We start from the raw sequence: 144,179 nt of genomic DNA, 5'->3' as shown, positions 1-144,179 counted from the left end.
CTCACTCAAAAATTCACTCAGACAAGAACCAAAGTATCTTTTCACTTGAAAATTCTTTCAATTTATGTGGTAAAAATTCTGTGACTATCTAGAATAGCAATGCTTCCTTTAGAATACTAATCACATAGTATTTCCCTATGAGGGAAAGCTCCTCACAGGGGATGAGAAAGCCACAGGGAATTCTTGGCAGACTCTAAAATCTAGCTCGTTCTTGGAAGGACTTGTTTATCCCAGAGGTATTGCAGATGATATAAGAGTTCTCCCACTTTAGGGTAGCTGACCGGGCAGTAACAGCCCCAGTGGAATGCAAGATGTTGCAGGAAGATGTGGTCCATGGTGACAGCAGTGTGGAATGAGAAGGCAAGTGACCCATGTGAGATTTTTCAGCCTTAATCTGTGCCATTCGACCCTTGATCCAAAGACGGGTTTGTGCCACTTGCTCCATGAGACAAATTTGTTCAACTGTCCCCAGTCTGTGCACTATTAGCCCCTGAACTTGGTTCCTTAGAAACACTATTGACTGTCACCTTACAGTTGCTTTGGTCCGTTTTAATGGTGGATTGATGATCTCCAAGCTTCGGGTGGCTCAGAATCACAGATAATCATGATGATGATGGAAATAAAATAACCTGAGTGTGGCTTGCATATGAACTCCATTCTCTCAAGCCAGCAAAGAGATCTTTCTGACCTCAGACGTGGCTTTCCCGTTCATCCTAAGGAGGAGTCTTCTTTCAGTAGTTATCTCCTAACCCAAGACTACAAGGGTTCCTTGTGTACTTTTCCTACGTCTCAGTGTGGTTTTGAAAGATCTTTAGTGAATTTAATCTTTTTTAGGAAGCCAAGCTTACTGAATCTGGACCAGAACCAAACTTCCCAGCCAGTTCTGCCCAGAATTCAATTACTTCGTGGGAGTATGGTACATCATTCTAAAAGTCAAAGGCATCTTGGAGACCAGAGAGCCTTAGACTGACAAAGATTTTCTATCCTCAAAGTTGACATGTTCTAGTATAGTTGCCAGGAGTAAGCGGTTGAAGTAGTACTATTCCTTTAAATACTGACTTCTACCATATGCATTAAATCCATTACATAACTTAACTATTTCTTCCTCCCAACAATTATATGGAATTAGTCCCACGTTACTGATGAAGAAATATTTAGGATAAGTAATAACTAAAAGTCACAAAACTGGGAAATGACAGAGGCTGTATGAACTTAGGTATTTAATAACCCTTATGCCAATGCTGCCTTGAAGATGCCTTCAGATGGCGGGCTCACTCCATCCAAAATCCTCTTAACCAGCCGTGGTCAGTGACTTGCCCAAGGAGGCGGTGGTGGACAACGTCTACCCTCTGAGGAGGAGCATTTTGTCACTTAGATTGTTTAGAATTCCCAGTGCATGGTGGTAATAAAAATGCAGATTGACTTGTAGTGAGTTTCATCATTGTTTTTAAATTCTTAGTAGAAAATGCACTCTTTTATTGCCTGCCTCTGGGCAGATGCTCTCATTCTCCCCTCAGCCTTGCCTTGGAGTGACTCTAAGAATGGCGAGAGGGTGTTTTTTTAGGGCCGTTCCATCTGGATGATATTTGGACTGTGTCAACATGGAACTCTTGCCTTGGACCCGCCCATGATTCCTGGACCGGCTCTTATTGATGGGTTTTTCCTTCCGAACCTTTGAAGGAACCCCCTTTTGGAGGGTACCTTATACTGCAGGAGCCATGTGATCGTCAGGGAAGGACTTCGGGCTCTAAAGAAATATCTAGCCTCAGTCTTTTCTCTGGGACTATAGACCTGACGTTCAGCAAATCAAAGAAAAGCTATGAGGAACATGAGCCCAACAAAATCAGTTTCCTATCGCTGAAGTTCCATTTTAAAAAGTGAGATAACTTTACAATAGAAAAACCTAGCAAACCCTGCCTTAACCAACTGATCGAGGTAAACTTCACCACTGATAAGACATATCGATAACATGGACCCCCATGATGACGAGAAGAGACTGTCACCTTTATGGTATTCTTCCTCCAAACCCATAATCCCAGTCTAATCATGACTAAAACAGCGGACAAACCCAAATTACCTGGTCAGTACTACTTAAAACCCTAAAGATCATGAGAAACAAGGGGGAAAAACTATCACAACACATAGTCAACTAAGGAAATATGATGACTACATGCGATGTGAAATCCTGGATTGGATCCTGGATGAGAAAAAGGCCATGACTGTAAAATCTGGCAAAATCTGATGATAGTCAGAAGCTTAGTTAATAGCAAGGCACCTTGTTGGCTTCTTCATTTTGATAAATGTACCATGATCATGTGAGACGGTTAGCATTAGGGGAAACTGGATGAGGGGTAGATGGGAGCTCCCTGCATTATCTTTACAACTTTTCTGTAAAGCAGAGCCATTGCAGTAACAAGTTGATTGTATTTTTGAGCGAACCCTTGGCAAGAATAAGGAACGCAGAAGAAGAAAGCTGGGAGTCTTAGTGTGTAAGGGCAGCGACACAGCCCTAATGTTGGCCGAGGCAATCAGAGTATGGGCTTATTTTTCTGTTATATTATTAATAGCACCAGTTTTCACATCTTGATGGGGTGATAAAATCTATGGTCGTCTATGATTGATTTCCATGTCTTTGGAGATACCTTGCACACTAAAACAAATAAGAAAACAAACTAGATAGATAGAGATAGATAGATAGCTATAAAATAGTACATATTATACACACACGGAACCAAGAAACAAAAAGATGCTCAGCAGTTCTCTAAACAATTAAATAAATGCAAATGGGTACCAGAAGTGTGGTTATCATTCTTAACCTCACAGATAGACTGAACTACCTCTTGAATGCCATTTTATTTCTCAGGTGTTTTGTATTTTGTTTAGTTCTCTATAGCTAGATATGCAGATTGCATCTGGTTCTCAGGTTTTATAAACAATATTGTCAAGACAATTTTATCCCTAAATCCATGATTATTTACTTAAGAATAGCTAAAAGGAACACCAACAGCAAGCACATGATCTGCAGATAATCCTTTTACTAGTAAACAAAATCCCTGAATCCAGAGAAAAGGGACAAACAAAAAAATATATATTCAGTAGAGGAGAAGCCTCAGAAGAGAAATGCCAGAAGCTGCTTCAAAGAGTCAAAAGAGAAACAGTTCAAATTTACATTCGTACGTTCTTTCATTTGATCCACCCAGTGGGCCTGAAACAAATTATTCTTCTATAGATGAGAAAGTGGATGTTCAAAGTAAATAAACAACTTGCCAAGTGTCTTCTGACCTCCAAACCAGTATCTCTCCACTGACATTCCCATCCGCTGACGAACTGAAACGTGAGCGGTGAGTGTGGCATTGATCTCTCGGGGCCCTTTATTTAGAATGCCAAGGGCTGGTTTCTCCTTATTGGTAGTCTGATTTTCTCCATCCTTGCACTCTCCTCCCACCTTTCCCCCACCCAGATTCTGGCTCAGAAACACCTTCTCAAGGAAGCACACAGTATTTCTGCTGCATAACTCGACTTCCTAGGCAAGTACCCTTAAGAAACACTCCATAGTTTGCATTTTAGCAGGCTCCTTTGTAATGCCTAGTTGTTCTTTCAATCAACAAACGTGGATGAAACCGATACTACTGGAAAAGCAACCTTGTGTTACATGTGATGGGAATGTAAAGACAAGATGTAATCCCAGCCTACAGTAATTTCCGTCTACCAAGGTAGATTTATTGATCCATTCCACAAATGTCCATCGAGCACTTATTTGCATTCCTTAGCCTAGGCACTGAGAGTTGCTGAGTTAGAAATTAGTTAGCTATGAGGAACATGCAGGCTGGGGAAGGAACCAGAGACACAATTCACTTTATACACCCAGCCACCACAATACAAAAGGCCCTGTCGTATCGATAAGGGATAAAAACCGTGTGGAAGGAGTTTCAAAGCCACTCCTGGGTGAAAGGGATCAAAAAGAAGAAGCATTTGAAATGGCTCTTGAAGGATACGTTGGATTTCGACATAGGGTATGATTACTCTGTAGGGAAAGTGACTAGAATTGGGGATGCAAGGACTTTCCAGGGACCTAAAATTGTCCATGCAATTGACACATGTAAATGAGTAAGGGGAGTAAGAAGACGATGGGACCAAGGAAAGGACCACTTTGGGCATCAGGTTAAAGTTTTCAGATTGTATTTACTAAGTAAGTGTGATTTTTGAAGATCTTCCTGTATAAAGAAATAAAAGGATTCACACATGTATTTCTTACACCTCTTATTAGGCTATAAGCTACAGGAATAAAGGGGCATATGCTTTATATCTTTTATATCTTCTTAAGAACAGAGTCTGGCCTGAAAAAAATCAATACGACTCAGCAAACATAGGTCCCAGTCGTAGGAAGTTGAATACGACATGATTTCAATCTTCACAACAAGTGAAAGAGGCAGAGTCACAAACAGATGAGTTCAGTGTCATTAGAAAAATGATAGAGTTGATCATGGGATGCCTGGGAGCATGAAGGGGCACTAAATATTTACTCTCAATAAATATTTGTGGCCTAACTGTGTGGGAGTGTTTGGAGACTTAAAGTTGGCATGAGATGTACAAAGGCAGAGGGTGATTCTGAAGAGACCACCTAGCATCTGTCCTTTAGGAGTGACCCTGGCTCTGCCACTGGTTGTCTATGTGAACTTGAGCAAGTAAACCTTCTCAGAATCTGTTTCTTTTGTTCACAACATTAGGAGTTGATTGATAATCATTTCAGAGTTTAAATTTTGATAAACTCTAATTTTTAGCCCAGGGATTTTGTAATTTCTCTGGTTCCAGACCCCTTCTCTCTTTGCCTTTCCCACCCTGGCCCTGGTGCTGGGTAGTGTGGCTCCTGTCATCTGTCCAGCCCACAGGGCAGTATGGGAAAATCTCAAGTTCCCGTTTCAGGAGACGGAGGGTAGGGACAGAGCAGGGCCTCGCTAAGCTCTGTGCATGCAGTCAGCCCGCTCTTAGGCTGGTTCGTGGCAGCAGTATCTCCACCCACTTCATGTACAATGACCCAGCCACTCCAGTGCCCTCCCTTGAGGCCCAAGACTCTTGTCAGCCCCCTCAGATAGCTGAGCCACTTCTCCCACGCCCACCAGTCTCTAAGAGAAAGAAATTCTGTACAATGTCTAATGTTATCTGGTCCCTTTTAAAAATGAGCCTAGAATAACCACGACTCCTCCCTCCAAGGGAAACCCTCCTGGCACTATTTTCACTGCGTGATGAATTAAGCCCTGCTGAACTGCTTTCATAAATCAACTGGGACCTTAGGAGGGAATATGGAGTCAGACATGGGGGCCCTGAAAGTCACCTTAAAAGACAGGAGGGGAAAGAAAGATGGATCAGCGTCAAGCCTCAGAAAACAACCAGAGTCAAGTTAGCCAGAAAAATGGAAGAAGCATAGACATTTCTCTTTCTCAGAGCCTGGTTATTGTTGGCAAGCACCAGAGGTTCTGCTTCAAGGACCTCCCATGATGTCCAACAGAAAAAATTTAAAAAAGATGAGACCGTGGGGGTGTTTTCATCTTAATTAGGGTTATTTATAGAGCAGAGGATGCTGTGTTTACCTACTGTGCAGTTTTCTTCCTCAATGGTCATCATCAGCTTTTTCTGGTCTTCTCACTACAGAAACAGAGAGGCAACCCACGGCTTCTGGTTAATGCCCATCTGAGACTTGGTCAGCACACAGAGGGGAGATTCCAGAAGCCTCTGCTGAGTCAGGTAGAGATTGAGCTGAGTGTTGAGAAGCGAAAGTTCTTGAGGTCCTGCCACTGCTGTCCCAGAGACGAAAACTGCTGACGAGCCCTGATGCCCCGGGAAGGAACTCTCTGGGATTATAGCAGGGACTAGTACCCAGGGATCTCAGGAGACGGGAAGAAGAAATTGCGGTAAGTCTCCCGTGCAGAAGCTGAGGGGCCTGAGAACCGAAGGAAACAACTGGGTGTAAAGCCACCATATCTGTCCCCCGCCCGCCCACAGCTCCAGGGTTTAGGGAGGGAGAATGAGGGCCCCTGAGTGTACTGCTGTTGACTGAAAAGAGCCCCGGACTGGGAATCAGGGATCGAAATGCTAGTCCCAGTTCTACCATAAATAGGAGTCCTGGGCCAGTCACTTCTCTGGTCCTCAGTTTCTCTTTCTGTAAAATGAAGAGACTTGGACACAGTGGCCTCTAGGGGTCTTAACTGTTCTTCCATTTTATGAATCAAGAAGTTCTGTGAGAGGCGGTAAGAGCTGCCTCACTCCCTGTTTCTTCAAAGCGTCCTTGGTCAAGGCATTTGGCTTTCCCAGCATGCCTTTGCCCAGAAGCCTGGGAAATGGGACCTACTTCTGAAGAAAGCAGTGGGGAAAGCAGCGTAGCAGGTCAGATCTGCCCACGTGACATCATGTATCTAGAGATTATTAACAGATATGCTACGAATATGCACCCCTGGAATGCCTGGGCCTGCTGTTTGAAGTGAATAAGTCTTTATCTCTCCGTAGAGAGAAGCGTGCATGCCTCAGAAGGTAAGAAAAGTAACATGATTATCCAATAAACAATCGCACAAATTTAAGAGCACAGTGGCAAAAAACAAAAAGGCAAGTTCATGTCTACCAAGCCCCTCGTGGTCTCCATGCTACGTTCCTTACCCTCCCCACACCTCTTCCCCAGTCTCCCGCCCGTTAAAAGTCCTCTAAACACGCCTTGGACTTTGCCTTGGACGCTGGTGGGAAAAAAGAAGAATGGTAAAAGATCATAGGGGAAGACTCTTGAGAAATGAATGACCAGCTAAACAAGAAGGAGGGAGAGAGACAGAGAGAAGGGGAGGGGAGGGGAGACAGAGGCCAGAAGAAAAATTCCCCAAGGTGGACAGGACACCCCGAGGTGTCCCCCTTCAAACTGGGAACAGCTGAGCAAATTTATCTCCTGAGGCAAGTGGCACAAACCCCATGTCTTTGGACCAAGGGTCAAATGGCACAGATTAAGGCTGAAAAGTCTCATGTGGGTCACTTGCTTTCCCAATCCTCACTGCGGTCACCGTGGACCACATCTTCCTGCAGCATCCTGCATCTTGGGTTGTGCAGACAGTTTCTAAGTTGCAGGCTGAGCTCTGCAAACAGCCCTTCTTTCCTTGGCCATGAGCAGAGGAACCCACCCTTGGCCCCCTTCCTTCCCCCTCCCATGGCTCTCCTGTAACCTCCACCCACATCTCCCTATTCTGTTTCTGAGCAACCACTCTCATAGCGAATAGCGTCCCCCCCATAGATTTACACAGATGTAAACAGTTCTCACAGTCATGCTGACTGCAGACAGACCTCATTCTGTCTGCCTCCTTCCATCTCTGCTGAAGATAAAGACGAAAAGAATGGTGGGAAACTATTTTTCCAGGGACCCAGCAACCAAAGACCAAATCTTCCGATTGGGAGCAAGCCTGAGAAGAGGTAGAAGAAAGACTAGCAACGCTGTCAATTAGCTTATATGAGCTGGTAGATACTCTTGCTTGTGGTAAGGAGAGTCCCAGAGATTCACTGTGTTTTCCCTAGGCATTTGCTCCTGCCAGCCAGTTTGCTTCAAGACCTTTGTAACTTTCGTGGTTCCCATATGCTGAGAAAGCCATTCTTTAAGACAGAACAGTTGTCCTTTCCTCAAGTTGTGCAATCATCAGTTTGTAAAACCCAAAGCCCGTCGTTGCTCTACCAGATTTCTTCTGACCCCAAACAATTAAGGGACCAGTGCTGGTTATTGATACGGCATATGGGATCCCCAAAAGAAATATGAAAAGAAGCACTCATCTTTGAAAGACTGGCTCACACAACCTCGTAACAATTTTTCAGCTCTCTTAGACCGCAGAATGCTTACAATTCTCTTCTGCCACTAGACACAGGCCAGTAATGAGATATCTAATAGAAATTGCCCAAAGGAGTTCAGTATCAAAGCTCTGGAATTTGACCCAAATTCAAAAACATTACAACCTGATTTCCTTTCAGTCAAGCCTAATGATTTTCTATCTCTTCTTTTTCTTGCCAGTTTTGAAGCAATAGATATGATGGTAGAATAATTTCTTTATTTAGTTCACAAGTTGGGGGAGGGGGTAGCCTTACTACAAAAAAGCAAAGATACTTACCGTATACATTTAGACACACCTGTTCCCCAACCAAGGCCCTTCTGCACGCAACCCTAAACCCTAAAACCTTCCATAACTTCCTTGCCAGAAACATTCAGAACTGGAGACCTTAGCACACATAAGCCCAAGGAGCAAGGGTCATGTTGACCTTTTTCTCTGGGTGGATCTGCACGAGGATAGCTCTCACCCAGGTCTTGTTATATCTCCCTTTCTAAGATCTCCACTTACATTTTCTGCATTTTTGATTCATAGGAAGCTGGGGCTCCGTTCAACATCTTCCTACACTCTTAAGAGACTCGTTTATCCATTAATTTACATTCTTTCCTTTTTTTTCTTGTCCAAGACTTCATATATTTCTGAATCAGCAGCTATACACATCTGGCATAAACGAGACTTTTTTTTTCAGTTGTCGCTTCCTAGTTTGTTTGTTTTTTTCCAGTTTTACTGAGATATAATTGACCTATAGCATGTGTTAGTATAAGGTGTACAACATAAAGACTTGTTATGTGTAAATCTTGCAACTTGATCACAATAAGTTTAGTTAACATCCATCACTTCACATAATTGCATTCTTTCTGAGAAACAACAGACTCTACCAGTTACAGCATCACCCTTAATTTTTCTGCCATTACTTCAGTCAAGAAACGCCTAGGAAAATATTGTCAAATCACTGTTGCTAATCCTGATTCAGCAAGAGGTTTCACTCCACATCATCTCGATGTTGCTGGGATGCAGATATTGTTCAGTCATTAGCTTTCTCCCTACAGTGTCGGCAGCAAAAGTTCGTGATTTGGCTCATCGCCACAGTAGCTTTTGATCTCTTAATAATCTGGAGAATGGTAAGGTGAAAAGTTTGGCAGCAAAATGAAGAGAAATCCCCTGCTGACGTTTCTATTGCCTTCTGTTCTCTAAAAAGTTTCTGTATTCCAAGATAGTATGATCTCCAAGGAGGATGCGGTCATGCCCTGACCCGATGATTTGTCCCCTACACCTCACGCCTGGTGAAATGATAGCTGTGCTAAGACATTGCACACGCATCCTCCTCTTCTTAGTATTAATATATAACTGTTGCTTAGCACTGGCCTGGTTCCAACCACTGAAAGATAAAAAAGTTATTTGAAGAACAGTGAGTCTAAATCAAAAGAGAATGATGATAATATTGTTTCTCAGTATGTTAAGTCATAGCCCGTACCCACTATCATTTTATCAGATGTCTCTGGTGAGCACAATGATTTCTAATGCCCAGCTAAGGGACCATTTATTTTAAGAAATATTAGCTATATCTACATTCAAGTACATTTTAAAAAATGGGCAGACCCTTGAGATTATAATGGAATGTTGTCCATAGAATATATAGTCACCCAGGTAAATTTCCTTTCTTTCTTTCTCTTTCTTTCTTTCTTTCTTTCTTTCTTTCTTCCTTCTTTCCTTCCTTCCTTCCTTCCTTCCTTCCTTCCTTCCTTCCTTTCTTTCTTTCTTTCTTTCTTTCTTTCTTTCTTTCTTCCTTCCTTCCTTCCTTCCTTCCTTCCTTCCTTTCTTTCTTTCTTTCTTTCTCCCTTGTCTACCATTCCTTGATCCAAATGGCTAGATTAAAACCAAAATAAAGGCTCTGCTATGACCGACAAGACTTGTTCTAATCTGATACCTATTACATTTCCAACCTACTCTCCAGTCTCCCCCCTCCCTTTATCACTTTTATGATCACAGTGGCCTGAAATATATAATTTTCTTCCCTCTAATCTTTCACACACTGTTCCGTCAACCTGGAATGCTCTTTACCATCTCTAAACTCTAACTAACATCTACAGATCTTCATATCACGGAGACACCATGTCTTCCGAAGAGAAGGCTTCTCTGTTATCCCCAGACTAATTCACTCATGGTGAACAACTGTGGCTTTTGTGCCCCTGTATCCATTCAACCTTCTAATAATAAGCCTATCCCATCCTTTCTGGGGACCTAGGCTCACCCTCACTCATACACCACACATCTCATTCTGGTGGAGCTCCATGGGACACAAGCCGAAGCCAAAGTGGTTGGCATGGAAATGGGCTTATTACCCAATCAGACCTTTTTCTGAGAATTCTGGTATAAAGATTCTAACTCTTTTCCACTGGGCTTGAAGTTGAGACGTAAGATCTAGAGCTGCTGTATCTGCAAGAGGCTTCTGTAAGCAGCACGTGACATACACACAATAGAAGTAGAGATGGGAAACCAGACTTGGATGGCTCTGGAACCCCTACTGCGAGATATGCCTCAAGACGTCAACTCTTTAATTATGTAAGCAAATAAAATGCTTTCTTTTTCTTAAGCCAATTTGATTTGGATTTTCCCTCATTTTCAAGAGGAAAAGTTCCTGAGAACCCTGTGTTTTCTTGGATTTGGGCAGCCATGATAAGGGCAAGCATTTGTTCAATTTCTGTCTTTCACACAAGTTAGAAATTCTATGAAAGCTGGAACCCTACGAATCTTATGCATTGTTGTTTTCCAGTTTCTAGTACAATGTGGAACACATAGTAGAATATCAATATTTTTGAATGAACAAACGAATGAATAACACATGAATGGAAGATTCTAAGATCCCAAGGCCTGTCACCTTTTTGTTTCAAGGTCCTGATCTAAAAAGTGATTCTAGTTCTCTGTGTCTCGTGTTGGACTCGATGTTCTGGAAAGAGTTCAATTAGAGGATGTTCCCACTTTCCTGTTACTCCTTCCTTCCCAAGAGAGTAACTTACCTGTGTGTACCTTAGTTCTGTAGCTTGGAAGCCTCTTCACTCACACTCCCTCCACCGCTGCACAACTCCTGGAAACTGTCTCGTGTGTGAGGGTAGTGGAAGAGGAAGCCTCCGTGCAATGCAACTCCTTACGACCTTCTCACCTGAGCCGTGGTCTCCAACCGCTTCATTCAAATAAAGATGCTATGTCCATCTTCAGCCTGTCGACTCCATAGACTATCTCTCAGTATCCAAACTGGGGCAAGAAAAAAATGGGCTGCTATTTACTTTCCTTATGAATCCAACATTCAGTTTAATGAGCTGGAAAACTTCAGAAATAGAAAAGGGTTCGAATTTGGAAAACTAAACAGAACCTGTAGATTAAGGTTCCCGATGGGGCCTTGGTTGCAGGCTTTAGGTCATAGATTTTAGCAACCATGGGTTTTGTGGAGCTTTGACCTTATGCCAGGCGGCTGGCTGTTCTAGTTGTGGGTTGTGAGGCTTTATCTAGTGCAGCTTGTGGAGGCAGATTAAGGCCTCAGGCTTTAGAAGTCAACCATATGGGATTTTGATGTTTGTAAGTCACTAGAGTTAATAGCACTTTTGTTCCGCAGGTTTGTAGCTTTCCTCAACACCCACACACCATAGCAAAATGCCCAACAAATGGGGGGCTTAGTAAGTGCGTGCAAGCTGTGCCTATTCTAGCAAGAATTTGACCACAGGAAAAAGTCTTGCTAATACAACCCTGCAGGCCTTGTGGTGGGTCAGTGAGGAGCTGGGCAGTGTCCAGGAAGGGACCCTGCAGAACAACATTGGCTGCCTCTGCTGCATTTCTCCAACCAGGAAGGAGGTCTAGACTTTACACTTCAAAGGTAGACACTTTTCTAAACAGCAAGGACCTCCTGTATAGCACAGGGAACTATATTTAATATTCTGTAATAACCTATATGGGAAAAGAATGTGAAAAGATTATATATATAAGTGAATTGCTTTGCTGTACACCTGAAACGAACACGACATTGTAAATCAACTATACTTCAATAAAAAGTAAATAAATATAAAAAGAAATTTGTTTTAAAAAAGTAACCACTTCCCACCTGTGCTGCAGAGCACTGTGATGTGTCATGCTAGCTTTAAGTGTTTAAACCAGGAAGAGTTAGTCTTAGATCAGCTACCCATAATTTTGTTCATCTTTCCATGTTGTTTTGAAGCCCTTTTAGAGCCCAAAGAGGAAAATGTGGAAGGAATAACTTTGAATTCATGCAGCTTATCTTATCAAGAGTCACCCCCGAGTAAATGGCGTAACTTAGTTAATCACATATGTTTAGAAGGAGGCTTTAGACGTCGGAGTCCCAAGCTACAGCTCCTCCCACAGAAGAATATTATTATAGATTGTTTTAGGAAACAAAGAAAAAGGAAGGAGTATTTAATATTAAAAGAATATACCATTATCTTGGGAGGACATAAAGAGAAAAAAAAATCAATGGAATCATTGTAAACCCAAATGCTAGAAGAGAATTTGAAACACCTATATTTAAAAGGCTTGACCTCTAGAAATCAAGCCTGCCTAGGAAATTCAAGAAGAACTGTAATTGTTTGCAAAATCAAAACATGTTTGAGGCATACAAACAGAACAGGGGTAATAAAAGATTAAGAAAAATTGCCCAAAACCTGTAAAAAATAATCAAAGGGAAAGATGGCATTTTCTTTCAATATCATACAGAAACGTTGAATAGGCCTGCCCAAGCATTCTTTAATTTTCTTGGGGAATTTGTTTATGTTTGACTTTCCTATTACAGTTTGATTATGGCCCAGATGCTGTAAAGTTTCAGGTTAACTAGCATATTTCTTTCTACTAGAGAAGATAATCCCAAAGGTTACAGTTTTATTGTCCTGTTGAACATTAACCAATTTGGTACCTATCCTAGCAATCTTATTCTAACATTCTTTTTTATTTTTTAATGCTTATAAAATATCCAGTTCCTCAAAGCTGTCCTCTCTGAGGCAGCTTTACCATCTTACCGGTTTCCTCAACGATGAAAAACTATGAATAATGTTGGAGAAATAGTCCTTCTACATGTGAATGAGAGTCATGTTTTTAACTTTTTGAAAATTATACTTTAACAGTTGTGGAGGTCCCACTGAGATGCCTACAGAGCCAATTAAACTGAATTATCTAAATATTCATTTCATGGAGCAAGTCCAGAAATCTCTTTTCTTGGTTCTTGGAGTGATTCTCAAGGGGCACAACAACTTAACCTGTCCTGACTCTTTTTCTGGTCTTTTCCTCCAGATTTTGTGTTTTTTGTTTTTGTTTCTATACTTAGCCAAGTTCAGTTCTGGGTCTGATTTGTGCACGGCTGACCAGTTATTCCTTATCAACGGCAACAAGATTGGGCATCTAATTCTATTAATCTGACCATTTGGTGATTTCTCTTGGATGACGGGTATCTATTCTAAGCTGAGAAACAGCAGAGAATCTGTTTTATTAATTTTTGTTTGTCTGTCTACTTATGAGCTTAAATGAAAATCATATGTCCTCTGAGAAGGAGAACTAATCTTTGAGATCTAGTCTGGTGAGTCTTTTTGTTTACTTTGACCCATGGTTAAAGTTGTAAAACTGAAGCCAGGGGATCTCTTTGTATAAGGGAGGAAAGTCTTTACCCCTCAGTGTGTGAATGTGAAATATTTTTCTACCTCTAGAGTGTATTAAGAAATGAGATCATAATGTATTTTAAATTAAAAGAGCTATGTTTTAATTAGTTTAACGAAAATAAGTGCTTATAAATATATATATAACATTTTCCCAGAATTCAGAATATTTTCCCAGAAAATAAAGAAACTAAACACCTAATACTTTAAATATATTTTTAAGACAATAAAAAGTTCTTTCTAGCCCAGAAGTATTTTTATGTAAAAATCCAAGTTTACATAATTAAAGTGAATCCATACTGATTTGGTCATTTTGTTTGAAAATAATCATATTTTCAAATCATGGTTTTATTAATGTTAAGTATAATATAAGCATATATCTTGTTTTTATAAGATTTGGTGTTCAACTAAATTAAAATATAATTTCAAGTTTTAACATGTTCTGTAATGTTTCAGCTTAAAAATAAGTGTAAAGATTCTTAGTTAACTTTAACTAGAACTGATATTAAATTAATTAATGACTAATCTCTGTACACCTGAATAGATTCTAAGTAAAATAGAATACTAAAGCATTGATCATAATATGTACCTAATCTATATACTTTTGTTTCTTATTTTTGTATGTTATGGAGTGACTATACCTTTGGGTCATGTTAATGGATATATTTATTTTGTCACTTTAGGAGGTTGTAAAATGGGTGTATGTGACTGTGGGTAGTTGTACCATGTATATCATATCCTAGCAATTCTGCTAAAATGCTTACGAATGGACAAATAATTATCAATCACCTCCCTCCCAGTTTTTTTTCTATGAAAGTAGAAGTTAGTTAATTTAGTTAAAAGTTATAGTAAATATGGGTGATTAATACTATACTAGCGGAGATAGTGGCAAGAAAATACAACTGTGTTTTCATAATGATGGAAAATGTTTTGGTTTATCAAGGAAAACATGAGGGTGGGCCAGCAGGCTGGACACCCAGGGAAGAGCTGGTGCTGCAGTTCAAGGCCACTTGTTGGCAGAATTCCTTCTTTCTCGAGAGAGGTCAGCCTTTTGTTCTAGTCAAGCCTGCAGCTGATTGGGTGCAGCCCACCCACATGGTGGAGAGCAATCTGCTTTCCTCAAAATCCACCAATTTGAATGTTAATGTCATCTAAAAACACCCTCACAGGAACATCCAGAATAATGTTTGATCTGGGTACCTTGGCCCAGCCAAGTTGACACATAAAATTAACCTCCACACTATTGTTTCTCAGGCACCTGAGAATTAACCTCCACACTATTGTTTCTCAGGCACCTCAGGCACCTGTGAGACTGTCTTAATCAAGCCACCAAATCTACTTTTAGGACTCTTTTGAATTTAGTTTGCTAAGAGCATATCCCAAATTTGAAAAACAAACAAACAAAAAAAGAAATTGCAATTCCTTTTACACCCAAAACTATTTTTGAGATTTCCCAGAAAGCCCTGGACAGTCACAAAGATTTGTCCTTTCACCTTCTATAAAAAGAAATACTAGAAATGATTAGGTATACTTGGTATGATCTGTACTTCTCAATTAGCTCTGTGCTATTTTCAGAGCAGCATGGGAAGAGTTGTTAAGTCAAAGGATAATTTTATGTAGGTAAAATGTCATTAATATAAATATTTCTGAAATTGTACACTTTCTGAATTGGAAGTACCTGGAGATTTATTAATGTCTTTATTCTCTATAATATGTTCTTATCCTCAGGAGAAACACTTGTCAAATCTTTATGAAATGGTTACTTATTGTCCCCCAGTAGAGAACTTTGTACTTCTCCATTTGGATATTATTGATGACTGTAATAAATTAACGACACAAACTATGGTTAATTTTATCCACACATATTTTCTGCTTTCCTCAGATGCTTACCTGAAAGCTCACAGCTTTTCATGTGTTCAACAAAGGACGATCTCAGAGCTTCATGCAAAGGACTCTACCAAGTACTGTTAACTATTGTTATTTCAAGGAGTAGAAATTCTAAAGGATGGGCTTCAGAGCTTACAGCTGACAATGCAGAACCAGGGGACTGTACCAGGAGTCTTTTTAGTTCAAAAGCAGATAAATTCAAGAACATAGACTGCTGTCCAAAATCCAGCAGCACAAGAATTAATTTCACAAACAGAATAAATTGATGAGGGATATTCCGTGACGATTATTTATTTGGTAGATGACTTATCTCTTAATGTTTATATTTTGATGGAAATAATGAGAAAGATCATTCCTTTCCCTTCATAATCTACCGCAGATTTTCAATTTAGCAAACTATGCTCTTGCAAACTAAAATAAAAACGTGTAAATGGTATCTGATCCCCAATGACCACTCAGAATTCAGAAATAATTGGAGGCTTTGCAGCATATGGCCCTGGTTGCAACTATAAACAGCACCAGCACTCTTCCACCGAGGTTGGAATTAACTAAGAGAGAAACACTGGCATTGGACATCTGCGGATCCAAAGGTCAGGCATTTTTTTTTTTTTTTTTTTTTTTTTTTTTTGCGCTACGCGGGCCTATCACTGTGGTGGCCCCTCCCCTTGAGGAGCACAGGCTCCGGGCGCGCAGGCTCAGCGGCCATGGCTCACGGGCCCAGCCGCTCCGCGGTATGTGGGATCTTCCCGGACCGGGACACGAACCCGTGTCCTCTGCATCGGCAGGCGGACTCTCAACCACTGCGCCACCGGGGAAGCCCGAAGTGTCAGGCTTTTTTACAGATAAAATCTATTTTGGAGAACGCAGCTGAGGTTCGTAGCCAAGTGGGCATGCTAATACCTCATTCTGAATTAGACAGTTACCCAATCACAAGTACATCCGGATGCAGGCCTCTCCATGTGGACCTATCCCTGTAAGAGTCAGAGTGCAAGTAGCAAAGAGACACACTCTGCAGGAATATCTTAGGAGAGGAGGAGGAAGGGGGCTGAATAACACATGCCCGGGGGTATCTCCCAATTTCTCAGTTAGAAAAATAATTCCTCCTTCCCTGGAGATGTTTACATTAGGGGATTCAGGGGCCAGGAGTATTTCTTTACTAGATATTTATCCACAATGAGATATAAACCAGGATAAAAAACCAAAAGGTTTCTCCCATTACTTAAATAACCTTTGATCCTTTCACTCTCCTGATCAAAATGTTCAATGACCCCTCTTTCCTAGAGCACCAAGTCTGGTATCTTGCTATGGTATTGGAAGTGATTAGCTATGAGGCTATAAATTGCCATGGTTATATTACTATTAGCTACTACCTAGTAGCACTCTGGCCAGATGAGTCTATTCACAGTCTCTAGAAGATGCCATTCATATTGCTGCCTGCTTTTTTTCTGCATGCCATTGTTTCCACCTGGAATGCCCTTTCCTGTCTGCTCCAGCCTCTGTGAAAACTTCCTTGATGACTCTAGTTCTCAGTGACCTCTTTGCCCTTGAACTCGGAAAGCCTTTAGTGCCTGCCTCACTCATTAGGCATTTGCCACTTTTGTTGTCAGTAAATTTTGCACAATTACATTCTATCTCCAAATTTAGACTTTGACTTCCTTTAAGATCAGAAATATTTAGTAAGATTCTTTGTATTGTCAAAGCAGCCAGCATAGTGATTTCACCTAATGCAGGTGTTCAAATATTTGCTCATTGATTATATACTCTTTAAAATGATTTGTTAAATGTTATACAAATGTCTAACGACTAGGATTCTTCACTAATCCAAACTACTCCTGTCAGTAAAAATGAATGACGACTCGCTCTATTCAGAATAAGTCTCCAGGAAATTTCACAGGTTTTATGCTGATGTTGACCAAGAACCATGAAATGAGTTTTTAGCTGGGCTCTTCCTACTTCTGTGGAAATGTGGGCTTCCTGGGCTTCCAGACCACATCCTTCTTGTGAACGGCACAGATATTAAGGGCATTTGCTTCCAGAGACAGAAACGGTGTCTTCAGATTCTTTCTCCTTCAAGAAAGTCTGTTGAATCCTCTTTTGCAATTATACCAAAGTAATTTGAAAGTGTTAGAACACTTGTGTGGAAAGCATAGGCCTTTCAAATAACACTGTTTCATAAAACACGAAGGTGAACTAGTCAAAGCAGGTTTTTCTACATCAGTAGCTCAGCTGCTGTGGTGTCACACTGGTAAAAAAGCCTTAGAAATTGAAAATGAATTTTGCATTGTCACACCATTGCCGTTTAGTGGGGAAAAGCCAGGGGAACTAGGTATCCTAGATACAGTGAACATTCCCAGGCAACGAAAAATTACCCCACATTCCACATGGTTTGTTTTCAGAAGTCCCTTCAGACATTCGTGTGGGTGAAAATCTATTTATAACTATCTGAGCCTAATACTTAATTCCATTTACATATAAACACATAGGACCTAATTTTTGTACAATTTTAAAGCAGGGTTTCATGCAGTTTGCATTTTCCATAAATGCAGCTGCTATGTAAATCGAGGGAAGACGTTCTTTTTTCTTGTACGGAAAATTAACAAGTTTTGTTAAGCATTCTGAAAAGTCATATTGCCAAGGGCAGCACCACTTATGGCATCTGAATACCCATGCTACACACTCATCAGGTATAGAATCATCTTCTCAAATATTTTCTCCATATAGCATTTTCCAGAAACCTCTTTTTTTCCTCTAGATGTATTCAACCAACTACTCTATCCTTCTCTCGTCAACACTGTAATCCTCAATTACACTTATTAACTTGGGCTACACTTTTTATTTACACATGCATGTCCCAGCCTTTTAAAACGTGAACATCATAAGAGGAAAGGCTGCGTGCCTTATATATATATATATATATATATATATATATATATATATATATATATATATATATATATATATAAAAGATATCCTTATATCTTTAAAATTTTGCCTAGTACCCAATATGTAGACAGCACTATAAATGTTTAGTGACTGTATTCATTAATTTTGTATTTGTTTTTATAAAATTTGTTTTATAAAATATTTATAAAAATTTGTTTTATAACAAATATTTATTTAGCATTTACTATGTACAAAACTGTGCTAGATGAAAAGAGTATTTCAGGGGTCAAATCTGATCTCATGGAGCTTAAACTCTAATCAGAGAGAGAAAAAAATTCTTAATTGCACAATTTTTAACTGTGATACAATTATCATAAATGCCAAAATTTACTAGAACAAGGTGCCATGAAAATGGACAAATGGGAGAACAAGATCTGGGTTAGAAGAGAAACAGGAAGTGATATTGAAATGTATCAGCTATGATTTGCTGCATAACAAATCAACCCAAAACTTAGCATCTTGAAACACCACCATTTATTATTGCTCACAAGTCTGTGTATCAACTGAAAGAATTGGTTGATCCAGGCCAGGCTCTGATCTCAGTTGGGCCTCCTCATGAATTTGTGGTTCATTTCCAGATCAGCTGGGGTTAGCTGGTCTGAGATGGCCTCAGATGGGATCCACACGCAGGCCAGACCAGGCTTGTTCACATGGTGACAGTGGGGTTCCAAGAGAGGAAGCAGAAGCCTGCAAGACTGCTGAGGCTCAGGCTCATCCCTTCTGCAGAATCCTGTTGATGGGGGCAAGTCACAGGCAAGCTCAGATTCAAGAAGGGGGAAAAGAGACTCTGCCCCTCCACAGGAAGTCACATGGCCAGAAGTGCTGCTGGAGGAGGGGTGAAGAATTGTGGCTACTTTCATAATCAGCTGCACCAAGCTAAGACCTAAAGAATAAGTAGAAGTCGATCAGACAAACAGGGAAGGGAATTGTGGTCAGCATGTAAAGACCCTGAGGCAGCGAGAAGCCTGGAACATTCCAGGAAGTCCAGAAGGCCCGAGTGGCAGCGTGCTGAGATTGCAGCTGCGCTGTGTGAAAGGAGGCTGGTAAGGAAGGTGGGGCCGGTGTCACAGAGTCAGGGAGGGAAGCCAAGCTATGAATCAAGGCCTTTATTCAGGAAAATGTTTAAAGCCGGAGAGGGACATGATCAGAATTTATATATACCTAGCTTCTGCCTGGACCATATCTCAGACAAGTTAAATGAGCATCTCTGAGTCTAGGCACCTGTAGTGATGAAACTTTCCCAGGTGATACCAACGTACAGCCAAGGTTGAACCTCTGTGTATCAGAGAAAGGAAAAACTTAAGAAGTTATTATTACCTGTTATCCAGGTGAGAGATGACAGTAGCTTGAATTAGTACGCTTGCTTAGTGAATGAATGAATGAATGAATGCATTTGAACCTCCTGTGAAAGGATGTATAGTAAAACTCTTATCTCAAAGCACAGCTCAACCATGAACTAGCCGGGTGACCTTGGGCATCTTACTTACTCTCTGGGGCTCAGCGCCCTCATTTTCACAAGGAGGACAGCAGTAACCCCTCCCTGCACAGTGTGTTATGAGGACTAATGGGGTCATCCTCCCAGAGCACTGAGTACAGTGCCCGGCAAATAATGGGCGCCCAATAAACGTCTGCTGCTGTTACCATCATTGTTAAAAGGATGATGTCGGCAACGTCACATGGTCTCACGCAGTAATAGCTTTGTCCCCATCAGTCTCCCGAAGGAAACTCTCTTCTAATCCCAATTCCACTCTGTAGCTCTGACTTAGCTCATGTGGTTACGATTAAGCCAAAGGCCGATCAGGGACCAGATATCGTCTTCCTCCGCTTGGCTTGCCATCCATCCTCCCGCTGCCCCTCCTCGGGTCTGTCTCAGGCTCTGTCATCTGGCTTTAGCTCATCTGGGGGAGGACAGGGAGAAGCCAGACGGCCGTGAATCTTGCTGTCTGCTCGTGAACGTCCGCCATCTAGAGAGGGCGGAGAGGAGCTCCTGTCAGGGAAACGTATAGCTACAGTAGCAGGGGCGATGCCCTTTGGCTGTGCCAGAGCCCAGGGTCAGTGAAAATCCTTCCGGAGACCACAGCGCCCAGCCAGAGCCTGGCTTTACACAGACTCCTGTGCAGCTCACAGGTGATGGGCAAAGGGGAAAGGGGAGACTTTGAGCCTGAGCCCCAGCTGTGTATGTGGAGCTGGGGTCCCAGGCAAGTTCCACTCACAGAAGGAGGTGATCTTGCATCATTACACGTAAAGAATTTTGTTTGACTAAATTACATATTTTAATATGTATATGCTTTGTTGAAATCTAGAAAGACGACAGGACCCTAAGATAGCACAATGGTAATAGTGATTGTCTTTGGTAAGAGTAGAGATGCTTTCATTTTACTTCACTCTTTTCTGCATGTTCTCATTCGTTGTCCATAAGCCTATATTTTAATAATCAGAAAAAAATGGAAAGTAAAAAATCAAATGTTAAGTATGCCAAGAGTTCCCCCCACATTCCTAGTGAATTCATGAATTGCTTGTCATAATTCCATGGTACAGTTCTGGACACAAAAGCTTCCGCTTAGAACCAATCCCGATTTACTCCACTTGGATGTATTAGACACACATGTGGCCCAACAAAGTGGACCCACAGTCTGCTCTGCCTTTTGCCCTTTTGCCTCCTTTTCATCAGCTCTCACCACTTAAGACTTCCCTCACCCATTCCTTAGGGCTTTAGAGCTCAGTTTACAGTATAAGAGGTGAGTTGAATCTGAGTCAGATCCTTAGTCATGTAACCTCGGCTGGGTTATGCAACTCAAGCACATCATCTGTAAAATGAAGATAAAAGGAGAATCTGTATTAGAGGATTTTTGTGAAACTTCGGTGAGATACTAGATATAAAGTACTTAGCAGAGTGCCTGGCATATGGTGACATTTGAAGAAAACTTATCATCTTTAGTCCAGTCTCCCTGGCCATAGCACGCTTGATGTTGACTGTAATCTCTGCGCTCTGGTCCTTTGCCTGATATGACATATAAACAGGAAATAAAAAGGAAGTCAGATCATACAAACAGGCCACTGTTTTTATTATGCCAGCCTGTGCTTTATTGAAATCAGCTAGGCGGGATTGGCAAACACCGAATGTTTCTTGAGGAATGTAAGGAAAGAGGACCCTGCCCCTCGTATCTCCCCACCCGATTAGATGTCTCGGTCTGAAATTGGGAGCGGTTAAAAGCAGAGCTTTGAGGGAATTCCCTGGCAGTCCAGTGGTTAGGACTCAGTGCTTTCACTGCCCGGGGCCCAGGTTCGATCCCTGGCTGCACAGCACATGACACGGCCAAATTGAAAAAAAAATGGAAAAGCAGAGATTCGACAATAGACCTTGGTCTGCACCCTTTCTTCCCTACTTAGAGCACTGGGACTTGGGCAAGTTAGTCGCAGGCTTTCTCATCTCTCCTTGGGGAGCTGGGGTGCACACCCAAAGCCATGATGTCATCCAGCACACGCCCAGGAACCACCAGGAGGGCTTCCTCACTTCTTACAGGCTCTGATCCAATGGCAACCTATTGAAAGGCTTTCCCTGATCAGCCCGTGTAAACAGGGGCTCTGCTCCATCTCCGACACGGACACACACTGGCTCTCCGCAGCCCACAGCTCCGCTTCGCTTTCTCCAGTCTTCTTATCCCCAACTGACATCTCACAAGTATTTTTCTGTCTGTCTCCTCTCAGAATTCAGGTGCCATGAGGACAGGTGGTTGCATGTTTTGTTCACGGCTTTACAAGTACCTGTCATGTAGTAGGCACTCCGTAGTATTTGTTAAATGAGTATAAATGAGTAAGTTAGTAGGTGACTGGATTAATTAACTTAAGGACAGCAAAGTCCTTGGGAAAGAAGAAAGCATGAAGACCTCAGCTTGATGTGGGAAGAAGTCCTAAGATGGGTCTCAGTCAACTACTTATTTGCTGAAGTGACCCTGGGCCTGTAAATTTCTCCCTGGGCCTCAGTTTACCCATCTCTAAAATGGGGACAATACCTTACTTACCTCAAACAGCTAGTGGGAGGATAAATCTCAACCATGGAAATAAATCTGTTTTGAACACCGTCAATCCCCATATCAAAATGTGATGTTAGTATCATTATTTTAAGTAGCGCAGCAGTTTATTTCCAGGGTGACACCCAAAAAGAAAAACAGTTCCAGTCAGAATGGGATAAAGTCAAGGCTTCATTTGGGACCCATGTCTGACTTTAAGCCTTGGTGCCCCTACTTGACTCCTCGCACGCCCTCGCTGCCATGGCCCAAGGTCCCAGCTCCACGGGCACTGCAGAGGGTACGGCTGGAACTGTCCAGGCCGCCCTCCCAGGCAACACGCCTTTGGCGTGTCCACAGCCCTGGAGCCAGCCCAGGCTTAGTCACGGGATACAGAGCTTGTCGCTGGGCAGGGGAGGGCTTGCGTCAGGAGCTGTCGCTTTCTGGTGGTTGCCTGGTGACCTTAATGGAAAATGAGCTGTGGGGACCTAACCCCAGGAGCCACTCCCGGAGCTGGCGGGCCCATCGGAAAGCCCGAGTGCCACAGCAGGGGGAGGGGCCGCCTCCAGAAGAGCTGTCCCCGGCGCCTGTGTGTAGGTGGTGGCGGGGATGGGCAGAGAAGTGCGGAACCGAAGGAGGGCTTGGACCAGGGCCTGGATCTCCTTGCAGCCTGAGTTGCTGTTGCCCGTAAAGTACAGTCATTAGGGCTGGTCCCAGGCCTGATTTTAGGTAAAAAGCACAGCAGAAAAATCCCATCTGTGCTCCACACCCTGCAGCTCCCAAAACACATGAGGATGGGTTCTGAGTTTCTATGAAGTGCTCACTCAGACCCATTGCATTGCTGATTCCAGGAACCATAGAGGGGAGGTTGGGGACACTCTGGGGGAGGTAACCCACCCAGGAGAAGCTTCACACACAGGACAAGAGAGGCTTCCTGGCTCTGGGTCTATAAGAAAGAACACCGAGAGGAGAGTGGACCCTGGCTGGTTGGAAGATGTACGCTGAGCTCCATCGGTGGGAAGACAAATTGCCTCATACATTTAAAAAAGATTGAGCCGCAGATTCAGCCAAGCCCCCTAAAATGCCAGCTTGTGAAGGGGGTGCAGAGGCCCTGGGCTGGGCTCCATGAGGCTCTCTCCCATCCCTGCCTCATTTCATCCCAGGGTTACTATCATCATATTTGTAGGTACTAAACGTCTTGTTATAGAGATGAAATTGAGGCCCAGAGAGACTGAACAATTTGTCTGAGGTCACACAGCTACCGAGTGACAGAGTCAGGATTTCATCCTTGCTCTTCTGATTTTAATTCTAACGTTGCCTCTGCTAACATCCCGCCAGCACCCCGGAGGGGAGAGCTCTTCTCCACCAGCACACCGACTCTCTTTCCCGATTCTATTCCCCTTCACCCAGTCTCTGGTTTCGTATGACCTCAATGAGTCAAGAACTAATTTCACTGATTTGGTCATTTATTTATTCACCAACAACTATGCACTGAGTAGCTACTGAATTTCAGGCATCAGGCTAGGTGCTGGCGATGCCACGGAGAACTTAAAGATGTGCTCTTAATCCTCAAGGAGCAGAGGTATCAACTTATCCCTTGAGAAGAGAGTTTACAGAGTTAAAAAGCAGCTTAGCAAATAAGACACAGCAAATAGCCTTCTCTACCCAGTGCTCCCCATTACTACTGCTATATTTAGAAGTCAACAATCTTCATTTCGTTTCATCCTTCTCTATTCAGAGAATGGCCTCAGTCAGCAATCTTCCCACTCATGCTAGTGATGAGGGTCTATCCAATGAAGAGGTTATGAGGTTAAGAAAAACAACACATAACGCCCCTCTTTTTTTTTTTTTTTAACAAATCTACCCAAGGTAGCTCAAATATCTTACTGAAAATCAGAATAATTAAGAGTAGTGGGCTTCCCTGGTGGCGCAGTGGTTGAGAGTCCGCCTGCCGATGCAGAGGACACGGGTTCGTGCCCCGGTCCGGGAAGATCCCACAAGCCGCGGAGCGGCTGGGCCCGTGAGCCATGGCCGCTGAGCCTGCGCGTCCGGAGCCTGTGCTCCGCAACGGGAGAGGCCGCAGCAGTGAGAGGCCCGCGTACCGCAAAAAAAAAAAAAAAAAAAAAAGAGTAGTTACCACAACGGGCAATTTCCCAGTTCTTGGTGCCTTTAACTCAGAAGTTTACCTTTTTTACTTACGTGATGGTGTGCTTTGGGTGGCCTCTGTTTTGCTTTGTTTTTGTAGCTTTGGAACAGACTTATTTTTAAAAATTTTTTATTGAAGTATAGTTGATTCACAATGTCGTGTTACTTTCAGGTATACAACACAGCGATTCAGTTATACATATGTATAAATATATATATGTATATATATATATATATATATATATATATATATTCCTTTTCAGATGTTTTTCCCTCATAGGTTATTACAAAATATTAAGTATAGTTCCCTGTGCTATACAGTAGGTCCTTGTTGGCTATCTATTTTACATACAGTAGTGTATATATGTTACTCCCAAACTCCTAATTTGTCCCCCCAGCCCTTTCCCCTTTAGTAACCGTAAATTTGTTTTCCATGTCTGTGCGTCTCTTTCTGTTTTGTAAATAAGTTCATTTGTATCTTTTTTTTTTTAGATTCTACATATAAGTGATACCCTATGATATTTGTCTTTCTCTGTCTGGCTTACTTAGTGTGATCATCTCTGGGTCCATCCGATGTTGTCTTGATTCATGCATTTCTTTCTAGGAGAGAAAAAGATTTTGCTAAAACTATTTCAATGAATGTGTTCCCAGCACTTACGGATAGAATGGGCTTGAGTGTAAGGAAGAGTGGCTGAGACAGCTGAGATCCGCCCCATTCGTGAGAGAACGAGGCAGTGACTCGGCCAGGAGGTCAACCCTCCCTGTCTACCTCCAAGCTCCTGTGTTTGGAGCAATCCTTGGGTTTCTGGGTGCTTTAGCTCATCTGTACTTGGCTAAGGACGGTTTCCTGTTTCTAAGAAAATACTGCTCGGATATCTTACCAGGTCCCTTGGACAGTGAGTCCTTGTGGTCCAAGCATGACCGGGGGTAGAACCAGAGGGCAGGGACAGTCCCCGGGTGGCAGGGGGGTTGGTCCTCATTAACGCCCTCCAGCCCTAAGGTGTCCTGAGACTCACAGAATGAGGCTCTTACAAATATTTGTCAGATTGGCTGAAAAATGAAGAGAAGTTTACAACAGGGCTGAATATGCCCGAGCTCTCCAAAGAACATCTGGATTCGCTAAAGCCTGAGCCAGGAGACAGGACATGACAGGGACGATGGGGAGGGTCATGTGTGTAACGGCTTTGAGCCCTGGCGTGGACGCTCCCCTCTCCGCCTCCTGCTTCAGCTCCCACCCCATCGCTCTCCTTCCAGCTCGGTAGTCCGCAAATCACTTTTCCAGTGATATCACAGGCGGTTACCATGGAGGCAGCTGTTATGGCAAAACAGAAGTGGCCGATCTTCACCCCCCGGCTCGAATCCTGAGGCCGAGCGAGGAGGGCAACCATCCTGCGACCACAGGCCTCAGTGGAGCGCTCGGTACAAACACAAACAGAAGCCTGGGACCCGCTGTGGTGGGGAAAGGAGACCCTGTGACGAGACGGGAAACTCCCCTGGGAGGGTGGAGGGAGACTCCTGCTGCGGCCTGGCCAGCCATCCAGACTGAGATGCAAGGAACAGCTGCCTTCCCCACCACCAGCCCAGCCCCGCCCCAGCTGGACCGTTCTCCCATCTCCACTGCTCCTGCATCCGCTGGTCGGCCACAATGAACAGCATCACTTGAGCGGTCCTCAAAGCCCTTTGAGGGGAGGAGCAGTCTACAGAAAGTTGATGAAGCTGCCTGGGCTCCGTTCCTGGTCCCACACTCACCAGCATATGACCCAGCAAAAGCCACTCAAGGTCCCAAAAACTTGAGTTTCCCAATTAAGATTATTTGGCATCATCCCTCACCGAGTTGTTATGCTAATCAGTTGAGATAATGTAGGCAGTTTCCTCCTAACAGATCTCCTGATTTCCCCTCTTGCCTCTTTTAATGCTTATCGACAAGCAGCCAGCACTCTCTCGAAAAGATGCCTCAGACCGCAATGCTTCCCTTCCGAAGCCTTCTAGTGGTTTCCATAGGGAGTGGGATTCTCACCGTGGCCCAGAAGGCCACGCCTGCTGGAGGCCCCCATGAAGCTCATCTCCTGCCCCAGCCCCAGGCCCAGGCCACCTCCAAATGCCAGGCCCTCTTTCAGGTCCTCAGGTTTGCTTCTGCCTCAGGACCTTTACACATGTTCTTCTCTCCCAGGAACACCCCCCCACACACACAAGAGCCCCCCTGCCATGGGTGGCTTCATCCAAGTCCAGCACATCATCACCTCTTCAGAAGGCAACTATCTATATAAAACTGTTGTATCTACCCTCAGAGACTCTCTTTCCCATTTTCTATATTATTCACTTCACAGTACTCATCAGTGTCTGAAATTACCTTCATTAGCTTCGTATAATTGTTTACCATCTGTCTCTCCCAGGAGAAAGTAAGGCCCAGGAGAGCAAGGATCTTGTTCTCAACTGAATTGCCAGTTTCTAGGAGAGTGCCTGGCACCTCGTAGGCCCTAAATAAATATTTGTTTTATTAAAATAAATAAAAATATTTAAGGCAGCGTCTGTTAAATAAATACTAACTGCTTATATTATGAACTGATAAAATGAATACATATTAATAGCACACTACCTTGTTCGGGTAATAATACCAGTCACCTCTCACTCGGGAACAGTCCGTTACGGATTGACTGGACGTGTTGGCACTCTCACCTCACCTGAGTCTCAGCTAGCCTACAGAACAGCCAGCACTGCTCTTGCTTGTATTGGGTTGGCCAAAAAGTCCATTCAGATTTTTCCGTAAGATGTTACAGGAAAACCCGAACAAACTTTTTGGCCAGTCTGATAGATGGGGCGTGAGGAGATTTGGCCACTTGTTAGATTCAAAACCTAGGCCTGCAAACTCCAAGACAGAGGCTTTCAACCACTGAATGACCGGCCTTCAGATAACATGGCGTCTCAAACCAGGAAAATGTACGCCGTCCTCTCAGGAGGCCTGGAGGGTGAGGTGAGGAGGGATTCCAGGCCCTAGGACAGGCGGCAGGTGGACCCTCAGGCCACCTTCAAAGCTCAGGGTCCCTGAAAAGGGCCAATTCTGGCTGCTGTCATCTTGGTTGACCCACCTCCCTGCACCCATTGTCTGAGGTACGGATTCCCTCCAGGCCACAGCTCCCACTTCCCTGCCCTGTTCTGGTGCAAGCAGTTAGAAGATAGGAAAACCACAGGCCAAGAGAACCTATTGTGGGCTCCAGGCCCCAAGAGCGCAGAGCTCGTGTAAAGGGCACAGCAGCAGGAAGAGGGTTTGGAACCCACCCACCTACTCAATTCTTTCTCTTCCCCCAAAATGTCAACAGGGTTTTCCCCACCCAAGTATGGGGCATTGAGGCCAAAGGAAAAGGGGAGGACCTGGGACTACAGCTTCTGGGCAGACTGAGGAATTGGGGTATTTCCTTCTCCAAAGTATGGGATTTGGTCGTAAGAATCGTCAAAATAAGAATAATAGCCAAGTCTGCACAGGGTGGCCACCAGAGAAGTGCCCCACTGGGCTCTAGGAACTGTGGGAGAATCCAGGTCCTTCTGGATGAACTGGCTGATCCCAGCACGTTCTCCTCGTTCGACCCAGACCTGGCATATCCATCACTGTTCTACGTCATGCACAGCCTTCTCCTTCTCTCCATCACTTCAAAGCAGGAGGGGAAAGTTGGAGGAATGGAATCACCTGTCCTCTTCTCACCTTTCCTTTTGATTTGCTCAAAGAACGTCATATCCTGACATTTCCCGTAATTTGGACACTCCTTCACACATTTTCAGTGGGTACCAGTAATCACGTGCACCCTTTCCCATTCCCACCTACCCCCTTACATGGAAATGGAATTAACACGAGTACCGAGACCACAGACATTGCCAGGAGTGATTCCCAGGAAGATGGAAGAAGAAAAGTACTAAACATCCAAGTCCTGGAGACCTGCCTTCTTAGTGCTCCAAGTATCAATTGTGTGTACTAGTTAGGTCAGCAAGGGTATGACAAGTGATGCCCTAGGAGGTGCTGGGCTAAATGTTGACTTACATCTCAGGCTCCACGGCTTCAGAGCAGCAGCAAACATGGTAGGGGCACGTATAGACTCTGTAGTCAATCAACCGGGTACAAATACCTCAGCAAGTATTAGTTGCATGAATCTGGGCAGGTTATTTAACCTCTTTCCCCAAGCCTCTGTTTTCTCACATGCACAATGGGGGAAATAAGAGTAATTTCCTCTTAGCGCTGTTGTGATTTAGGCCGAGTGATTGGTACAGTGCCTGGCACACAGTAAGAACTCAACAAATGTTAAATGTTGTTGTTTTTACTATTATTATTCAGTCTAGGCTGCATGCACGGCTGAATTCAAACATGTTTGTGCATTTCTGTCAAATTCATAGTTGAGGCCATCCGAAAAATTTTAGTTTTACTAGCCCTGTGGGGTCTCTGGGAGAGAACTCATTCCAAAAATAAGTTGGAGCTAGGTACAGGTATGGTAAATTACCCCAGGAGCAAAGCTCTAGCCAAACACACTGTGGGGAAATTCCCAGATGTTCCTATAAATAGAATCAGGTAGGTCCCCCTTACGGGACTTGGCACTTTTGTTTGTAGTAGGGGGTGGGGTTTTCTGTTCAGTTCAGTCCAGACACTCAAAGTCTCTCTCCATCGCCCTCAGGCTCTGATATTAGTCGTGTACCTCTTAGTATGAATTCCACCAGACTATTGCCTCTCCCTCACAGTAGAAGCATTGAAAAAATTATTCTAAGGGTTAAATGGAAGTCTGTAGCAAACGTTGTAGAAAGCCAGAGGTTCTTCCTTGGAATCCTAAAAAATAAATTGGAAAGGAACTTGTGCAATGGGAACTTTTAGACCTAGGTTGTCAGGAATGGTCTCAATTTTAAATCATCTTATCTGTTATTCTCATAAACCGTCCACATTTTTCTGGAAACTACATTTCCCAGGCTTTTTCTCACACTTGGATATGGTGCAGAAATCCTTTTTTATGCCTGTGAGGCTCAAATTTAGTCTGTTAAAGTGGGCCGAGTCATTCATGGGAAGAACCCTAGACAGAGAATCAGTTCTGCTGTCACTCTAGGACTTAGATGGGCTGGCAAGTGGAGGAGACCACAGATAATACCAAACAAAGCACTGTACCACAAAGGCCCATTCCAGATTGTTTCAAGTTCTTCAGAAGGCTTGAAGTTCCAGTAAAAACCTACCCCCATGAATGATGACGTTCATAAGAGAGAACTATTATTAACACCATCCCTTGAGAATCTCAAAGCAAAATCTAGTCATTCCTAACACAGCATCACCTGAATTCTCCATGCTGATGAAACAAAGACCTGGAGGCTAAATGATCTATACAAAGTTTCCGTGTCTATAGGAGAGCTCAGACCGGAACCTGATAGTCCTAACAGGTTCGTCTGATTTTCTTAGCCTGTGGAACCTTGTGCCCTAACCTGGCTCTCACCAAACGTGGATGTGAAACAGCTTAATGGTAGAAAGCAGCTTAAATTTTAAAGGCAACGCTGTGATAGAGAAACTGAGTTTTACCACCAGCCCTAAAGAGACTCCAGAAGAGGGCATTTCCTACTACTTATTTTTTATGGGCTCATGGTCTCCCCTGCCTCAGTCTGTTCCCATTTCGCTACCATTCCCTCGTCCTCTGGGCATGGTCTCCCTGCCCCTGTTTACTTTCCTGTGAAGTCTGTGGGCGGCAAGTGCAGGGCAGGAGCTTTGGCTTAGACCCAGGCTCTGCAGAGACTTTCTCATGGAAGGACACCCTTGTCCTTATGTGGATGGGGCCGGGAAGTGTAGACACGACTGCCAAGATTCAACCGCTTAGAGGCTTTGCCTACCGAGAACGGCAAGGGAGGGTCTGAACCATCCATGGACCTGCACACTGCGCGCGTGCACACACACACATGCGCGCACACACACACACCACAGTCTGCCCACTCACTCCCTACTCCCTACTTGTGCAGAGAAGCAACAGAACTTGGAGATATCCCAGGCCACCTTTCTTTACCAGCCTTTGCCACCCTCCCCTGGATTTGGCTTTTTCTAGTGAAAAATGAGCCCCAAAGCCCTGGAGGCTTCTCGGTGATTTACCGAGAACTTTACTTCCACAAGGGCTTTCCGGCTGCAGCCAACTCCAAGAGTCAGGGGGAGGAAGAGGGAGAAAATCATAAATGGATAGTAAGATGAGAAACAGATGTTCGGAGCCTTCGCTGGCCGGGAATTCTCCACCTCGATCCCCTCTCTTCATGGGATTAGAGAGGCTTAGTCCCTGAGAGCAGACTCTTACTCTTACCTGCATTTCACCTCCCACCCTCTGCCCCCCAGCAACTCCTACTCCAGCTCTCAAGGTTCATCCTGACGCCCTGCCACATGGGTACTGACCTTGTTGGATCATTTCTTCCCGATTTTACCCAAAATAAACGAATGCTAGGTGATCAGATCACAGACAGGTATAAACATAATCCTTTGCCATCAAGGAGCTCAAAAGGTAGAAAAGGAGACAGAGAAATGAATAGGCAGTTCCAAGTGGGTATGATCTGTCCCGGGACAGAGGTCAGCGCTGGACACTGTGGAAGCAAACAGGAGGGGCTCTGAAACCAACCTTGGGCTCAGGTGAGTGGAGGAATGTCAGAGGATATGTGCGCTGAGTTTGGAAGATGTTATTCAATTAAAGGTGGATGGAAGTTGCTTTGGAGGTATTAACTGAGCCTGTGTCAATAGTATTTATTCAGTGTAATGCAGTGGTGAAGAGCAGCATCTCTGAAGCCTGAGCTTGAAACCCAGATGGGCAATTTATTATCCCATCAGGCAAGTTAGCAAATCTCTCTGTGCCTCAGTTTCTTAATTTGTACAGTAAGGATAATAATACTTATCCCGGAGGGATTGTTACAACGAGTATGTGAAATAATATTTGTAAAGCATTTAGGGTAGTACCTGGCACATAGGAAGCACTGTATGTTTTTTTTTTTTTAATGAAAAGTTCAGAAGTATTTTGAGCCCACTATAGAGCAGGCAATGTGCAAGGCTTTCTGGATACTTAAATAAAAGTTGTAGTCCTTCTTTTTCAGGAGATCACAAACTAGTGCGGCTGAATTATCAATGAATTATGAGGCAGTATTTTAGGTGGTCAGATAGAGGCGTTGATCGGAGGCATCTCATATGATCAAACCTGAAATCTAGGAGCCAGCATAGACCCTTATCTGTCACGTTCAACCACCATGTCCTACAGAGTTCACTTCTTTATGATCTGTTGAATCCCTCATCTTTGCTCCTTTCCACTGTCATTGCTTACTCTGGTCCCTCATCACCTGTCACATGGACTCGTGCAAAACCAGTGTCCATACCTCCAACCATCTTCTTACATCCACCAAGTCAGTTTCTTTCTTGTTTATTACAGTTGTATTGAGGTATGACTGATACACAAAAAACTGCACTTTTTTTTTTTTTTTTTTTTTTTTTTGCGGTACACGGGCCTCTCACTGTTGTGGCCTCTCCCGTTGCGGAGCACAGGCTCCGGACGCGCAGGCTCAGCGGCCATGGCTCACGGGCCCAGCCGCTCCGCGGCATGTGGGATCTTCCCGGACCAAGGCACGAACCGGTGTCCCCTGCATCGGCAGGCGGACTCTCAACCACTGCGCCACCAGGGAAGCCCAAAACTGCACATATTTAATGCATACAATTTGATGAATTTGGAGACATGCATACACTCGTGACACCATCACCACAATCAAGGTAATAAGCATATGCATCACCTCCAAAAGTTGGTCTCTTTGCTTTTTTTTTCTTTTTGTAGTAAGAATGCAACATGAGATCTTCCCTAAGCTCACAACATCACATCGTTAACTATGGCACTGTGTTGTAAGCAGATCTCTAGAGCTTATCCCTCTTGTATAAATAGAACTTCATACTCACCAACAATAACGTCCCATTTCCCCCTCCCCCATCCCCTGGCAACCACCATTCTATTTTTGCCTTCTGTAAGTTCAGCTATTTCAGATGCGTCATATAAGTGGAATCATGCAGTGTGTGTTCTCCTGGAACTGACTTATTTTACCTAGTATAATGTCTTCCAGATCCATCCACGTTGTCACACATGGTAGGATTTCCTTATTTTTTAAGACTAATATTCCATCATATGTATATACCATATTTTTTTTAATCTATTTGCCCATCAATGGACATTTGGGTTGTTTTCGCATCTTGGTTGTTGTAAACAATGCTACAGTGAACATGAGATTGCAGATATCTCTTTGAGATACTGATTTCAATTCTTTTGAATACATACCTAGGAGTGGGATTGCTGGATCATATGATAATTCTATTTTTAAGTTCTGAGGAACCTCCATACTGTTAAGCATAGTGCTTGCACCATTATAGAGTCCCACCAACAGTGCAGCAGGGTTCCAACCTCTTCACATCCTCACCAACACTTGTTATCTTTTGGTTTATGGATAACAGCCATACTAACAGGCACGATGTGATACGTCATTGTGGTTTTGGTTTGCATTTCCCTGATGATTAGTGATATTGAGTACCTTTTCAAATTCCTGTTGGTCATCTGTATCTCTTCTTTGGAGAAATGTCTATCCAAGTCCTTTGCCCATTTTTTAAATCATGTTATTTGGGTTATTTGCTATGGAGTTTTGGGAGTTCTTTCCATGTTTTGGAAATTAACCCCTTATCAGATATATAGTTTGCAAATATATCTCCCATTATGTGGGCTGACTTTTCACTCTGTTGTTTCCCTTGCTGTGCAGAAGCTTTGTAGTTTGATGTTGTCCCACTTGTCTGTTTTTGCTTTTGTTACCTCTGCTCTTGCTGTCATATCCATGAAATCGTTGTCAAATCCAATGTCATGATGCTTTCCCCCTGTGTTTTCTTCTAGGGGTTTACAGTGTCAGGTCTTACTTTTAAATCTTTGATCCATTTTCCATTCATTTTTGTGCATGGGGTGAGATAGGGGGCCAGTTTCATCCTTTTGCATGTGGATATCCCATTTCCCCAACACCATTTTTGAAGAGACTATCTTTTTTCCCATTGCACATTCTTGGCACCCTAGTTGAAGATCCATTGACCGTAAATGCATGGGTTAATTTCTGCGCTCTCTATTTCATTCAACTGGTCTACATTGTCTGTCTTAAGCCAATACCATACTGGTTTAATAACCAACCCTGTTTCTTACCGCTGCTGTAGTCATATTTTTGGCACCCAAATTCCCTCAGACCATTCCTCAATTCAAAATTTCTTAATGGATGCTTCACTGTTATAGGAAAATAACCAAATTTCTTAACATAACAGAGCCCTTTGTGATATGATTCTTATTTTCCTATCGAGTCACATCTCTGGAAACTCTCAGCCCTTCAACTCAGATGACACATTCTTCTATGAAATCACTGTGCTAATTCTGTGGACATGTTGCCCTCCATATTAGGAATAGTTTCTCTGTCCCGTCCATCCAGCACACTCCCACTACGTTACTAGAGAGTTCAAGCATCACCTGCTCTGTAACAACTTATCTGATTCCTCTTTGAGGGATCAGAACATAGAACCCCTTTTTCCTATCTGAGCTCTGAAATAAATTTTTTTAAAGATCAAAAAAAAGAAAGCAGATGGAACTGGATACCAGAATATTACCTTTATTACTGATAAAGCTGACTTAATAGTGTGGGACTTATACCTATGGGCAAGTGGACAAAGGAGCTTCCTAAAGACCCCAAATTTAGCTAACTTACCCTCTGAGGCACAGGCTCAGATGGACGGAGTCAGACTTTCCCACTGGAAGATTTATGGGATGTCCTAACAGAAGAGAATATGAATCTGCTACGAGCAGGATTAATCTCTTCTTTCAAAATTCACCAATCAAACGCATCACTCCTTGGAGCAGAGCAAGTAAGGATCAGAGAAAGGCTCAGAGTGTTAGGCTAATGGACCTCCTTCCACATTTAAGGCAGCACCAAGAGCAGTACCAGGAGCAGAGAAGATGATTGCCTATCCCTCCCCCTATACACACATTATAACTCTCAATCATGTTATATGGTGTTTTTCTTTTTTGTCTCTCCATGAAATTAAATGATACTTGTAGTCAAGAAATATGCCTTTTCATCCTATATTTTCAATCTATACAAGTCAAAGACTCATACTTGGCACCAAATAGGTATTCAACCTATTTGTTAAATGTTGCTGAAGAGAGAGGAGCCAACGTATAGCAGGTTCACTTAAGAAGGAACAGCTGGGACTTCCCTGGTTAAGAATCCATCTGCCAATGCAGGGGACACGGGTTCGAGCCCTGGTCCAGGAAGATCCCACATGCCATGGAGCAACTAAGCCCGTGTGCCACAACTACTGAGCTGGTGCTCTAGAGCCCGTGAGCCACAACTACTGAGCCTGTGTGCCAAAACTACTGAAGCCCATGTGCCTAGAGCCTGTGCTCTGCAACAAGAGAAGCCACTGCAGTGAGAAGCCCGCGCACCGCAAGGAAGAGTAGCCCCCCCTCGCCGTAACTAGAGAAAGCCCGCGCACAGCAACGAAGACCCAAAGCAGCCAGAAATAACTAAATGAATAAAAAATTAAAAAGAAAAAAAAAAGAAGGAACAGCTATATCAGCAGAAGTGGAGGAGAAGGAAAAATGGGGGGTGGGGGAAGACTCCAAAGAACAGGAGATATTTGAGCTGGACTTTGGCAAACAAGTAAACTTTACCTCCACAGAAAAGCCAAAGGTGACAGTTGCATAAACCCAGAGGCATGAGATGGTATAGCAAATCCCTGGATGAAAAAAAAAAACCGTTCATGAATGTAGTACAGAACGTGGGAGGTGAGGGCGTTCTCCACCCGGGAATACTTAATAGATATGCCTAAATACTGAACAGCCAAAAGCGTGACTCTCTCCTTGAGTTTATTCTTTTTTTCTTTGAGTTGAATTTTGGTCATTAGGGCAGTAGGGACAATATTATAAGCTATAGGGAAGTCTCCTCTTCCTGTCTGCTTACACTTTCTTATCTGAAAATAACACGTATTAAGGGTACAAAGAGCCTCTGGGCTCACATCTGGGAAAACCCAGAATGCTGATGTCACCCCTGTGGCGTGGAGCAGCAGGGATTTGGAAGCCACAAACCCTGACATCAGGAGAATTACATACTGCATGTCTAGATGATGAAAAATGAGGGTCTGAAAAGGCTGCTGATGGCTGGTGCTGTGATTTTTCTACTTAAATGAAAGCCAGGAAGACGCCTTTCTTTGCACTTTTCAGGATTTTTTTTCATGAAATAGTTATATGAAAATTTCCAGCCTAATATTAAGCTTTATTTACTTAGGGAACCCATATTTGAACCTGAAGTTCAGCAACAGTATGCAGAATATATCCCAAATTCTGACTTCAGACAACGCTTAAAGCCCTTTCCATGATGTTTCAATGACTCGTGTAAAGGCCAACGATAGAGTTTTTTCCTCCCAGACCCTCTTTTTTGGGAACAACACTCCCCATCCATAGGGCTGATAACCTCTCATATTTCTGCTGCATGACCCTGACCCCCGGCTGTATGTCATTTGTTCAGAAATAGGAACGTGACACACTCAGAGACTTTGGAATTGGGACTGAAAGATATAGTCTGTCTTCGTGTGTGCCTTAAATCGTAACATTTAAACTTGGGGGCTGAGGATCTGCCATTCATTGCCTTCACGTGGATTGAATAACAGAGATAGATGGTGGACAGATCAGAAAAAAAAGATGCTTATGCGTACGGCCAAAACCTTGGCAAAAGATTGGATACAGCAAAGGAGGGAAATGCAGAAGTCCAGGTTGATATCTCTGTTTCTGGCCATAAATATTATAAGACTTCTGGTTCTAAGGATAGAATAGAAGAGCAGTTAGCAAGGGGCTGTAGATATTGAAGATCATTATTACAAAAGTACTAAATGACATCACGAAAGTTGGTGAGCTCCCTGAGAGGAGGCACGCCCTGAACGCTGAGCCCAGATCCTTGAGACCCCCCAAAATCAGGAACAGAAGAAAAGGAGACTCCAGTAAAGGAGGGCAGAAATGAGTTGAAGACACAGGAGACACGCTCCACGGTAGGTAAAAAGCATAAAGTGAGATTCTGTCTCTCCAATATTTCATTTACCTAAGCTGAACGTTACATTTGCAAAGCTTGGATGTAGTGGAACAGACAAGAGAGTTGTTCATTTATTTATTAACTTATTTTTATGGCCCACATTTAAAAATTTTATTTCATCGGAGTAGAGTTGTTTTACAATGTTGTGTTAGTTTCGGGTGTACAGCAACGTGATTCAGTTATACGTCTGCATACATCCATTCTTCTTCAGATTCTTCACCCACACAGGTTATTACAGGATATTGAGTAGAGTTCCCTGTGCTATACATTGGGTCCTTGTTGGTTATCTATCTTATACATAATAGTGTGTGTATGTTCATCCCTAAGCTACTAATGTATCCCTCCCCCGCCCCATGTTTCCCCTTTGGTAACCATAAGTTTGTTTTTGAAATTTGTAAGTCTGTTTCTGTTTGATAAATAAGTTCATTTGTATCACTTTTTAAATTAGAATCCACATATGAGTGATATCATATGATATTCATCTTTCTCTGAGTGACTTACTTCACTTAACATGACAATCTCCAGGTCCATCCATGTTGCTGCAAATGGCATTATTTTGTTCTATTAATTTGATTTAGAAAGTGTTGCGCTTATATACCATTTGTGGAAATGTAGGCCATTTGAAGGAATTAAAATTGTCACATACATAAACTTTGACCCAGGAGAGTGGAAACACTGAGTTGCCTGCCCAGACACTGCTCTCTGGACCCCCGCTCGCCCTACCCCAAGTGGAGCTCCCAGCAAGAGGGTGTCTTTCCCCACAGCCGGAGCTAATGGTCAGGGGTAAGCATGTGACCCATGAATCAGAGCCCTTTTCCTGGGAGTTTTAAATTGTGACAGAGGAAAAGAGATTTGGCCTCTTGTTGTGTGGCAGGGTCTGTGCCATCTAAGCTCTGGAACTTTCCCAAAGTCGTGTTTCCTGTCAAGAGGAGAGAGAATGCTACAGAAGAAATACAGAGGGGAAAAGAAGAGATGGATAGGAGGTCCTGATGACTTTTCAGTCCCTGGTTCTGGAAACTTCACAGTTCCAGCTGCCTTCCTGATGGTCACAGAGGTCCATCACTGAGTCCATGAGATAGGTGTTTTCCTTCAGAGAGCTCAAGATGCCTCCTGTTACTTGCAAATTAAATGAGTCTCAAAAGTAGTTCCACTTCTAAGAGTTTGGCCTTAAGGAATTAGGAGATAGTTGCAAAGTTATATGTGTAAAGATAAATATCAGTGTTGCATGGAACTGTGATAAAGTGGTCAACAATTCCAATAACTATCAAGTCGATCCGGTAAAACAACACCTAGTAGTAGCAGTAGTAGATCAATATTGTTAATTAATACTTGGTCACTTACTTAACATTCATTTTGTACCAGGAGTTGAATTTTGTTATTTATTTGTTCGCTTGTTTGTCTTTTAAAGAACTGGTCACAGCGCTTTTTGTTTTGTTTTGTTGGCCTTGCCGCGTGGCTTGTGGGATCATAGCTCCCGGACCAGGGGAACAGTGAAAGCACCGAGTCCTAACCACTGGGCCTTCAGGGAATTCCCTGTTTTTTACATATAGCATCTATTTTAGTCTTCATAGCAGCCCTGCAAGATGGGTACTATTATCTTAAAATAAGCATGCAAACTATTTAACACATTGCTTTGCCTACAGCCAGAGTTTCTTCAAAATACTAACTACTACTATTCTGATTTTATGGGGAAATAAGAGCTAAGTTTTATGACCCAAAATTCCAAAGATGTTATTCAAATTAATGTAGTGTGGAAAATGGTATAATGGTTGGGAATGTGAGAAGGGTGGAACACTCAACAGGTACCCCTCCCTAACCATTGATCTTGACAGTGAGTATCTGATAGCACCAACTTTGTCCAGTGGTAAGAGCTAGTACTTTTGTTCGTGATGTGTAAAAGCTAACAAAAATAATTAGTTACCAAAAAAGTTACACTCAAATTATGGAATTAACTACACAGAGACACACAAACACCTTTCCAAATGACAACAGAGCCACAGATTGTATTAGCAATTGTTACCCAACTTTGCCTCCTGGCAAAGGGAAACCTCAGCTCCCTAACTCTGTTTCCCTTTTTTCACTGTCACTGAGCTGCTTCTGTGTCCCATGATAATCATTACTAGTGAATGTCAGGATGGTCATTTCTTTGAATAAGTTCTTACTAACTGCAAAAGGTCTTTGGTAAGTGCCCCAAGGTACAGTTGACTATTTCTATATTTACAAGGTACCTCACAAATATGAGAAAACGCTGGAAATGTAACTCTTCTCTAGTCACTACAAGCACGCCTGCTGTGACTACTTGTCTATGATATTTGCACTGCAACTCAGAGCTGGAAGTTTACAGTTTGGGGTGAATTTTCCAGACTGAGTTGGATCATAAGATCTTCCTCATTACACAAGATATTATCACTCAGTGGTTATTTCCCATTGCATGTTATGGAAACCTACACTGCCATCAGAAGCTGTATTTTTAAAACACCAAACTTGTGACTTCCCTGGGATTTTTTTGTTTACTGTGTTTTTTCACTTATGTGTAAGATACAAAAGTACCTTCAAATTCATAAAATAGCATGGAAATTATATCCCATACTATACACTCCATTACTATAGTCTTGGCATACACATGATATTTGTCCATCATGACATTAAATCTATTTCTAGGTATGAGAGATTAATTTTTATCACTGATTTGACTTATTTGATGGTATATTGAATACAAGTCAGGGGATGAAGGGATTTCAAAATATTAGTGAGAGCCCATCTCGCTCTTGATTATGCAAACTACATCCCAGAATCATCAATGACCCTAAATATTGCAATAAGGCAAAAAAAAAAAAAAAGGAAATAAAAGACATACTTATTGGAAAAGAAGTAAAACTGTCCCTGTTTGCAAATGATATGATTTTTTTAATGAAAATAAAATCTGAGGGGATCTACAGAACAACTATTAGAACTAATAAATACTTAATATTAAATCTAATAAAAGAGGCCCAGGACTTTACACTGAAAGAATAAAATATTCCTGAGAAATATTAAAGAAGACCAAATAAATGGTGAGGTATACCATGCGTATAAGTAGGAAGACTAAATATTGTAAAGATAGTAGTTCTTCTTAAATTGATCTATATATTCAATGCAATATCAACCAAAATTCTATCAGGCTCTGTTGTAGAAATTGACAAGGGGATTCTAAGGTTTATATGGAAATACAAAGGATCAAAGTAACTTTTATTTAAAAAAATAAACCCAAAAGTTGGAGGTCTTAGCTGTTTATTGGTACTTTCAAAGTTTATGATAAAACTACAAAAATCAAGATAGTTTGGTTTTGGTAGATAAAATAGACATGAAGATCAATGGAATAGAATGGAGGGTTCAGAAATAGGCTCATATGTATTTATTCAATTCATTTTTGACAAATATACTGGAATTGTTTGGATAAATCTTTTCAACAAATGTTAGTGGTAGTACAACAATTGCTTATGTGCCTGCTTGTTTGAACTATGTTCGACCATACACAGAAATTAACCCAGAGGAATCATAGACCTGAACAGAAAAGCTAACATACTAAATTTTGTAACAGCCAAAACTTGTAAACAACCTAATTATACGTCAACAAATGAGTGGATAAGTAAGTTGTGGTACATCTATACAATGGAATACCACTCAGCAATGGAAAGGAATGAATTGCAACAGTGTAAGGGAATCTCAAAATTATTATACTGCTAGAAAGGAGCCAGATCCCCCCCCAAATTACATAGTATATGATTCCACTTATACAAAATTCTAGAAAATGTAAAGTAATCTGCAGTGATAGAAAACAGATCGGTGGTTGCCTGAGGACAGGAGATGGGGTGAAGGATTGTGTAGGAGGAAGGTATTACAGAGGGCTTGAGGAAACTTAGGGGTGATGGACATATTCATTAGCCTTAATGTGGTGGTGGTTTCACAAATTGTCAAATCCTGTAAAATTGTACATTTTAGTTTGTACAGTTTATTCATGCCAATTATACCTCCATGAATCTACTTACATTTTATTTAAAAAAAAGAAAGAGAACAGATATTTAGATGCAAAGAAATGATATGAAAATATAAGTTTACACGTGTAAGTGACAATTATTTAGATCTTTAGTCATAATGTTTAGATCTAGTGTTAAGGGATAAAGTAAAATTCAGAACTAAGTAGGATTAGTTAGAAATCATTTTTAGAAAAAAGAAAATGTAGTGCTCTTCGTTATAAACCCAAAGGTTTGCTAAGGTCCATTGCCTATACGTAAACAATTTACTTGGAGAAATTATTTTTTCCCGTGTACTGGTTGTGGGTTTCCCTGAGCCATCCACGCTCAGATTCAATGACCTTAAAATTTAGGAAAAAGAGGTACATTTTGCTGCTATTGGAAATAGAAGTTAACTGGCCTATGACTGGACTCAAGCTTATGGTCTTGGCCTCATTGACACTGGACATCAACCAAATGAACTAACCAGCCTCTGACAGCATCACAAAGAAACTTTATTGAGGTAAAATTACAGTGCACTAAACTGCACACATATAAAGTGTACAATTTGATGTACTTTGAAATATGTATATATACACACCCATGAAACCATCACCAAAATCAAAATAACGAATATTTAATCAACTCCAAAACTTCCTTTGTGGCCCCTTTGAAATCCATTCCTCTCTCCACCCTCATCCCGAGTAACTACTGAGCTGTTTTCTCTCCATACTGAATAATTTTCCTTTTTCTGTAATTTCATATAAATGGAATCATACCATGTGTACTATTTTATCCCTTATTATATTTAATATCTTTAGAAACTAGTTATGCCACCTCTCTCATTCCCGATATTAGTAAATTGTGTCTTCTCTCTTTATTTTTTTCTCATCGGTCTGGCTAGAGGGTTATTGATTTTAATGATCACCTTTTGATTTCACTGATTTTCTCTATTGCTTTTCTGTTTTCTAATTCATTCTTTCTGTGTCTTTTACTTTCTTTAGTTTTTATTTGCTTTTCTTTTTCTAGTTTATTAAGTGGGAAGTTGAATTCATTGATTTAGACCTTTATTTCTTTTCTAATATAAGGCATTTGGGGCTATAGATGTTCCCCTAAGTATTACTTGAATCCACTTATTTCAGTGTTGTGTTTCCATTTTCTTTCAGTTTAACATACTTTACAATTTCTCTCTGGATTTGTGTATGACCCATGAGTTATTTATGAAGATTAACTTGAACTACTTAGAGGCTTTCCAGCTATCTTCCTGATACTAATTTATAATTTAATTCCATGTGGTTATAGAACTGATTTTCTATGACTTGACTCCTTTTAAATTTATTAGGATTTGTTTTATTATAACACATGGTCTCTCTTGGTAAATGTTTCATTGATTCTTGAGAATGTATTCTGCTGTTGTTGGGTGTGGTGTTCTAAAACTGTCAATTAAGTCAATTTGATTAAGTGTTGTTCAAATCTTCTAGATACTTACCTTGCGTCTACATTTTCTATCAATTATTAAAATCTCTGGCTTTAAGTGTGGATTTGTTTGTTTCTGCTCTCAGCTCGTCACTTTTTGTCTCATGTATAATGAAACTCAGTTATTTGTTACATAAACATTCAGGATTGTTATATCTTCTTGGTGAATTGACCACTATATCATTATTAAGTGACCCTCGTTATCCCTGGTAGTATTTTTTGTTCTAAAATCTACTTTTTCTGATATTAATATAGCCATTCTGACTTAATTTTGACTATTATTAACATCGTATATCACTTTTCATTTTAATTTTAACCTGTTTGTATCTTCATGTCTGATGTATATTCCTATAGGGAACATACAGATGGGGCTTTCTCTGTATCAGTATGATGGCTCTGCCTTTTATCAGGGGTAATTAAACTATTTCTACTTAGTGTGATTATATATTTGGTGAATATGGTGATTTAAAATTTACCAGCTGGCTTTTTTAAAATTATTATTCGTTCTGTTTTTTGTTCCCTTTCCCCTCTCTTTATGCTCTCTTTTGGATTAATTGCATATTTTTTTATTATTCCATTTGATCTCTTTTTTTGTATTATTTTAATGGTTGATTTAGTGTTCATAAACTATGATTTAACTTATTGCAATCAGCCTTCAAGTAATATTATACCACCTTACATATATTAAAAGAATTTTACAACAATGTACTTCCATTCTCTGACTCCTGAATTTTGACTACTGTTGTCACACATTTTATTTCTACACATGTAATGAGCCCCACATTACAATGTTCTTATGCTGCTTCAAACGATCGATTTTCTTAAGTAAATAAGTCAAAGAGATTTAAATAATAAGAAAAAAACGTATTTTCTATTTCTCCACATAATTATCATTTCTAGGCTCTTAATGCCATTGTGTAGACCCAGATTTCCACTTAGTATTATTTTCCTTCTGCTTGAAGAATATTCTCTATGATTTCTTAGAGTGCAGTTCTGCTGGTGATTAAAAATCCTTCAGTATTTTATTTCTGAAAAAGTCATTGTTTTGCTTTTGTTTTCAAAAGATATTTTCACTAAGTATAGAGTTCTAGGTTGACTGACATTTTTCTTTCAGTACATTAAAGCTCTTGTACACTGTGTTCTTGCTTGCAGTGCTTTTGATGAGAAATCTGCTGCTATTCTTGCTTTTTGTCTTCTGTATATAATGTGTCTTTCTTCACTAGTTACTTTTAAGGTTTCTTTTGTTTCTGGTTTTAAACAATTTGATTCTGATGTTTTGCTGTATTTTTTTTTTCAATTTTCACGTGCTTGGAGTTTGTTGGACTTCTGTGTCTTACATCTGTGTGTTGATAGTTTTAATCAAATTTGGAACAATTTCAGCCATTAATTCTTCTTCATGTATTTTTTTCTATCACACTTCCTGCCCCTCTGGGGACTCTGATTACATGTTTATTCAGGCATTTACATTTGTCCCACAGCTCACTGACATTCTGCTCATTTTCTTTTCAGTCTTTCTTTCCTATGTACTTAATTTCACATATTTTTTATTGCTATGACTTCAAGTTCACTATTTTTTTCTTCTGCATTGTTAAACCTGTCATCAGTCCCATGCAGATCTTTCATCTCATACATTACAGCCTTCATCTCTAGAAGCTTGACTTGGGTCATTTTTTAATATGTTCCATATCTCTACGTATCATGTTCTCATAACTCTTTGAACATGTGAAATTGTTACTCTCTTTTGATATCTTTGTGGACTAATTCTAATACCTATGTCATTTCTGGGAAATATCCAACCATCTGATTTTTTTTCCCCCTCACTTTGGGTCATATTTTCTTGTGCCTTTGTATGCCTGGTAATTTTTATTGAATGCCAGACCTTGTGGATTTGCTGGATATTTTTGTATTCCTAAAAATATTCCTGAGCTAAGTTCCTTGGAAATAGTTTGACCCTTTTGAGCCGTGCTTTTCAGCTTTATTAGGCAGGAGTACAACAGTATTTAGTCTAGGGCTAAATTTGTTCCAGGACTGATGCAAAACCTTTCTCAGTACTCCATCCAATGCCCCATGAATTATGAAGTTCAAAAACTGGCAAAACTAACTTATGGTAATAGAAATTAGAATAGCAAATGCCTACAGGGTGGGAACTTTCTGGATATGCTGCTTTACACAGATTTGTCAAATGGAACAATTAAGATCTGTGCACGTCGCTGTATGTAAATTTTACCTGAGTAAAAAAGCATATTTAGTATCAAATATACATGCATATCTATAAATTCGGAGAGAATTTATACAAAAATTTCAATAGGGAAGACTAAAGGTGTTTTGTAAATTACCTCCTGAATATTTTTCAGTATTATCTAAATTTTCAATAAATATGCAACCTTGTAGAAAATATGTAAAATTAATATTTAAAAAGAATGAAAGTATTTTCAGGGGATTCTCTACCTCATAGAATGGATGACTGAGAGGAAACTAACACTTATTGGGCTTTTGCTGTGTATCAGGTCCTTTAAAAACCACTTTATTACATTATTCCATTTGATCGTATCATCCTATTTGCAAAAGAAGAAATGGTGCTTCAAACAGGTTGTTATGTGTCAAAGGTCCCCCGAGTTGATCTTAGGTCTGCATACCTCTGAAGTCCATGTTTTGATTTTAAGAGAATTAAGCCCCTAGATGGATTTTTGAAATTCAGAAAGTAAAGAGTACTGGGCAGGATGGAAAAGTCCCAGAAATTTATCACTGTCTACAGGCTTAGGAATTGCCACACTGGACTCTGGGAGTTCACTCTTAAAAAGGCAAAGCAAATTATTGGTGAAGGGAGAGTCACAAATCAGGCATAGTTCATCTGAAACTCAAGGAAGTCTGGCCTGAGAAAAAAAGAGAAGTGGGTGGCTCGGAGAATATCCACGAGCTCTACACCCTACATGGCAGGTGGAAGGAGAGGGAAGGAAGCTCTGTCCCCTCCTTACAACTTGTGGGCAGCTTATAAGGACAAAGGCTGCTTTGTCCCCAGATGGAGTAACCCCTCCGAGGCCAAGGGGTCAAGGCTGTCAGGTTACGGGAATAGGTGTATTCTCTGTACCAGCTGCCTCCTGCCCAGGCAAGCCTGACTCACAGCTTGGTCACCTGTCTGGAATGGACTGCAGGAGAGCTCACCGGTGAGGTCACCCAGAGAGCAACGGGCCAGAGCAGTCTCCGTGTCAACCCCTCAGGTCACACCAGCTCCCTCCACTTTTTGCTGGAGTCCGTTTCTTTGCGAAGTGAATCTCTTCCCATATCTATCGATACAACATACTTTGAACGCTAGGCTTTAACAACCTCATTTGCTTTTTCTTGCATCTCCCAGCTTAGCACTGTGAACGAAACGTTCGCGGAGTGTTCTGGTAGACTCTGAAATGGAGTTCCTGACTCCCCACAAAGCTCTGCCAGGTCCAATTACAACGGGGTGGAGGACCTGAGATTCAGACTTGAACCTGAAGCTCTGTTTAGAAGGGGGGTCTGAGGGGTAAAGGGCATCCGTGTGTACACGTGGGTCGATGTTCTCTCCAAGCTGGCACGTGGCTTTTACGAGATCATCCAAATCCTAGCTGGAGCAACAGTCACGGGTGACAGTTGGCAGAGAGGAAGATGATGGCTCTCACACTCTGATGGCTTCACCAGTCCTTCATCTTGAATCCTCATGTGCAAAATGGGAGCCGGGGAGACGGACCAGAAGGACCGAGCCCCACCGCCCATCACGGCCCCTCACCCTGCTTCTTCCATAACAGAGCTGGGCGGTGCCAGACCCTCTGCCAGAGGCCGGGCCCCAGGCTGGGTGTGGGCTTCCTCATTTCCCCCCACGAATGAGTGAGATCTCATTCACGTCTGAGGTCTTTGGCTGATCTACGTCATGGTGGGGACTAATTATTGCCAATTGTAGCACTGCGGGGTTCTACCTTCTGACGTGGAAAAATGGTCTGCTGGGAAGCCAGCTAAAACCAACACAGGGCCATTTATTGTACACTTGTTAGAAAGCCACCAGGAAGGCCTACCCAGGCTGGTTTTTAAACACATACACACTCAAATCTTCTTTCCTCTTACAGCCAAGAACAGCCAGCCCTGTGTTGAAAAGCACAGGCTCACCTTCTCGGTCACGAGGGAATGCTCCCTGAGGGTCAGAGTGGGATTTTGGAGAGAGTGAGCTCCATTCCATTTTGAACTGCCTGACCTTCCCCGGTCCCAGCAGAAGCAAGAGGAGAATGAGAAAGGGGGAAGGAGCGCTTCCTGTATGTTAAGTACTGTTCTATGCACTTAACATGAATTATTATATCGATCCTCAAAATGGACCTATGAGGTAATTGTTATTATTGTGATTTTGTGGGAACTGAGATGCAAAGATACTGAGTAGTTTATTGAGTGATGGAGTCAGGATTTAAACTCTGATTTTAACTGATTGCAAATGAGCTTTTTTCATCATAAGCAGAAAAATTGCTGGCTCACAGAAAATATTCTTTTAGGGCAGTCATCTCAAAATTTTTCTGGCCCTATATCCCCATCAGTAAATATCTTTAAGCACCACTTCCCATAGATGCGTATTTATTTGTAGATTAGATGCACTAGCTAATATCTATTAGCATTGATTGATAATAATATTAGTGCCCGGGGCACTGATGCTTATTGACGACAATGAATGTAAGTCTATATTTAATATACTGTTGGTAATTTGGAAACTTTTTTGGGCCAAATGTAATTAAATCATTGCTGTCTTAACCTCCCTATACGGATGACAAGTAATTTGTTCCACGGGTTGAAGAAGTAATCTGGCTTTTTTTTTCTTGCCTTGGTGTGCCTGAATTGTTCCTATTGTCTACAATCCAGTTTCATTGCAAGAAACATTTTAAGCCCCTTGTCCATGTTGTGAGGATCGTTTGGTTAAAATTAGATATTCTGGGTTGTAAATCTACTCGTTGCGTACATGTAAACCTTAAAACACCATAATTTGCTGAAACAGGGGCAGCAGTGTAGACCCCCTTCTATGTTGCATGATCCCACCCTGGCCTGCAGAGTTTTGAGTGCATGCAGAGAAGCCAGAGAAGGCTGAACAAAGGCACCGAGGTGGATAAGCATATTCCTTTGTAGTAAATAAAAGTGTGTCTCCTATTTTCAGAGTGAAAAGAAATAGGAATCAAAGTCCTTCCATAGTCCATGTCTTATTCTGTGCGATCCCTGGAGTGTGCACTCCCCCACGAGACCCCTGCTCCAGAAGAAGTGGACACGATAGTCCTGAGTTGCCCCTCACTGAAGGCTGAGGGCCTGGGTGAGAGAAGCAGGCTGTGAAGAGCTGGGCGGGTCGGTGGGGTGCGGGCACAAGAAGAAGCAACGTCAGTGCTCAGGCATCGGCAGGAGCAAAGCTCGAGGGCTTGGAGGCCACACCAGCCATAGGTTTTGGGCCAAGCCCAGCAGACCCCCATCCTGGGAGCGTCACGTGGGCCCTGACGGCCTGGTGTTCTCGACTTCATCTTTTCTGAGCCCCGCTCTTTCAAAAGCCTCCCTGGCAAATGCTTGAATCCCAGGGCAAATGGAGATGCTCTCTGCAGCACAGTGATCCCTTAAGGTTTGTTTTCCAAGATGGAAAATAAAGGCATTTCAGCCCTTCCGTGGATAAAAATAACTTGCTGTTGATTTTGAAATTTCAAAATCATTTGTCTCTCCCGCAGACCAACCCGTACAATGGCACTTTGTGAGCGAGAGAGCCCTGTGCAGGGGCCACCAGGCCCGGGGTCCTCCGCCTGCCGACGGGAGGAGACGGGGAGGCCTTGGAGCCGGCCCAGCGTTGCTGTTGGACGTCATTCAGAAGCCCCCGCTGGGCGGGGGGAGCCCAAAGAGGAACACAAACAGAGAGAAGAGTAGTGGAAAACGCTGAGTCCTGGAGCTGGCCAGAACAGCGTCCGCCTTTCCAAGCCTGGAGCCAGTGCTCTGCCCACCTGCAGCTGCGACAGCAAGCTAGCCGTGCCAGGCAGGGGAGCCTTGGCACTAGAACCTTCCGTCCTGAGGCCTGGGAGGGCAGAGCAGACACACCTGACTCTGCAGACAGCCCCTTCAGAGCCCTTACCCTGAATGCCGAAGTCTTCTCCTTGTCCCAGGAATCCAGGGGAGAAAACCGTTCTCCCAAAAGGGAGAAAAAGACTTTCTCGAGCTGTAGTTTCTCATTTACTACTGGGTTCCCTTACATAACACTTACTATGTGTCAAGCGTCAGCACATATTAAATGGCAATCACCGTACCTATCCTGTGCCGTTGATACTATTATCCTTATTTCATGGATGAAGAAATCGAGACACAGAGAGGTTCATTAACTTGCCCAAAGTCACACAGCCCCAAAGCAGCAGGGCTAGGACTTAACGCCATGCAGTTTAGCCTCAGAGTCCCTACTCTTAAAAGTCACTGCCTTTTCTCTCCAGCCTATGACATTTCCTCTCTAGATATATAAGATAAGAGAGACAAAGAGAGGAAACTCAGGTGGAGAATAAAGGGAATGGGTGAGAGAAAGAGGAGACGTCACCAAGAACTGGCACAATAGAGAGATTTAAAAAAAAAAAAAAGCAGGAGCCTGTCAGTCTCAGAGAAGCGGTGTGAGACCAAGATATAGAGATGGTAAAGTGGCCTGGTAGTAAGGGAAGACGTCACAGAGCTGGTCAGACCCCTGCTCTTTCTTCCGCACCAAATGGCATTCTGGGAATAATGCTTAGCGATTGCAAAGCAAGGGGGGCTGAGACAGCTCCCGGCGGGCTGAGGAGTGACCACTGGAGCAGAGAAACCAACACCTCCTCTTTCTCTTCAATTTCAGCCTGGGGTGGAGGCGGGTGCCCAGGGCTCCATGGAGATCAGCACCCTGATGAGAGGAGACAGCCTATGTCATCACCCGGGGAGGCCTGTCACACCCACTTGTAAGCTAAATAGCTCTTGTTCTCAGAAGGAAGGGAGGGTAGGAAGGAAAGAAGGAAGGGAGGGAGGGAGGAAAGGAAGAGGTGGACTCTTTCTTGCCTGTGCTGGAGGGACAAGCCCTCAACCTTCACGGGATACAAAGGATTGGCCTTGGAGTCAGCAGAGCTAAGACCTAATTGTGCCTCTGTCACCAGTTAGCTACGGGACCTCAGACCAGTAACCCAAACCCCCTTCACCTACACGATGAGAGGACTGGATTTATCTCTAAAGTTCTTTCCAGATCTAACATCCATGCACTGGGGATATGGTGACCGAGCACAAGGACTGTCATAGTCATCTCTGGGTACCACCCAAATCCCCGTGCTCGCACAGCAGCCCACCACCCACCCAGTCCCAGGGATTCTATCACCTGAGCACCCTGCTCATCTGCTCACAGCTGACACTCTGGCAGGCTTCAAATGAAATCGTTTTCCAGCTGGTCTCTCTTCCTCCATCCTTGTCCCCTCTGATCTGTTCTGCTCTACAGGCAGAATAGTCCTTCTAAGCACAGATTGGGTCATGTGACTTAGCCTGTGGGAAGATCCTCAGGGTCCCGCCTTACTCTCACCTGGCTCACGAGGGTTTGAATGATCTCCTCCCCATTCTCCCCTCCTCGCCTGTCACCATGACTCCGTCGCACCCTGTGCTGTTTCCACAGAAACACTTCCAGACTGAGAAATGGAATCTTTCCTGCCAGGTCGGTAAACAAAGGATGTTGCAGTCATCAGCGATTGCGGCCACAACTGCAATGGATGTGAGCTGGAGAGCCCTGAGGGAACTCAGGAAGGAAAGAATACCTGCCTTCTAGCAGCCATCAGGCTGCAGCCACTCCCCACGGTGCACCCTGAGGAGACTCGGGATGAGAAAGTGCAGGATACTGGCCCCAGAGAGCTGAGGTGCACATCAAAGGAATGATTCCAGTGATATAAGCCTTCCACCACCCCAGGATCCAACCTGAACACTGGCATTTAGCAGACTGTTGGAATCCATCAGAACTAATAGAAATTATTGTCATGATCAATTCTGAATCAATCAATTTTATGCCAGGATGTTTTTTTGCCTGGAAAGTGGATGAGATTTAATGAGTAGAGGAAGCAGTTTGGGGCTGGGAGGAAAGGGCATTAGAGTCAAGAATGAAATTTCAGGATTTGCCTGTTCCTGCCCAGGGCCAGTGTCTTGAGCGGACAGTGTAGAATGGGCAGGGAGAAGGTGGTGGCATTCTCTTGACCCCGGCAGCTCTCACAAGTGGCTACTGAAAACCTCCTTGCCCCTCACATGCTATCATGTGGAGAGACCAGAGCCAACCTGACATCAAAGTTCTGAAAGATGCTACGGCCGAGAGCCCACTAGAGCCTGGATGGCAGGATAAGAGATTGAGCACAGGGGGGCTTCCCTGGTGGCGCAGTGGTTGAGAGTCCACCTGCTGATGCAGGGGACACGGGTTCGTGCCCCGGTCCGGGAAGATCCCACATGCCGCGGAGCGGCTGGGCCCGTGAGCCATGGCCGCTGAGCCTGCGCGTCCGGAGCCTGTGCTCCGCAACGGGAGAGGCCACAACAGTGAGAGGCCCACGTACCGCAAAAAAAAAAAAAAAAAAAAAGAGATTAAGCACAGGACTAGCAACTCACCAAGGCTCTGGGGACTGCCCGGCAGCTGGTGAGAGCCGGCCACTGTTGAGTCCCCAGCGCTGCTCTGGGCAGATGGGTCCCTGTCATTACCTTGGGCATCAGCACATTGAGGGATCCCGGGCAATCGAATGAAACCGGCTTTCCCAGGGTGAAATATTTTCCAGGAAAATGGAAAAAAAAACGAAAGGGGCTGGGGCATTCAGTAAAACAGGAAATGGCAATGACCAAGGGGCAGAGAGGCCAGAGCCACCTTTCCCAGCTAATTTGAAGTTCTCAATTCCCAATAAATGGGATTTTTTTCCCCTCAATTTCAAGCCTTTTAAAATGTTCACTGGTCAATCAACACCTGCTTTTATCAGACTTTCTTAAATCCCTGCCTCATTGCAAGAGAAGCCAAGAAAGCACTTTTCTCTTCTGATATTTGCGGTTTCTGGAGAGGATTCCTGGAACTGGGAGGAATCCCAAAGAGCAGTGGATAACCAGCAGTGTGCTGAGTGGTAAGCCCATCAAAGGGCAGAGGCCAGTCCTCGGAGGGTCAAGCAGCCCTACATGTGAGCTAGAGAAAGGCCTCTGTACAACTGAAATTGCACCACAAACCACCACCCAGAGCAGCGCTGGGGAGAAGCAGAGGTTGGAAAGGGCTGTGGGAGTGGAAAAGGCTTCCTTACTGAAAGAAGACCGTCCTTGTTCCACACTCGGTGCATGAAGCATCCCTCTTAGTAACCAGGGCTGTGGCTTCCATGGAGGGTGAGCCATCAGCCAGCATCATCAAAGGAGACCTTTCAGAGCTCCTGGGTGGCAACGTGGCGTCATGGAGACAACAAGGGTTTAGAAGTCAGATGGTTCTGATGAACCTGATGACCTCTTGTGCTCTCTTCCACTGCTGGTTTCCAGAATAAAATAAGTTTCATGCCAAGTAAACACGGGAGGTGGAGAGATACCTTCACGGGGTTGACAAACTCACACTCTACAGCAGTGAGGCAGGGATGTAAATGTGTGGGGCTGAGCCATGCAGACAAAACAGGAGACTCACGTGCATCTCGAAGTGGGCAGCCTCCACTCCGCGTCCAGGGGTGCTTGCTTTACGGGAATGACAGGATTCCAAGACCACCCCATGGCCTTACTGCCGGACACTGTTCACTTGAGTTGCAGAAGTGAGTCCCAACACTGTGAAGGCCACACTGAACATCTCTGTGGCATAGACTCAGTCCTCAGTCAACCTGTGTGTACCCTGTAGTCTCCACGGCCTGGCTTGTTTCACTCAAAGTACAAATCACAATCCTCTTTCTTTTTCAGGTTAAAATGGTTAGACTTCATTGTACAGGTAAGCTCTTTTTGGTCAATTTTTGGTCATGATTTATTAATTTATTTTTAGCATGGGTGCTATAGCTTGCTCCAAAGCCATAGCAGTCTGGAGCCAGACTAGGCTTGGGCCATTACTTTATCCTACAACCGCCCAAAAGCCTGTCAAACTCTGTAGAATTTTGACCACCAGCTTCTTTTGAATGATTCCTCTTTTCCCTGCATCTCCTTCTCACCTTATCCCGTTCCCCCAAATCCGGAGGGAGTTTTAGAAGACACTGTCTGTCCACCACCCCAACTCCAATATGGTGGTCCCAGCAGTGTCATTAAGAGAGCACCAAAGCCTAGGTGTCTGAGAGTTCCCCAGCTAAACTCTAGCTCATAGTTTGAGAGGCCTAAGCTGTTTTCGTTCCAGTGTATCTTGTATCTTTTAACCTGGTCAGCATGGAATCACATACTTCGGGGGAATAAACAGCAACTTGTCACTGAAGGAAAGTTCTCTGACCAAATCCTAGACTGAGGCAGGAACCTATTCTCTGTGTCCTGTGGATTCAGGGGGAGAAGAGCTTAGATGTGGCCTCGGGTTGGCTGTGGAGTTGTGGCTTTGCCCAGGCTGGCAGCTGAAGACTGAAAAATGTAAGGACCTCCAGCCGTCTCCCCACAGTGCCCCAGTGAGTGGCGGTGGCTTGACTGGGTTGTAGACCGGAGCCCTCCTCGCGGCCAGGCCAGCTCCCTGACCACTGGACCACACAGTCGGTGTTTAACGTGCACTCAGCAAACCTCAGGCTCCAGGCCTGAAGAAACCGATTTTCCAAAAACAGAGTTCTCTTTGTGAACGATTCAGCAAAAATTCTCTTTCCAGCTGTGAGTTGGGATTTGTGTTGCAAATGCTGGTGTTTTAAAGACATACACCTTCCGCAGTTCCAACAACAAGAGAAAAGCACCACGCAGGATGTGTTCCTAAACCCTCCTCCCCAAAGCACCTATAAATACGATCGGATTGATGACACTGGCTGCCGGGGGCTCGGATGGATATTATCATTCCCAGTTTTCCGCCCCAGTGAAAGAGCTGGGGCCACGGAGATGGACGGGATGGGTCCGCATTGGCACAGGACAAAATGAATGTCAGAAGGAGGGAGAAGAATGCTGCTCCTGGGCATGGACCAAAGATGTTCAACTCCCCGTGTTAATATCAGAAACTTTACCTAGTGGAAATCAAATGTTTATCTGTTGAGTCATTAAAAATTTTCTTCATGTGCCTCTTAGTTCTCCAGGCGCGATCAAAATGCGGTATGATGAGGCCAGGGACATTCCACAAAGGATGATACCGTCTATGTCTAACTGGGATGTCACATTACACTTCCACCTATTCCTATTATAGTTCTCACTTTATTAGGAAATCTTTATCTGAAATGGTGTAGAGTAAGTTGAGATCAGCAAGACAGAGTCGCGTTCCTTCCTGTGCTTGTCTCTGGTTGGTTAATCTGTCCCGCTTTCACGCATGAACCAGACAGGAAAGACTGAAGTCAAACCCACATCATTATGAATGAATTTCTTTGCTTTTAATCTCACACAGTTTAAAGTACAATATGAAATCAGGCTACAGTATATAAAAAATTCTCCAGCAAGATGATGTGCCAGCACCAGCTCCTAAAATAAACAAACAAAAAACTCCCCAGAAGAAATTTTTTTGCATTTAAAAAAAAACACATAGAAACTTACATCGCTACATCTCTAAGCTACCTCAGTTCCGAGTTTTAAAAAGCACCTGCTTTTCCTTTTTTTTTTCATCTTGCTTTTAAATTTTCAGCTTTTAAAAAATATAAATTATATGAAAATACAAGTTGGAAAATAGTCAAACACAATATAACATCTTTTTCACCCCTATACTTCTGAGCTTAAAAAAAAAGTATTCTAAAACAAGTTCAATAACTGAGGCAGTATTCCTGATAGAGATAATTTCCTTTTAATCTATATATTTTATATATGTATATGTATACATATATTTATGGTTCCTCGAAACTTCTTTGGAATGTAGATAAGAGTTCAACACATTTATATAGACCCCAACAGAGAAAGCAGCATGCACAGCATGACTAGGAAAGAGAAGGTGTCATTTTCACCATGAAGATTAGGCAGGTTAATGCTCTAAAACCCAGAGTGTTCGTCTCCAAAGTGAGGAAAAGCATATCTGATCTTTGAATGCTACCTCCAATCCCCAAAGCCACAAAACCAGGGCTCTGTGTAGGGAAGTCCCTCCCCTGACTGACTGCAGAAGGGAACAAAAGTGACCCTGAACCCTACAGCCAAAACCAACACAGGTTAAGGCATCTCCAGGAAAATAAGAGTTTCACCCAGCTCAACCAGATTTGCCCATCCTTCCTCTGAAGTTAACATGTTTTTTTTTTTGTTTTTTTTTTTTAAAAGCAGAACTCCAACAATTCTGCTACATTTCCAGTGTATAAACCACCCACCACTCTTCCTGGGATGGTCTCTGGCCTTTGGACAGAAGGAGAAAAAGCATCTGGCCAGATCGACAAAGCTGTCTGAACTCATACACTATCTACAAATACTGAAAACGGTGCACTGAGAGAGAAAGGGCATCTGAGCAAACAAGCAGCTGAAGGGCATGAGGAAGCACTTGCTTACATCTTATCTGCTAGGGAATTACGGCAGGACTCACACGGGGGAGTTCTCAGCATCATTGTACAAGGAAAGGTTGTTGATGAGTTGAGAAAGTGATTTTATGCCTGGTGGCAAACAAGCAGTGACCGATGCCCGGCCTTGGTCCTACTCTCGCCCACCACTGAAATGCGGAAAGACTTCACAAGAAAGCCCCGGGATTATCTCAGCTGCAGTTTTGCACGTCTGCAAACACACACACACATGCACACGCACACGCACACGCATGCACACACACGCAGGCGCACACACATCTTTGCCAGTGCCCAACAGAGATCACATCATCTAAGAGAAAACAATGTAGTCCAAACAGTTCTGCCTAACACTCCCTGAGCAGCTCCTAAAATATTTCGAGAGCTTCATTAAGGCACCTGCATCCGGAAGAAGATCAAAATACACAGCTGGGCTGAATGCAGCCTTCGCTTTCCAAGCAGACGCTCCGATTTCTCAGTAGGAGGAAACGCGTGAATCACAGAGCTAAGTTCCTGATCGTTCGGGGTCTGCAAGAGGACCTGGGAGAAAACAATCCACTTTCTTGAAGCTACGCTAGAAGGTAGTTAGTACTTCCAGTTTCTCAGCTGGAGCCCGTCCTAAATATTTCTTCCCCTTCCTCACTGAAGCCCGAAAAGCCATCCCTCCGTCACCTTCCTTTGAATCAGGCGCCTGTACAGCCGGGGAAGCGGGGGGGGGGGGGGGGGATCCTACTTATAGGAGGTGCTTTTCCTTAGTGGTCAGATGTTGGTCCTCTCTCCCCAAACTCCATTTTCAGATGACCCTTTACAACACCCCAGTTGATTATGTTTGTAGTTCAACTTTGGGAGAACTAAAAGTAGATTTGAATCCCATGGACCACCTTATTCCTACACCCCAGCTCCTTTCCTAATAGTTCCTATATCCCTTCAAGTCTTCCTTCCTCTGCAATTACTAACCCTTCACTTACCCTGTGCCAGAATAACGGATCCAAAGCACGGGGCCCTCACAGCATCTGCGCTATGCACCATGCTTGCCCACCCAGTCTCACCTGACACCCGACTCAGCTGCCTTAAACTCTTCAAAGGAAAGCCTTGCACTTCTCCCAAAGACAGCCAAGCCCCATTTTATTCACAGGCTCCCTTCATTTCCATGGCTCCTACAACTCAGGACATCTAAATGGCTTTATCAGACGCTCTCCAACTCATGTCATGTCTGTAGTTACTCTTTCACTCACCCATCAGAAAGCTGTACATCTCTCTCTACTGAACAACAGAGTGGGGGAAAGCAATAAATGTGGGATGCTGGGGAAATAATACACAAAGGAGAAAGGACAGAGTGTTAGTTGGGAATGACATGCATTCAGGACTTATTTCTTAAGGCCTGAGGGGTAATGCCCGTGCATACGGATTTTATTCCAAGTCATGTACGTTACAGGTCTAAAACCAGTAAAGAACCAGGTCCATCTTCCCCCTTCGATCCCCTTTCCATGACTTCTACAGTGCTCCTACATTTACTGTGGTCCACAACCAGGGCTGCAAAATACATTCAGTTCGCAGACTTAATGCTTAGCTCAACGTTAAGTCCAGACTCTGAGAATCCACTAATGACAAGTAAGTAGAAGGGTGTGATCACAATTTTTAAAAACTTACAGGTGAAATTCACATGCACAGTTCCCTTGTACCCAAATCAGCCTTATTTTTTCCTCCACACATCAGTCACATGAATCTGGGATCCCCGATCTCAGGGACAGCGCTTTTTCTTTCCAGTGGGGTCTATATAAACAGTTTCCTTTCACTGTGACAGAATCCTCAGCCAGCACATAAAAACAAGATTGCATGGTACAGCGATACTGAGACCACTTGAGAGCTTAAGACGATTTTTAAGAAAAAAAAAAAAATACTGGCACAAAATTTAATAGAATAAATTTTAACACAAAAACAGTTTTGGTCCCTCCCCACTGAAGTCCACCTTTGTTTGGAAAGTAGAATAAAAGGTAAATAGTCCTTGGTTTTTAGTGCATCCCCCAAAAAAAGGCTTTACCCCACCTCCCTCTTTTTCACCCTCCCAGACCTAACAACAAAAGGAAATTAATGGCCTTTTATTAGTCTCATGACTCCTGATGCATCAATTTCTTTTGCTAATAGGTCCGTAACTCAAGACACATTATTTTTTTGTGGATGATTTTTTTTTTTAAATGATTGGACACGTTAGTCTCTTCCTCCCTTAAGCCAGATCCTTCAAGCTTCTAAGAAGGCCCTTGTCTCTCTCCTGAAAATCCGCTCAAGAATTTCCCATCCCACCCACCCCACAAGTCCTGGCTCTCCTCCTCCAACGGCGCACAATTGATTATAGCTGCAGCTTACTTAGCTCCCACCCCTGAATGTAAAAAAATGAGTTCTGGAAAATTAAAAATAGAATAACAATTAAAAATTAAGAGTCCGACCAACGTGGTTGTTCTTTGAAATGTCTCAGCAGAGTTTCTCCGGCCCCTTGGTGTCCATCACTCATCCGCGTCGGGCTTGACGTCCAGCATGGCGTGCAGCTCCTCGGGCGTGTACCCCAGGAGGCTCTGCAGGTCACACACAAAACGGTACACATAGCGTTTCCCCGCCGTCTTGTGGATGATGTTTTTGTCATAATAGTAGCGAAGGCCACGGCTCAGTTTCTCATAATTCATCTTAGGTTTGTTTTTCCTTTTTCCCCATCTCCTGGCCACCTGAAATTTAATTTTAAAAAAAGGAAGAGGGGTAAACATCTACAGGATGATCCAAATGTACATGTTTATTTGCCTGCACCCGTCCATGGTGACCCACGATGTTCAAGAAAGGGTTAGAGATTCATGTACATAGAAGTTACTTTTCTGACCAATCTTTTCTGAATTCCGAATTACAAGGGTTGGGCAACAATGACAGTGAAGTTGATTCTTTGAGTTGATGAAAACACAGTGACCCTGAACTTCTAGGGAATGGAGTTAAAGCATCTGATATTAAAAAATAAAAAAAGAAAAGCAACACTATAGTGTCTCCTCTTACCCTGTATTATTAATAGAATGTCCTTGCTTTGAAAGCATGAAATCTAATGCAAGGGATGGACGGCTGAGCTGCCATCACACCTGCCTTTCATCAACAGGAAGCATTTTTTTCTGTACTGGGCACAGGGCTCCTCATGTCTGCCGGAAGAGAGAGGTTGTCTCTCTTGTTCATTGTTCTTTATCCTCAGAATTGGGCGTGGCACAGAGCAACCACTCGCCAAGTGTTTTTTTGTTTTGTTTTGTTTTTATTTTTGTATTGAAGTATAATTGAGTACAATGTTGTGTTAGTTTCAGGTGTACAGCAAAATGATTCACTTTTATATATATATATAATATATATAAAACATATATATTATATATATATAAAACATATATGTTATATATATATTATATATATATATCTATTCTTTTTCAGATTCTTTTCCCTTAAAGGTTATTACAAAATATTGAGTAGAGTTGCCTGTAGTATACAATAGGTCCTTGTTGGTTACCTATTTTATAAATAGTAGCGTGTATATGTTAATCCCAAACTCAATTTATTCCTCCTCCCCTCACTAAAGCATCTGTTAATGAAAACACAAGTTAATGTGAAAATTGTACCAATCTTCCAAGGCCTCTCAAATTGTCAGACCCCTTCCATATTCACAGAGCCACAAGACCAGGGAGGGCACAAAGTGAGAGAAAGCAACTTGTGTCTACAAAGGGCCTACTAGGTGCCAGGCACTTTATGGGCATCATATCAATTAATCCTGGAAAACAAATGGCCAATGTAGATATTTTCACTATTTTCCAAATGATGAAACTAAGGCTCAGATGAGGTCACCCAAGTAGCAGGTGGCAGAGCTGGGATCTGAACCCTAGAAAATGTCATCAACCCCACAGAACCCATCTCCAGAGCTCTCTCTCATCCTCCCTCAACAGGAGACTCTGTGAAGTCACTCCCTTCTTACCTCATCTGGGTCAGAAAGCTTGAATTCCCAGCCATCTCCAGTCCAGCTGATAAAAGACTGACAGGATTTGTCGGTGAGTAATTCCAGAAGAAACTGCCACAGCTGGATTGGTCCACTGCCTGGAGACACAAGCCATCGTGAATCATTACACCAGATGCTCCACACTCTCAGCAACTAATCCCATCACGGGCCACTCCCGACCCCTCCTCTCTCAGCCCATCAGCCGGGGGAAAATGAAGGCAACACAGAGCACAAGAGGTACAGGAGGCGCTCGGAGCTTGAACAGACTGAACAGGTGAAGAATTCCTACCAAAACAGCCCTTAACACAGAAGAGCGATTGCCTTATTTGGATCGACTTAAGGGTCAGTCCATTTTTATTGCTAAGCAAACTCCAGAAAGAAAACACTGTATCGCTCCTCTGAGATACTCTAAGGCAGCATAATCTTTTTTGCCTTCAAAAACGAAGTCATTAGTTTTGCCTTACAAAGTACTCAAGGTATGAACCAAGCAAGGAATGCCTCTACCAGTTCCAATCAGAAGTCAGAGCCCATAAGCAATCTGGACACAGCGTGGCTAGGAAAGACCCAGTCCGAGTAGATGAAGAAAGCCTGGCACGCTCTAACTCATACAGGAAAACTTGACTGTTTTTAGACTCTAATCTTCAACCTGAGTTTCAAATTTGTCTGATCCAAAGTAAACTGGGATTCAATAGGAAACAAGCTTTACGTTGCCTCTCAGTCTAAAACAGAAATGTCCTTTATGACCTCTAAGGGCAAACTTTTGTTATGTCTTACACGTCTATAAGGCATGTTCACATGCACCATCTTGCTTGCTCCTAAAAGCCACTCTCTACCCTCCTTATAGGCAAGGCACACTGGGCTGACTGTTTCCATTCTACTGGTGCAGAAAAAGGCGCTCAGAAAAGTGATGTGACGTTGCTCCAGGCACAATTAGAAAATGGTGGGCCTACTGCCCGGGCCGTGACTCCCAGGCACCAGGGTAACCTTGATGGACGCCTGTGAGCAAACAGCAGCTGGTCTGGGAGCTTCCTTTGAGCTCTGGGACAGCCAAAAGAAGCAACTGCTATAGCAACAGCTTCCTAGTGGTCCCTCCTCAGCACAGCCCAGGCTCAACAGGGAAAATGAAATATCTCTACCTCATCCTCACTCTGAGTACTTTAAACCCATCTGGCAAGAAATAGCTTACACAAATTCTAGAATTAAACGATTCAGCAAATGCCTACAAAATATATTAACGTTTGAGGAAACAGTCCCAGGAGCTACACCGGTAAAGCCTTACCCTTCTCTGTTTCTACCCCTCGCTGAAGAACAAGTTCATGGACAGCTTGGACACATTTGCAGGTTTCTTAGCAGTTGAATAGTCACCAGCTACCACCCTCTGCCTGGAGTAATGTCCTAAAGTGACTTCCTATGAGGAATCACTAAGAAGTCATCCGGATGGACAGGAGTAAGAAAAGAGATTTCTATTAAGAAATGCTATGGAATTTTTGGTGGCAAAATAATAAGAAAAACGCAGTTATAATAGCCCTTGTGACATAATAGGTTCCCTGAAGAAGTGGAGAATGAGTATAGATACTCACAGGATCCCTGAAATGAGACATGTAAGGAAAAATCAACTACTACAGTCCAAAACTATGTAAATAAGCCAGGGAGTTCACGGTCCTCTCCTGGGTCAACCACATAACGCAGGCGTGAGAGAGAGTGGGGTGTTGCTTTCAGACACCTGGCAAAGGAAAATATGAACAGCAGCTATGATTTATCGTGTACCTACTATGTTCCGTAGTAACAGGCGATGCTTTATAGCATCTTATTTATCCCTCACAATAAGTCCATGGGTGGAGGCTGTTGTTATCGTATTCGTTTCTCCCACTTTACAGCAGAGAAAACTGACCCACTGTGAGGCTATATAACCTGCCCAAGGCCGCGCAGGTCAGAAGTGGTGTGGCTGGAACCCAGGCAGCCTGACCCCCAAATTCTTCATCTCGACACTCCATTGCCCCTAGGCAAGACCAACCCAGAAGCTGGCATCTAAACTGCCCGCTGGCTGCAGTGGTCCCAGGGATCAAAGGACCCGGCTTTCTAAACACATGTTCTCTTGCCCGCTTCTCACAGCAAGCAGTCCCGGACACTGGGCGGCCAGTGGTCCTCCAGACACAGCCGCCACTAGTGACCTTGGTGTCCACCGCCACAGGTGGCACTCCCAGCCCAGTCAGGTCCCCTCGTGGTCGCCGTTAGCCTACGTAACTCCATTATTTCTCCCCCCACTAGTTACCTTAAAACCTCTCCCACACTACTTGTCTTAAAATCCCTTTGGGGAGACAAGGGGGGCTAATTATACCAAGCTGAGGAAAGGGAAAGAAATATGGGGATTCTTGTCCCCAGGCAAGTCCTGGCCATTGGCTGGCAACAGCAAGCACGTCCCGAGTCCGGGGAGGGCGGTCCAAGAGCCACCTCCGTCCTCCACCCTCGAGACGTGCGGCCATCAAGTGGGGAAGGGGCTTTGATTAGCGTCGCTGGGACCGGCGCGTGAGGAAGGGACGTCAGACAGAACTATTGCCACTGCTCATGCTGCCGCTTCCTGAACCGAGATGTCCGAGACGCAGGCCCTGCAGCTCCAGACCGTTCTCTGTGTGCCTCTGACCCCTGGTGTCTGTGGATGTGGCCGAGGGCGGGGTGAGCCCTTGCATGTGGGTGTTTTCGCTTTTCTGTCATTGTGAGCCTTCCTTTGCTCATAAGGAACATAAACTGAAATCTGGGAACTGGGTGGCCAGGTCCTAGGTGTGGTGTCCTCTAACTCTTTTTTTTTCCTATTTACAGAAGGGAAGGGGGAGGATCAATACGAAAACCAGATGCCTAAAGAAAGCACAGGGCCTGGGATGGGGAGTCTCTGCTGGGCTGCGAAGTCAAAACAGCGGTGATGTCAGCTCAAGGCTCCTTCCTCAGTTCTCGAGGAAGAATCCAGCCAGCCCACTCAGGCCAACCACGCACGCAGGGCTCCCACCCAGGGCTTTCTGGAAGTTGCCGCTAACCCTTCAGAAAGCGCTCACGGTGACCCCGAACGAAAGGGATCCGTGATGCCTCCCAGAGATTCCTCTCTTGTACACTTCTGCTGACACCCCGACCCTCCTTTTGGCTGTGGAGGCAACAGAAATGGGAAGGACGTGGGGTTCTTTTGCCGGCCAGAAACGCTGGGTCAGGGCAGGAATGTGGGCGTCAGGACGGCTTGTCCGCCGGCTGGACCAGTGGACAGTCCAACACGGGAGCCTGTTTCCACAACAACGGGGTTGTGGGAGGGCCTGGGAGGGGAAATCAGGGCCACCTGACAGGCCAGCACTTGGAGGTGGCTCTGGGGTCCCTGGTGACACTGACCTCCTGGCCAGAACCCAAGTCCAGCCCCAAGGGAAGTTCTCAAGCCCCAGACTTGTGCAAACAATGGCTGAGGCTGGCCCTCCCGGTCCGAGCTCTCCCAGGGGCTGTTTCTGCAGCGCTTGGAGTTGGTCTGTTCAAATCCTCAGGGCCGGGCTCCATCCCGTGCCCTCCCTCCGACACGCCCTCACGTGGTAAAGCCTTTTCCTCTATTTTCCTGGCACCTCCTCTCCGCTCTGGGCCCAGGCCCACACACCCACCCAACTGGACTGTGGTCCCAATGACCTTTGTCCCAGGGAGCAGAGAATGGTACTAAGAATAGTGCCAGTCATGGGAAGGGGGAGCTCATACACCAAATGTGACTCACAATGGTGTCCCTGTCCAGGGGCCCCGAGGCAGTCAACAGCGGCCTTCACCAGGCTGCCCTGGGGTGTCACACTTCAGGAATCCAGTGGCATCACTGGGAAACTATGCTTCAGAGCTCTGAACCGCAACAACAGAGGGGTCCCTGTTAGAAGGAAGTCTCTCCCCCAGGCGGTGCGGGAGGGAGGGCCCCTGCCCCACTCACACACACCACCCCCTACCCCGCCGTCGGCCCCCTCCCTGGCCGCAGTGGGGAATTTCCTCTGACTGCTTTGTTCTTCTCGGCTTCTGGGGGGAAGAGGAAAACTCTTAGCGCAACACTGACAGTCCTGATCTGAAGACTGTGACACAATCTCAGAAGAGATAATATCAGGTGGGTACCTGGAGGGACCGCAGGCCAGCAGAGCAAGTCTCACACGAGGATGCTTCCCTCCAGAGGCGACCCTCAAAGCACTTCAAATCCAAGGCTACGATCTCTTTTTTTGTTAAGGCGAAGCTTCAAGTCAAGTCTTACTCATTTGGTTGTTTATGTCCCTTTTCTTTGTCTGGGGACTGGGAGATCCCCATATCCGTCTCAATGAGCCAGGGATGGTTATTTAAAAGCCCCTGCTTTTTTACTCCCTCGCTCCGAGGCTAAGAAGTGAGCAACTTCGGTAAAAGGAAAGCAACGGCTAGGATGGGATGTTAGAAAGGCTCAGGATCATAATTCTTTCCGTGGGGCCACGTATAGGTATCTTCTCAGTTTCTAGGCTTGGGGGTTGCCTGCCATGGCAATGAGCTCGCTGCTCATGAACGGGGGTCAGGGTGGGACTTCAGTTTTTCCTTTCCAGTTCAGCTGCAAGTTCTCACTCTGTCACCTGTGCCCAGCGCGAGGTTAACACACAAGAGTGGAGCCCGGGGCAGCGGCTCTCTCGGGCAGCCTCCCATCATGCTTTGCTTGCACCAAGACCGGCTCCGACAGCTTTGTTCTCCCTGCATCTCTCTCACCACTAGAACACATGCTCCAAGGGCGGGGACTGTGTGTTTTCACTGCTGTAACCCAAAGCCTGGGACGGTGCCTCACCAACAAACACCAGCTATCAAAAAGCTATTTGTTGTTAAGTGACTCCAGCTGTTGGCTCCCTGCAAGCCTGGGCTGCGTCTGATTGACCCTTCTGTGTTCAATGCCAGGCCTGGGACCTCGTCTCGGACAGGTGCTCGGTAAACATTTACTGAACTGCATGATTCAAAACAACCCTCCTCTGCAGAAAGGTGTCAGGGTTTAAAAAAGCGACCCAAACTGCTTCTCTCTATTAAACTATATTTGGGGCCAAACAATATGGGTGACTCCCAGGCTACGTTTCATCAACATGGTCCCCAAAATAAAAACGACCACACCTCCTGTCCTTTGGGGAATTCATTTGCTACTTTGAGAATCTAATCTCTGCAGCTCGACTCTCAAAGTCAAATACCTCAGTGTGGGCAGGACACCACATTTATTTTAACCTATGAAACTCTCATGGTTGGTCACCCTTGCAACAGGGTTCACTCTGCCCCAATAGCACACATCTGACAGGTGGTTCTAAAACAGAGGAACGGGACCGACTGGCCCCTCCCTTTCACCCAGGTGTCTCTACCCACAGCCAAACGATGATGGCAAAAACAGAACACTCAAATCCAGAAATGACCCATCTGTTCACAAGTGTGAACTGTCTTTCAGACTACTGCAGGAGTGCCTACCTCTGGGGGTGGTGGGTCACCCCGGAGTCTCTAAGCATCACCCCCTTCTTGTCAACCCCCTTCTAAATTATCATTCACAAAAGATCTCCAAGTCCCTCTGTTTCCATTCAGTCCTTATGAAATGACGTTTAATGACAAATTGAACAGAAAGCATCCTGTCAGTCTCTTGCCCTCTGGGCCAAACTCAACATGAAGCGGCACCGTCTTCTGCCTGAGGATGAAGGAGCCACGAGATGCACTGCTGGCTGGTGTGGCATCCAGAGCACTGGGATTTTCAAAAGAAGGAAGAGTAGAGACTGCTTCATACTTTGGCTTGGCTTTATGCCTGTAGGTGCCTTTTCCCACCTCTTCTGAGTTATGTCCCTCCGTTGCCCTCAACTCAACCCAATTTCACCTCATCCCCAGCACAATCTGTATATGTACGATACATTCTGTAACTGGCCAAGGTGCCTCGGTTCAATGAATCACTGTAGATCAATAGGTTCTATACACACGCTCCTCTATAATGGCTAGTAACACAAGGGCAGCAATCGGGGATACGAGTTCCAATAATTCAACTCATAACCACAAACAACTTTCTAACAGGCACCTGAAAAACACACCTCATGGACGTCATGAGGGGCAACATGTTCGTGCCCTTGTGTTTATGTATTGCTGGTATAGCCAGGACTTAACAATGGAAACAAGTTAGAGAACAATTAAAACCAGCTTTTAATGTCAAGTCCATGTCTCTGACACGTTAGACCAAAAGAAAGAAGGAAGCATTTCAAAAAATTTAAACAAACAAACAAACAAAGATGTCAGGCATTGGACATACTGACAGAGCGATAACAGCAGATAGTATCGCATAAAATGAAAATATATACAGGATGGTGGGAAACGCCCAAAACAGGGAGTCAAGTGTCTAGAGCTTTGATCCCAATTCTTCCCCGATTCACTGAGCGACCTCACGCAGCTGGTTAACCTCTCTGGGCTTTAGTTTATCTATCCCTAAAATGAAAATAGTTATCCCTGCTCCTCTCTACTTTACAGAGATGTAGATCAAGTTCCTATTATTAAAAATAAACATAAATATAAATATATGCATATATATATAAAGAGCTGACCACAGCGCAGAGCAGTCTGGGAACAACATAAAACACGACAATGGAGGGAATCCCCTGGCGGTCCAGTGGTTAAGAATCTGCGCTTCCACTGCAGGGGGCACGGGTTCAACCCCCGTTTAGTGAACTAGGATCCCACACGCTGTGCGGCGCAGCCAAAAAAATAAAATAAAATAATAAAACACAACAATGGAAGAATTAAACAGCAGAAAAAAATATTTTTAAAAGCAGACTTTTCCAAAAGGAAAACAAGAGAAAAAAAAGATGGAGTTGAAAAAAAAAATAGCAAAAGCACTAGATCAAATTCAATGATTCTTCCAAGAATTCAACTGGCCTTTTATACGGCAACTTTGAAAAAGGAGAAAGTTAGAAGCTAAGACAAAATGGTTAAAGTATGTAAGTGTAAAATGTTTTAAACACTGTAGATGAGAATAACCGGTTAAGGTTTTTTAAAGTGAGGGATAACTCTGAAGTTCTTGCTCTAATTCAAAGTAGGCAGGCACAAAAAGAGCAGATGCAAACTGCTTTGCAAGTGAAAGTATCACCGACATTTTATGGTTTGGGGAAATCTTGGCCACAGACAGACTTAGATCCTCTTTCCCCCAGTGCACGTTTTTCCCCTCCTAATCATTTATACCCATCACCAAAGCGCACTCCACCTAATAATTATGTAGGGCTGAGCTAGAATGAGTCCAGCATTCCCCACAAATGTCTGTAGTTTGGCCCTAGAAACAGATCCCATCACTATTAACTGAAGGAAGAGCAGAAAGTCTTGCCCAGCTATTAATGTCCAGGACAGTCTGGGCAGTGAGTCTGGGGCTGGCAATGGGTCAGCCGGGCTGCCCCACCTGCGAAAGACGAAAGTGAGGCTCACTTGAGTCTGCCTGGGGCCTGAGAACAAGACAGTTACACACTTAAGTATCTGGAGGAAAGGCCCTTGTTTTTGCTTGGGCTCCTTACACCTACGTGTGTTCAAAGTACACATGTGTGGGAGCGGCCGCAGGGAAAGGAGACCCTTCCTCTCTTAAAGGGGCAGCCGGTACTCGAATGCAGGCACCTTTCCTCCAAACCCAGGAACTCTGCCTAACCATGTTCAATCCGCCACTCAGACACACACTTGGATAGTGAGCCAGCAAAGCTGAAGGCAGGAAGCGGGCTTCTTTACAGCTTTTCCTCCTGAGGTCTGCGAGGTAACTGATTGTTTTAAGAAGTCACCAGAAATGGGTAAGGTTTGGATTTGAGGGTGCGGAGTGAAAATTTTGTTTAGAAACCAAAATAGAAAGAAAAAAAAAAGCTTTATGTCACTAATGTAAATGTCAAAAGAAAATGCCTTCCTAAGTATGTAGGGGACAAGAAGAAAGAAGGAGGTCTTCACTGATTAGAACTAGAAAATAGGACTTGAGAGTTCTGAAGCCTGGACCTTTTCTAGTAGGTTCTCAAATGCCATCTGAGCTTTATTTTATCCTAGGGGGTAAAGTTTCCCCCTCGTACCAAGTTTCCCCCTCGAGAAATGACTAGTTAACGTATTCAAATTCTTGGGGAGGTGACTAGATCCTAAGCCATCATTTGAGCATATAACTTTTCAAGCCTTTATCTAGCAAATAATTTCTGAACACCCCTCAAATGTAAAGCATGGTAGCCAGATTGGGTGGAATAACAGAAGAGGGTACTAAAAGCAGCATAGAGGCAGCAGAAGAAACACTTCTGTTCCACCATAATGGGATGAGCTGAAAAGGCGCTACCCACGCCTTTAAAGAACAAAGGAGCGAGAACCCAGCCTCGAGGGGCCTTCACGAGAAACTGCACCCATCTCAGCTCTGAAGGTCAAACACCTCCACGGAGCCCAGCCCTAAGAGCACCTCTCCCGCCAAGCAAGTCCCAGCTTCCTCACCGAGTTCAGACTTTCACATTCACCCACCTTAGGACAACTTTCACTCTCATTATCTCTCAGGGAGAGGTGAGTCACACAGCAAACAATGCAGTTCGGTAAGTTAAAGTCAACAATAGGCACTGAATCCAGAAGCCCGTCGTGGGCCACCAAGAGCGTCGGAACCACGGTCTAGAGTCCTGCTGTATGACCAGCCAGACACCACGCTGATCAGTCAGGGATGATGGGGCCACGACCGCATGCTGCTGGGCCCTCTGGCCACAGGCAGCATATGTGACTCCATCCACCCTGTCCCCAACCAAGGTCAGGCTTCCTGGGGCTGCTCCAGCCAGGAATGGTGCAGAGGGCACAAGAGGCCATTCCTGCAAGACAGAGAGCTCCCCAGTCTTTGACCGAGGAGTCCCATCAGCCTGGCCACACCTCTCTTGGAATTGAGCTGCAGTTGGAGGCTCTTCCTACCTGCAGCACAGCCTGAAGGCTCCCCTGCCCTTTCTTCCTCTTCCCATTGTGTTCTTCAGATGTTCTCCCCCGAGTCTAATCGTGCCTTGGCATCTGCAGACCCAAACTAACATGCTACTAACGTTGGATATTTTCCTACAAATTGTCTGACGTTGTGAAAACCTGTGAAAGGCCTCTCCTTTGCTGTTTGCCGTGTGACTTTGGGCTAGACTTCTTCCCCCTCTGAACCTCAATTCCCTCCTTTGTACAATGAGGATAACAGATTTTTCCTCATGTGGTCATTGGAGACAGTTAAAAAAAAAAGAATGCGTATGAAAGAGTCTAGCACTTAGTAGGAGCTCAACACACATGTGGGTTGAGCTGAATAGCTGAAGGGACCTAATCTGGTATGAAATATTGGCTGTGCCCCCAAGATACTGCCCGGAATTACTGGCATTCTGTAAGTCAAATCCATCATCCCCTGACCTCGAAGAATGTAGAACTGTATTGAAGGACAGAAGGTCTGGAGAATAATACGAAACAGTGGTAACAACGAGCACCTAGAGGGTGCTTCCTGTGGACCTAGCACTGTGCTGGGTGCTTTCCATAAGCTATTCATGGAATTCCCACAATAATCCTAGGAGATAGGAACTCCTATTATGACCATTTCGCAGGTGAGAAAACTGAGGCACAGAGATGTCAGCTTGCCCACAGTCACGCCGCTGGTCAGTGGCAAAGCCAGGACATACTCAGGCTGCCTGGCTCCAGAGTCCATACTCTTAACCCCACCACGATGAAGCCTCTGCAACATACCCAGTGGTCAAACAGCCTGGATGGTCTCCTGTCATGTGCTTAACCTGGATTTAAGACTGAAGGCATAAAAGTGACAGACGGGGTGCTGATAACCATCCTATCTGTAAGCATCACATGAAAGTCACTTTAGGGAGAAGAGGGAGGGATATACAGAGGCCCTAGAACAACAGGGGTTTGAACTTCATGGGTCCATTTATACATGGATTTTTTCTTTATAAATACATTGGAAAATTTTTTTGTACATTTGCAACAATTTGAGAAAAACTCAGACAAACCGCATAGCCTAGAAATATGGAAAAACTAAGAAAAAAGTTGGGTATGCCATGAATGCATAAAATATACGCAGATGTACACAGAACAGACAAAAAGTGTGTAAATCGACTGTTTATGTTAGCAGGTCAACAGTAGGCTAGTAGTTAAGTTTGGGGATTATACTCGGATTTCTGACTGTGTGGGAGTCAGCGCCCCTCACCCCCGTGTGGTGTTCACGGGTCAATTGTAGCACCTCTTGAATGGAGTCTCCACGCCGGGGAACCACTGGTCAATCAGTGTCCAGAGAGGCAAAGGCATCCAGGGAACCAGGACATGCCAAGGGGCGAAATCTCACAGAGCCCTTCCCAGCAGAGGCTGCGGGAGTTTCCAGGCCGGCTGTTCAAGGCCGACAGGACTGTGTGGATGCCTCGGCAACACACTGGCTGAATTCTGTTCAGTGGAAACATCTGACTTCAAAGACAGAAAGGTGGAGCTTCAAAGTGGAGACAGAGTGGAATTCCAGAACTGTCACCACCCAGTTCCACCACTTGGAGTTAGATTTTGTTAAAGAAACAGTGACCCAAATAAATGGGAGACTCAGAGACTCCTTTAAAGCTGGGGGACTGGGTCCCCAGAAAAGATGTGTCATCGTGTAAGTTTCCTGCCTCCTAATCCAGGCACCCACAGGCCTCGGCGAGTTGGAACGCCAGGGTCTGAGATTCTGTTTTGTGAAGTATGAAGGGGCCTCTCCGCCCCAAAGGCAGCTCGCCGGAGCTACCGTAGCTGCGTCCAGACCCCGGGGTGGCTCAGCCAGCTGCGGTCTTCAAGGGCAACTGACGGAAACAGGGAACCTCCCTGTCCATATTTCCGAAGCCAGTTAGAAGAAAAAAATGAAGAGTGAGGCCAAATCCTCCCACCGTGTGATCTTTTCCACGGGTGGCAGATGATTAAGAAAAATGGTCCCAAAGCGAACCAGTCAGGAGGCGGAAGCAGTGGAACGTCCATGCAGGCAACACCAAGGGGCTTCTGCCCCCCCTCCCCCTCCAGCCCAGAGCTGCCAGGGAGATCTCCTTCCCCAGCCTCCAGAGTATTTCCCCAGCAGCCTCATAACTGAGCAGCATGTTAACCCGTTACTCCAGTGAGGTCCCAAAGGCACTCCACACACCCCCTTAGGACCCAGCGCCAAACACAGCACAGAGAATCAGAGTCCCCCCGGCTTCTGGCAGCAAGCCTCCAGTTAGGCTCAGGGGGTCTGTCTGGCTTCCTACAGCCTGCTACTCACAGGGGCCTGTGAGGAGAAAGGGAAGATGCTCCATCTGCCTTTCTCACTGCCAAGCTCTTTTCTTCCCAGCCACCCAGGTGCTGTCCGACGATGGTCTACACCAAGACTGTGATGCTGCCTGTAAGCCTGAGGCCAGGCCCAGCCTCGCCTGGGCCGAGAACCTCAGGGCCCCTGTAACAGGCAGTACTGCACGCAACAGGCACCAGAGTTCTACGCTCATGTCAGCAAGCTGGTTCTTCTTGACTTTAGTCAATTCACACCCTTATCGCGACAGCAGGGACATGGAAAGACTATATTCCAGAGCTTGGCTCAGGGAATCACCACCCTCCCCCCATTATAAAACTCCAGGCTGTTCCACCTGTAGACGAGCATTAGAATCTTCTGCACAGATTCACACTGCACTACCCTGCTCCGGTGAGGCGCCACCCCCCTTCCTCGTCAATGACTTAGGCTCACACCAGAAGCTTCCTCGGTGGTTGTTTGTACCTGAGGACGCTGGGATGATTTTGCAATCCAGCTTTCCGTCAGAAAACTGTGATTTCAGGAAATGCCATCCAATCTCAGGTTTCATTCTGAACTGAAGGGCTTTGAAGCACTTCTTTTTGCAGGAAAGTTGTTTATTTTCAAATACATGTTTTAGCAGTAGCTTTAGGTTCCTGAACCCTAAAACTCAGTGACCAGTCAGATCCCCCAGGTTCTGGGCATGGCCCAGGGACTCTGTTATTCTGTGACGGTGGACGGGCTCTAATTTATCTACAGAATAGCAAGAAGAAGGTTTATCTCAGGCCAAAAGCAACAGGGGAATACCTAGGGCTTCTATTTCTACAAGGCTGGTACGGCTTCGTGTGATGCCTCACGCAAAAATATTTGCAAGTTGGATTCCTGACGGTCCCATATCGAGCCTTTAGGAGACTGAGGGATCAGCTATTCACAAATCGGCCCAGCACGGTAAAACATACTTTCGTTATAGTTACTGACTAGCTTTGGGCTCAGCTTTGCTCAGGCTCCAGGATAAAGAAGAGATCCTCACCACTTCATCAACAATTACAACACAAAGCTGGGGCTTCTCCTAGACAACGACAACACGACAGTTACCAGCAGGCCTGCTCCATACCAACTGCAGAAGTGATAGGAAAGGATTCCTTATTTGTAGCAACAAAAGTCTGGCAGTCTGGAGTGAAGCTCTATAAAGCTGATTTACAGAGCAATAGCTCCAACTCCCTCCTGCCCCCAAGACCCCCCTCCCCCCCCAACACACAGTGTGAATTAGTGACAAGCAAGAGACAAGACTCCTAATCTACTCTATGGGAGCAACTGAGATAACCAATGAGTGTTCTCATTCTTTAAGAGGGAGAAAGATTTCGTACTCAGGTGAGACATCTGGCACTTAAGGTTCAATTCAAGAGCTACCTTCCTGCAGAAGGCCTGGAATAAGTCCTTTTTGGTGCCTCAGTTTCATCATTGATAAGAGGGGCCTGGAGGGACAGAGAGGAAGGGAAAATACTCTTTGACAATCCAACGTATTATTCTACACCTGCTGAAATGGAAAAAAAAAAAAAATCAGAGATGCCCATGTGTGTCAAGGATCTAGAAAGCTTTTTGTTTAGGTCCATCAAATACATAGAAAACACCAGGCCACTTCTCTCAGTTTGTTTTGTAATCAGATGGGGTTCATAATGTATCTTCGAACAAAAGAAAATGGAGCTCTCTGATCGTATCAGTTTGATAACCAAAAGCGGTCCCAGTAAGGTAAGAAGGTGCATTCTTGGCGGAAGCCAGCACTGCATTTGATGTATTCTTAACTCAGCGAACAGGCAGGCTTTCAAGCCATGTTATCTGCCCACACATCTTGACCTAATTTAACAAGTTGCCATGGGAGCCCAGTGAAGGTTGATGCAATTTTCTTATCTTGGGAGGAAGAATGCAACTGTGCAAGAGAATGTGAAAATTCAGTTTCTAACTGATTTCCACACTTACGGTGCAGTAACTAAGACAGCATCTGAGGAAGTAAAATGTATTCCTTTGAGAGTGAGACGAACAGAGACCTAGGCTCCTACTGCACTGGCAGGAAAATGGATTCACACCCCCGCACAGGGAATCTATACATACATCCTTTAGTTCAAGCCAAGTCATAGTGATGTAAAAGGTACACATGTGCCCCTACCGTGTAGCCACACATACTCTGGAGTTAGTCGAATTTTAAGGAAACAGATTAAAAAAAAAAAAAAAGAGCTCAGAACTTGAGATAGAAAATAGGTGTGACATTTATGAGCAATGAAAAGTCTTGCCAACACTTATACAATGATTTCCACTTTCCAAAGTACTTTTCCAAACTTCAGCTCATCTTAGCATGTCTGCATAGACTCAGAGATGCATTTATAAAAACTCCAGTCACTACACGCTCCCCGCGTGGTGGAGGGGGCTGAGTAAGCATGTTCCATCCCCCTTCCCCGTTCCCTACGATGTATGTGAAATGATAAGGGGTCACAATGAGGGGCAAGATATAGTTTGCACTGAAGACAGGAGAAGTCCACCAGGCACTGAACACAGGAAGAAAAGACACCCAAATTTGGACCGCTCCCGACATGCCTAACAAATTCCTGACCTTCATCAAACCACAGCAATACGAAAATCCAGTTCAAGTCTAAGGACAATGACAATGTCTTGAATTCGTCAAGATAGTGAACCTTCCAAGGCTACGAACACTTGTCTGCACTCAACATGGGCTCAGATTTGCTGAAATAATTGATTTGTTACGAGTGAGCTCTCTCCCCTGCGTCTAGCACCATGTCTAGCACTCATTTGTCTCGTTAATTGAGTTAGTTCAATTACATTTTCACAGATCTCCTACCACCGAGAGAGGGAGGGACACTTCCATTTCACTAAAAGTAGAAGAGGGTGCAAGGTAAATTTGCCTGAAATCACACAGTGTGTTAGCGCTGGGAGGAGCACAGAGGACTTCTGTTTTCTGGGCTATTGTTTGCACCTCCATCTGAGATGGTTTGAAAAGTTAAATCCCCAGTTATAAAGAAGAAACAACTGAATGGTAAGATACTTAAAAAAAGGTTTTTTAGTTCAAATGACTACTTGAATTTTTGAGATCTTTAACTGATAATCATCCTCTCTTTGCTTCCATTCACTGAATTAGTTTTATTCCCCTAGAAAGAAAGAGATAGAGATAGAGACAGAGACAGAGACAGAGACAGAGAGGCAGAGAAAGAGAGAGGAAAAGAGAGGGAGGGAGGGAGGGAGGGGGGAAGGGAGGGACGGAGGGGCATCCATTAAAAATAATCTATCCAAATAAGGGATGACATCAAACATAACTCACAGCTCCAGGATATTCCTGTATTTGTCCTGAAAAGAGCTTTTGAGGTTCTCATCTGTTTGCCTCTGGGTTAGGATTGCCAGAGAAGCCTCACAGGCGGCATTCTGGTGTTGGCCCTCTTGATGACAGTTCATGTCCCTAATTTGTACTTCACACTCATTCCTCGTTCTTAAAATTTCCAATTCACCCTTTTCCTTCTCTTCTTGAAACTGGGACACGTGGGGAGATTCCCAACTCTCAGATAATTCTTGCCAAGGTACTGAGATCATCTCAGTCAAAACCCTTTAAATCACTCTTGTAGACTATTAGCTCTGCAAGCTTCTCCCACCTACGAAATCCAATAACTAATATATATATATACCCCTCTCAGAGGAGTTTCTATTTGAGGTGGAGATGAGGCATTCACCGTTTCTAGAAACTTCTAGACTTTCTGGAGTGTAGCCATGAATCCTTAACAGAATCTTTTCCCATGAAGGCTGACCTAAATCATAAGACTCTCTTTGGCCAGAACCCAAACTTTAGAACTTAAAGTCAGTTTATTTAATATCATTATCCACAAAACCGCCTTAACTAGCAACATGTTCAGAACTGTACACCAAGCTGAGAGAGAATGATGAAAATTGTCATATGGGAGAAAATTATAATCGTGCCTGGCAATGGTGGTTATGGTGGAGATTATGCCAGAGGGAATAAGGCAGGACCTTTAATAAGGAGAAACTAAGTTGAGGATTTGGTCCTGGAAGCTAGGGCAGAAGGAGAAGAGGTGGCCTTTACACTTGGGCAAACGACAGAGCCGAGTGTAACCTGCGCCATAAGAACAGAAGCAAGTACAGCCACTTAGAGACGTCTGCCGCCTCCACAGCCCAGAGTCATGTCAGAGCTGCCCCGGCCTCTCCTCCTCCTAATCAAGCAGCACTTCTCTCCTCCTTCATCAGTGTATCCAACTGGAGTCCAGTTCTTAAAATACCTAAGAGTTATTACAGAAGCCAGCACTCCTGTGCATATTGAAAGAGACTTTATATACTTTCCTTATTCCAGGTGTCATTAATGGAAAAGGGCAAACTTTCATTGTCTGCTGCCCAAGATGGGAAGGAACTCCCTGGTAAAGCAGCAAGTTCCCATCTACTCGAGATGTTCCAGTGAGGACCTGGGGAATATACTGCAGCAAGAAGAAAGTAGGGAACCTTTAAGCTCCTTTCTGGCCCACGACTCTATATACAGACCTTGTCGCTACCTCAAAATCCAGACCTAGCTCCTGAGCACCTATCCGTGCACTGAACCGCATGGGGAGCTGGAAGAATGCAACGTAAAAGACACACACACCCCGATCCTTGAAGGAGGAGGAACTTTTCTAAGCATGTGAGCTGTTCTCAAAGGTCAGCTGGCTTTCCTAGTAAAGACCTGAGATTTCCCTCACACAAGAACAGGGATCTAGCACACTCTTCAGATCAGACAGACACGTCACTAGAAACACAGATCTTGCTGTCTGTCTTCATCCATACAGAGGGTCCCCACCAGTGACCTGTCCAGGGTGGATAAACTGTAAGAGAACAGAGGGCAAGGTCACAGCTGTGTCATCCAAGCTTAAAAATAAGCTCTGCTCGTGACACAATTTCTAATGTTTACAAAACACGACAATCTTACAGAAAGGGTCTGATCGTTAACATGCGTCTGCTCCTTGGACAGTTGTCAGATATACTCTTCAAACCCTTCCAGAGCTAGACAGCCTATGGGCCACACCTTGCTTGGACAATGAATCATTTTGCTCTAGTACCAGATTCTCAATCAAAGCCCAGACTCTCAACATACATCTTCCTTCCTCTGTGACATTTCTTCGGTCACCACTACTACAACTTTCACTCCTGGAAAAAAATCAACAGTAAAGCTAAGCGACAAGAAAGGTTTCCTACATAGGGCAGGATCCGGCCAGAGTGTCCGGTGACTGAGGGCACTGTTCCCATTGGAGAGACCGGCCAAATACTGAGGATTCTACTGCAGATGAGTCCAGGGTGTAGGCCATTCCGTGATGGCTTTGAGAGATGCCACTGCTGGTTTTGGGTTTAGAGAGACCTCCCAAGAGCAGGCAAGAAGTCCTTTGATGCTAGACCATAAGGCAGAGCTTCCAGAAACACCAAATCAACAGAGTTCCCTTCTCCCAGCGCGGGGTAAATATCCAAAATATCAGTTTTCCCTACCAATCCTGGAAAGGATCCCTTGGGACAGAACGACACTGCTTGCTTCCAAAAGCCAATGGCTATTCACAGAGTGGCTTGAGAGGCTGACCCAACCTCTCCGAGTCTACTTCTCCCCACCCCCCCGGAAAGAAAGAGGCTGGCTTCAGGGGCTGGGAATGTGCACAGAAGCTTCCAGGGAGCCCACCCTCAGCGAGCAGGAGGCGGGGCGGGCGCCTACCTGTGTAGCCAGCCAGGGCCGCAGCAGGGATGACAGGCTTGTCCTTGTTGAGGTCAGCACGGTCACGCACATAGTCCTTGAAGGTGCCCTTGGGCTTGTGGTTGGGCAGGGCGGCTGGGTAGTCCTCTGAGTCAAAGCTGTCGTAGGACGGGACGCGCTGCAGGCTGTTGAAGGATGACTGGCTGCTCCAGGACTGCGTGAGGCGGTCGCAGCTATCGTAGCTCTCTATGCTCTCAAAGGAGTCCTGGCCCCCGAGCTTGCCTGGAGGAAGAGGAGGTGGGAGGAGGGCAGGGAGGAGGGATGGGAAGAGACACTGTGAAACCCTCTCGGTGAGGATGCGCAGGACGGATGGAGGGAGTGGCCGGTGGGGATGGAGGCGTGTGGGTTTGCTCTGGGGAGGAGGGGCTGCCTGGGCCCAGTCTGCGAGCCCCCTGCGTGGTCTCGTCTTGCTCCAGAGCCCCTAGGACAGAGATGCAGAGTCGGGCGCAGCTTCCATCTGCCAGAGGGAGACAGCAGTGTTTGGGACCGCAAGAATTCCAGAGCCAGAAATCTACAGGCTGAGAATCATGCCGGCTATGATGGGATTTCTGGCTGATGAATTAGACCCAATGAGTAGATGAGGAAATCTGAGCAGTGTCAGGCCCAATTCATTCCCTATCCTAACTCAAGCCAGGGAGACGATTTCAAAAGGCCCCATGGCAAAATATTCTGGTCATGAGAAAAAAAAAATTCCATTAGACTAAGAGCAGATTGACCTTCCTTGACCTTGGAACTAAAATATTATTTTTTAGCCTTTCTTCCAAACACTCTTTTAAAATGAAATAAATGCAGTACTGCCTCTGTGCCTTCTCAAACAGAGAAAGAAGTTATGATATGCTTTTTCCAGGAGGTTAAAAAAAGCAAACACTATCCCTCTTCTAAATAGAAATCCATATTCTTTATTCTCTCCAAGTGCAGCTTTGTACTTGAAATTTGTACTTTATTAGGGAAACGTAGGCAATAAAAAACAAAGAAGTCGATTAAAGAGTTAAGGTCCACAGCAGTGTCAGAAATCCTTTACTGTATGAGTTGCTTAAGGCATTCTTAACTGACCACAAGATCATGCAAGTTCATTAATTTCCCAAACCAGGTTATAAACAGCTGCTAGGATTGCATAATAGCTGCTAGAGAAATTTCCACTGGCGAAAATGCCATTAAGAAGGAGCCTAACAAAATGGGGGGGGGGGACCAAAAATAAATGCATCTAACTACTGAAAAGGCTCACAGGAATATTTTTTTATGTTTTATTTCCAGATACTTTCCAGGCAACCTAAATTAAATCATGGGAGATTAAATGGCCACCTCAGCAAATTCAAGAAGCCAAAGGATGTGACAAATGTGTGTGCAGAAATACCTGTGAGTCAGGGCTGGCTGGTCCACCATGAAATTCAACCCCAGAATAAGGCTGGCATACACAGCGTAATACTAATATGTTTCTGGCGTATTCTCCCCTTCATAACAGAGGGAATTCGTTAAACCAGTGAAATTCAAATATTTAATCTTGGTGTCCAAACCAAAATTAAATATACAGTAATTAAGAAGGAAGATACATTGCTTCCAAAAACAAATTTTTTTTAACCCCAGATAAAAGATACTCAGTTAAATATGTAATTTTTGCATAATCTCCCCTTGTAGATGTCCTGAACCTCTTAACACCTCCAGTGCTGCTTGGAACAGAAACATAGTTATTTAGCTGCTTCATCTCATTCTTTCTTCCACTCACTCATTCAAAGAAGGGTAATCCCCAGAAGGTAGGTACATGGAAGAGCTTCATGGAATCATCGGCCCCGCCTACCCAGTCCACTGTCATATTTGCAACTTTTTATTATTATTATCTACTCAGTACTCTGTAATGACCTACATGGGAAAAGAATCTGAAAAAGAGTGTATATAGGTATACCTATAACTGATTCACTTTGCTGTACACCTGAAACTAACACAACACTGTAAATCAACTCTACTCTAATACAAATATTTTAAAAATAAAAAAAGAAGGGACTGTCCCTTACAGAAATTCACATTAAAAGGCTCAAGAAAACAGCCCCCAACCAAGAAGGCAACAGCTCCTTTTCAACAGAACAGGAAATTTTGTGGTCTCTCATGAAAAGGTATTTGCTCACACCCGCTATCCATCTTACACATACCAAAAACCTAAGAAAGAAAGTTTATATTTTCATGAAGAATACTCCCACAAAGTCACCGATGTCGAGGCTGTAGTTATACTCAAATGTCCCTGAGATGATTCTCTCAGTCATTTTTATATTTGGAGGGTACAGAGACTGGAATTTTCACATGCAAGACAGCTGAGCTTCCAAGGAGTCCCAATAAGCAAGGGCACTAAACGAGGCCAGAACCACTCTCTGGCAGCCTCTCAAACATGAACCGAATGCAAGTCTGTGGAGAGTTGCAGTTTATAGCAGTAGGCTACTTTCATTTTAGCTCTCTTTCACAATCCTGGAGCTGGGAACCATCATTTACGGGTATTTTCTCCCAAAATGGGTTGACTCCAACTGGATTAGACACTCGGTTAGGCTACTGTGCTCACGCAGGGAAGCTCCACGCCATCCATCAGCTGGCTTTCCTGAGAAATGTCTCAGCGAGGTCCTTCCAAAGCTATTCCACCACACAGACCTCGGAGCACCCAGAACAGTAGGTTGGGGGAGACAACGGCGGCCCACTGAACAGACTAGCACAAGGAAGACAGCTCTCCGAGTCCAAAGAAGTGGAACATCGAAGCACTCTATACCCTAATGCAGTACACGAACACTACGATGATTGTTGATAATAAGAAGCTCACAGTGATGCTTTCAGTCTAGACCGATCCTACCACGTCAGAGCCAATCAGCCCCTAGAATACATCCTGTCTGCGGCACTTCTAACTCGCCAGAAGCAACCGTGAACGGACCGGTCTCCCCTTCAAGTCTGTGTGGTGTGAAGCTTGGTGCGAGTGAGGGAGAAGGAGGCCAGAGAGAAAGCCCTCCTGTCCCTTGGTACAGGTCACCGTCTGGTCCATCGGGATTCATTTGGGGTCGCGGGGCGGGTGGGGACCAAAACCAAAAACCAAGAGAAGGAGAGGGAGAAGGGGGAATTGCACAAATGCAAAGCCAGACGCAACTGGTAAATGACCTGGCAGCAGATCTGCCCAAAGTGACAGCACGGCTGAGTCCCCACGCACACTCAGCCTCATCACACACGCACAGGAAGCCCCGTGAGAAAGAAAGGTGCTCTGTTGCTGTGACCCGCCTGAGAAAAAAGGTACACATATGTGTAAGTATTTAAATAGACCGGCATCCAAAAATAAAGAAGAAAGGGGAAGGCAAAGCTGGTCCCACCCATCCCCTTCTGTCTGAAACACAAACACCCCGGGGCTGCAAGAAGGCAGATTACAGGTTCCGATTTTGCTGGGGACTTTCCCTCTGCAGGCTTGCTGGTCATCTCGAGGCCTGCTGGGAGGAAGTAGGAACCTGAACACTTGAAGGAGATGACAACGTGTGCAGCCCGTGAGGCCTTTGGGGCCTCACTGAGGAGAGGAGCAGGGTCATCACTGAGCAGAAATCACCACGAGGCGGCCAGGCCCGACTTCCGTGACCAAAGGCCTCGCAAGCATCGCTCGGAAGGGCTTTCTCCTGTCCTCTTCCTGTCTGTACTTCTCTCCCATTTACCCATCGGAATAGTCATCTTTTTCAACTTGTTAGAAATCAGCTATAGGTCTTCCTGGATGAACAAGTCCCTCTTTACGATGGACTGCGCTTTTGTCAGAAACAAAACAATCTGGACACGTCACTAGGTGAGCCGTGCCTCTGAATGTTTACGTCCTGATCTTAAAAATTGGGCGTACTTAACCTTTTTTGCTTTATAAAGTCAGCCAGCTCTATTTTGAACCATTTATTTCACTGTCAGTGAGTATTTTATCATTGCCATAACAGTCATGGCAACAAGAGTACCTTCTTCCGGAAGCCTCTGGCCGCCTCTTTCCCTGGTCCTCTACCTAAATACACCCTTTCACCACACTGCTGAAGACTGGTTCCAAATAAGCTGTTGGTTAGCCATCTTCTATCTTCCCAAACCAAAGAAGGCACAGGAGGCTAGGAAGCCCAGGCTGAGAAGCAGAGGTCATTCAGATACCAAGCCAGGATGTGCAGTCTGACCGGGAATACCTGGAACACCAGGATGATGTGGGCTCTCCAGGAGGGTCTCTGAAATCATTTTTATGTGATTGTGTCCTCCTTAAGCAAAATCCTCTCCAAGAAAATAACGCATACCTTCGAAAAGAGCCACGAGCACCTGAAGCTATCACGTGGTGAAATGTTTTACCCACATAAGAAAGGCGATTGTTCTTCCTGCCAGATTTCAGTTCCACCATGGACCCAGAGCCTTTGGCATCATGAAGGACTTGGCTACCATTCCATGATACAAAGTTCTTAATATCTAGACATTCTAAGACGGAAAGGCTAAAACTCAGGAATGCCCGGGGCTAAGAGCAAGGGGGAAAAAGTGGGACCTGGAGAGCTCACAAACTCACGTAATTCTTAGAATTTTCTAGAGCGGAAATCCGACCTACCACGACTGGTCCTCCCCATGCACATGTTGTCTGGGGTCACCACTTCTTGTTTGATGGCAAAGTAGTCAGTCTGCAAGGTGTCCGTCTGCAGAGGGTCCCGGAGGATGACCGAGGGGTAGTCGTTCTCATACTTGAGGGAGAGGAGCTCCTCCGAGCTGATGGGATGGAGGGTCTGGTAGGACTCTGTAATGAAGCTGGGCTCGGAGAACTCCGATGGAGGGACACACTGGGCATGCTCGATACCGTAGCCTGGAAACACAGAGCATGGGCAATTGGAGAGAGGAGAGATGCATACCGGAAACAGGCCGTTCCTCCCCATTTACAAGGGCCCCGCAATGTCAAACAAGCTGACTACCTTTGGGAATGCAGGAAAAATATTTTAAGTGAAAAGGGCCTGGGTTTTCAACCTTGCGCCACTACTCAAGAGCTGTGGCCCTTGACGAGACACTTCCCTTTTCTGACTTGATTTTTTCATCTCGAAAATAGGAATGGTGGCAACCTTCCTCGGGGTGTTGCGATGCAGATCCAATGACAGCATACGTGGAAAAAGCCTACCCACATTTCTAGCACACAATAAGCTCGTTGTTGTTGTTAGGATAAAAATCATAATAGTAAAAAGATAAAGTGAAAATAAACCTGCTTAAGACACCCTTTGAAAGCAAAGCCATCAGATAAGCACAGCCCGAGGCTAATTCTCTCCCTCCGGCCACCCAGGAGGCCTGGTGAGGGATAAGGTACTACAAGGAGGAGGCTTTACGTTCCTGAGGCTGCAGGGCATGCTCTGGAGGAAGGATTTCAGAGGAAGTGCTGCCACATCTACCAGAAAAAGGAAAGAACAAGGTCCAGGGCAAAATGCCTGACCCGAACCTCTGATGGCCACCACGGGGCACATAAGAGTTTGGAGGCAAGTCATTGTCTCTCTGTGCGACCTTCATGCTGAAGACATGGGAAAGACCCCGGTGTAGGTGCGTGCAGGTGAATAAAATGTGCAGATAGGCTGAAGCCTTGTGCTTGTGGGAAGAGCAAAACAACCAAGAGTCTACATTTAAGGAAATATTATTTTCTGTAGCATTACCAGGCGGGGGCCTGAGATGGCCTAGGACAGGGATCCTTTCCTAAGTTCCCATGACAGGAAGAGGGGGGAAGAGCAGGGGGTGAACTTACTAATGAAGTAATCCGAGGTATAGCGCGACTCTGGGTAGGGAGGGTTGACTCCATTCACTTGGTACGGCTTCACATCCTCTGCAACAGACAGGGGAGGCATGAAACAAAGAGGTCAGCGTGCAAGCAACGCTCAGCCGAAGAGGACCCTGGACAAAAGGACCACAGTGATCTCAGCCCCTCTTCGCAGAAATCTGCATGTCCACCGACTGAGCTGGTGTCGGAGTCTCCCCTGACGGGGGCCTTGTCTAGAGACGAGCTCACTAAAGGATGGCTAAGTTTATGATTCCAGTAGCTGCAGAATGGGATTTAGTATCTTGGAAAGCGCATTCTGTGAGTAACCTCTAAGGGGTGGGGAGGCATCCACCCCCTTTCTGATGCATGCGTGTGCCGCCAGCAGCCGAGGCTTGAAGGCATGTTGGGAGGTTACCAGCCACCAATACTCAACCTGATCGGGTCCAAAGCTTCTCAGAAATACAGGACAATCTCTAGACAGGTAGATTTAGAGCCTCCATTTCTTCCAACAGATGTCTGGTTTTTTGGTGTTTTTTTTTTTTTTGCGGTACGCGGGCCTCTCACCGTTGTGGCCCCTCCCGACACAGGTTCCGGACGCGCAGGCTCAGCGGCCGTGGCTCACGGGCCCAGCCGCTCCGCGGCATGTGGGATCTTCCCGGACCGGGGCATGAACCCGTGTCCCCTGCATCGGCAGGCGGACTCTCAACCACTGCGTCACCAGGGAAGCCCCAGATGTCTGGTTTTCGTTTTGTGTTTTTTCTGTGGCCCTCAAATGTCAAGTTCAGGCCCAGATAAGATGCTAGTAAGGTGACTCTACTTAGTGAAATATGACAGGGCTCATACAAAGAGAGAGAAGAGCCACATAACCACACTCCTGTCCAGGTGCCAACCTCCGTAGGAATGAGAATGGAACATAGATGAAGGCACCCAAGCAGAGGAAGGCTCTCTCCATGGGACTAAGGTGAGCCTGTGGATCGTCTAATGACCCTGGAATCTGCTGGTGGCCCCTGACCGTCGCATGGCACAGTATGATTACGTTTCACTGTAAGAATCAGACATAAAGACAGAGGGTTGGTTTGGGTTTCTCCTCAGGTATTTGATAGCTTGTTGGGAGCAGAGACTGCTGGGAAAACAAGTTTATGCCTGCACAGAAAAACAGTTCCCAGCTGAGATAAAATGATTAAACTCGGCTTCAGCAGCTTATCAGATTGAAACATCCCCTGTACCTTTGGCCTGCCACCCCACCCAGAAAAGCTATGTTTTTTCGGCGCTGGGTTGCCTTAGTTTAATCACAGAACAAAAGCTGTAGCCTCAATACAAACATCACGTTCAGTTGTTCAAGGACCTGAGGAAGGACGATCCTCCTGCCTCTCTCCCTTGAAAATGTTGTGAGATGTTCTCAAACCCACTCCATTATTTCCCAATTCTCCTAAATTTGCTTGTATTGCTCCTTCGCAGGAAGGTAGGCCAGAAGCTACCCCACGAGTCCCCATCACTACACAAAGAACACAGGACAGGAAGTTCGAGTGAAAAGACCTAGGTTTAAGGAAACAAGTGATGTTGAGGAAACCACCTAACCTGTCCTCGTTTTACAGACAAGGACACCGAGAGAACATGCCCTTCCCATGTCCCAGGGTTGTTTTGAGAGTCCTATGAGAAAAACGCAGTTTCAAGCACTTTGGAAACAAGGAGGTGCTGTACAGATGAGTTATAACTGATCAGAGGCAGGTTTAGACACTCCAGGACAGCTGCTGCCCCAGGGTGAAGACTGGAGGGAAACGGTGAATTAGCAGCATATATTGGGGCGACACAGTCTGGTGTACCCCGCCCCCCACTGCTGTGTTTATAAGCCAATGCTTGCATCAGATCTGTTCCGAGCCTGCTGTCTCTTTTCCCTCTATACACAGGTGCTCACGTCAACACGTGTGAGTGGTTTGTGTGCAGTTACACCGAGATCATGGTGTGGCTTCGGGGAAGGCTAGATTCACCTAGTTCTCGACTCTGCTTATATTTCTTTTTCAGCACAAGCTGAAGGGAAGGGGAAAAAAGAAAAAGATAACACTTCTGTGCCCAGAGGAGTCTAATTTGGGTCTCTCCTGGGCATTGCAGAGTGGAAAATATCCTTAAACAAAGGAAGGTATTATATGGAATAAAAGTGCTAAGCCCGAGTTCTGCTCCCTGCCCCCCCCCTCCCCCCGTCACCGCGTCTGCGCCAGGGCTTGGAGCTGGTGACCACAGGGAAAGGGTGGGCCTGGGTCAGAGAGGGCAACAGGCTTCTAGGCTTACAGTCAGCTGGAGGGCACTGCTGACTGCTGGTAACTGCAATTTATTTTAAGAAGAAATTCAGAAAAATAAGCGCAAAAACACCCAAGTTTGCCGCCTGCTGCTGTTTCTATACTCAGCCAGGACTGTGGTACATGAGTCACTTGGTCCAGAAAGGTTGGAAGAGGCTGGTAGGGGAGGCCATGTCATTACAAGGTTGCAACACGGCGTCCTGACATAACCCCAGTTTCTGCTCCAGATGGAAAAGGTGTACCTCGCGACTGCAATTCCAATCTAGTTAGTGGGCAGAGAAGCCTGCTTATTAAGAAGCTCTGAGGAACGAAGCTTGGATGTGGCCGTGGATCAAGACAGTGTGTCTTAAGAGTATCAGGAAAAAAAAAAGAGAGAGAGAGAGAGAAAGAAAGAAAAACTCTCTTGTTGCTGGCTGTGGGCACTGCTTGTTCAAACAGTACATGAGTCTAAGATAAAGTCTGGGATCAGAACTCTGCATACCAATAAGCTTCAGGAGTAGAGACTAGCTAAAGATTAAAACTGGAACCTCCAGTACACAGAAGAAAAAGAAACTACCATTTATGGAACACCTGCTATTTACCAGGCACTGTCTACGCCGTGCTGTGATTGGATGCCCAGGTGATGGCATCGACGTTGCACCACTGGGCACGCTCCTGGACCTACTCTCAAAGCCACGCCCCCCCCCGGCTCCCACCTCACCCTGCCCCCATGCATTTACCTTTCTGCAGGATCTCCAGATGCTCCCACAAGATGTCCCCAACGAAGTCTGGAGCCAGCTCGAGAAAGCAGTCTTTCCCCAGCGCGCAGAGGGCTGCCCCATTCATACAGAACTTCTGGAAGTCCACACCCTTTAGGCTGAACTCATTGACGGCCCACATCACCCAGTCCCGAACATGGGTCTCTGTCCACTGCCGGGGGTCTGCGGGGAGAGATCAAATGACGTTCCAGCAGATCGAGCTCTTAACTCTTCCCTGAGCCTCAGAGACAATACGAAAGCATCTGACCTTCACTGAGGATGTTCTCGGATTCACAGTATTAGGAATGCCTGATGGGGCATCTTCCATAACCCTCCCCCCACCCCCACCCCCGCATCCAACAGCCCCATCTTCTCTATCTTGCCAGCTAGAAGATCACTGTCATCAGCTAGAAAGGAGCAGAGAATTCTCCACCCTTAGAATCTTCAGACCGAGATTCCAGGGATCTCCTCTTTCACTGCCTTATTTCCATCAGACTTTTTTAAAGCCTGGGACAAGGGAACAAATGACTTCTTTAACAGCAATAATAACAAAGTCAAGTGTGCTCTGGACGTTGCACTCACCGCTCCCTGCTCTTAACTCTTATAATTTACTTGAGACCATTATGCTTAGTTATTTTTATCTTAATCATGGCTAGCCCAGTTGTCCCTGGGTATCCAAGGAGGATTGGTTTCCGAACGCCCTCGGATACCAAAATCTGTGGATGCTCATCTCCCTTATGTAAGAGGGCAGGTTAGGGTACAGTCAGCCCTCTGTATCCACGGGTTCCTGCATCTGCAGGTTCAACCAACCGAATCCGACTTGTGGTTGGCTGAATCTGCCAACGAGGAGCCCTGGGAGGGCTGACTGTACTCATCAGAGCAATTAGTAATAGTAAGCCATTCGAATGATACTTGGTAATAACGACATCATTAGGTACCTGTATTATACCAGATACCCTTCAAAATATATACACATCACAGGCCCTGCGTTGAGTAGAAGTGTAGGACAGACGACATATAATCTTCACGCATGACCCCTGTTTTAACATGACTACACCAGCTAATGACACTTAAAGAGCTCAGATGATGGCAGGCTGTGATGCCTACAGCATGCCTGCTCTCAAGGTCACCCCCTTCAATCTAGACGCTGACTTTATGAGATGTTGGAAAACCCAGTGGTCAGAATTCACTGTATTCTGCCTTGTGATTGGGCACTGCTGTCAGCTGAGGTTTGTGGGAAAGCAGAATACGTGGAAAGGTAGACAGACACACTCACAGAATCTACTGAAGGCTTTCGTCTGGCAGGGCGGAAGCCTCTCATGCAGCAGTAGCACTAGCCTGGTCTAAAGACAGCTTTTGTTTCTCTGACTCAATAGAAAAGTGTTCTTTCTGCTCTCAACTGTTCAGGAAATGCTGCTTGGTCAAGGCTTAAGTCTTCCCCCATCAGTTTTCCTTTCTGACAACGCAGGTCACTTCCCCTTACATTCCTGAATAAACCCTTTTGGATGAGAACACCCAAAGGTAAACACATTTCACCAAAGGACACGGAAAAGAAAAGAGTAAATTCCCAGAAATGCAGGTCATCGAGTTCATCCAATGGCGGCCCAGAATGACTCCAAGGCCATGCCTTCCAAACTTGTCTGTACCGTGGAGGCACTTGAGAAGCTTCAGAATTACCGATGCGACCAGCAATTGTGACTTAATTGGTCTGGGACCTGACCTGGACTGTGGAATTTTTTGACGATCCCCCGTCTAATGTGCAAACAAGTTTGGGCACCACTGCCCTAAAACCAAGATGGCAGGGGCAAGCCTGGGAGATGAAGGAGCATCAGTATGCGTCTATGCTTGTTCCAACAGAGGTCTGCAACGATCTGTGGCTGCTGACTGAAGCACGCTGAGTAATAATGTCTATCTCACTCAACAGGTGAGAAAACTACCCATACCTCAAAGTCTGATCCCATCCTCTCTCCTTCCAACTACAAAACCTACCTTTTGGAATTCCCAGCCGTTGCTGCTCTTTAGAGAAACCACTGAAAGTAGCTTTCAAGGCTTGAGACATCATTTCTTTGCTGCTTGGAGTTAAGAGTGGAACATCTGCACATTCCATATCTGTAAGGAAAAAATAGCACATGAATACTAACAAAAACGAAGTAGGTGATGGATGTTAGCTAGACGGGTGGTGGTGATCGCTGTGCGATAGACAGAAATATCAAATCATTATGTTGTATACCTGAAACTAACATAAGGTTACATGTCAGTTATACCTCAATTTTAAAGATAAAACTAACTAGGTAATTAACCACCCATAAAATATCATGGAGCATGAATGGTCTGAAGAAGACAAGCTGAGAAATAACTGTAGTAGCATCCTCACCAGGGCAGGTAAAATTTGGGGGGCTTTCCACAATGTGGTAGGGCCCATAAAAAACACCCAAAAAAACAAAAAACCTGACTCTTGCCTCATACGCCCTGCCTCTCTGACAAAATACGTTTATTCTTTCTGCATAGCTCTGCTAATTCCCCCACAGCCCCTACCCATCCTTCACACTCACTGAGAATATTAATGTTTCTACATGCTTGCTGTTACCTATGAAAAGGAAGTAACAACATCCGTTCAATAAATAATTATTTAGCATTTGTTACATGCAAGGGATTAGCGAAAGAACAGTGAACAAGACAGTAATGATCCCTAGCCTGATGGAGCTGGATATCAGATTCTGGCAGGGAAATCAGTCATTAAAAAAACGATTTACACAATTAAACGTTCAAATACAATGTCAGTAAGGGCTTCATAGGAGGAGTAGAAGATGCAGTGTTAACACGTAACAGGGAGTCCTGCAGGTCTGGAGGAATCAGAGAAGGCCTCCTTTAGAAGTGAGATGTTTGACCTGAGACCTGAAGGATACACAGGAGTTTTTTAAAAACTACTCCAGACCAGTGGTTCTCAAAGTGTGGTCCCCAGACCAGCCGTATCAGCATCACCTGGGAGAACTCAGCCCCACCCAGGCCTCCTGAATCAGAACCTCTGAGCGGGCGGAGCCCGGAAATCCGTTTGTAACACAGAATCCAGGTAATCCCGATGAGCACTAAAATTAGAGGGCTGCGATCCGAGATGAGAGAATAGCACAAATGAAGGTCCTGAGATGGGGGAAGAGGGGAACCTTGGCCTGTTTTAGTATCAGAAAGATCAATGCAACTGGAGCAGAGCGATCAAGGGGACAGCAGCTTTAGAGGAGGCTGAAAACGTAAGTAAGGAGTGTGTTAAGGAATTTATAATTGCATCCTGAGCAAAACAGGCATTGAGAGTTTTATGCAGAGGAATGACATGACTACATTTTGTTTGAAGAATATCATCTTACGGTAAGTCTATTTTTATTTTATTTATTTATTTATTTTTGGCTGCACTGGGTCTTCGTTGCTGCGCGTGGGCTTTCTCCAGTTGCGGCGAGCAGGGGCTACTCTTGGTTGCGGTGCACGGGCTTCTCATTGTGGTGGCTTCTCTTGTTGCGGAGCACGGGCTCTAGGCACGGGGGCTTCAGTAGTTGTGGCACGAGGGCTCAGTAGTTGTGGCTCATGGGCTCTAGAGAGCAGGCTCAGTAGTTGTGGCGCACGGGCTTAGTTGCTCCACGGCATGTGGGATCTTCCCGGACCAGGGATTGAACCCGTGTCCCGTGCATTGGCAGGCGGATTCTTAACCACTGCGCCACCTGGGAAGCCCCAGGTAATTCTATTTTTAAATTTTCAAGGAACTGCCATCCTGTCTTCTCACAGTGGCTGCATGATTTTACAGCCCCCCACAGTGCACAAGGGTCCCACCTCCTTGCCAACACTTATCTTCTGCATTTTTTACAGTAGCCATGCTAATAGATGTGAAGTGGTATCACATTGTAGTTTTGACCTGCATTTCCCTAATTATTAGGGATGTTGAGCATCTTTCCATGGGCTTATTGGTCATTTGTGTATCTTCTTTGGAGAAATGTCTATTCAAGCATTTTGATCATTTCTAATACAGTGATTTGTCTTTTTGTGTTGAGTTTTAGGAGTTCTCTATATACCCAGAAGAGCTGATAGCAGGGTCTTGAAGAGATATTTGTACGCTCATGTTAATAGCAGCGTTATTCACAGTAGCTAAAATGTGGAGGCAACCAAGCGTCCATCAACAGATGAGTTGGATAAGCAAAAGGTAGTATAAACACACACAGTCCGATATCATTCCACCTTACAAAGGAAGGGAATTCTGACATATACTGCAACGTGGATGAGCCTTCACATCATGGTAAAGGAAATAAGCCAGTCTTGAAAAGACAAACTATATAAGGGACTTAGAATTGTCAAATTCATAGAGACAGCAAGTAGAATGGTAGCTTCCAGGGCCTGGAGGGAGGAAGGAATAGGGGGTTGTGTCCTGGGGACAGAGTTTCAGTTTTACAGGATGAAAAGAGTTCTGGAGGTGGATGGTGGCAAAGGTTGTGCAACATTATGGGTGTATTTAATCCCACTAAACTGTAACTTAAAAATAGTTAAGTTGGTAAATTTTAGGTTATGTTCACTTTACCACAATTTTTAAAAATGGGTTAAAAAAAAAAAAGATCGCCTTAGCTGCCAGTAAAGAATGGTTTAGGAGGTTAACTCCAAATGGATGCAAGAAGACTTGTTAAAAAGCTCTTGTATCAGTTGTGGTGAGGGATGATGGTGGCTTTAGCTAGGAAGATGGCTCTGCAGAAAATGTAAGTGGTCAGATGTGACATGCATATAGGAGGTAACACCTATAAAACTTGATTTATGTAGGTGGTGAAGAAGAATGAGGAATCAACATCTGCAGATCCACAAATGCATCCTCCTTTGCTATTGCCACATGCATCTTCATCTCTGCTGTGTCCCTCTTGTACTTGCAGACCATGTTCAAAGCCAAGATACATAGATATGGTTCAAGTTAAAAATCCTCCAAATTCACCTCAGGCACAATTTCCAACAAAAAGCAAACAAGCAAAGAAATGACTTGAGAATTCCTACTAGCTGTCCTGTGACCTTTAGACAGCAATGCACTTTACTGCAGTAATTTCCAGAAGCCCGCTTGCTCACCCTGAATCTTCAGTGTATCATATGAAACTGACAGAAAATGGCGGGGCCACTAGAGAAGTTCCTCCACCAGCCAGCTTTAACCCTGGCTAGTTAAAAAGTTCCCTGGATGTAAGTAATGTGTTATTGGCTGGATAAAATGGAAACATAGGAGGGAAAAAAAATGATAATTGGTGACCTCTGAAAAAAGAAACAAATATATTGCCTCTGAATATCAAAATGAATGGAAATTACGTGGCAAGAAAGAAGGGCAGGCAGCTCTTTCCCTCAGTTTACTTTGAGCAGTGCTATCAGGAAACTGCCCAGAGTCTGCCCTGTGCCCTCGAAGAACAGAAGGGTTCACTGCTGTGGCTCTCCCAGGCCCTGCACTGAGGGGGATCTGAAGTTATAGGGAGTGGAGAGTTTGGGTTGCCCTGGGACATGCCCAAAAAAACCTAGTGGAAAAATCAACACACTTCCAGGAAGGTTGACAAAATGCTGGAAAATCCCAGATTGTTAGGGGGGAAAAGTAGGGGGATGGGATAAAATGTTGATTACATAACATCCAGCCCTTTGAACAATGGAATAATCATCACATGAGTCACTAAGAAAGACATCAGTGCTCCCCCTTCGTCCCCACTCTCCTCGCCCAAGAACAGCTAAGGGACAGGTCCAGGAGATCTTCCCTTAGAGTGGAAGTCAGTTTGACTTTAGAGAAAAGGGCTCTCTATTTAACCAAGAGTATCGCTTCTGAAAGAAGGAACAAATGCAGCAACCCCAGCTCCCAGCACAGGAGTCAATCAACAAACGCTGGATGAATTCAAAGTCTTCCCAATTTGAATCAACTTTCCTTCCCTTCGCTCCCATCCAACACCAATTCATGAACTTGAACTGTGTGGGTTTTGTTGTGTGTGTTTGTTCCCTCCACTGGATCTATAACTCGATGAAAAGGACTCCACTGATGGCAGAAGTGGGCCAGGAAAATGCATGTGGAAAATGTGGGCCGGGCCAAATGGACCAGCAGTGGTTCTGCTGCAAACTGGAACTGAAGGATGAGGCTAGGAGGCCCCAGACATCTTCTGAACAGGAAAGCCTGGACAGTTGGATGCCAGGGTGATGTGAAGGCTGAGGATGACAGCAGAGAGCCCGGAGTCTGCTTCCTATCACAGCAGTGCCCCAGCAGTCCGGCCAGGACAGGGCCTCTGGGCTGACAACTCCCCATGCAGGTTTCCACTTCCTGTCAGGGAGCCGGCACTTCCAGGTTCTGGCTTGTTCTCTCCAAGGGAAGCAGCTGGAATTAACCTGTGCCTGTCCACCTCAGTGCCATTCTCAAAAGCCTGGTCCACACGGTCCTGCATGGCACCCAAAGGCTGTGCCCCTGACTGGGGACTCAGAGCGCTGGGTCTCTGGAAGAGGTGCTCCCAGGCCCGCTGGGGAAAGCCAACACCACACACTTGGGACACCTGGACTTGATGAGCTCAGGAGAAGGCGTACCAGTGCCTTTGGACCCAAAGGATTCAGACAGGAAAGTCAGAGTTTTATCTATCTTCATGAAGTGTGGAACGGAAGGTTTAAAAAAAAAATCAAAACTCTTCTATAAGTGAATGAACAATCAGTCAGGATCGTCTTTTTTAGCAGCACAGGCACTGCATGTAGATGATGATGAACAACCACTTTCCAAAGTGGTATTAACATAAAACATTAAACTCTCATCATGAAGAATATGAATGCAGAGATGCCCTCTGTGTTGCTCATTCATGTTTGTGGCAGTTCTGTCAATTACACTGACCAATAAAAATAATGAAATCATTACACAGGTGGAGAAGCTGACATGGTTTGGCCCAAGCAGGCATCTCTGTTATTCTGACCACACCTTATCTCATTACCTATTAAAATACTTTTCTATTAGGTACCAAAAATATTTCTAATTTTGGCAACAGCATCTATAAATTAATCAATGCTCCACAGAAGTTAACTAATTGTATTTTATGGACAAGAACTAAAATTGCCTTTGTGCTAATAATTGTACTTGCAATATCTTGAATTGCAATAACACATTTGTTTCAAAATACTGGGCACCTGACCTGGAAATATACTCTGCTGATACGGTGGAGGCTCTAAGTACATTTATGAAACATAAACATATTACAAGTATATTCGATTTCTGACCCAGGGGTTATTCCTCAGGACCCTAAATCTGAGTTAATATTTATAGGAACCACCCAGATTTCTGAGAGGAGAGTTGTACAGAAGCTAGTGAGCAAATAACGGTCCCAAACTCTGCCCAGTCAAGACTGCACAGTATCAGAGTAGAAATTAGCAGATAGTTTTTCTTGACTCAGTAGGAACACAATGAATTGTGGCCTTTTCAATGCAGGGAAACATCTGCTTCTTTTTCACTGTGATCTAATCCTGAACAAAAGCTTATACAGCCCAAGGATGTTTTAAGTCAAATGTGGAACAAGGGTTTCAATTCACTCATAATGGAACTCAAAGTTAAGGACTGCGCGGCGCCCAAGAACCCATCAACGACATGTCACGTGACTTTTCATACCATTCTATTAAGTCGTTTGAAAACGAACGGCTCATATCAGCAATGTTACCTAGAGTCTAAGCCTGAAGTGGCGTTGGTTCCAGGAGAAGTTCAAGACCTATGGCCTTGCTGAACTGAGATGTTCCTCCTCTCACCATCCTCAAATAAATGGCAGGAAGACTGGAGCATCTGGGACCCGAGGGTGAGGCGATGGACTAGAGATCCAAGGTGCACATTCCAGTCTTGTGCAGCCATTGGATTGGCCAAAGCCTGGTGGGTTACCATGACGACACCGGCCACGGGTGGTGGGTATTGCCCCAGTCAATAGCAGCAGGAAAGAAACACCAGGAATGAATGATACGCCTTACATCTGAAAACCACTACGGTCCACCGAGACCCTTCCCATATACTGTTCCCCAATATCCTCACAACATAAAGCTTCCGGGGGGCCTGGGAAAGTATTACAGGACCCCCACTCCACAGATCAGAAAACCAAGACTGCAAGAGATCAAGAGCCTGCCTTAAACTCCACCTTTCAACTCTCACACGTCCAAGGTCCTTCCATTCAATGCCACTGCGGCTGCAAACAGGAATGGATCAGAAATCCAAGAACACTAACATTTCTACAGCTGAGACACAGAAAACGGGACTTTTATTTCTCAGTTTGAAAATGAGATACACTTGAGTCAGTAAATTAAAAACTTAAACAAAACCATTTCTGGATCGAAGAAATCCAGGATTTCATATAGCTCGCCCCATAAAGACATAATTAAAAGCCATTGACAGAACCGACTGTAATCTTTCCCTTTCTTAGAACCAAGGGTCTTGAGGCTTCCTTCCTTCCATACAAAGTAACACACGGTAAATGACAAGCTGGCCTCCTTCCCTGTCTGTGTTCACCCCTGAGTCACCCTGATGCGCAATTGTGCACATAATATAAGGTTAATTAGTTACATAAAGTCTGGCTGAAATAGGTTTCTTAAAGTGAAAGGACCAAGGAGAAACCTTCTCATTCATACAGAGAAGAAGAAAAGGACACTTGTCCCAAATGGAAAGAGAAGATTCTGAAGACAGGGGGAAAAGACACAGCGGGACAACGCACTGGGCTTGCTGCCTTAGCTTGCTGGTCAAAACCCACGGGTTCTCAGTTCTGCCACTTATGTAATCACGCTGGGTACGCCACTCCGTCAGTGCATTGTTAAAAAGAGGTCTGTTGATAGGTAGTGTCTATATCCCTCATGCGGTTTTAAATTTTTCATTACGCCCATTTTTAAACACACACCAAGGTAGAGAGACTAGTATAATAAATCCCTATTCAAAATCCATCAACACTACCAGTTTTTATTTCGTCTCCTCCCCACCAACACAGAAGAACTGTAAGGCTAATCCCAGGCAACATGCCATTTCACCCACAAATATTTTATTGTCACGAGGATATTCTTGAGATAAAGGAGGATCACACTATGAAAGCTTACAGAGACAGATAAGCTCGTGGAAAAAGAAAATAAGGGCTTCAGATTACTTTCCACGGTGCTTAAATCTAGGTCTACATTTCATTCATTGGTCCACTCGAACCACACAACTTCTTTTAAAGCAACATTATCGCGATCTGGAGAGTGATGAAGTTGGATCAGAGAGGGATGATTTCAAATCAGGGTAGCCAGCCGTTCCTTTGACCACCACGTCCTACAAGCAAAAGACTGCAGAGGTAGTTCCTCCTGACTGCTAAGGTCCTCAGGAACTTACAACTGTAACTACGAGTGGGCAGAAAGAGCTGAGGATTTTGGCCAGCACCCAAAGGGCAGACGTCAAACTGCCTAGAATAAGAGAGGAGGCACCTTTACCCCTTCAGATCAACAGAAATGGCAAAATGGCTGTGGTCAGTGACTGATTCTGAACAATCAACATTGTCCTTAGAAAGTCGTTACTGGTCCTTAAGAGAAGTTACCCAGTGAAGACACTAACATCTCAGAAGGCTGTGAAAAGGAATCTCATTCAACCTTTCTCTCATTCATGCAAGGATGCATTGGAACTAGGAAGGAAGGGTCCTCTTTGTCCTACACTCCTGACTCCAAATCCCGTTACAGGTGCTAGAAACTTGGCAAGGCAGGGCTTCCTGTTGAGGAAGTCAGTATAATCCACAAAGCTTCTGGCTGAGGCTAATGCAAAGAAGGGAAACGTGTCCCTCCTCGGCCCCTCGACCCCATTTTCGCAAACCTAATGAAGTGACAAAGTGATGAGAGACAAGCAGGACCCTTGGCTCCAGCAAGAGCTCAGCAAGAATAGCTCAGCGCCGTGGTTGGACCACCCAACCCAACCAAGCAGTCCGTCGCTGCCCCAAATGATGGGACACTCTGACCCCAAACAGAGTTTTCTTATCAGTCAGGGAAACACGACTGGGCTTTGGTCCTTCTCTTGATACCAATGCCCTTGAAGTCACCAGCGAATTAAAAAAAAAAAAAACAAAAACTCTGAGGGATAGAGGACGAAGTTGCACAGAAAATCCCCAATTCACCCTCCAACGATCCGACCGACCAAAACTTCGAGCCAGTCTCCAGTTACTGCCTCGGGGAAACGAGGCACGCTGCTGGGGTACAGCGTACCGACTCAGAGGTAGATGCCTCTTCTCAGAGGGAACTTGTCCCAGGACAAAAGAGATGGTCCTCGGAGAGGCAAGGCAGGCTGCAGACCGCCCAGGGAAGCCTGCCTCGGGCCAGCAGCTGGGCCTGGGAACCAAGGCTGCAGAGACAGCCGCGGACCCTGAACATCTGTAGGAAGTGACTTCAGTCCTCTCCCTTCTCCCCTCACCCACCCCTGTCCCATCCCCCGAAAGGAGTTTTAACACATTATTACCACTGAAGTCCTGAGGATTTGGTGACTCACCAGGCTCACACATGGTTCCAATGAGCCCTTGACCATTACATGGTAGGGGAGCAGGAAAAACAAATGAAAGCGGTTGTAATTCGGCAGCCAGGAGCTTAGACCTGCCAGACAAAAGGGACTGTGGGCGTGTTCCCCAATTCGTTCAGGCACCTGACATGCACAAGCTATTTTTAATCACTGGATTTATTTCTTTCCTCCCCAACCCCTCCTCCAACCTCCACCTCAGCAAATGTTTCCAAGTCAGAGCAAAACCCAAATCAATCCCAGGTGTTCAGGGAAACCCAGAGAGGCTCTTCCGTTCCAGGAGCTGCGCCAGAAAGCAGAACTGCCCCCTGGGTCCTGCAGCTACGTTTTCTTGCTCTTTTCCTTACTTAGAACAGTTCAGATCTCCCACCCCAAACATTGGGCACATGGCCTGAAAGAGGAAATATCTGAATGAATGGGCCCTGCTGGAATGGCTCCTAGTTCTGTGTTTTCTCCAGCAGCCCTGGCGAGTGAGGGTGTGTGGGAGAGTCCTCGGGGACCACTGAGAGCTCAGGAGCATCCTTCACTCGCTAGGATTCTCTACCTACCCGGCAGTGAGGATTCCATTAAATATGTGTGAAAATACCAAAGCCTAGTAGGTGTTCAATAAATTATTGGTGACTTGAACTGAAAAGTGTCTTGTAAAATAGAAAGACTAAAAAAAATATACGATTTGATTTCCCAAAGCTTAGAGAGACAGCAAGGAGAAGGAACCTGGCGATTTCCCCAGGGACGTACGACCAAGCAACTGAGAAAATGAATGTAAAAATCAGATTCTGAGATATAAATGGAAATTGATATCCCCTGAATCTGGCTGTCTGTTTTAGCAGACAGACTGACTCCTCACCTATTCTGTATCCTCCAGTCCGCTATGGGGGAAATCTTTTTTGTAGCAGTAATCATCTAGAATATGTGTTTTGCCATGACAACACCTCACAGCTCCAGGATCCAGGGGACCTAAGATGCCTTTTGGTGTTAAAAACTTCCTAAGAGTGCCAGCTTAGAGTCTATATGGCACAAAACAAAACTGTAATTTTGTGCTCAAAACTCTTTTCTTCATGTTTGGTATTTACCAGAAGCCAAGCTGCATTTTGCTCAAACCATACATACACCCTTAAATGAATGACATGCTCACAGTTTAAAAGAATGTTTTAGCTATTCAGATTAGGATTCCTGCATAGAAGGCCCGCCTCAATAGGGTACTTCAAAGAATAAAGTTCTTTAATGGTCATTCAAAGCCATTTACAGAACATATCACATGTTTCAAATCATTTTCTACATAGACAAGTTACACTTGACTCCACACCAGGCATTTTACAAGTCCTGGATGTCCCAGAACAGTGTCACTTCTTTTGTCACGGAAAACACAGAGGCAAGGTCTCTATATTACTCTGGAAGAAAACATACATTGGGTCCTTTCAGCTTCAAGGTTCGCAGAGAGCCATGGTGCATCTCACTGGTTCCCCCCATCCTTCGATTTCTGAGCCAGGGCAAACTCCTGCCCCGTCCTGCCTTCAATTAAGATACTCATGACAGGGCTTCCCTGGTGGTGCAGTGGTTGAGAGTCCGCCTGCCGATGCAGGGGACACGGGTTCGTGCCCCGGTCCGGGAAGATCCCACATGCCGCGGAGCGGCTGGGCCCGTGAGCCATGGCCGCTGAGCCTGTGCTCCGTGGCGGGAGGGGCCACAGCGGTGAGAGGCCCGTGTACCGGAAAAAAATAAATACATAAAATACTCATGACAGGGTCAGAAGGCTTTTGGCAACAACACGGCAAAGGACAACCCCACTCAAGAAGACTATGGAAAATATTTGACATCCTACATCTTGCTATCATCCCAGCTTCCGCGATTTCAGTTTACATATTGCTCTGATGCTTCACCCTCTGAGGCCCCGGAGATGCTGCTTCATCAGGCTGACCGAGGCATTTCCATGTCACTTGATTCCCACCTGTGATTTTCAGTGCTGCTTTCTGAGTAGAAGTTTACATTTTAGAAAATGTCTTCTCCCCTATTCTACTATGAGCCTGAGGACAACCAAGGGTTTAGTATTCTCTCTGTCACATAGGTGAGGGTATGAAGGCTCACAAGGGTACTTCAGTGATTGAACCAAGATAATCAGGCCAGTTGACTGATCTTACCAGCACTCAAACCCAGAGCACCGGGCACGAAAGCCGGGTATTCTCCACCCGTACCTGTTAACAGAGTTAAAAGCAGGGGAGGCAGAAATGGACACAAAAACATTTCCTTTCATGTTTCTCCGTCATTTTCATTACAGAGAAAGTAATGACAAAGGAAGCGCATCCACCCCTGGGACTCTCCTGGCAGACGGCAGCTGCAACACCAGAGCTTGTGGCTCCCACCCAGGACCCTGAGTCAGAGCCCCCCCCCACCGCGGGGCCCCCTCCGCACTTGGCCTGGGGGCAAGACGGGCACGGAGGGGGCGTCTGAGCATTTCTAGGAAGACCGGGCTGGTCCAGGTGAAGGATGAGTTTTCTCGGTGGGCAAAGGAACAATCTGGGCAAACAGATGGAGTGGAGCCCCTTTATTTAGGCTGGAAGAGGTGGAGTTTTTCTGCACTTTTGAACTGTTTTCTCAAGGCCTGCCTCTCCCTCCCACGCAGGAAACAAACACAGAGACAGGCCTCTTCCAGTGAGGGCTCTAGTTGCTGAGGGCTGCCGGGGAGAGCAGAAGAGGGACTTAGGAGCAACGCACGAGGAGTGGGGGCGAGCGGACAGGGAGTAGCTGGGAGAGGAGATGAGAGGCAGAGCGGGCAGTGAAGATGAGGGAGGGCGGATGGACGGCAGAGAAGGGAACACAGGGAAGGAAAGGGAAGAGCAGAGGAAGCCAATACTGGAAAAATTTAAACCAGAATAAAGGGACACATGGCAGAGTGGAAGTGGGCTGGGAAGGGCCAGCAACTTACTCCCAATTAATGATGTTCAGAAAGCAGCATTTTTCCATAAATTTTGAAAGGAAATTCTCTCTCGTCTTTCTTATTTATTTATACATTATATAAATATATTTTCAAACCAAAAAAATGGGCTGTTTTTTCCAATGGGAAAAAGCCTTGTTTGAGATGAAAGCCGGTCTTCAAAAACCCCTTGGAGGAAGCTGAAACCCCACATGTCTCGGTGCTACAGAAAGAAAAACAAAGTGGACATTCTTCCTGTGTTCTAAGGCTTTTTTATGCAGATGTGTTTTTCTTTTAATAAATAAATCTGGACAGAGAGGGCAAAAGCATACTCATAGACATTCACACAGTGCAACTGTCTGTTTTCAACCCAGGGAAACCGCAGTGAAAAATAAGAATATCTATGTCCATTTTCCCAGTACAGAGACAAATGATCTCAAAATGCCAACCGTTTTCCAAATGCCAACCACAGGCACTGAAGCAATACGCTCTATGTGCATGATTCCCCCCCTCCCCCGCCAAGCTTCCCAGACCCACAAAGGTTTATCTGCAGAAGTAATGACAATCAGAGGTAGGGCAGGATCTGGGACAGGATGGCTACACTCCCCAGGAAGGCCTGGAGGGGTCCTTTAGTATAACTCCTCACTTAAGACGTTCAGCCACTCTCTACTTTTTGAGCCACTCAGTTTCACTTAAGCACTGCAATAATTATTTTAAAACAACTGCATACACTGAGTTAATGTCTCCCTTCTTATGAGTTCCAACCATTGGCTCCAGTGCTGTTGGCTGAAATCAAACAGTACAATTTTAATCTTTCTTCATCTCTCAGCTTTTCAATATTTTTACTCATCCCTTTGTCATCACTTCCATCCAGGTATTAAAATTCCTTGGTTCTGCAACCATTCACAATGGCCTGGTTTGGCCACGCCTCCACCCAGGGTCACCCCTGTATGTCCGTGTCCCTAAAGAGCATCATGAACATTCACAGGTGAACCAGACTTCTCAGGAGACAAAGGAGAACACGGAGATGACCAGCCTACTCCCGCATTTCTATTGGTGCAGACCAACCCCGATCTTTCTAACAGCCATACTGCAAAAGCCACTCCCTCGAAGTGCTCCGCCGGACCTTCTCCATAGGCGCCGTGATTGAGCCAGCTCTGCACTTACTGACTGAGTCTCATTAACCTCATGCAGAGGCTGCGTTTATCCATACTGAACTTCACCTTGTTTGGATCCGTGTTTCCATGCGTAGAGATCTTTTTTGTATCATGAATCTGTCCTCACCCTATTAGCTTTGCACAGTTTGAAATTTTGAAGTATACTTTCTGCATTCCTCTCTAACCTGAGCCCCTGATAAAAACGTGGAAACGTCAACGACCAAGTACTGTGACCCATAACATAACACCAGAGACGAGGCATCATTCCAATACTGACACGTTAATCAAGACCCTTTGGGTTTAGCTGCTCAACCAGTTACAAATCCTCCTGCCTTTACAGTCATTGGATCCACAGGTCCACATCTTGGCCACAAATCATGGAAAGACTTGGACAAAATCTTCAGTGGAGTCTGTTGATCTACCAGTTGGGGAGCTCCAGACAAGTGCAAAGGCGGCTGAGGGAAATGGGGGAGCCGGGACTCTGATCCCTGCACAATGAAAGAGGGAAAGAGGGAGGAGAGGGGAGGGGGGAGGGGGAGGGGAGGGGGGAGGGGGAGGGGGGAGGGGGAGGGGGAAGGGGGAGGGGAAGGGGGAGGGGAGGGGAGGGGGAGGGGAAGGGGGAGGGGAAGGGGGAGGGGAAGGGGAGGGGGACGGGGAGGGGAGGGGAAGGGGAGGGGGAGGGGAAGGGGAGGGGGACGGGGAGGGGAGGGGAGGGGGAGGGGGAGGGGAGGGGGAGGGGGAGGGGAGGGGAGGGGAAGGGGAGGGGGAGGTGGGGGAGGGAGAGGGAGAGAGAGAGAGAGAGCACAGAGCTTAAAGCTCTAGAGCCACAGCCACTTTGCTTCCAGAAACAATGGGCACTTAAGAGAACAATGGCTGCAGACAAAGTCTTGGTCTATTTTTATCTGCCACTGTGAGTCCCAGACAGGAGGAACTGGATTTCTGCCCTGTACCCACAGCTCCAACTGGATCTGGGCTGGGAGGAAGATGAGGTCACCCAGAACACTGCCTGCTTAGAAATAGGCTCCTTTTTCACTCACAGAGTAGTTTCTTCTTAGCCTAAAGGATCTCTTTAGCCAAGTGAAGAAGTGTGCGTGCCTACTGCTAAAATACAGCCACCATGGAGAAGGGGTAGGTCCAGACTGTAACTGCTGCTCGGCCCAGCCCAGAGCAACGAAGGCAGGGGTGCACGGAAAGCCTGACCACTAGACGGAGGTCAACTCTCTTGTTCCCGAGACAACAGCCCCGTCGGTCCCGTCGGGTCTGTTAATGACACATGGTTGGAGTCCCTCTCGGAGTGTTTCTTCATGGGAACGTACCCTCCTCATTTCTTTGGTGCATAAAGAGGCTGAGGGCTGATCTTCACATGTATGTGTGCCCCACATCTCAATAAAGGCCTCTGACTCCCCTTTAGTTCATCCTCTTTGGACAGTCTCTCTATTTTCTGGAAATGCCATCTTCTGCTCTGACATAACTTTGGAGTGACAATTTTAATCCTTCCCAGCTGTGTTACTTATAGTCTTAATCCTCCTAGAGGCTTACTAACAAGGACCAGCAATGGTTGCATAAGCCTGTGATAGACACCAAACCAAAAATGAGCAGAGCCTGGGCCTGGGCTGGGGAACAGGGACCCTGGAGCAGGCCCTGCAAGCAGCCCTCCTGCCGCAGGGCTTCACTGTGAGTTTCCACCGACGGCCCCGGCACTGACCGGCAACTGACAGAGTCAGTAACTGCACGCCCTGGATCCAGTCCAAGCTTACAGACTTCTGAATCCTAACTGCAAAGCTGGAATCTCCTAAAGGCAAGACATCCAGGGATTCATACAGACGCCCCCCTAAGGAAAACTTTAAGCTCCCCACGCATGCCTACGAGTTCCTGCCATCAACCTCCTTGCTCCTGGAAAACCAACACTAAGTAGGTAGAAAGGAACCTGAAAAAGATCCCTTTCATCCCTTCCATTGAAATAGCTTAGGGTGTTTCACTGAGAACATCCCAGGTAATGTCACCACAGCGGGAGGGAGCTGGAGACAAGCACTTAAATGTCGTATAATTTAAAAGCTTAAGCACAGAGCAGGCAAGTGCTGCACACAGCTGGGACCGACGTAACCAGCGAGTGATTAGAAGTGACGCCCTGTGTTCCTTCCCACACTCTCTTCGCTGGCTTCAGGAGTGCAGGGATCCAGATGTTCAGGGGTCAGACCATCTGGAGGGTGGCCTGGTGAACCTGAGATACGAGGACATCTGAGACGCCACCTACAAGGCCACGACAAGCAAACACCCCTATACGCTGTTGTCCTAAGCAGATGGTGGAGACCGAAACCCAGTTGAAACATATGACCACCTAAAAGGCACCAAACTGTGAAGATCTGAGTGGGTACCTGGGCCATCCAACGTGGTCCGGGACCTCATCCAAACACTGCTTCCTTGACTTCTCCCCCACCCCCTGCTCCCAACAGGCTAAGTAAGCATCCCCTTCTTCTCCAAGGGCCCTGCTGACTCATCCCAGTGTCATTCAAGAGAACCACGTGGGAGCCACATGGCAGGAATATAAGGAGAAGGCAGAGGAACACACGTTCCCGCCCCGAAGAGACTGACATCAGAGAAGATGCAAAACTTCCCACCCATAGTATATTTGGCAAGCGCACGAGACAGCGCTTCTCTGCACCTATCACAGTCTTCAAAGACGCCTGCTAAGTGCACCAAAATGCACACCAGCTACATGCACCAAAAACCGATGCCAGTGCCCTAACGTGGAGCATCTGGAATTTACGGCATCAGGCTTTACATGTTCAACAACTCGTGAAATAAAGGCCCCACTCAGCTCGGTAAATCCAAATGTACATCCCTAACGAGGAGTCAGAAATCCCGTTGCTTTAAGGGTTTTAGGGAATAATCTGAGGCCCAGCTCAAGTTTCCCGAGCTGCTAGGGAGGTACTTGGAACCCTGAGAGACAGCTTCAAGGGATTATGGGTCCTCTCCCTAAACCATTAGGTTCCGTGCTCAACCTAGCATCTGAGGCTGCTTCCAGGTATTCCTGATCTGGAACTTTGGCCCCTCTATCTCTTCAGCTTTGGCCTTCTCCATGGCCTTGGGTAGGAGCTAGCACCTCACGCGCACCCTGCTTGCGTGTTCACACTCTCCCCTGGCTCTGTGCCGCTGTCTTGCCCTCGCTGTGGTTATCTGATGCACACAGCTTATCCTAGGCCAAAAAGGGAAAAGAGGAATTCACAGAATTTGCTATAAAGCTTTAACAAGTCCTTGGAGGGATGTTCCCCTTCCTGGCAACTCGACGTAATTACAAGATGAATGAGAGGAAGCCGCCGTAGAGATGAGGGTGGGTGAGCGCCCGCCCTGGTCAGGTGGCCCACAGGACTCCCGGTCCCGGAACACGCAGGATCAGAAGGGACTTGAGACATCACCTAGTTCAACCCCTTTCTCTTACGGATGGAGAAAACGAAGCTCAGCGAAGTGACATCACGTGGTTACTAATTAGAGACCTCTTGGCTCCATGCCAGTATTTTTTGTCCTCTGCACCACTGCTGTTTCCTTATCGTGGTGGATTGGGAGAGCGACATCTCCCTCCTGTCTTTGCTTGCTATCAAGCCCTGGTCATCACTCGAGACAAACTCTACTGCTCCCCAGGTTCGTAAGAACAGAGGAACAAGCCATCCAAAGATCTAAAAAGCATGGGATATAACGGGCCCAGGATGGGATCCGCTGCTGCTCTAGGTTATAAATTTTCAATCACGATGGCCAGGCTCTACGGTAGAAGAGCTTCCTGCCAGCAGGGATCCCAGCTGAATGCCAGGGATCATAAAGCAAGAATCTCCAACACCCAACTTCAACTGCACGAAACCACTCTGCGTAACAGGTCTAAAATTTGAGGGTGCTACTCCTATCGATCCAGAAAGAGTGAAGGCGGCAGTTAACTTCAGCGATCCAGTGACCTTCATCTAAAAAGCACTGAAAGAAGAGGAGAGCACCATCGTGTCATCCACAAGGTCTGTGACGCAACCATTCCAGTCCTGCTGGAAGGGTAAAGAAGACATGGTGATAGCAATGAGGGGATACAACCAACCCCACTGACAAAGGCAGAACATAAAATCAGGGGCACTGGCCTGTAAGTTGAACCTGATGCATCTAATTAACAAGGCCATAAGTCTAACTCAAAAAGGCCAGGTCCTGGAGTAATACAAGCAGCTCCTGTTCTAACTGCAAATGCATTCAGAGTGCAGACAGCTAAGGGTTGTGCTGCGGTCTCTTGTAGCCTCCACAGGTTTTTTTTTTTTTTCTCTCCTTTCAGAATGGGGCCCCAAACAACCAGCCCGGGGCATTCTGGAAGCCCTAAGGCGACCCCAGAGTCTCGCCCACATTGGCCCAGAGCAGACAGCATCGGAGGCCTCTCCCAGGGGCAAACCCAAGAGGCTGAGAAGCCACCAGGCAGACCCCATCTCCAGATCAATGGGTCTGATAGGCCAACGGGTGGAGAGCAGAGAAGAAATGATCAATGCAAAAGGGGAGGGAGCAGAAGCCACTGTCCATCCGCAGCCTCAGGTGGGAAAGGGAAAGACCCGGTGCGGATACACAGCCCTCATCCGCTGCTGCTAAGTGGCTCTGCCTCATCAAGAAGCCATTAGGAAACTTCAGCCACCACAGCCCGAAGCTCCGGGGCTGAACAGCCCTGCAGCTAGTGAAAGGGCTCATTATCTGTGCCCAGACAGACACTAACTTCCTACACGGCAGAGCCAAAACAAGCGAGCCCCCAGCTTCCCGGGTCTGTGGGTCCGTGCTTGGGGCATCAGGGGAGAGCAGTGGGGGCTCTCACCAGGAGACACAGCTCCGCGCCCCCCTGTGCCCTGCTGGACAGCCTGACCAGCACGCCTTCACGCAAAAAGAGCTACTGCCTGCCATGGGTGGGGGGCTTCTTTCAGGGGTGGTAGAAATGTACCAAGTCTGTTATTGGTGATGGTTGCACAACTCTGTGAATGTACGAAAACCCACTGAATTGTACTCTTTAACACGGTGAATTTTATGTTATGTGAATTATATCTCAGTTTAAAAAGCTATATATATATATATATTTTTTAAACGAGCTAATGAGCCACCTGCTATGAGCCAAGCAATGGGAACACCTCCCGGTGACTGGGAGACATGGACCCTTCCCAGAAGCACACAGACCACCTCTCCACCTCTCCAGTGATGGGCTGGCTTCCAGAAGCACTGGGGCAAGGGTGCCGACGTCTGGAGCGTAGGGGGGTGAGGAAGAAGAGGGGCCAAGGTGTCAAGGACAACTCCAGTGGCAGGTGGGTGGCATTAGCGAGAGGGAAGAGACATCGTTGTGACCTCGGCCACAGGGAAGCCTCATGAGATGCAGACAGGCCCACTCACTGGGAGGCCACGGAAACGCTGGGAGAGGTCGTTTCCAGAGGCGGATGCCTGGAGCCTACAACTTCTGGGACCACTTACAGGAGGACTGAGAGGGAGGCCACAGACCCCAAGAGACAGGCAGAGAGCATCAAGCTTGCCTCACCCCACGCCGTCCCCAGAAGAGGCTGCCCCAGGGCCCACGGAGAACACATTAGCATTTGCATATTTCGATGTTGAAGGCTTTCAGGAGAAGGAAATCTCCATCAGACCTGGCTCTTTCTGAAGGTTTCTCTCCCAGCCCTGGGGGAAAAAAAGGAAGGGCAGACAGAAAAGGGCTTCAGGCATACATACACGGGACCAGGCTCACTGGCCGTGAACCAAGAAAAGGTGCAGATGCAACACTGTGACCAAATGGGACCTTTTGGAAAGTTCTCTTCCAAGAGGGATCATGAGTTTGGGCCCCTGGAATGCCCCAGAGCAGCTCTGATTGGTTCCCCAGCCCTGACTCAGATGCAGCAGCGCTGGCTCTCCCCTCGGGTGAGTAAATAAACTGACCCAAGGTCTGGAGGGGAGGGGGCAGGCGAGAGCAGGATGGGAATCTGGAGAACCAAGTGCTGATTCTGGTGCAGGGAACAGACAGATGAGATGTCCAGTCCGTTCCAGAGACGGGTGGTGTGGCAGAATTCAAGAAAGAATTCCCTGAGCCTTAACACAGCACTCCAGTTGGGATCCAGCCCTGCCCTGGCAGCCCGCTTGTTGCTGCTTTATAATATAGTGAATTAGTCACTGGATTAGCAAGCACATTTACACACACTGGAGCACAGCTGTTTAAAGACACAGGATCCCCTTTTCCAGGTGCCGGATTCTGGCTGTAAATCAACCACTGCAATTGGCCACAGGCAGATTCCAGAGAAGGCATCTTCAGTTGCGAAGCGCTTTAGCGGAAGTCGGCCAGTACTGCGAGGGTCTACTGGGCATTTGCTGGGGGACAGAAGGGACACGGGGTGTGGAGAAGGAAGCAAGGCCAGTGGCCTTTCTTCCGACCCGAGGCTCGTTATCTTTAGGAGGGCATCGCGTGGACTCACTGACCTGGCCCTTCCCAGCAGCAAGCTAACGTGGAGGGCAGCCTGGAGGAGGCAGCTCTACTCCAGGCCAGCTGCAGTGACAGGTCGTAGAGGTTTCCTCCTGAACCTCACATGCTTAGGTCCCTCCCAGAAGAAAAGAAGAGGACAATTAAAATAATTCTATATCCTGATAACGACAGTTCCAAGAACCGGCCCTGTTGACCTGGCCAGGGCCTGAACATGATGCTTTTAAAGTCGGACCCATGACCTGAGGCCAAGCTCAAGTTTGCTAAGTGTGCGTGAGAGGAAAAAAACACTACCACTGGCCACAGGGACCGCTCCGGCCCACTTGGTTACAGGGGTGTCGAGTGGAAAATTTTCTGTAACCAGGTTCACAGAAACCACAGTCCTAACAACCACTGAAGTAGCAACGGCGCTGTCAGCAAAGAGCCTCTGTACAGAAATGGTGGCCTACGAGACACAAGGATAACACACCATTTACGAGACCCTGTGTCAGTGGAAAAGTATCTTACAGGCATTATCTCAAATCCTTGCAAGAGCCCTGAAAGCTCTTTATGATTACCTCCGTTGTAAGGGTTACACAAGGAAGGCTTGGAGAAGTTATACGTTGCCGAAGGGCAAATTAGCAAGCAGAAAATTCAAACGCAGGGCTGTCTCACCTCCAAACCCTGCTCCTTCCAGGCCAGGGCGGTGGCTGCAGGGAGAGCCACCATCACAACCAATGTCATGAATGAGAGGCTGTGGGATTCACAGACAAAGAGGACTTTCTACGGAGCCGCCCAAAAATGGATCCCTCCCCTGTGACTATGAGGTCTCATCTACCGAAAGGGAAGAGAATGCGTCTGTATCTTAAGATGATGCTAAGAAACCTTTGGCATAAACAGACCATCTGAGGGATATAAGAACCAAACTCCAATGACTAAAAAAGTGGACCGCATGTAGGCTCCATTAGAACAGGAATTTGAAGAAGATCCTCAGATTCCTGGCTAGTTTGTGTGGGAGGAGCCTCCTGCGTATCTTGCACCAGCTTTTGGAAATTCAAATACTAATTCCTTGGAACTGGTTTGCCCATAAAAACACTGCGAGTGTTTTCTTACAAAGCAAGGCAGTTGGGGCCCCTGGAGGCTGGACTCATCCTCCTCGGTCACCCCTCGTTGTCTGCAGCCGATGCCTGTGAGTAGCTCACGCTAACCTGACCCTGTGAGTCCGGCAGCAAGTCGCCGGGGCCCGATCTCATCTAAAACGTGAAGTTGCTGTTTCGCTCATCCAGCACCCAAAACCCTTTGGAGACACTGCAGCCAGCCTGGACTTTCAAATTTCTCCCATCAGGCCATCCATCACAGGTGAGGGCATAGAAAAGCCACAAGGCTCCCCTAAGAGAGGCCTTCAGAAATCCAGAAATAAAGAGATTTTTCTTTTTTTCTTTTTAAATCTCCAAATGAATCAGAGGCTAACTCCAGGTCCATCATGCAGACATTGATTCATTCCATGTGTGTGTTTATTTTTCTACCAACATTCCTCTTGCATCAAGTGGCCTCAAGGCCTAGACGTGTGCCTCTGAATAGCCGCTCCCTGGAGGGTTCTCAAGAATGGGTGGAGCCCTGACTTCATTCCTCGATTTCCCAATCTGGAAAATGGAGCCAAAAGCACCAACTCTCTCTATGCATTAGTAAATTTAGGTACCTACGTTTCATTTGTCCACTTTGAATTTGAAAATGCACATGGAAACGATGGGAACTATGTTTTTGGCTTCTGCTCTATTACACAGCCCAGTGATATATATTTATAGATATACTGGATGTTTTTCTTTCTTAGCCTGAGAATAATGAGGAACCCAAAAGAGCACACTGCGCAGAAGGGCGCACCAAGAATCAAAGCCTCTGATGAGAATGTTAGCAAATCTTCTCTCCAAACAGATTCTAAGTTGGTAGGACTTTGTAATTAGAAGGATCTAAGTTTAAATTTGTGACTTGAGAGTTCTTGGGGAAATTATTGCAGCCTTTCTGAGACTCAATTTCTTATCTTCATAATGGGGGTTAAGACACCAACCTTGGTACAAACTCTCATGTACGAAAAAAGCTACAAGGAGATATAATACAACACAGGGCATATAGCCAATATTTTATAATAACTATAAATGGACTATGACCTTGAAAAATTGTGAATCACTATGTTGCACACCTATAACTTATACAATATTGTACATCAACTATACTTCAATAAAAACAATTTTTTAAATAAAATTTAAAAACATTGGAAAAAATAAAACACCGACTTCATAGGGTTGTTTAAAGAATGTGATTATTTGTGGGAAGCACTCTGCAAAGTGCCTGGCACACAGTAGGTACTCTAGAACTATTAGTTTCATTTCTCTCATGCCTCCAAACTGAAGCGCAGATATGTACAGAGGCCAAAAACAAGCACCCAGCAGTTCTGGAGAATGTTTGATTTCCATTAGGAGGTAAGGAAGGTGTAAGATTGAACTCTTGATCTGATGTGAAATCAAGGATGCATTTCCTGTACACACACACCGTTCACCCTTAGAGAGTTCCTAGGTATTCAGCATCGCCACTCTGTATCATATCTCCCAGTAATTTAAGAACACTCCTTATATCACGGATGCCTCCAGAGTTTTCTGTAAACATGAGCTCATTAACGCTTCCACTCCCTCCAAGCAAAGGCAGCTCACTCACCAGGAACGCCCTTCTTCCAGAAGAATACGGAGCTGGCGGAGGTGACAGGTGATGCAGAGACGTGGCTAGGGTCTGGCAGCTCTAAGTGAATCATGTATCCTGATTCTCATGCCGGGCAGCAGAAGGTAAAGGATGAGCCCCTATCTGGGTGGACCTGTCTGGCTACCAACACGGAAGATGCTCCAACCAGGAAAAGGGAAGGCCAAGCACACTGCAGGCCTGACCAAAACAACTCAGAAGTGGAGGCCTGAGCCCCATTTTGAAGAGGTGACACTTGGCAGCCACAGTAAGATTTGCTTTACGAGACTAAATGTTCCTGACAAGACTAAAGTTAGTGCCCACATTCAAAAATGCCAAACTTAAACCTATTCTCCATTCTGGCTGCAATCAGGTGTACCAAGCTCTACACCCAGCCCCACCTTCTCTTCCCCAATAATCCAGAAGCCCCCGAGGGCACTGCTGGCCATTCAGAATTAAACTCACTCCCAAGGAAACAGCCACATGCCAAGGGGCCACTTCTCCGTGTAACAACCTGTCATTTGGCTTTGAAACGCTCTTGCTTCCAGAATGACCAAAACAGGGGGAAGAAGGCTTATTTTTATTGCTAAGGAACAACACATTGTATTAGGGGGATAATCTAATATAACTTCACTAGACTCCAAGTGTATACACCCGGTGCCGTAGCAAATGCCCCAAATGGAAACTCACAGGGGAAAACATCGCTCACCGAAAATGTAATTCTTGTACACCTCTCTGGCACAATTCTTTCCCACAGCATGCAGCATGAGATGCAAAGTTTTCTGGGTTTTGTTTTACTTTTTATCCTGAGGTGCTCCTCTGCCTACCTGAAGTTCCTGCTCGTCATTAAAGTGGACCTCATTTGCTAAAAAGGGTAAACTGAGGCTCAGAAGACCAAAGCAATGAGCATATATTTCAATATAAGGAAACGGGGGTTGGACAGGAATTCTTTTCAAAACTCTTTAGATTAAAAAACAAACAAAAAAAAATGCATTTCTCAAAGTCCAAAGTCAGCCTACCCCAGAGGAAAACTGCGTCTTTGTCTAGAAGCCTGTGGGGTAACTCACCTTTTTCTACTTCTTGAGAAAGAACTAACCTACCATCCTACTTAAAGTTTGGCCAGCGGTTTGGCATCATGGAAAGCTGTGCAAATTTTCCAGATCCCATATGATAGAGATTTGTGCAACCCACTTGAAGCTCAATCATCAGCCCACTGTCTACAGGGGACCGACTAACTATACACAGAAAATATGCAGGGAACTCAATCTCTAGCAAAAGAGCAGAGGATGCCTCGTTAATACTTCTACCTCAGGCTAATGTTTAGTAGCCATAGTAGTAATGTGAACGCACTATGTATTCATCCAATCAAGGAAATATTTAAAATGTGTGTGGCCGAATGGAAATGTCAAGGGGTTTGGAGAATTCCAGCTTCCTGTTCTAACTCTGCCACTTACTTACCAAGTTACCTTGGGAAAGGAACTTGGCATCACAAGTGGGCATCAGTTTCCCTACCTGTAACATATTTGTGACTCAAGGGACTGTGAAGCTAAAAGGGGGAGTAAGTCCCATGTCAAACTGCGAAATGCTACCAGATCACAACCAAGTAATAAGTGAAGTGGTAAACAATAGGCACAAACAGACCTTAGTATTTCCCCAAAGTCAACAAATATCCAAACAGTTCTGAGAAGAGTGAGCTCTGGAGTGACCTGCAGCTGGGCTTGAATCTAAACTCCGCTCACCCGCTGTGTGGCCTTGGGCACAGTGTTTAACCTCATGGTTTCTTCATCTGAGAGATGAGAAGAACACTTAGTTAGCTATCAGGGATAGGGGTAAAAGAATGAGGTTCTTGGCACGTTAATAAGCTGGCATCCAATAACTAACAGAAAAGGAAAAAACAAGAAAAAGGTAAAAACGAGCTGAGAGATGCCTACACAATTACGGATAGATCAACGCTGCCCTCTTATCAGTGGCAGTTTTTCTTGTTTTTCCCCCAAATTGGCACGCCGATCTTAGGTCCCTGCTCCTGAAAGAAAAGGGCAACTGTGTCAGACCTTTCTCAAAACGTAGCAATAACATCCAGAACCTGATTTTCAGATAACAACTGTGTGCAGGCGCCGTGCCTCCACTGCTGTAAATGCAGCCTTTGAAAGGCCGGCAGCCTGTGCTCACCACACCCCAGCACACACTCGCAGCAGCTTCCTGGACCCGGGGAGACCAAAGCAGGTGGGATCTCCTGGCAGCCAGCACCTCCGGGAGGGCCAGACCCCATTCCCGAGCGCCCAGCAGCCAGGGGCCCAGCCCCTGCCTTGGTACACACAAGAGGCACGGGCCTCACCAGGGTGGCTTTGAGCAGAATGCGTTCCTGCTGCAGGAGGGGCCTTTTCTGCCCAGAGCAGCGCCCTGACGAGGAGTAGCCGAGATGAAACAGGTCTGGCTCAGACCACACGCTCGGCCCGGAGGATGCAGCTGGGGCTGCTGGCTGCTTCACCTACCAGACCCCCAGCCTACATCTCCTTCCTCCAGAGCAGACCCCCCGCGCTGGAGCTCCTTTCCGCTGCAACCGTAGCAAAGGCTGATGGAAAAAGGAAGCTGTTTCATGGAGAGGGACCAAGAGGAAGGTATGACGCCTGGTCCAGCGTCACCCCAGGGACAATGTGTTTCTCCAAACGTAGGCAAGGCCTGTGACAATTCCTAATGCCTCTCCCCATGAAAGGTAATCTTCACAAATGCATTCAAAATCCTCCCAATGATGGAACTGTGATGAACAGAATATGGGGACCAGGAGAAAAATACCCCCATTCTGCCTACCTCTTGAATGACATTCCATGCCCTCTCTAAGCCTTCATTATTTTAAATGCTATCTAGATTCATACACTATCAGCGCTAAGAGAAACCTGCCAGGTCATCTTCTCCAGTGAGTTTATTTAACGATGAAGAGCTGGAGGTTCAGAAAAAAGAAATGACTTGCCCAAGGTCACACAGACGAAGAGTTGCAAAGCCATGGCTAGAATCCAGGCCTCCTGGGTCTCCAGGCAATGATGGGTTCCCCAGAGTAGACACTCAGCTTAGCTTATACACAAAATGTACTCCTACTAGGCTGATAGACCTCCCCTTATTAGTCCTGAATCCTCACTGCATTCCACACATTTAATTAGTATTTCAATGATATGAGACAACCAATGCATAATGTATAGAATTAAAAAAAAAAACCTAGGTAGGGAATCTCAAGATAGATAGGAAAAAGAAAAATAAATACTAGAAGTATAGAAGTCAACACATGGAAACTCTTCCACTGAAAATGCCCTGTGGTGGATTTTCTGAAGGGTAGTTGAAAATCAAACTCAACCACACACTCTCATGAATGATAAGTAACGACAGTGATTATCCCAGCACAAAACTCTAATTGCACAAAAATATCATTAATTGAGAGTAGGTATAGTACCCGGCACATAGTAGGGGTTTCTAAATATATACTTCAAAAAACCACGTATCTACAAACACTCACCAGATTAGGAACCCCCTGGCCTAACCTAGATTCTTATTTTCCATTTGTACCTTGAAAATATGTACCTGACTGATTTGTCATCTTCTCTGAGGTTTAACGCTTATTCTGATAAACTGATATAGAGGTTTTAACAACTAACAGTATGACTGGGAGGTAAAGTAATGCTACCAAAAGAAAAAACAAATCACCCCTCTCATAAGCCTTTTCAATAAGACTGCTCTGTCCTTAAAATCTCCCTACTTTCAAAGGCAAAATTCATCCTGAGATGCAAAACGCTCTCACATAGGTCCTGGTCTCACACTTCCAACTCTCTTCCCTTTCTACAATCAAGGTGTTTTTCTTCATATTTATGTAAGCCTTTCTTTCACTCCAAACTTTCAGCATTCTCCCCACGCTGTTCTCTCTATCTAAAATATTCCTCTGTTTTTAACCACATCTTCCAAATTTTTCTGAAATACCCATGGTCTCCCTGAAGCTGACCCAGGAAATTATTCTAACCTAGAACTGTTGGGAGAAAGCGCCCAACAGACACAGAAAATAGAATCATTGATCCCCATGTACTTCCACAAGTTCAAATGATGCTCCTCCTGCACTTGTACCCATGAAAGCACCTAGAGCACAAGGATTATTCCATCTGGGTTGCCCTGACCTGCCATACAGCCGTGCAGGATGTAAAGTATTCAGAAATGATTACAGAGACAAAGAGTGGAAACAGATTACCCACCTGGCCACTTGGACTAGAATTCTTACCCAAGTGCAATGTTTGGTCCATATGGGGGTTTTTCCAAAAGTCTATGAAATATCACTTAAATTCTTTGATCTTTTTTTCACTATCTCCTTTCATTCTTTCATTAGTCCTTTCATACTTTCTAACTCTTCTCCTGTCACCTCTCTTCTTTTTTTCTCTTCTTTTTTAGCCAAACGGGATGTTGCGGTTGAATCCACTATTCCATTCCCTTTCTCCCGCCCTAAAAAACTGAGGGCTTGCTGTTTTACTTTTCTTTTTGTTTTTACCCATTTTAACAGTACAAAAAAAAATTTTTTTTTTGCCCCTTTTGATCCCAACGTAAAACTTCTCATCTTGGATAAACATTAAAACAAAACAAAGGAAAAATGTCATTGTCTTCACGTGTGTAATGATGGCATTTCCCCCGACTCAAAAGTTCATTTTCACACACACACACCCTACACGCAGAGAGTTTACAGTTCCTCTGCAGAACTTTACAAAGCAAAAATCGACAGCTTAGCATAGCTCCTCAAAGCTACCGAGAGGTTTCAAATGCTTAAAGTGAACTCATTTGAGGTTGATTTTTAGTTGTTTCTCAGGTGCTGAGAAATATTATATTATGTGTCAAAAAACACATTTACAAATATAACTCATGCTTGGGGGAAACCACACTGAACTTGAATTTCTTCAAACTCTTAATTTGGTCCTTTTAGCTTACTCTGGATGGCCTAAGGAGATATCATAAAGAATATTACTGTCCCAAATCAGTGTCTAAGTAGTGTGCACCCCACTTCCAGGGACAGTCCTAGTCTATCTCTCATTGTGGTGTCATTATTAACAGCACCCATTACACTCTCAAAAGTGTCCCAGTTTGGATGGGAAATCACAAGCACACACCATCAAGATCTGAAATCCAGTACCCTAAAACTTTCCAATGCTACACTGGGTCTTAAAGCACCATCTGGGTCAGTATCTTACAATTCTGAGACCGAACGAAATGCTACAGAAAAAGGACAATGGGGAAAAGGTGATGGGGCAGTAAGAAGCCACCTTCCCAGTGCCCAGTGACAGGCCTGGCCCCAAGCAGCAGAAACTGGAAAGCACCTGAGAAACATGAAGAAGTTGGCCAAATAATCAATAAATATTTATGGCTCAAACAGCACTATTTTGAGTGCTTCTGTCAGCATGGCTCCCCGCCAGCGATACTGGATCTGCTGTAACCTACGCTACAGACCAACTTCCTTCTGGGCGTGCATAGAGACTATAAACTACCCAAGTGAAAGAAAAAGGTAACGTAGATAGGCACAGAGCTTCAAGAAAAGTAGCCAAATAGCCTGTTTCTGCAAATGTGAAAAACACCTACTGAAGTTCTGGAGAAAGAGCTCTTCAACCCAACTGAAAAAAAAAAAGCAAACTGGAGCTGTAGATACCTGACAAGGAAAAATGATAGATTTGGGGATTGTCTTCACATTCCTAACTCAGAGTTAAGAAGAGCTTAACAGCTGGAAGCAAAGGGTGGACCTAGAATACTGTGAACAGGGAGGCAAATCCCATCGGAGACTCTGTCTGAGCAGGGGGGTGGGGTCCCCACTTCATTCGGGAGCACCCAGATAAAAACATGAGGACTGTGTCGTGAATATCCAAATTCCTCTCTGGGATGACCGTGGGACCCAAGGGTATTAACTGTTTGGAAAAAATGCTCCCCGTAAGGCAGTGACAGAGGAACCAAGACCTCACCCGTGGACAAGTCGCCAGGGAGTCTGTTGGTTTCCCACTGAGCTGTGGGCCAGCGGGGTGGGGGTGGGGAGTGGGTTGGCGTGGGCAGGTCTGCAGGTAGCACCCTGGAGCTCAACTTCCCTCCTTGTGCCAGAACAGCTACACACTATGTGCCCTGACCCATGGCATGTGCTTGAAAACCCTACATTTTAGGCAGGGAAAAAGATAAAACTTATTTGCTGTGCAGACAATAAAGGCAGGTACCTCTGGCCTCCTTGCAGGAAGGAAAATTAAATTACATCTGTACTAAGAAAACAAACTGCTGCTGATCTGTGTCTCTCGTCGCCCAGATTGTGAGTGAGATACATGCAGAGCTGTGTCCGCGACGAAAGAGGTAAATCAGGCCGAATGGGGAGGCTCTGGGAAGGATGTGACCTTGGAAGTGAACACAATCACATCCTCACCTGTGAGAGAACGAACTACATCTGGAAGACATTGGAAAAGCAAGAAGCCTGGTTCTCTGCTTGGTGATCTCAGGCAAGCTGGAACCCTCAAGCATCTTCTTAAAGCAACACACCTCGACTGCCAGCCCTGGAGGGAGCTCATGGGACAGGCCCTAACCCCAAGCTCAGAGGAGTCGTGCAGGGCTGCAGGGGTCCCCTGCACCCCTCAACCCCCAAAGCACCGACCACCAGTGCCTCCTCGTTGCCCCTCTTTTGATTCCCTGAGTTTCTGTGAATAAGACGGTGCTTTACATTAGGTATAAAATGCTCGCAACACTCATCAGTTTATAAATTTCTATCAGTGCGGCCTAGAGCAAATTATGCATCTCTCAGAATATCCTCTTCCTCATCTGAACAATGGATGTACTAATTTGTGCCTGTACCCCAGAGTTAGTGGTGTGAAGTGGGAAAGAACCTGGCACGTGATGCAGGTTCAGTACGTGTTTCAGAAATATCCCTACAGCTTGGGAACGGCAGGAATCTACCTTCACTGCAAGCTCAGGGAATGCCACCACAGCCATGAGTGATTCATTCCGCAAACCAGGGACGGCTGTAATTATACTGTCGCTGTCGCCATTGTAGAGTTATCTGTGCCCTTTGCAATAGGGAGCCTCGCTTTCCTGAAAAAATCCTGACCTACACTAACCAGCTCTCGGTTTTGCAGAGATTTTGATGGAGCCCAGAGCAAGCTGGGCTCTGGGAGGTTGACCGCGGGCTGGTTTGTCTCCTAGGGGGAGGTGATCCCCCTACAGGGTGGTCTGGTCTCTTTAAGAAAGAAAAAAAGTTACACAGACAAAAAAACAGCAATACAAACCAACCAAAAATGCCAGGAATGCGAGCTCTGCCAAACAAATAAATAAATAAGATGGGAGATACTTTATAATAACTGGACATGATGCATTTCCCAACCCTGCATAACTGAAGAACTCTACATTTCCATCAACCCTGCAAATGTTCCCCGGCCCCTAGTCTTGGTGGCCTTCTGGCTCTGAGGCAGCACTGACAATCTCCATCACCCGCAGTAACTGACGGATCCCTGAGCCTGTAACTGACAGCCGGGCCCCGGAGATGCCCTGACACTCTGAGAGCTACCTGGCTCGCTGTTTGCTGGGGCACAGAATGGAGTGTGAGATCTCAGTGAGGCAGGTGAAAAGGTTCTCTTTAACTTTACTCTTCTTTCCCTCTCAAATAAGCGATTAGGGGAGGTGCATAGGCAGCTGCAGCCCCTATAAAACACTTCAAGGGCTCCTAAAAATTCTACAGCCATCGTCATTTTTGTGTTGTTATTGTGGATCAGCAGTTTTAAGATTTGCACACAGTAATAGATTTAATTCTCACATCAACCCTATGACGTAGAAGGATTATCGCACTCATTTTACAGATGCAGGAGCTGGAGCACAGAGAGAGATGAAGTAATTCGTCCAAAGTCACACAGCTAGTAAGTGGCAGAATTGAGATCCAAACCCAGACAGGCTGGCTACAGAGTCCCTGCTCGGAAATGCTGGGCTCATCATCACTAATGGCGCGTGGTCCGTGGGGGTCTGGAAGCACAGTGAACAGGCGATCCTAAGAGCCCGGCAGCTCTGCCCTTCTTTCTGGTCCATACAGATGAAGATACAAAGACTGACCAAAGGCACTGGGAGAGGGACGGAGGTTCTTCCTATCTCTAAGGGCAGTACAGGTCCCCGAGGGATGGACATCCTTTCCTAGGGTAGGAGGGGGGCTGATCATTTTTCATTCTTGTAAAAGTGCAAACAAACATAATTAGAATTCCTGATCTTCCCTGGGCATTATGCTCACCTCACCAAGAAAGTGGAGTGGGAAAGGAGAGGAAAAATTAAGCGGCTGGGGAAGGTATTTGCTTTGGCACCCAGCCTCCACCCCTTCTCAGCAAACTCCACACCAGGAGGGAACTCCATGCACACTCTATGGCTTTGCTTGTTTTAACCTATTTAAGCTCTGAGAACCTGGCAATCATGTATTACAATCAAAATGATATATCCAACTTTACACCTACAAGGAAAATTCAATGCCAATGTTATTTCCAAGTATATGGTAATTTGGCACTTAAAGCTGTCAAAACTCCTGGTGAGGTCTCAATCCAGAATCAAAGTGAATAAAGGTTCTTGATAAGGTCCTAGCCACTGAGACTGGCAAATGACCCAGGCTCCTGCTGGGACACCCACCTCCCTCTTGCCTCTCTCCAGCCCTCATATATGAGGGGAGTGGGGGAGGGAGAAATCCTGGTTTAATTATTTAAACCAGGTAAGTTCCCAAAATAGTTGTCTCCACACATAAGAAACTAAACCACCCAAAGAATCATTCTGACAAATACTTGTCACAGCTGTAGACACAAAGCCACGCTATGAGAAGTTAAACTTTAAAAATGTCCTGTATGGTCTGATGGGCAAAGCAAATCCCCACTTTGCCAGTCAGTGTCTTTTCCCATCAACAAAAGCAAGCAGCCCTGGCTGATGCTTCCTGCATCCTTGCACCTGCAAGTTCAAGTCTCAACTGAAGTTTCTCTGCTAAGCTTTACAGAGGTAACTTGCAGTATTACTCAAGGCAACTGTACACTGAGATGGTAGAAACCGGGATGCATCTTACTTGAGCTGCTGGCTCACTAGACATTCTTAGGTAAATAACTTACCTTCTCTGTGCCTCCATTTCCCTTCCTGGGGTATGGGAATAATATTCACGTATATGCTACTAAACCTCCAGGAAACAAATGATCTCAGACTTAGTTGATAGCGCCAGAAATCAAATCTCGTTACAATGAATGGCAGAAGACTGCCTAATTTCTTTGATCAGTTGAAATTTTCTTGTATTGAAGGTTGCTGACAAAATATTTTTGCAAAAGAAGGGCACTGTAAATTTGCTTATTATAATGGGTATGACTGCAGCAGTAGGCCTCACTGTCCCCATTTTACAGATGGGAAAGCTAAGAATAGTTACTTGCTCAGGATTTATTTTTATCAATAATCAACAGAACAGTACCATATACTTAAAACCTCTAATGTTTACTAAATTACTCCCCCAAAATGCTTCCGCTGTTTACTGTGATCTAAAACATGTGTTGCTAGGGGCTCTTTTTCCTTCCCAGCATGCCAAATCCATTGTAGGCTCGTAGACTGACATATTGACACCATTTCCCAGACGACCAAATCTGTCTCTTCCCCATAAACACACATATAAACAAGCCATACTTAAGGAAAGGACCTATTGGTTGAGATCTATCTTTGCTGGGAACTATCCTTTCACTTCCTCTATAAATGGTCTGAATCAATTGTGACTAACAGAATTTATTCTGGCTGCCTTGAACTCCCCAAAACCACCATCACAGCAGCATCATTTCTGAACTGTAGCTCTATGTACCCGAAATGTCTCCGAGGTGCCAGTTCATCTCAGCATCCTTGTGCCAACAAACAGCCTTAGTCTTCCTGCACCTCCCAGGGAGCAACCCTGGGCTTGAGTGTTAGGGGGTCTAAGAGGAGAAGACACCAGCCACTACCATGTCTTTACTAAGATTTCTGCAGGATCTCCAAATGACAAAACGTCAGCTTGGCTTGTGTTGAAAGTTTAAGCAGATTCAGAAAGGGTTAAAATAAGCAACTAATTATGGCGGAGGCAAAGAAGTCTTAAACATGGGGAGCCGCTGAACTTACTGATAATCCAATACAACAGAGAAGCACATTACTGCGATTAATTTTTTTCCAAAAAGCACCACCTTCTCCCTACATGTTTCTATATACCTTTACCTCCAAAATAACGAATCTCTTAAGGATAGCTGGCAGTTCCCTATCCTATAAGAAAGCATCTTTTCTTCTCCAATTGCATTTATTCCAGAAATTCTGGAGCTCCAGCATCCATTAAACTGCTTAGCACCAAAAACTGTGTCTAAGACAAAATGAAATTTCTGTCCTACCCCTTTCCTTTTCAAATCCTACAAATCCGAGAGTTGGATAACACACCAGTCAAAGACCCAAAGTCACGTTTGGTGTTGGGAGGTTCTCCCTCTTCTAACAGATCTTTGGTACCAAGGGACAAATTTACGGCAGATTAGAAAGATGGATAAAGTGAGTAACCTGCATGAACAGAATCGGGATGTTTCCTGCAGTTAAGATGATCATTTCAGCTCAGCTCCCATCTCCCTATCCTCAACCCAGAAAAGAGAAGCTAGATAGCAAAGGGACATGTGACAGGGGAGCTCAGGAAGGCAAGACATTTGAAAATGTGCATGAAGGCCAGCCAGTTAGACACCGTTTGGGCTCTTACTACCCAAGGCCCTCCATCCGGCTCCAGTTCTGGGGCATGACTGCAGGGTCAGGGGATGATGTCCTCGGCGGCAGTGTCCACCCCCTTAACGTTAAGGAATAAGGCCAGAGGGTTCCCGCTCATTTGGAAAAATAAAAAAGCAGGAATGGGAGTGCTGGCCATTCTAAAAGCTTTTTCCCATTACTCACAAAAACACAGCTGTGAAAATAAATACCACCCCCCAAACAAGGGTCTCGGGCCACCAACGTCCTCTTCTTCCTCTCTACCTCTCTCCAGCTGCCACCAGCATCGCCTGCTCAGGCAGAAGCTCTGGCAGAAACGCACCACTGCCTGTAAGGGAAGAGCGAAGGGGGTAGAAGCGGAGGGGACCCCGGCCTCTGGCCGAGAGCTGGAGTGGGGGCTTCGGCAGTCACCACTCACCCGGGGATGGGAAAAGCTCCAGATCCACTTTTTCCGTCTTGATGATTGTGAGAGTCGGTTTGAGATCGACGGCCGCCTTCATGGTGCCAGGAGTGGGGGGACAGACGGGACTAGAGCAAGTTTGCTGTTATTCTTGTTGTTTCTCTTTTTAATGGGGATAAGTAACAAGGGACAGGGGACGGGGGTATCGGACCTTCTTCCCTAAAATCTCAAATTCCCGCTGACTTTCCCCGGCGCCCAGAAGGTGAGCGGCCGGAACTCTCTCCCGGGTAGTTGGCACTTTGCGGGAAAGTGCGCGCGCCGGGTGCCCGCCTCGCCTGCGCCCCGCCGGCTACCTCCTAGTCCTGGCCCGGCTCCCTCCTCTCCGCGGGCAGCCGCCTGCGCTCGCCCTCGCCCTCGCTCTCCGGAGCCGACTCCCTCCCTCGCCCGCGCGCTCTCCCCTCCTCTTTGGGGCGTTACTCGAGGCGCCGAGCCCTGGCCGCGGGTCTGCGCGCCCGGCCCCCTCCCCCAGGGTCTCCGCGGGGGGGCCGGGAGGGACGAGGGGCGGGGCGGCGAGGGGCGGGCACGGCCGGGGGCGGGGCCCTGGACCCGCGGCCAATCGCCGGCGGCGGTCCAAACCGAAAGGAAGGCTGGGCGGAGCTCGGCGTCCGCCGCGCCCTCTGCCCCCCGGGCACTGCAGCCGGGCCGCAGAGAAACCGCACGCGGAGCCAGCGGGTGCCCAGGCCGCTCCGGCCCTTCGGGAAAGTCCGTCAGATTCTCCACGCATTCTTGAGGACTTGGTCACCCGCTCCCGCCCCGTCCCGGGAGCGGCATAGTTCTTCAAGTGCGTGTCTATCATTCATTCACAAAGACTGACACACAGGACGTGAGGCAGCGACTGGAGGGGCCTGCGTGCGAGCAAGCGCAGGGGGCTCTGAGCCAGTGTCCTCAAAGGGCTCTGGGAATATTGGACTCCAGCCGATTATGAGTCAGGGATCGGCACTGGAGTGCTGCAGGAGCCTTCGAATTTTCAAGGGCCAACAAGTGTCATCGTTAAGAAATTAGTTAAAAATGACCTGCCCTTGATAAGGATGGAGCCCAAGGCAGCCTTCTGGAGACCCAAAACAAAGGCCCAACGTCGTCTTTATTACTGGGAGAGTCAGGAACAGGGCCCCCAAACTAGCATCCACTCCTGGGCTTCCTTAAGCTTCCAGTTTCCCTACAGCAGTGGTTGGGTGGCAGGGAGAACTATTATTCTGTTCCTCTAATTATGTCACCATTGGCCAAAAGTTTTGTCTTTCCTTTCACAGATCCTCCTCTACTAGATAAAACTGACAACCCTCCTAGCACCACCATCAAAAATGGGATGCACAAGCTCTGTGGTTTCAAATTTCTGGAGTACGTCATTCGCCGCCATGACAGAATCCCAGTACACAGACCCCTTTTCCATTTGGGAAGCCCAGACACTTCAGACACTATAACATGATCCTGCATAATTAATGGTTTGCCACTGGCACACTGGTTATCATAAATGGAGAGAGTTGGTCTGAATTAATAAATCAAGCATTAGACATAGAGGTGCAACCCTAGACCCATACGTATAGCTGGAGCCAGGCACTGATAGCTATCTCTGATGAACTAAAAGATTAAACATAAATCTTTCTGGGGCTTCCCTGGTGGCGCAGTGGTTAAGAATCGCCTGCCAGTGCAGGGGACACGGGTTCGAGCCCTGGTCCGGGAAGATCCCACATGCTGCTGAGCAACTAAGCCCGTGCGGCACAACTACTGAGCCTGCACTCTACAGCCCGCGAGCCACGACTACTGAGCCCGCGTGCCACAACTACTGAAGCCCACACGCCTAGAGTCCGTGCTCCGCAACAAGAGAAGCCATCACAATGAGAAGCCCGTGCACCGCGATGAAGAGTAGCCCCTGCTCGCCACAACCAGAGAAAAGCCCGCGCGCAGCAACGAAGACCCAATGCAGCCAAAAATAAAAGAAATAAAATTTTTTTAAAAACATAAATCTTTCTGAACAACCTCAGAGAAAGCTATTTTTAATACTGTTTCCTGATTTCTAAGCAAATGTTCAGCTCCCACCACTTGGCTGTAACTGTAACCTCAAGCTCTGATAAGTTTTAACATACCTGCTTACCTTCATCTAATTCCAGTTCTGTCCCCTTGAAGTATTAGTAACTTACAGGTTTCCCACAGCGAAGGAGGGGAGGAGCCAAGAATAGGAGATAAATAAATCTCAAATCTCAGGCTCCTGGTTCAAACTGCAGATTATGCTAGTCTTCCAGTGACCAGAAGGAAGTATTTGTATGTGATAATCCTAATTGTCGAAGGAATGTTGTCATCCAGCTGTGTTTCCAAAAGGTATCAGAAAACAGTGCTGGCCCCCAGATGACAAGAACAGACCCGTCTGATCCTGGGAAAAGCTGAGGGAAACAACGCATGAATGAATTGTGCATTTACACATTCAAATGAGCAGCAAAGGAAAGGATCTTGAACCAATCCTGCCTTACCCGCTGTGAATACATCAGCAAAAGAACTGTGCAAATCAGGAGTTGCTTTGCGGAGTTTTGTTTTATTGATGTTATGTTAAGGAGATGCTGGTATTTTTTTTTTAATCCAGGTGTGACTGCTCTATTTCAAACGCAGCTTCCTCAGAGCAAGTCCTGTCTCTCTCCCTCAGTCGGTTTCTCAGCTTTCTTTCCCAGGCTAGCCTAAACACGGCTGCTACCTCCCTCACCCCCAAACTAGACACTAAAAGAGCCCGCCATGATGAATCCGAAAGCACTGTCCACTTCAGCAATGGGGGAATTTATTCCTTCAGTTCTTCAAGGATGACAGCTCAACTTGTCAATCATCCTTTCTAACCCCGTCCTGAAGCACAGAAGTTTGAAAGGTTTGACTGTGCAAATCAGGGAGTGGGGTTTGGAAGATAGCCAGAGGCCACCACAGACTTCCAAGAAAGTTACTCCTGCAGGAGGCCAATTGTGAGTATTGATGTTATCAGAAGTTATGCATCTAACCTCGGATCTGGTGGAAACAAGGAGCACTTAATATGGACAAGTGAAAGTATTTTTACATATTTGGGATATTAATGATCTGATCAGGCCTGCAATGATCCCACTTGATTAATCTGATCAATTTTGATTTTGATCAACTCAATTTTTATTCTTTCTAGGACACAAGTAGGTTTTTCTAAATGTTTCTGTGAACTTTAGATGATATTTCTATCTTACCGTATCCTAAAAAACAGTGCCTTGCCTGGTGCCTGACACACTGCAGATGCTCAATCAATATGTGTTGAATAGTGAGCTATCACCTTCCCCGTCACTAGGGGCTTTTACTTTGCCACCATGGCTTTCCAATTCAAAGGTTAAGTGAGTTTAATATGCTAGCGCTTGTGAAAATGAGCTAAACGATGTCAGCCACTCTGCCTCTAGGTCTGGCCTTGGCCGACCAGAAGCTCTGTTCCCCAGCACTCCTGTCCACTGGGTTTCATTTGCGCCTCAGTTTCCCCACTAACAAGACAAGATCAGAGGAGCTTTGCCTTCCATCCCCTTGGGCAAGTTGTTTCAAGACTATATCTAATTTTTAAGGCACTCAAGAAAAATCAACCAAGGGACAACTTTTTGTTTTTGCCGGTAATGCAGCAGTCTGCTCCTCCGGTACTTGGGGGAAACCAGAATTGTATTTTCAAATATTCCCAAAACTTGGGAATCACACCCAGCAAGGGCTGAAATTCCTTAAACTAGAAGCCTCATGTCAAAGGGGTTAAAATAAAGCCAGCAGGAGTTGAGGGACAGGGGTGTGAAGTTAGACGTTAATGACATCAAGAAAACAGTCACATTTTTTATAAGAATTCCCTCAAAAACATAGAGTATGTAAAAAACATAAACTTTCCCTTTTATGCTCCTCCCTCAACTCCCGCTCCAACCTCAATAAAAAAGAAATATAAAAATACACCTAATTATAAACAATCCTGAAAGACAGACTCTCCTCCTCCAGAAGCGTGCTAGAAGAAGTTACTTTTCTATTTCCCACATCTTGACCGTCAACAAACCGAAGAATCTGAGTTTTGAGCTAAACTATGCTTTATTAGAGGTAGGTGCAAAAACACTCAGACCACTAACGGCTGATCCAGAGCAAGTTTATGACTCACAGATGTTCATTTACTGGCTTAAATGTAAGATTGAAAAGAAAAGAAAAAAAAAAAGTCCTCGATTAACAACCTGCCCGTTTTGCATTTGTGGTTGTTTTTCTCTGAGAAAAAAAGCAGCAGTCCCCCATCACACACAGAAACAGGCTCCTAAAGCTTAGCTCTAAAGCAAGTGGCTTCTGTGTGGTAAGTTGAGTCACTGAAAAGCACCCTGGGGGGAGAAAGATGCCTGGGGCTTAGATATCTACCTAAGTTATGGAGCTGCCATAAAATGGAAAATTGGAGAAAATGAAAAGAACTCTCTTAATTAAACTCTGATGCCAAAAGGCCTTAGGGTCAGTTCAGGAACCCAAGTGGGGGATCGGAGCTGCTGTCGCGGACTGCAGGCTGGCTCTGTGACCTCACCAAAGCCACTTAACCTTTTTGTGTCACAACCTCATCTCTGTTTCAGGGAATAAAATCACCCCTGGCTCTCCCGACCGTGTAATACAGACTCATTAACTATTGTTTAGAAGGTACAATAAACAATGAGCGATAAGTAAGGAGGGAAGCCAGGGAGGAGAGGGAGGGTGGGCGGGGAGAGGGGAGGACCGGGGCCCGTTTGCCCTGGGAAAGTTCTCCAGGATAAAACCAAGATGAACGTGAGTAACGTAGGCTCTGGAATAAGGCTCAGATTCAAATTCCAGCTCTACCCACTAGGCAGCTGAATTACTACGCAGAAGTCATTTAAACAATCCTGAACCTCAGTCCCTCTCTGCTTAAAGTAGGGTCCTTTGGAGGATTAAATGAGATAGTACATGGAAAGCATTTAGCAGTGTCTAGGTCAGAAGAGGAACTCAAAGTTAAATCACTGTTACTGCTATTAAGAGCCAGTAGACCATAGGCTGTAGGAGGAACCACATAAAAATCTTCTGCATGGTCAGCCCCTTTCCAGAGTAACATGGACCCCCTATTCACCTGAACTGTCTTATGGAGAGGTAAGGAGAACGATCATATCTAATTGAAAAAGATCTCTCCAAGCCCCTCCCCTCAGTTCCTGATTTGGGAACCTGCCCAGCTTCGGCCTCAGTTGAGAAATTCTAGCACTACCTGGTTAGGAGAGAAAACTGCAGACTTGTATTTAAGAGTCACCGAAAAGTTGTATTTCAAATTCAGAAGGAAGATCACATTCGTGGCGACAAAACCTTAGGTCTTGGCTTTGTCACATGTTAGAGTGAGATGGAGACTCCTAGAGATAGTCAAGGTCAGCCCTCTTATTTCCAGAGGAAAACAATGACTGTGAGAGAGTAAGTCATTCTGCCCAAGGCCACACAGCCTGAAAAAGACAGTGTCAGTTCTAGAATGGGATCCCCTGATCCTCTCTCCGGGCATCTCCTTGGGTTTACAGATACCACACTGCAGGGGAAGTCACTGCAGTTCAGCTTGGTCTGTTCCCAGACACTCTTGAGAAAGGAAGCAGGATACAGTGCACACAGGAACAGATAGATGATCAGCCTCAATTTCTAGAAATCTAACAGTCTCCTCTGCACTGGACGTGTTGTCTTTGGGCAAGCACGCTGCAGGGTAACCACACTAGCATTCCCTGTGGGTGACAGCTTGGCATGGGCTGTGAGGAGAGAAAGGGTCTGGGCTGGCTTTATTGCTGTCTGCAGTTTCTTTAGACTGTAATTATGAACCATTCAGCTGCATCTGCAGCTCCAGCAATGTGGGATGGATGGGCCTCGTCCACAGACCAAGCGACATTTGAAAATCCACCAGTTCAGATGGCACGTATTCCTCTTGAAGCAGCTCAGGCTCTGCCCACACAGAAGGAGGTGAGGGGCTGCCGATCAAGGCTGCAGGGTACGGGGGCTCCCTCCACACCATGGTCAGCTGGCTTCCTTGAAGCGAACGGAGCACATTTCCCAGGATTTTTTGCTCCCTCCTGGGCCTGGGTCGTGCAGAATGCAGGCTACCCTGGAGCCTCTGGGATCATGTAGTATGAATTCCAATGTAAGTTGTCCTAAATTGGCCTCTGGAGGAGGTAGAGGGACGATGGCATTAGCACAAATGGCAGGAGACCCAATATTCTTTAATAACAGGGTGGAAGCAGAGAACCAGGCTCCTGGCAGGGAGCTCCGAACCCCAGGAGGACAGGATCCCGGCTCCTTCCCCACACGGCAGGTGGTTTCTTCTGGTGGAAGGCTAAGGCCTTCCTCTGATCTTACCCTGCTTTTCTCTTGGGTTACAAAGACAACATCAGATTTCAAGACAGATGTTCTTTGCAGTTGTGGTCTAAATCTTAAGATAATTTTATTGTGGAATCTTACCCTTTCTTTTCCCCCTTTCATTTTGAAATGCCAAGTCCATTGCCCCAAAGGAGTGGCATTTACCACCCTAGAGATGAAGGAGCAGGGATGGGGTGGAGAGTTTCTCCATCCAGTTCTAGATGCTGGAAGTTAGGCAGAGGAAGCAGATTGTACTAGAAGAATAGCTCTAAGAGAAAAAGGAAAGATAGTACAGGAGGAAGCAGTAGAGGGGAACTTTGCTGAGAACAGTGGAAGGATGGGTGGTGAGGGGGGACACGACAAGGCAGAGTCACCAGGGATTCTATGTCCTTGTCATTCTGGGACTTAAATCTCCAAGATTCCAAAATGAAACTGAGGCCTGGGCATGGATCCAGTACCTTCACAGAGTCGATTTCTTTGACTTGCGTGGCCAACAGTCAAGGGATGACAGTCAAACAAGTCAATAGGAGGTCCTCAAGCTGGAAGAGTTGCAAAGGATTCAGAGCAGAATGGAAGTGAAAGGAGGTGACCACAGAAGATGCAAGGGAAGGTCAAGCTGAAAATCTACACCAAACACAGAGGGTATTTCTCAGTATTTCCCCAACATGGACATTTTCTGTATGCAAAGAATTTTCCTCCCCACACCCACAAGGTGCCCCTTTCTGCCCAACAGCCCAAGCACACCCCAAGGGAGTATTTGAATAAGCACGTCCACCTCCTACACTCCCTCAAGGCAGTGATTAGTTTCTGTCATCACCTCCAGTGCTCAGCTCAAAACAGTATGAACTCAATAAATTATGCTGTTTATTTACTTAATGAACAGATAACTTCCTAAAATTCCAAATACAGATCTTGAACTCAAATATCAGTCTTTTTTTTTTTTTTTTTTTTTTTTTGGTGTAATGTGAGACTCAAAGTTGCCCAAAGTTTAAGACTAAAGAGATAACCGGTGACTCTTTTCCAACTGGAAAGGTCTTTATAAAGTTTTACTCTGCTGTTCTCATCACCTGCCTCTCATGCCCTTAAAGGAAAATGTTGTTAAGGTCACCGTATTCATTTTGTTTTTCATCTGAGTGTAAACAGGTATAGCTGTTTGTGGAAAATGGCATTTGGCTTTACCACCAAGTAAACCAGTCATTTTGTCATCAGTCTGAACTTTTATGCATCATATTGTCAGAAGAAGGCTTCAGGAATTTCTGAACTTTAACTTGAATCTTTTGTTTCACTGATCATCATAAAGGGAAGGTGTAGAATAGCTATATCCATTGTTCGTAAGATAAGAGAATACATGAAATGAACCCAATTTTCTCCATCTTTGTGAGAAAGAATAGTTAGACACTTTATAGGGAGTCCAGTGCCTGTTACAAATCCCCTCCACCTTCTCCAATTTACTATAACTTGTCAGGTCCCCAGAAGCAATGCTTTTTTTTTTTAATTGTTTGGCCATGCTATAGGCATCCTCTCCAGTGAGAAAGGGGATATGTTGAGAGATGATGGGAAAGGGGAGGGGAGGGAAACTCAAATGAGCTGCTACTACCTAGCAGGTGGCAAAAGACACTCAAAGAAGGCCTAACCTCTCTGGCTGGCTGGACCATAGCAGATGACACCTCCCTGCACTTAATTTGTTATATCTGCTGACGCATAATGGAAATGTTGCAAGGGAAACACAGGCTGATTTTAAACCATGGAAACCAAGGAATTAATGTGTTTGGTTAGGGTCCACCATTGCCACTAAGCTGTGAAGAGAATTAGAGACACACATCATTTTACGTCACTTTCTCTGAGCTAGTTACACATAATCGACCCAAGAAAAAATGAAATGTGAGAACACACTGAGAACATCTTACTAGCCAAGAAAATTAACATACTTTGAAGCTGTCATCTACAAATATCTCACTCAGACATCTACCCCTCCCTGGCCCTCAGCATCCTCCAGTGCACAACATCACTGCCTCATAATGAATTTATACGAATTCTCCGTTTGTTGATGCTAAATCTAGTAACAGAGGAAGTGGGATGCAGAGCACTTTTTAAAGTCCTTTGCTGTTTCTAATCTCTTTTTGTATGTGTACTGTCCCGAAAACAAATGTGCACAGAATCTAAGTTTCATAAATATGCAGGAACATAAATCCATAAAAACAACTCTGGGTGTCCTGAGTAATTATTCATATTTAGAATGTACTAAGCCCCAAATATGCCACTGATAGAACAACAGTTGAAAAACAATCTCAAGAAGGGATATGTCAACTTCTCCGGGATTACAGCTCCCGTTGAATTCTCTGTTCTCCAGGGCCAAAGAGATGAAGCCGTCTTTAATTTACAAGAAGACAGCTGGGCTCACTAGGCACATTGCATCACCCCTTATGAAGGTGTCGGAATGTAGCGGATGGCGGAAGAGACCCCAGCTCACATCTCATCTATCTGGATTGGCTCCTGTACAACGAAAACCTTTCTCCCTTCACACTGGTGAAGAGGAGAGAAGCAAATCCAGCATATGTGACGTGCAAGAAGGCGCCATGTAATCAGTCGGGGCCGGGGAAGTCCTTTCAAGCCTTGAGGGCTCGAGATGATGGGTAATGATAGGTAAGGTGGAGAAGGAAGAAAACAGAGAAGTTATTTCTTAATGGAAATGTATTTCATCAGATTGATCAGAAACATGTGTTTTCCCCAGACAGGGAGACCATCTTGAAAGACTTCATCACACAAAGGCCTTGGGTGGAAGGAAGCACCACCAGGGACCCGCTGGGGAGGGGAGGGGAGGGGAGGAGAGGAGGAAGGAGGAAGGTCCAGCTGCTTGGGGAGCTGGCAGCAGAGTGTGGGAGGGCTAACGGCAAGGGCCTCTCTTGTGGCAGGTTCCCAGGAGAGGTCCCTTTCCAGGAATTAAAAATTCTAAATAATGTTCAGAATTTTGAAAAATCAAAAAGATCACGGACTTTTCTTTCAGGGAACTCCACAACCTTGAAAGAGACCAGATGGCTGGCAACCACCATTCCAGATCCAGGAAAGGCCCAGCAGCCACATATACTCCCCATTTTTACTGAGCTAACATTTTCTCTCCCGGAGAGTATTTTTTTAATTGAATGGAATGGAACTGAGGTGTGGAGATAAGGAGACAATTCCAAATAAATGTCCCTGCTTCCAAGGAGCCCATTTTTTTGCCAGATCAACTATCAGGCTTTGGTTTCCTAACTACAAGGAATGCCCTTAAACTCTAAAAGAACTGAGGAGGCAGTGGGGTAGAGCGGTTAAGAGCACAAGCTTTGGCTGCAGGTGGACAAGAGTTTGAGTCAGCTTGGCCCCTCTCCAGCTGTCGGTCCCTTGGCCTCAGAAAGCCTCAGTTTCTTCATCTGTAAAATGGAGCTGATCATGGTGCCCAGCTCACAGAGCTGATGTGAGGTTGGAATGAATTTGTGCCACGCCATTTGCACTATGTCTAACGCAGAATGAGCACGCGACACCGCTTCGCCGCTTTTAATAATTTTAAAAATCGGAATCGTGACTTTGGATATGGCGACCATAAACTTCTCATGGAAGTTAATCCAAGCTGTGGTAGATAGTGTTCTCACCAAGAGATGAGGACACGGTGGTCCCATGAAAGTCATGACATAATAATAAAGAGAGTTTTAAGTCTGAGTATGTAAATTATACAGATCCGGACACAAGGCCCCTTGGATGAAAGGGAGTTGATACACATTCTATAGACATGAAATATGATTATGGAAGTTCTAGACATATGGTCACAGCTACATCACACACTAGCAGGGCAGAGAGGAAGATACACCCTCTAGGACTCCTTCCAATACTGGGTTCTCCCCACTCTGGGTTGTATGTTTGATACCCATTCAATGATTTCATACAAACTGAGCAAAATAAGATCCCAAGCAAACGGCCTCACCATTTGGCTTCCGAGCCGATCACTAACTTAGCAGAATCTTACACACACTGTCCAGTACTTACCTTGTATCTTGCTGCCTGAAGCGTTCCCCAAACTAGCACCTCACCGCCACCCATCCACACACCATTGCAGTCACTTCACAGAAGTCTTTTCTTACGTTATCCCCTCTGTTTCTGACAGCTAGAAGTTTCCTAACAACTTAACTTGTGCTGTAAACCTGAACCTCTAACCATCTCTAATTGTGCTGTACCCATGCCTTTTTAGCTACGGGATTCTGGGCCCATGTAGCAGCCCCTCTCTGAGCTTGGATGTGCCTCCTGGCCTTCAGATGAAGTGTTTTACTTGCTGTGTCACTACCTGTGCCGACCAGTTGAACCCTAAGGGAAGATAGCCCACCTGCCCCTCAGCAACACAGATTTTGCTGTTCAGGGGCATCCGCTACATAATTCATACTCTGGCATCGCCAATGCCTGGCATCTGGCCATGAAGACTGGCAGCATGGAACTCACAGACTCTCCTTGCGAGTTGCCTGCTCCATTTGGCAAGATGAATGCCATATCACTGGGAAAGTGGACTTAATTGGATTTCTGAAAGTGTTTAGTTAAGTCACCCCACCTCAGCTCCAAGTTGATTAAAGGATGGCTTTGCCCTTTCCAACAAACATAGCAAATAAGTGATGGGGAAATACTCTAAGATGTACATGGCTGGGTCCTCTTACTCTCTCTCTCTCTTTTTTTCCTAGTGACTTTGGGGAGGTTTGGGCACAGATCCTGCATACACAATACTGTTCTTGTTCTTCTTTTCTCTACAGGGCAGCCTTGAATAGCTCTGTCTAAAATTATAAGCAGGGGCAGCCCTGGGCTCCAAGAGATCAGAGCCCTCATGCTGGGCCGGAACAAAGACCCTGCTTTTTCCCAACAATTAGCCCTGCAAAAAAGGACATCTATCTGCCTCTATTAAAACCACCACGTGCCTTCAAGTCAGCCCATTGTAAAGCTAATTAAATAACACGCCTCTCTCCCCATGCAGGTCTCCTGATTAGCTTTCCTCCATCCAGAACCTCTGCAAAGCGCCTAGAGATAGACAAGCTAACGTTCCACTTCTCCTACTGTTCCCCCATCACAGATCGCTGGCCTTTGAAAAGCCACCGCATCAGCATTGCCGGGTTTGTTCAGGCTCCACATTCATCCAGAGCTCAGGCTTGAGTTATACGCGGCTTAAAGAAAGAGACAAATTTTTTTTTTTTTTTTTTTTTTTTGTGGTACGCGGGCCTCTCACTGTTGCGGCCCCTCCCGTTGCGGAGCACAGGCTCCGGACGCGCAGGCCCAGCAGCCATGGCTCACGGGCCCAGCCGCTCCGCGGCATGTGGGATCCTCCCGGACCGGGGCACGAACCCGTGTCCCCTGCATCGGCAGGCGGACTCTCAACCACTGCGCCACCAGGGAAGCCCAAGAGACAAATTTTATATTATTTTGAAAATAAGGGACTTCCCCGGCAGTCCAGTGGTTAAGACTCCGCACTTCCACTTCCATTTCAGGGGGCTCAGGTTCAGTCCCTGGGTCGGGGAACTAAGATCCCACACGCCCCGCGGCACAGCCAAAAATAAATAAATAGATGATTTGTGAAGCCAACACTTCTGTCACAATGCAAAACCTTTGGTGGGAATCCACCCACGTTGCAGTCTGGAAGCGCTACCCCAGCAGTGGAGCGTTTCCGAAGGACTTTCCATGGAAGTCGAGGAGCCTCGGGGGATGCAGCCAAGACATCCGCCCAGACCTGCGTGAAACAGAAGCGCAAGCTTCTCATAAGGACACTGTATAGGAAAGCAGAGATATGAGAGAACATCTCAACCCTTTTTTTTTTTTTACCGTGATGTAGAAATAACAAATTCCTTCAAAGACTCTGGAGTGCTAACCAGATGAAATCCAAGCATGGGGCAAATGGCCCAAATGGGCCCCCGCCCACCTCTCGGACCGGTTTCACCTTCTTCCCCTGCTCTCCAACAGTCCTGGACTTGTTGGCATCCTTGAACATGGCCTAGTGTTTCACCGTTTTGTGTACTTTTACAGGCCTTTCCCCTTCTGGAAAGCCCTGGTCCACCCATCCCACTCATCCCTCAGGAAGCAGCAGCCAACATCACATCTACCCTGCCCACCCTACCCCCACCCCCCTGCAGGTCTCCTGAGTCTTTGGGATAAAATCAGGCACTTCCTCCTTTGCACTCTCACAACAAACTGACTTCAAGTCAGTGCCCATGGACTTCTGACTGAGCACTTAACTACCTGGCTTAAAATAATCTCAGCCCTTCAAGGTCAGGAGTCATACTCTACTCAAATTTTAATTTCCAGCTTAAGACACAGTGACTTGGACCTGGTGACATAGTAAATGCTTAATAAGTGTTGAAAGAATAGATAACTGAATAAATGAATGAAATCATGAAGAAATGGAGGAGTGACTAAAACAACCATTTGATATTAAAAGTGATCTGAGGGACTTCCCTGGTGGCACAGTGGTTATGACTCACGCGCCCAATGCAAGGGGCCCGGGTTCCATCCCTGGTCAGGGGACTAGATCCCACATGCATGCCGCAACCAAGAGTTCACGTGCAGTAACTAAGGAGGCTGTGAGCCACAACTAAGGAGCACACCTGCCGTAACTAAGAACCAGCGTGACCAAATAAATAAATGAAATATATTTATTTTGAAGTGACCTGAGACGGTAAAATCAGGCCCACCTCCAGCTTCACTGTAGATGGTCCTGCGTGTTTAGAAAAGGGCATTATTACCTTATGACATGGTTCTCCCCATTTGAAATTGTCCAATCTCATACACACACATACACACTTTTCAGACACAAAAAAATTTTTAATAATAAAATGAAAGGAGACCAGCCCTTTTCTAAATCTGTTTAATAGTTCTAGAGCTTAACTTTTCAAATCAACTCCAGTCTTTGAGGTTTGTAGCTCATTTAATCATCAAACCATACCAACCTTTCCTTCTAAGTGTTTTTAAGAAGAGTCACCAATCTTCTCAAATGTCCTATACAGATGAATGGATGGCTAAATTATAAAGTAATCCCATATACAATTTAAGTTTCCCACGTAATACTCATGGACCTCAAAATTAGCAGAAAAAAAAATTAAAGCGCTTGGCAAAACAGATTTTGAACTCTGCCAAATCCACAAACATTTAAAAACAGCCAAAGTCACTGGATGATTCCCATCCCTAAAACATAAAGCCTTACAGTTACGCCCTGATGGTTCTTGTATAAATTCACTGCCATGCACAATGCCATTTGGGGTCAATTCTTCCCTTGTTATTTTACCATCACAACCTCAACATTTAGGAAGATGCGTTTTTCTAATATTTGAGGGTACCTTCTATATAGAGAGAGAAAGCAAGGGGATAAAGACACAGAGAAAGATTCCATGATCTTACAGCAATGAGTAATCACATCAGCGAGTACAGAACCTCCAACCTAAGACCAAGGGAGAAAACACCGCCATTCCTTTGGCAGCAACTCTGTTCTGGCAAGCCTCCTACTTGCTAAAGTGGAATGCCCACTTTATAATGATCATAATGGATTGAAAGTTGTAAAATTAGATTCTGACTGGCAATAAGCTCTTTATTACTTGCCTTTACCGCAGTGCGCCTCCATCCTCAGGTCTTGCCTTACGGAAGACTCATCCAAGACCTCTAAGATCTGTATAAAGTAGGATAATAAATGAAGGCAAATCGATCTGCATTTTTATAGCGATCTCTTTCCTCAACGTACCGCTTAGTATGACTACAAAGCAGCCAGTGTGCGTCGAGAGTGTAAAAATCCCACCTGTTAACTTATCAAGGACAGATCAAATAAACTACATGGCAGAAATAAACGGCTAACAACAAAGATAAATAGAAAACATAGTAGAAAGAGAAGAATGATTGGAAATGAACGGAGGTGTGAATGTGAATGCGAATCAAGTAGAACCATCAGATGTATATCATCAATGAACTTGAATCAAAGAATAGGAACATCAGGAAAGAAATATGCATTGCAAATATGACTGCTCTCATGAAGCTATTGGGTACAAGAATTAAGTACAATGGGTAAACACAATATTATTAAGGTCTTAGAAAATAGCATACATTACGTGCGATAGCAATAGCTGCTTTCTAAATCCAGTTGTGGTTTGGAGCAATATTAAAACGCACAATATAGACAAATCAAAACACACAAGGAACCTCTTATTTGGAGCAGGAAGAGATTGGAATTGACCGTTGGGAGAAGCTGCGTTGATAGTTCATGTCAATACATTCCAGTTAGCAGGTTATTTAAGCAATGACTTCAGGGTAAGCTGGCCATGTAATTCTGCAAATGGGGTCCCTTAGAAGAGCAACTAGGAGATATCCCTTTCACACTATCTTCATAGAGTTTGGGTCATTTTAAGTCCTTTATGTGCCAAACCTCAGAATTAAATGTGAGTAAGCACAGTTCCTTTTCTCTGATTGAAATAACAGCAACATTTTACCTTATAGCCTGGACGGTCACTTCCATCAACATCTCACAGCACCTCTGAGAAATGTCCAAGAGGAAGGCAAGCCTCCTGGCCCCCAGCATACAGCATCTGTCCAGGTACAGAGACTTTCCTAGTCTGCGTGATTCTGATCCAAGTCAGCTGTGCAAAATACTGAAGGCACACATTCAGGCAACTCTTTCAGATTATTCCTATGTCCCGAATTACTCTCCTCTATCATTCGGGGACTTTCAAATGTGGTTTTCTCCTGCCAAGTCTTTTGTCATCATTTGTTGGATTTCTTATTAGACCTTTTATCACTTACATATCACAAACCGAGTCATCATTTTCCCACCAAGAAAGCCTGTGTAGGGGGAGAAGGAGGGAAGGCGTGGTGCAGCGGAGAGAAGACGATTCATGCATTAATTCCTACCCATCTCCACTCAAAATCGAATTAAGCGAAGCTGTCATTGGGAGGAGGATACAGTAGGACTCCCAGTGATGCATCTGCCTGAACTCAAGGATGAACCAGAGGAGGAATGAGATCAGGATTGGGGATTAAGGGGAAGTGGAGGATGGCGTCAGCTCCCTTCCCGCAGGAACTACGGGGCGAGGGAAACTGACAAGAGGATTCCTGCACCCAGAACGTTCCAGTCGACCTCCCATCTCCTTGCAGCAGGAAAATGTGGGGACGCATTAGCAATAAGAGCAGCTGGTCACAAAACACATATTTCTAATAGTTTTTTTCCCACTTATATATGTTTATTGGGATTTTATAATAACACGTTCCAGTAGAGACTTCATGACAAGTGGGACGTGGCAATCACAAACACACAAACAATACATCCTGGGAGACATTCCACTGTTGTAAAATCATAGACCCCAAATTCTTCACCAAAGGCAAGTGAGCACTGGAAAGAAGGGAGAAAGAGGAAAGAGATGGGGGAGAGGATGTGGGGGTGATTTCAGGTCTTCTGTGTATTGACACCTCCAATATTACAGGTGTAATCCAGTAGAAATACAGGTGTAATACAGTAGAAGTACAGGTTTCTACTTCCCTGGGCTTCACAGTGGTTATTCCTTCAAGGTGCCCAAATTGAACATATTAATTTGGTTAAAAGTCTTTTGTATGGTCAACTCTGTAAGTTCAGGGTGTTCTCCAGACAACTGTTAGTAACTTTGTTAGAAACTTATCAAACATAAGACCAAAAGGATGAAATAGAAATATCGATGTCTTGGCAAACACACTTGCATTAAGTTGAGATTTGTACAATTAATTCATAAAACCATGATGACTTTTTCCTTTAAAAGTCTGCTGATTTTTTTTTTTCTCCTTGGAGTTAAAATACACTAAGTAACTTCAAAATTAAATACTGTTCGTCTTGGTTTAACTGTAACACAGGAGGTCAGGGGAAGGTGTTATGTTCCTATTTAGAGATGTGGAAATTGATAATCATTTAGCATAACTAGATTTTCAGATTTTGCATTCTTCACAAATTGCACACACAGTGGCTGCTTTCTGTTTCTTATTCCTGGTTACTATTACTTCACATAACTTGCTCAAGTCCCAGCACAGTGTTTAATACTAGGCTACAGAGTCAGGCTGACCTGAGCTCAAATTCGGGGTCTATAACTTACTGACAGTGTAATTTTGGGCAAGTTACTTCAACTATGTAAAGCTCAGCATCCTCACCTATGAAATGGAGCTAATAATAACTCACAGGATGTTTTGGTAAGATTTAAATAAGATAATATATGTAAAATATTTGACAGTATCTGGCTCAAAATAAACAATGAATGGCAATTTGGGGGATTTTTCAGGTTCAAAAAAATCACATTTCAAACCAGACTTAGAATTCTGGTATCCTAACCCACCAAGTTCACTATAAACCAAAAAAATACTGATTTATCATAGTGAACAATGTTGAAAAAACCACTTAATACAAATTTTTATTTATTTATTTTTGGCTGTGTTGGGTCTTCATTGCCGCACGTGGGCTTTCTCTGGTTGTGCTGAGCAGGGGCTACTCTCCCTTGCAGTGTATGGGCCTCTCATTGTGATGCCTTCTCTTGTTGCAGAGCATGGGCTCTAGCTGTGTGGGCTTCAGTAGTTGTGGCTCGCGGGCTCAGTAGTTGTGGCGCACGGGCTTAATTGCTCCGTGGCATGTGGGATCTTCCCGGACCACAGACTGAACCCTCGTCCCCTGCATTGGCAGGTGGATTCTTAACCACTGCACCACCAGGGAGGCCCTACAAATTATTATTTATGCCATAGATTAAGAAGACAGTTCATAAACATAGGTGGCCTACCTATTTAAAATTTATAAGAGGGCCAAGACATTGAGGCAAGAAAAATCTTTTAACAAATAGTGCTGGGACAATAAGATATATATATATGCAAAAGAAAAAAGTTGGATCCCTTATTCACACTGCACAAAAATGAACTCAAAGTGACCCTAGATCTAAACCTAAGAGCTAAAGCTATAAAACTCTTACAAGAAAGCATAAATCTTCATAACCTTGCGTTAGGCAATGATTTCTTAGATATGACACCAAAAGCACAAACAACAACAAAAGGAAACAAACAAACAAAATAGATAAATTGGGCTAATCATAACTAAAAACTTTCATGCTGCAAATTATCACATCAAGAAAGTAAAAAGACAACTCATACTAGTGGAGAAAATATTTGCAAATCATATATATATATATATATATATATATATATATATATATATATATACACCTGATAAGGAACTTATGTCTAAACTACATGATGAACTCAATAGTAAAAAGACAACTCAATTAAAAAACAGGCAAAGATTTGGATAGACATTTCTCCAGAGAAGATAAACAAATGGCCAATAAGCACATGAACAAGTGCTCCAGATCATCAGTCATTAAGGAAATGCAAATCAAAACCACAATGAGATACTACTTCACATCCGTGATGAGATCTAACCAGAAAACAGACAATAACAAGTCCAGGTGAGGATATGTCATTACTGGAACACTTGTATATTGCTGGTGGGAATGTAAAATGGTGCAGCCCGTTTGGACAATGGTTTGTCAGTTCCACAAATAGTTAAACATAGAGTTACCATACAACCCAGCAATTCCACTTCTAGGCATAAATCCAAGAGAAATGAAAACATGTTCACACAAAAACTTACACATGAATGCTCGTAGCAGGATTATTTCTAACAGATACAAAGTGCCAACAAATGTCCATCAGATGATGGACACGTAAGTTGTGACATATCCACATAACAGAAGAGCATTCAGTGATTAGAAAAGAATGAAGTACTGATATATGCTGCAACATGGATGAACCTTGAAAATAGTGAAAGAATCAGTCACTAAAGCTCCCGTATGGTATGATTCCATTTACAAGAGAAGTCCAGAAAGGGTAAATTTAAAAAGACAAACTTAGACCAGTGGTTACTAGCGCAAGGCGGGGTGGGTGGGTGGAGGGAGAATAGGACGTACTGCTAATGAGTATGAGGTTTCTTTTAGGAGGGACAGAAATGTTTTAGAATTAAATTATGGTGATAATTGCACAATACTGTGAATATATTAAAACCCCCTAAATTTTACAGTTTAAATGAGTGAATTGTATCGTGTAATGAATTGTATCTCAATGAAGCTTATTTCAATAAAGTTGTTTGAAAAAGAAAAAAACAAAACAAAACAACTGTGCTTTTCCAGAGGTGAAGCAAGACGAATAAAAGAAAGAGAAAGGAGTTCCAATCATCCGGTAAGTCTGCCCAGTGGAGTCTGTGAACATCACCCCAAGACCATTTGCTTAACCAAAGTTCAGTGGAAAAACATCTAACATTTCTGTGACCTTCTTTTCTAAACTTCCTAAGTGGATTAAAGAGAGGCTGCCCGGGAAACTCCAAATGAAACCTAAAAATATTATCTCCTGGCTTTATAAACATCGGCAACGCTAACGAAGTGAGAAGCAGCAGACCCAGGGAATGGAACGTCGCACTCAGGTTGGGAAGCCCGAGGAGAGGATAAACTCATCTCTGGAGGCAGGCAGATGAGGGCCAGGGAGGTGAAAATCAACAGAGGGGAACGCAGGAAAGACTGACAAGGAACCAGGATACATAAAGCAGAACAAGAGCGGCCACTATTCTAAACATCAGTAAAACAGCCCCTTTTCAAATTGAACTCTGTCCTGTTCCCCTGACCAAGTTTGCACAAACGAATGAAGCTCAAGATGAATTCCCCTCACACCACCTTCCCTTTCACTCAATTCGGAAAGAGGCCCCGGGGGAGCCTGGCTGTGCTGGTCTCTCCTTACCTGGAGTCTGCAGCAAAAATGCCGCCCTTATCATCCCCATTCCTCCCAGGCTCACCCGACTGCCCGGCGTAGCTGTGTCTGCCTGAGCTCCCCACCAAGGCTGTGCTGGTGCTCCTTGAAGACAAGCGTGCCGCCCTACTTTGTGGCCCAATATCCCATGCAGAACAAGAGCTCAGTATGTATGTGCTGATTGATGAAGGACAGAATAAAAGGGCTCTAACCAAGGTCAACTTAGACCCTAATCCAGTCCAAAACTTTGAATTATTTCTGATCCAGTTGACTACCAAGCCACCAACCACCCACCACAAGCCGTGGGGAGTTTGGACAAGCAGGATACACATATTGATCAACCCATGGCAAGTACTAGGCTCAGTACTGGGGACACAGGAATAAATGGTAAAGTCCCTCCACCTTAGAAGAAGAAGACCCGGAACACAAAGGGCCTTCTGGGACAATATTGGAATTTTCTTTTGAAGGGTTTGGGGCGGGGGGGGGGGGGGGGGGGGCGGTGTTTCATTGTTTTTTAATTTAGTGACTTAATTGATTTTAAAATCCTGGGTACTTTTCACAATCATCCTGACAGATGAAGTTAATAATCCTGGTCTCTTTACCCAACACACTTGAATTGAGTGCCTGTGACAGTTCAGGCCCTTTGCCACGTCCTATGAACGTGACAAGGACAAAGCCCTACCCTCAAGGTGCATGTAGACTAACAGGGAAAACAAAAATCAGCGACTGCAACACAGTGTGATGATCTCCACAATAAAGGGTTAGCTCACCGATACTGGGACCTGAACCAAGGTATTGACAATAATAAGAGGGAAGATGGGATAAATTCAGGAGATATTTAGAAGATAAAGTTGACAGACTTGGTCATCTACTGTTTTTCTCTCGAGAGAGTTTCCCCCTCTTCTTCCAGCACGGGACCCCTCCCAGCTCCCCTCTACTAAAGCAAAGACATGAGCTAAAGAAAGAGGAGAAGGAGGAAGGGAAAGAGGGGGAAGGGGGGAGGGAGAGGAGAAAAGGGGAATTGACAAGATTATTTGATTGTCCAGAGTTCCCCAGGCTGGCTCTTCCACTGGATCTCTCAGTTCTATAACTCAATAAATCCCCTTCTGAAATTGGATAGTTAGGGAGTTTGGGACTGACATGTACACACTGCTATGTTTAAAATGGATAACCAACAAGGACCTACTGTATAGCACAGGGAACTCTGCTCAATATTCTGTAACAACCTAAATGGGAAAGGAATTTGAAAAAGAATAGCTACATGTATATGTATAACTGAATCACTTTGCTGTACACCTGAAACTAACACAACGTTGTTAATCAACCCTACTCCAATATAAAATAAAAAGTTAAAAAATAAAATAAAATAAAGCCAGTTGAGCCAGGTTTCTGCCACTTGCAAACAAAAAGAGCCTTGACCAACATAAGGCTTAAGGCACAAAGCAGGGAGTGGATAGTAACTCCCCATTTTCCAGCCTGGTGATTGGCAGAGGACGTGACACTGGGGTAGAGGGTAAAGACAGGCTTCCTACAGAGGCAGAGGAGTAAGAGATAAGCCCAGTGGTAACTGAGATACCTGTGTGATATCCAGCTGAACTGGTCACAGAGAAAATATCCACGGAAGAGACTTCAATGTGTTAACCATTAGTGATGGAACTGAACTGCCTCCCCCTCCCCTCCCAACTAATCTTTAATTTACACATTTTCTTTAAAGAGATGTAATATTTTTATAGTGATTGTTACAACAAAATAAACAAAGCCTGGTATATATGCACATGGCAAAGTACAGGTACACAGCCAGGAAGAAGGAAAAGATTAGGTGTTTTAAAGCAATGGAAACAGCATAGATTCGCTCTTGCCTTTCCAGCAGATCTTTCACATCCATTAGAGCGAGGGGAAGAATGATTCATTCCCACCCGCCCACACTGCCATAGACTTTGGGAAATTTGGGAAGCGGAGGGAGTAAGGGATCAAAATGGGAGAAATTCAGAATTACATTTGAAACGCTCTTGTCCTCTTCTTTTCCTATCTGGCCTACTCTTACCCATTTGATAGCATCCTGAAACATTCTCCTGAACTTCTCTCAAAAGGTTCAAAATTTTTGTCTTATGTGATAGAAGCAGAAGGATAATAAAAAATTACTTAAACTACTTCTGAAATATCCTGAAGGATATTTGAGGGGAGAGGCAATTTGCAAATTCCTTTAATAATAGATTTCAGAGTTAAATTTCACCGTGGCTAATCTAAATCCCTCTTCTTCCCATTTTTTTCCCCTGTCTTTTTTTTGGAGTTCAATGGATCTAAAGAATAGCTGGTAACTCCCCGATGATACTTTAAGAAGAGTTAAGGCTACGCTAGTATTTAATCTTAATCAATTTTATACTTAGTTCCAATTCACTGGTTACCTGAAGCTCAATGTCTACGGAAGGCGATGAAAAATTTGAAGAGGAAAGTAATTCAAGCAAGGGAAGATGACTGGATACTCCGTGAAGCACTTAATGTTCTAGCAACAGAAAGGTCAAATATGTCCTAATGGTGGAAACCGCCCTCAACGTTACAAGAAAGCGGTTTTCTTTGTGTCTTTTACACTTTAAAGTTTTTAAATGCTCCTTGATATAAAAATAGGTAGAGAGCAAAACAAGGGTTCCTTCAATGCCATTAAAAACTTGTGAGATCAGGAAGGAATTTTGAAAGGGCAGATGGAAAAGTGATTAATTGTTACTAAAAAAATATATGGAATTTCCCGCCTCCATAGCCCAGCGAGTAGGTCTGGGAGATGCAGGCGGCCCTGGGGAAATGTGGATGAATGTACAGAGGCTGGAGGTCTGGTCCCTGAGCCCCTCACCCCTGCTTTTCCCAGCTCTGCTTAGACATTTCCATCGCATTCTTCTCCGAGGCTCTCCCTGCCATCTCCTGAGCAGCAGCCCTGCATCACATTGAGTTTAAAATAAAGAAATGCTTTTCCTAAAGAATTCGCACACAAATAATCTCATTACCCCAGTGCTTAGGTTTATACAGCAGACGTCTTCTGCCAGGAAAAAAAAAAAAAAAAAAAAAGCACTCCGCTCACTCACATGGAACAGCTGTGAGGAGAGAAATGGTATTTAATTCATTGTGAAATATTCAACAATGGCTCCGCTACACTTTTGAAAGCCTTTTGATAGTAAAACCCACAGAGAACAGCCCATCCTGTGCGCTGAAAGGCAGCTTCCCCACAATTAGTCTCTCTATTCAGAGGTCCGAGGAGTCTGTGTAAACTTCAGCACGTGCTGCCTGCACTGTGGAGAGCTTCAAGGGTATAACCTTTCAGAAACTTCTCAGGGTTGAGTTGGGCTCAGCGACTCTGTCTGCTCACAGAGCTGGCTGATGGAGGAGGGGGCAAGGGGCAAAGGGAATGCCATGCTTCGGTGACAGACCCGAAGTGAATGCCAGCAAAGGAAACCATTCTCCACGGCAGCTCTGCAGATGACCTTGCTCCTTCATGCCCTTAAGGAACCAATGTGGAACCAAAAGAAACCAGAGAGAAGGTCCAAAAAGTAAAGCACAGAGGCTCATTTCCTCTCTTTCACCTCTGCAAGGTTTTTAAGGGTCTCTAGTTTGTGGGGAAATTAGGAAAGTGTATATTATCCTATAGGGTGGACATCAGCCACTAGGCAACAATGCAGACTTTAAAAAAAAAAATGTTTGGGTAGCAAAGTTTGTACAATGCTTAAGAGCATGGGCTTTCAAGGAAGATCCCAGTTTGACTGACCCTCTCCGCACCTCTGAGAATTATAGTTAGACTTGTGGGGGAAGTAACTCTCTGAGCCTCATTCATCACATCTGCAAAATGGGAATAGTATCGCCCTCTTAGGAATATTGTAAGAGTGTGTGATCCTTCGCCTAGAGAAAGTATTTCGTGAATGGCAATTACTCTACCTCTCAAGTTGTTCTAGAAAAAGGCAGACCTTCTCCTGGACGTCCTACAATAAGATTATTTAAAATTGAAGAAGAATGGGATAGGAACTATTTCTACTCTACATTGTTAATTTCTTAATTGATTGGTAGGTAAGCAACAAGGAAGAGAGATAAGCACAGATATCTAACTGAAAATTCTGAGAGATCTGAACCATGCTGAAAACAAAACAAAAAACTACCACTCAACGTCAACCAAACTTTGCACCATGGTAGGCTGGTTTTGTTGTTTAGGAACTTTAAACTCAAAGCACAAAGTACTGATGAAATGCCTGAATATTTTGGATGTGGTTGAAGGAAACACAACTTTTCTGTAATTTCCAATCTTTACTCAACAGACCGGGAACAGGCTACAGACATTTCAGCCACGTTCATTGTAAAACCCAATAGTCAGCCTATCAACGGGATGCAGGCTGTAGGCCTGCTCGGTTAAGAATGTCCATCTTTACTGACCATAGGAGGAAACGCTGAGCCATCCCTGGGCAGCTCCAAATAGCTGACCAGTGTGGGGTAATGCCTCGTGCTCAATTTGAGACTCTGAAAATGGTCTCCACTTGTCTAAGTTAGTTTGTGGCAGAGGATGTAACAGCCAATGGTTCCAAGAGAAGGTAAAGAACGGAAATTAGAGCTAAGACTCCAAGGGACGGCCAGCATCAGAGGCAGTGGCTGGGGGAGTGAAGGAACTCTACGTGCCGCGGTGGCTTCTCCCCCCATTGTGGGAGGGGTGCTGGCTCTGGACTTCCATCCCCCTTCAGAGGCACCGTCCCTACCGCTCATTTTTCCCCACTGCATGAGACAGCGATGCTGGGAAAATCTCTCATTCACTGGCTAGTCCGTGAGAAGCAGATCACAGTGTGATGCTCCTGTGCTGCTCTCAAGTGGCCCAAGGGCTCTGCCCCATCCCGCCTCCACCTCCCAGTGGAGACCACAGGTCCCTACCCTTCATGGGCCTTTGGAGAGATCATTCTGAGGAGTGTGAGATAAAGGGAGATGTTGAAAAGGAAACAGGAGAGAAGTGGCCTCACTTCAGACAAGGCGTCCGTGCCCAATGCCTCCGAGACAATGGGATGGAAACAGTTTCCAGATTTAAAGACAATCTCTTGGGACCGACCAGAGTGGTGAGAAGGGATTGAGAGGAAGGAAGCTTTACAAGTGAATTCAACCCAGTTCAACAAAGTATGCTTGGCATACTCGCTAAGCAGGACATGCTAAGTGCTGCCAGGGGGTACAAAGGTGCCCTAACCTCCTGGGGATCTCAGATCCCTTGAGAATCAGAGGAAAGCTACAGACCCTTAGAAACATCCTTGCACACAGTTTCAGAGGGAATCCCACATTTCTGAAACTCATCTGCATCAAGCACCCCTGCTCTCTATGAGAATCTGCAGGCCTGGGACTCAGCAGAAAGTTGGCAGCGTTGATAAAAAACATGTCTGAAGCAGGTAAGGAATCAAGTGACAACTGCAAAGGCAACTAGAACCCTGGGTCTGTGGATATTGAAATCACTGGGGGCTGTTTCTTAAGGTCCACTTCAGCAAGTCTGAGGAGGTATGGGGAAGACTGGTAAAAACAACTTCAGGAATTGGTAGCTTTGTTTTTTGCTTTTTTTAAAGATTTTTTTGATGTGGACCATTTTTAAAGTTTTTATTGAATTTGTTACAATATTGCTTCTGTTTAATGTTTTTGGTTTTTTGGCCTGGAGGCATGTGGGATCTTAGCTCCCCAACCAGGAATCGAACCTGCACCCCCTGCATCGGAAGGCGAAGTCTTAACCACTGGACCACCAGGGAAGCCCCCTGTTTTTTTGTTTTTTTTAATGCCCCCTGCAAGGATGAACAGAGGTTCCGAAGGTCTGTTTT

The 144,179-nt window shown here is 45.1% G+C and overlaps 1 protein-coding gene across 2 annotated transcripts; it reads right to left on the bottom strand.

Moving 5' to 3' along the window:
* Nucleotides 1–56,921: 56,921 nt before the first annotated feature.
* Nucleotides 56,922–119,652, bottom strand: ETS1 (ETS proto-oncogene 1, transcription factor). 2 transcript variants are annotated; one of them, XM_082660629.1, is made up of 8 exons: nucleotides 119,245–119,652; nucleotides 86,362–86,481; nucleotides 84,355–84,555; nucleotides 81,330–81,407; nucleotides 80,166–80,414; nucleotides 75,566–75,826; nucleotides 58,584–58,702; nucleotides 56,922–57,318 (listed from the first exon to the last, which is right to left on the bottom strand). In XM_082660629.1, exons 1-8 carry the CDS (start codon nucleotides 119,324–119,326, stop codon nucleotides 57,103–57,105), a joined length of 1,326 nt encoding a protein of 441 aa, XP_082516755.1. In that variant the 5' UTR covers nucleotides 119,327–119,652; the 3' UTR covers nucleotides 56,922–57,102. The 2 variants fall into 2 exon arrangements, with proteins under 2 accessions (XP_082516755.1, XP_082516756.1); XM_082660630.1 differs by lacking the exon at nucleotides 75,566–75,826.
* Nucleotides 119,653–144,179: the final 24,527 nt, after the last annotated feature.

The sequence above is a fragment of the Grampus griseus genome (genome assembly GCF_964374135.1).
Source record: "Grampus griseus genome assembly, chromosome: 8".
NCBI lineage: Eukaryota > Metazoa > Chordata > Mammalia > Artiodactyla > Delphinidae > Grampus > Grampus griseus.
This window is presented reverse-complemented; position numbering and strand designations above follow the sequence as displayed.

Bases quoted from the DNA above. Each gene is read 5' to 3' on its own strand.
- ETS1 (XM_082660629.1), bottom strand. From the start codon at position 119,326: ATGAAGGCGGCCGTCGATCTCAAACCGACTCTCACAATCATCAAGACG. The intron at 86,482-119,244 runs GTGAGTGGTGAC...TTTTCCTTACAG, and splicing joins GGAGCTTTTCCCATCCCCGG to ATATGGAATGTGCAGATGTT. The intron at 84,556-86,361 runs GTAGGTTTTGTA...CTCTCCCCGCAG, and splicing joins ACGGCTGGGAATTCCAAAAG to ACCCCCGGCAGTGGACAGAG.